The sequence below is a fragment of the Pongo pygmaeus genome, chromosome 3, assembly GCF_028885625.2.
Source record: "Pongo pygmaeus isolate AG05252 chromosome 3, NHGRI_mPonPyg2-v2.0_pri, whole genome shotgun sequence".
Taxonomy (NCBI): Eukaryota; Metazoa; Chordata; class Mammalia; order Primates; family Hominidae; genus Pongo; species Pongo pygmaeus.
Window position 1 is genome coordinate 80,200,608 of NC_072376.2, and position 120,904 is coordinate 80,321,511.

At 38.1% G+C, this 120,904-nt stretch overlaps 2 protein-coding genes and 2 pseudogenes across 2 annotated transcripts; 1 reads left to right on the forward strand and 3 right to left on the reverse strand.

Moving 5' to 3' along the window:
• Positions 1 to 1,515: 1,515 nt before the first annotated feature.
• Positions 1,516 to 49,690, reverse strand: UGT2B17 (UDP glucuronosyltransferase family 2 member B17). Its single transcript, XM_063663715.1, has 7 exons — positions 49,448 to 49,690; positions 34,659 to 35,446; positions 30,288 to 30,436; positions 25,330 to 25,461; positions 16,537 to 16,624; positions 15,387 to 15,606; positions 1,516 to 2,025 (listed from the first exon to the last, which is right to left on the reverse strand). The coding sequence occupies exons 2-7, from the start codon at positions 35,380 to 35,382 to the stop codon at positions 1,746 to 1,748; spliced, it is 1,593 nt and encodes a 530-aa protein (XP_063519785.1). The 5' UTR covers positions 35,383 to 35,446; positions 49,448 to 49,690; the 3' UTR covers positions 1,516 to 1,745.
• LOC134739514 (transcription factor NF-E4-like) lies at positions 42,764 to 52,232 on the forward strand. Its single transcript, XM_063664402.1, has 4 exons — positions 42,764 to 42,790; positions 42,977 to 43,128; positions 50,064 to 50,092; positions 51,907 to 52,232. Exons 1-4 carry the CDS (start codon positions 42,764 to 42,766, stop codon positions 52,230 to 52,232), a joined length of 534 nt encoding a protein of 177 aa, XP_063520472.1.
• Positions 52,233 to 87,971: 35,739 nt separating this feature from the next.
• LOC134739515 (UBX domain-containing protein 2A-like) lies at positions 87,972 to 88,645 on the reverse strand (annotated as a pseudogene).
• Positions 88,646 to 98,128: 9,483 nt separating this feature from the next.
• LOC134739516 (UDP-glucuronosyltransferase 2B15-like) lies at positions 98,129 to 101,386 on the reverse strand (annotated as a pseudogene).
• Between the last annotated feature and the right edge of the window lie 19,518 nt (positions 101,387 to 120,904).

Consider the following 120,904-nt stretch of genomic DNA (forward strand, 5'->3'; position numbering starts at 1 on the left):
CTGTCCCTTAGCGGAGGTCGAGCACTCTGCTGGGAGAATCCTCCTTGTCAGGATCCACTGTTCTGTTCGAAGCTGACAGGCAGGAAGGTTTAAATCCACTGAAGCTTTGCCCACAGCTGCTCCTTCCCCCAGGTGCTCTGTCCCAGGGAGATGGGAGTTTTATCTATAAGTCCTTGACTGGTGCTGCTGCCTTTCTTTCAGAGATGCCCTGCCCAGTGGGGAGGAATTTAGAGGTGTAGTCTGGCCACAGACGCTTTGCTGCACTGTGGTGAATTCTGTCCAGTACAAACTTCCTGGCCTGCTTAGCACTGTAAGGGGAAAACCGCTTACTCAAGACTCAGTAATGGCCCTTCCCCCCACTAAGCTCGATTGTCCCATGTTGACTTCAGATTGCTGTGCTGGCAGTGAAAATTTCAAGCTAGTGGTTCCTAGCTTGCTGGGCTCCATGGGAGTGGGACCAACTAAGCGAGACCACTTGGCTCCCCAGCTTCAGTCCCCTTTCTAGGGGAGTGAACGGTTCTGTCTCACTTCGGCTCCAGGCACAAAACAAACAAACAAACAAAACAAAACAACAACAACAACGACAACAAACTCCTGTAGCTAGCTTGGTGTCTGCCCAAAGAGCTCCCCAGTTTGGTGATTGCAACCCAGGGCTCGGTGGTGTCGGCACAGAAGGGAGTACCCTGCTCTGTGGATTGCAAAAACCATGGGGAAAGCATAATATCTGGGCTGGATAGCACAGTCCCTCATGGCTTCCCTTGGCTGTGGGAGGAAGATCCCTGGCAATGCAGGAGCACCCTGCCTTCTGCATTGGTCTGAGAGCTGCAGACAGGAGCTGTTCGTATTCAAACATCTTGCCAGATCTCCATCTTCTGGAAGTTTTACTGTTTCCGGTCTTATGTTGCCATCTTTCATCCATTTTGAGTTGATTTTTGTATATGATAAAAAATAAGGGTTCACTTTTTTCTTTTGCTTGTGGACATCAGTTTTCTCAGCACCATTTTTTGATAGATGATACTCATCTATCTTCATTGAGTATATTTAAGACTCTTATTGAAGATTAGTTAGCTGTTTATATTCATGGATTTATTTCTGGGCTTTCTAGTTTGTTATGTAGATCTGTATCTGTTAATGTGGTATAACATACATGTTAATTTTTGTACATTAAACTATCTTTCATTCTAGGAATAAACTTGCCATGTCTTCTAGGAAACAAGTGATGCTAAGTCTGAATACACAATAAAAGCCAAGCAACACTACTGGTCTTGCAATTTCAAAAGGAAGAGTGAGACTTTTTACATAATTTAATTATTGAAGATTTCATTGGCAAAATTAAAAACAAAAATTCTGCTCAAAATGAAGCCAAAATATTCTGAGTATTTGCAAAACAATGTTGATACTATGAGTGGAGTTGTCAATGTTTTGTGTTCAAATACAATGTGTGAAACATAAGGAAGCTCCATAACTTTCGTGTGTAAGTTTTGAATTAGAATAATAAATTTCAGTGTAAGTCCATAAGGTTTTATATTATTGTTATTTTTCATAGCTTAAAAATCATTGACATAGAATAATTCCAACTAAAGTACGTATTAAATTCCTGGAAAATAAATTTTGACTTAACAGGGTAAGTTGTGAAAAGATGTTTTGTCACAGGAAAAAGGAAATCCTCCATTTAAAACCCCACATGCTGGAATAAAGGAGAAGTCCCATTCTTTCGATCATTCCACTTCAGGCTTTTGATATAACTAATCCCTTTTCTTCTTCTTTCCTGTTTTGGCAAGCTTTCGGAAACAAAACAGGAAACATTTTGTGATGATAAATATCACAGTTGCCACGCAGGCCAGCAGGAATGCTATCACATCCAAAGAGTGGTACTGGATCCAGGTGAGGTCGTGGGCTGCGACTCGAAGGTGCTTGGCTCCTTTGTGGCGCATGACAAACTCAATCCAGAAGACTGCTCGATCCAGGGGCTTCACGGGTTGATCATGATGAATCATTGATAATTTCATAGCATTCTCTTTATAGCTGAAGGATAAACATAAAGATACCAACATTAAAAGTAAATTTATTGCTTAAGCATATCAAGTGTATGGATGGTCTTTGAAAAGCGTCACACAAGTGATTCAAAGTAAGTGTCATTGAATTGACATAAAATTTGAATGTTTTAATTCATGTCGTTACAGAAAGTTTGGTTTTTAAATTGGAGTTTTATAATTGACAAATACCTTTAAAAATGAAAAATGGAATTTTAGGTGGGAAAGTTAATGTTTTTCTAGAGCAGAAAATATTGTGAGCCATTCTAAGTGCTATAAGTAAGGTAGTGGAATTAGAATCTAGGAAAGATCATTTTGATATTTTTATTTTTTATTTTTATTTTTTTGAGACAGGCTTTTGCTCCATTACACAGGCTGAGTGCAGTCACTTGATCATGGCTCAGTGCAGCCTTTCTGTTTCAGTCTCAAGTAATCCTCCACCTCAGCCTCATGAGAAGCTGGGACTACAGCTGCGCACAACCATGCCTGGCTATTTTTTTATTTTTTATATTTTTAGATATGAGGTCTTGCTGTAGTGCCCATACTGGTCTGGAACTCCTGTGGTCAAGTCATTCTCCTGCCTCTGCCTCCCAAAGTGTTGGCCCTACAGACATGAACCACTGTGCCCAGCCCATTTTGACATATTTAAAGAAGAACTGTGTCACAACTGGTGAAATGCCTCCTAACCAGTTTCTCAGCTTCTACTGTAATCATCTGTCTTCTACCATATTTTCCTTCTAGTAGCCAGAATATTTTCTAAATTAATGTCAAGTTATGACATTTGCCTGTTAAGATTTCCATCTGGTTTCTTGTTACATTAAGAATAAAATCCAAATCTGTCTGTGGTCTAGAGAACTCTACATAGGCACCTACTTGTCCTAACCCTTTCCCGCTGTACACGTTCTTCTAGAGACAATGGCCTTCTGTTTTTCTTTAAACTCCTGAAGTTGTTCTCACTTTAGCCCCTTTACACCTTTTGTCCCGTGTCTCTCTCATTGAGCATTCTTTCTTGCAACTACTTGAGGTTTGCTTCTATTTCTTTTAGAGGCTTCCCCTTAAATGATACCTCTTAGAGAGTCCTTTCCTGGCCACACTATAGGAACCCACAGGATTTCTCTACTGCTTCCTGCTTATTTTGCTGTTTGATTTCTGGAACTTAAAAATATGTTATATATCTTCCACAATAAAACTTTAAGTATGAAATACATAGGATAAATATATATACACTATGTGACTACCTCAAAATTTTAAGATTATCTTAAACATTATCCCAAAGTGAAGACACCAATTTATCATAAACTGCATAGAAGAACTCTCTCCTCCTGGGCCATTTTAGTCACTACTTTTATCCTCAAAGTAAGTATTAACCTGAATTCTAATATCATAGATTAGTATTGTTTATGTAATTGAATTAAATAATACATATTCATTTTTGTTTTTGTTTAGCAGTTGTATAATTGCACTGGTGTAGAGTATTCAGTTGATTGACAAAGACCACAGATGATCTCTTCATTTTATGATAAATGGATATTTGTGTTGTTAACATTTTTTGATCTTACTAATAATTATGGTATTAGGATATTTATATATTTTATGAGATTTACATATTTATTCATTTTTGTTGGATGTATACTTGGAAGAATAGTTAATGAGAGGAAGGCACATTTATAACAAGAATTTTTTGTTGACTGAATTTTTAAAAATATTTTTTATTTTAAAGAATCATATTATTTTTAGTTATCATTTTTTGGATGATATATAATTTATTTCTAGTATGACTAGAACATACAATTTTTATGAGTTTGAATCTTATACAATTTACATAGTGTTTATTTATGGCCCAGCATATGGTCAATTCAGGTAACTATTTTATATAATCTTTTTTTATTTTTTTTGAGATAGAGTCTCTCTCTGTCACCCAGGCTTGAGTGCGATGGAGCGATCTTGGCTGACTGCAACTTATGTCTCCTGGGTTCAAGTGATTCTCATGCCTCAACCTCCCAAGTGTCTGGGACTACAGGTGCTCATCCCCCACACCTGGCTAAGTTTTGTATTATTAGTGGACACAGGATTTCACCATGTTGGCCAGGCTGGTCTCGAACTCCTGACCTCATGTGATCCTCCCACCTTGGCCTCCCAAAGTGTTGGGATTACAGGTATGAGCCACCACACCCGGTCTCCATAAACTCTTTTAAAAATGTTTATTTTCTGTCTACACACACACAACCAGAGATATATGTATGGATACATATATACAGATATATGTGCAATATATATACACACACATATATAACACATAGGTTACATTTAATTTTGAACTTCAAATGTTTTATCTCCTTAAATAAAAGATTTCAAAGATCATTATTTCTTTTTTGGTCTGTTTACATTTAATGTGAGTACTGGTAGGTTCACTTTTTTGTTTTGATCTTTGAGATGGAGTCTCGCTCTGTCACCAGGCTGGAGTGCAGTGGCACTATCTCGGCTCACTGCAACCTCTCTCTCCTGGGTTCAAGTGATTATCCTGCCTCAACCTCCCAAGTAGCTGGGACTACAGGTGCACACCACCATGCCTAGCTAATTTTTGTATTTTTAGTAGAGACAGTGTTTCACTATGTTGGCCAGGAGTATGGTCTCGATCTCTTGACCTCGTGATCTGCCCTCCTCAGCCTCCCAAAGTGCTGGGATTACAGGCTTGAGCAACCACATCTAGTCGGTTCACATTTTTTTAAAACAGTTTTATTTTAAGTTCCAGGATATATGTGCAGAATGTGTGGGTTTTTTACATAGGTATATGTGTGCCATGGTGGTTTGCAGCACCTATCAATCTGTCAACTAGATTTTAAGCCCCTCATGTATTAGCTATATGTCCTGATACTCTCACTTCCCTTCCATGCCCCGAATGGCCCTGGTGTGCATTGCTCCCCTCCCTGAGTCCATGTATTCTCATTGTTCAACTCCCCCTTATGAGTGAGAACATGTGGTATTTGGTTTTCTGTTCCTGTGTTAGTTTGCTGAGGATAATGGCTTTATATTTCATCCATGTCCCTGCAACAGACATGATCTCATTCCTTTTTATGGTGCATAGTATTGCATAGTGTATATGTATCATATTTTCTTTATCCATTCTATCACTGATGAGCATTTGGGTTGGTTCCATATCTTTGATATTGTAGATAGTGCTGCAATAGACACACATGTGCATGTGTCTTTATAGTAGAATGATTTATATGCCTTTGGGTATATACCAAGTAATGAGACTGCTAAGTCAAATGGTGTTTCTGGTTCTAGGTCTTTGAGGAATCACCACACTGTTTTCCATGACGGTTGAACTAACTTACATTCCCATCAAAAAGGTAAAAGCTTTCCTATTTCTCCCCAGCTTCACTAGCATCTGTTGTTTTTTGACTTTTCAATCATCGCCATTCTGACTGGCATGAGATTGTATCTCATTGTGGTTTTGATTTGCATTTCTCTAATGATCAGTGATATTGAGCTTTTTCATAAGTGTGTTGGCTGCATAAATGTCTTTTTTTGAGAAGTGTCTGTTTATATCTTTTGCCCACTTTTTGATGGTGTTATTTTTTTTCTTATAAATTTGTTTAAGTTTCTTGTAGATTCCGGATATTAGACCTTTGTCAGAGGGATAGATTGCAAAAATATTCCCTCATTCTGTAGGTTGCCTGTTCCCTCTGATGATAGTTTATTTTGCTATGAAGAAGCTCTTTAGTTTAATTTGATCCCATTTGTCAATTTTGGCTTTTGTTGCAATTGCTTTTGGTGTTTGTGTCATGAAATTTTTGCCCATGCCTATGTCCTGAATGATATTGCCTAGGTTTTCTTCTAGGGTTTTTATGGTTTTGGATTTTACATTTAAGTCTTTAATCCATCTTGAGTTAATTTTTCATAAGGTGTAAGGCAGGGGACTAGTTTCCATTTTCTGCGTATGGCTAGCTGGTTTCTCCAGCACCATTTATTTAATAGGGAATCCTTTCCCCATTGCTTGTTTTTGTCAGGTTTGTCAAAGATCAGATGGTTGTAGATGTGTGGTGTTATTTCTGAGGCCTCTGTTCTGTTCCATTGGTCTATATGTCTGTCTTCGTTCCAGTACTATGCTGGTTTGGTTACTGTAAGGTGTAAGGAAGGGATCCAGTTGCAGTTGTCTCCATATGGCTAGCCAGTTTTCCCAAAACACCATTTTTTAAATAGGGAATCCTTTCCCTAATTGCTTGTTTTTTTTCAGGTTTGTTAAAGATCAGATAGTTGTAGATGTGTAGTGTTATTTCCAAGGCATATGTTCTGTTCCTTTGGTCTATATATCTGTTTGGTACCAGTACCATTCTGTTTTGATTATGTAGCCTAATAGTATAGTTTGACATCAGGTAGCGTGATGCCTCCAGCTTTGTTCTTTTTACTTAGGATTATCTTGGCTATATGGGCTCTTTTTTGCTTCCATATGAAATTTAAAGTAGTTTTTTTCTAATTCTGTGAGGAATGTCAATGGTAGTTTGATGGGAATAGCTTTGAATATATAAATTACTTTGGGTAGGAGCCAAGATGGCTGAATAGGAACATCTCCAGTCTACAGCTCCCAGTGTGAGTGACCCAGAAGAGGAATGATTTCTGCATTTCCAACTGAGGTACCAGGTTCATCTCATGGGGGACTGTTGGACAGTGGGTGCAAGACAGTGGGTGCAGAGCACCATGTGTGAGCTGAAGCAGGGCTAGGCATTGCCTCATCTGGGAAGCACAAGGGGTCCGGGAATTCACTTCCCTAGCCAAGGATAGGGATAACAGATGGCACCTGGAACATCTGGTCACTCCCACCCTAATACTGCACTTTTCCAAAGGTTTTAGCAAATGGCACACCGGGAAATTATATCCTGCACCTGGCTCAGAGGGTCCTTTGCCCACGGAGCCTCACTCATTGCTGGCACAGCAGTCTGAGGTCGAACTGCAAGGTGGCAGCGAGGCTGGGGGTGGGGTGCCCGCCATTGCTGAGGATTGAGTAGGTAAACAAAGCAGCCCAGAAGCTCGAACTGGGTGGAGCCCACCACAGCTCAAGGAGGCCTGCCTGCCTCTATAGATCCATCTTTGGGGGCAGGGCATAATCAAACAAAAGGCAGCAGAAACCTCTGCAGTCTTAAATGTCCATGTCTGACAGCTTTGAAAGGAGTAGTGGTTCTCCCAGCATGCAGCTTGAGATCTGAGAATGGACAGACTGCCTACTCAAGTGGGTCCTGATCCCCAAGTAGCCTAACTGGGAGGCACCTCCCAGTAGGGGCAGACTGACACCTTACATGGCTGGGTACTCCTCTGAGAAAACTTCCAGAGGAACAATCAGACAACAACATTTGGTGTTTACCAATATCCACTGTTCTGCAATGTCCACTGCTGATATCCAGGCAAACAGGATCTGCAGTGGACCTCCAGCAAACTCCAACAGACCTGCAGCTGAGGGTCCTGACTGTTAGAAGGAAAACTAACAAACGGAAAGGACATCCACTCCAAAACCCCATTTATACATCACCATCATTAAAGACCAAAGGTGGATAAAACCACAAAGATGGGGAAAAAATAAGAGCAGAAAAACTGGAAATTCTAAAAATCAGAATGCCTCTCCTCCTCCAAAGGAATGCAGCTCCTCACCAGCAATGGAAGCTGGACGGAGAATGACTTTGACGAGTTGAAAGAAGGCTTCAGACGATCAAACTATTCCGGACTAAAGGAGGAAGTTTGAAACCATGGCAAAGAAGTTAAAAACCTTGAAAAAAGATTAGACGAATGGCTAACTAGAATAACCAATGCAGAGAAGTCCTTAAAGGACCTGATGGAGCTGAAAATCATGGCACGAGAACTATGTGATGAATGCACAAGCCTCAGTAGCTGATTCGATCAGCTGGAAGAAACGGTATCAGTGATGGAAGATGAAATGAATGAAATGAAGCGAGAAGAGAAGTTTAGAGAAAAAAGAATAAAAGGAAACAAACAAAACCTCCAAGAAATATGGAACTATGTGAAAAGACCAAATCTATATCTGCTTGGTTTACTTGAAAATGATGGGGAGAATGGGAACAAGTTGGAAAACAATCTGCAGGCTGTCATCCAGGAAAGCTTCCCCAATCTAGCAAGGCAGGCCAGCATTGAAATTCAAGAAATACAGAGAATGTCATAAAGATACTCCTTGAGAAGATCAACTCCAAGACACATAATTGTCAGATTCACCAAAGTTGAAATGAAGGAAAAAATGTTAAGGGGAGCCAGAGAGAAAGGTCGGGTTACCCACAAAGGGAAGCCTATCAGACTAACAGCTGATCTCTCAGAAGGAACTCTAAAAGCCAGAAGAGAGTGGGGACCAATATTCAAGATTCTTAAAGAAAAGAATCTTCCACACAGAATTTCATATCCAGCCAAACTAAGCTTCATAAGTGAAGGGGAAATTAAATACTTTACAGACAAGCAAATGCTGAGAGATTTTGTCACCACCAGACCTACCCTAAAAGATCTCCTGAAGGAAGCACTAAACATGGAAAGGAACAACCAGTACCAGCCACTGCAAAAACAAGCCAAATGGTAAAGACCAATGAGGCTAGGAAAAAATGGCATCAACTATCGAGCAAAACAATCAGCTAACATCATAATGACAGTTTCAAATTCACACATAACAATATTAACCTTAAATGTAAATGGGCTAAATGCTAGAATTAAAAGACACAGACTGGCAAATTGGATAAAGAGTCAGGACCCATCACTGTGCTGTATTCAGGAAACCCATCTCATGTGCAGAGACACATATAGGCTCAAAATAAAGGGATGGAGGAAGATCTACCAAAAAATGGAAAACAAAAAGGCAGGGGTTGCAATCCTAGTCTCTGATAACACAGACTTTAAACCAGCAAAGATCAAAAGAGACAAAGAAGACCATTACATAATGGTAAAGGGATCAATTCAACAAGAAGAATGAACTATCCTAAATATATATTCACCCAATACAGGAGCACCCAGATTCATAAAGCAAGTCCTTAGAGACCTATAAAGAGACTTAGACTCCCACACAATAATAATGGGAGACTTTAACAAACCACCGTCAATATTAGACAGATGAACGAGACAGAATGTTAACAAGGATATCCAAGAATTGAACTCAGCTCTGCATGAAGTGGACCTAATAGACATCTACAGAACTCTCCACCCCAAATCAACAGAATATACATTCTTTTCAGCACCACACCACACCTACTCCAAAATTGACCACATAGTTGGAAGTAAAGCACTCCTCAGCAAATGTGAAAGAACAGAAATTATAACAAACTGTCTCTCAGACCACAGTGCAATCAAACTAGAACTCTGGACTAAGAAAGTCACTCAAAACTGTTCAACTACATGGAAACTGAACAACTTGCTCCTGAATGACTACTGGGTACATAACGAAATGAAGACAGAATTAAAGATGTTCTTTGAAACCAACGAGAACAAAGACACAACACACCAGAATCTCTAGGACACATTCAAAGCAGTGTGTAGAGGGAAATTTATAGCACTAAATGCCCACAAGAGAAAGCAGGAAAGATGTAAAATTGACACCCTAACATCCCAATTAAAAGAACTAGAGAAGCAAGAGCAAACACATTTGAAAGCTAGCAGGAGGCAAGAAATAATTAAGATCAGAGCAGAAGTGAAGGAAATAGAGACACAAAAAACTCTGCAAAAAAATCAATGAATCCAAGAGCTGGTTTTTTGAAAAGAACAACAAAATTGATAGACTGCTAGCAAGAATAATAAAGAAGAAAAAGACGAATCAAATAGATGCAATAAAAAATGATTAAGGGGATATCAACACCAATTCCATAGAAAAAGAAACTACCATCAGAGAATACTGTAAACACCTCTATGCAAATAAACCAGAAAATCAAGAAGAAATGGATAAATTCCTCGACACACACACCCCCCCAAGACTAAACCAGGATGAAGTTGAATCTCTGAATAGACCAATAACAGGCTCTGAAATTGAGGCAATAATTCATAGCTTACCAACCAAAAAAAGTCCAGGACCGGATGGATTCACAGCCAAATTCTACCAGAGGTACAAAGAGAAGCTGGTACCATTCCTTCTGAAACGATTCCAATCAACAGAAAATGTGGGAATCCTCCCTAACTCATTTTATGAGTCCAACGTCATCCTGATACTGAAGCCTGGCAGAGACACAACAAAAAAAAGAGAATTGTAGACCAATATCCCTATGAACATTGATGCAAAAATCCTCAATAAAATACTGGCAAACCAAATCCAGCAGCACATAAAAAAGCTTATCCACCATGACCAATTGGGCTTCATCTCTGGGTTGCAAGGCTGGTTCAACTTACACAAATCAATAAATGTAATCCAGCACATAAACAGAACCAATGACAAAAACCACATGATTATCTCAATAGATGCAGAAAAGGCCTTTGACAAAATTCAACTGCCCTTCATGCTAAGAATTCTCAATAAATCAGGTATTGATGGGGAGTATCTCAAAATAATAAGAGCTATCTATGACAAACCCACAGCAAATATCATGCTGAATAGGCAAAAACTGGAAGCATTCCCTTTGAAAACAGGCACAAGACAGGGATGCCCTCTCTCACCACTGCTATTCAACATAGTGTTGGATGTTCTGGCCAGGACAATCAGGCAGGAGAAGGAAATAGAGTGTATTCAATTAGGAAAAGAGGAAGTCAAATTGTCCCTGTTTGCAGAAGACATGATTGTATATCTAGAAAACCCCATTGTCTCAGCTCAAAATCTTAAGCTGATAGGCAATTTCAGCAAAGTCTCAGGATACAAAATCAATGTGCAAAAATCAAAACATTCTTATACACCAATAGCAGACAGAGAGCCAAATCATGAGTGAACTCCATTCACAGTTGCTTCAAAGAGAATAAAATACATAGGAATCCAACTTACAAGGGATGTGAAGGACCTCTTCAAGGAAAACTACAAACCACTGCCCAGTGAAATAAAAGAGGATACAAAGAAATGGAAGAACATTCCATGCTCATGGGTAGGAAAAATCAATATCGTGAAAATGGCCATACTGCCCAAGGTAATTTATAGATTCAATGCCATTCCCATCAAGCTACCAATGGGTTTCTTCACAGAATTGGAAAAAACTACTTTAAAGTTCATATGGAACCAGAAAAGAGCCCCCATTGCCAAGTCAATCCTAAGCCAAAAGAACAAAGCTGGCGGCATCACGGTACCTGACTTCAAACTATACTACAAGGCTACAGTAACCAAAGCAGCATGGTACTGGTACCAAAACAGAGATATAGACCAATGGAACAGAACAGAGCCCTCAGAAATAATGCCACACATGGCGATTCCTCAGGGATCTAGAACTAGAAATTCCATTTGACCCAGCCATCCCATTACTGGGTATATACCCAAAGGACTAGAAATCATGCTGCTATAAAGACACATGCACACTATGTTTATTGCGGCATTATTCACAATAGCAAAGACTTGGAACCAACCCAAATGTCCAACAATGATAGACTGGATTAAGAAAATGTGGCACATATACACCATGGAATACTATGTAGCCATAAAAAATGATGAGTTCATGTCCTTTGTAGGGACATGGATGAAATTGGAAATCATCATTCTCAGTAAACTATCGCAAGAACAAAAAACCAAACACCGCATATTCTCACTCATAGGTGGGAATTGAACAATGAGAACACATGGACACAGGAAGGGGAACATCACACTTCGGGGACTATTGTGGGGTGGGGGGAGGGGGGAGGGAGAGCATTGGGAGACATACCTAATGCTAGATGAAGAGTTGGTGGGTGCAGCGCACCAGCATGGCACATGTATACATATGTAACTTACCTGCACATTGCGCACATGTACCATAGAGCCTAAAGTATAATAATAATAATAATAATAATAATAATAAAAAGAAATAATGCCACACATTTACAACTATCTGATCTTTGACAAACCTGACAAAAATGAGAAATGGGGAAAGGATTCCCTATTTAATAAATGGTGCTGGGAAAACTGGCTAGCCATATGTAGAAAGCTGATACTGGATCCCTTCCTCACACCTTATAAAAAATTAAGTCAAGATTGATTAAACACTTAAATGTTAGACCTAAAACCATAAAAACCCTAGAAGAAAACCTAGACAATACCATTCAGGACACAGGCATGGTCAAGGACTTCATGTCTAAAACACCAAAAGCAATGGCAACAAAAGCCAAAATTGACACATGGGATCTAATTAAACTAAAGAGCTTCTGCACAGTAAAGGAAAGTACCATCAGATTGAACAGGCGACCTACAGAATGGGAGAAAATTTTTGCAATCTACTCATCTGACAAAGGGCTAATATCCAGAATCTACAATGAACTCAAACAAATTTACAAGAAAAAAACAAACAACCCCATCAACATGTGGGTGAAGGAAATGAACAGACACCTCAGAAGAAGACATTTATGCAGCCAAAAGACATATGAAAAAATGCTCATCATCACTGGCCATCAGAGAAATGCAAATCAAAACCACAATGAGATACTATCTCACACCAGTTAGAGTGGCAATCATTAAAAAGTCAGGAAACAACAGATGCTGGAGAGGATATGGAGAAATAGGAACAGTTTTACATTATGGGTGGGACTGTAAACCAGTTCAACCATTGTGGAAGTCAGTGTGGCAATTCCTCAGGGATCTAGAACTACAAATACCATTTGACCTAGCAATCTCATTACTTGGTATATACTCAAAGGATTATAAATCATGCTGCTATAAAGACACATGCACACGTATGTTTATTGTGGCACTATTCACAATAGCAAAGACTTGGAACCAACCCAAATGTCCAACAATGATAGACTGGATTAAGAAAATGTGGCATACATACACCATAGAATACTATGCAGCCATAAAAAATGATGAATTCACGTCCTTTGCAGGGACTTTGATGAAGCTGGAAACCATCATTCTCAGCAAACTGTCACAAGGACAAAAAACCAAACACCACATGTTCTCACTCACAGGTGGGAATTGAACAATGAGAACACATGGACACAGGAAGGGGAATATCATACACCAGGGCCTGCTGGGGGTGGGGGGAGGGGGGCGGGATAGCATTAGGAGATACACTTAATGTTAAATGACGAGTTAATGGGTGCAGCACACCAACATGGCACAAGTATACATATGTAACAAAGCTGCACCTTGTGCACATGTACCCTAAAACTTAAAGTATAATAAAAAAAATTACTTTGGGCAGCATGGCCATTTTGCAATACTGATTTTTTTATCCATGAGGATGGAATGTTCTTCCATTTGTTTGTGTCCTCTCTTAATTCCTTCAGCAGGGTTTTCTAGTTCTCCTTGAAGAGGTCCTTCACGTACCTTGTTAGGCATATTCCTAGGTATTTTATTCTCTTTGTTGCAAATCTGAATGGGAATTTATTCATGATTTGGCTCTCTGCTTGTGTATTATTGGTGTATAGGAATACTTGTGATTTTTGCATATTGATTTTTCTATCCGGAGACTTTGTTGAAGTTGCTTATCAGCTTAAGGAATTTTAGAGCTGAGGTGAAGGGATTTCTAAATATAGAATTATGTCATCTGCAAATAGAGACAACTTAACTTCTCTTCCTATTTATAGAATACCCTTTATTTCTTTCTCTTGCCCGATTGCCCTAGTTCACATTTAAATCCACCATTTTATTCTATATATATTTTTTGTTTTCTAACATGTTTTATGTTTCTTTGCTTTTTTACTTTATTTGAAATATTTTAAATCATTTCTTGTCTTACCAATTTTTTGGTAAAGTGTTTTTAATGTATTCTCTTAGCTGGTACCACCTTACATCATAATAATATTGGTAGGATTAGTAGACTCTGAATTGATGGTAGGTGGTCTAGTCACAGCATTTCCCATATTATTTCCTTTGGATTATGGAAAAGTATTACATATTTATTTTATCAATATTAAAACCTTCGTGTTTCAAAAGGCATCGTCTAAAAAGTAAAAAAAAAAAAATCTATCTGCCCATAGTGGAAGAAAATATTTGAAAATCAGACGTTTGATAAGGGATTGTGTCTATAACATATTAATAATTCTTATGAATCCTTAATAAGATAAATAGAAAAATGACAAAATGTTCACAAGATTTAAATAGAAATTTTATCTAAGGAAGATGCATGAATGACCAGTAAGCACATGAAAAGATGGTTAACATCTTTAGCCATAAGGAAATGCAAATGAAAACCATAATGAGAGACCACTTTACACACACTAGAATGGCTGTAATAGAAAGACAGGTGATAACAAGTGTTGGGAAGAGTGTGAAGAAATTAGAGCCCTCCTATCAAGCTGGTGGTAATGAAAAATGATGCAAATACTTTGAAAAACAGTTTAGCAGTTCTTCATAAAGAACAATTTCCCATATGCCTCAGCAAGTCCGTTCCTAGCATCTCCTCAAAAGAAGTAAAAACATATTTTTACACAGAAAATATGTATAACAATGTTCATAAGTGCCAAAATTGGAAAGACCTAAAATGTCCATGCCCTGATAAATGGGTAATTTTGGTATAAACGTATCAAAGAATATTATATAGAAATAAAAATGAATGAGTTCTGATACATCCAACAACATTAATAAAACTAAAAATAATTATGCTAAGTGAAAGAAGTCATTTACAAAACACTATAAATTGTATGATTTCGTTTATATAAAATATGTGAAGAGAATAATCTATTGAGAAACAAAGTAAGTCAGTATTTTTCTAGGACTAGAGGTGTATTGGGAGTGACGTCATGCGTTTTGAGTTTAATTTGAGTTCACAAAAATGTTATTTAGGGTTGTGGCTTTGTAACTATGTAAACATACTAAATATATTTAGATTTTAAATTTTAGTGAATGTTATGCTATGCAAATTATAACTCATTATCAAATTGCTTAAAATAATGATAATAATAAAAATAAATTTTTGAGAAAGAATAGATTCATACTTTCAGAAATTTTAGGTATTGAATTGAAATATTTTATCATATTTCTCTAGTTACATTATTTCTATTGTGTATTCTATCATTAAAAATATTTAAAATAATTATGTACATATCTTTAATTTTTTTGATTTTATAATTCATTGCAGTCATTGGTGACCCATTAAATCTGTGGGGTTGAAATGTAACTTTGAAATAATTGGTCGAAAATAAGAGCAGATTTTACATTGGTTAAATCACTTCAATCCCTTCAAAATTAGTCTCTTAACAAAGGATTAAAACTCATATTCACTGTTGACAAAATAATTTGTAAGTACCACCTAATCACAAAATTGTAATACTCACATAGGGTCATTAATGACTGACTTCAGTGCCTTGAGCAAATCTCTACTTGACATGGTCCTGATGTCCACACTGAGGGCTGCTCCCTTGGCTTTCATGTGAGCAATGTTATCATGTTGATCCGCAAACAAGGGAATGCCCACCATAGGGATTCCATGGTAGATCGCCTCATAGATGCCATTGGTTCCACCATGAGTTATAAAAGCTTTGGTTTTGGGATGACCTAAAAGTGGATGAATTTTAACAAAGTTATTAATTATAAGGCACAAGAATTGAATAAGAAATGTACAATATAAGGAACTTAAAGCAAAACTGTTCCCTAGGTAACATTATACCCACAAAACTGCATTGAAATTGTTTTCAAATTTCAGAGGAAGAAGCACCTACTTCTGCTGGAAAGGTAAGTGAAGGCTACATGAAAAGGTGGTGGTCTGTGTGTCTTCACAGTGGAAACATAAATTTAAAAGATTGCTAGGTGAACAAAATGAAAAAATATATTCTTAATTAAAAAATTAAAATGTGCAAAAAAGAAAAGAATAAGATTTGGTATACAAGAACATGGTCTCTTAAGTAGTATAAATTATGCAGTCGCATTTATATATTTAAAAATATTTAAATACTTAAAATATTTAAAATAGTTAAATTTTTTTAAAGGCAGCAGGGAGTAGGGTGGAGGTGGTGCTGAGGAAGGACCGGTTACACATCATCATGAAATGTGTTATCACTTTATTATAAAGATTGGTGATTTATTCCCATAGAAAATAGAGTCATTGGTAATAGAAGAATGTCTGTTATTTTTCAGTACCTGTTGAAATAACCCTGCAGTAGGGGAAAGAACAGATGTAAAGTTGTAGAAATAAGAGACAGACAGAAAATCCAGGATGTTATTTAAAACCTGTGAGAGGTAATTACACCTGAATAAAGAGATTTTTATTCTGACCATAAAGAATGTGACTGTATATAACAAAATGCCAACTACTATAATGTATTCTTCTTATACTAAGACTGGAAAATAAATATATAGTAGTTAAATTTGATTTGTTTTTTTAGTTTTCCAATAATAAATCTTAAATATGTTTGTTTTATGTTGAACTATTATCACTTCTAATTGGCTGTTACTAATATATTCATTATTTGTTATCCAGAGTCTTACCAAGAAGGTCATTCTGGGGTAACCACTTGTACAGTCGTGTATTGGAACCTAAAGTATTTGGCTTCTTGCCATCAAATCTCCATAGAACCTGTTAGGGCAAGGAAAATATCTTGTTCAATGAAAATAACTCTAAAAATATAACTTGTTAGAATTCTGGAGAGATTAATAATCAGTTAATCCATATAAAAGATAAAGAAATAAGAAGTGGTGTCAAATAATGAGAACTACTAAAGGTCTGAGGTAAGCTGAATACCCATATTTAATGTCTTTACTTTTATAATCAATTTGGTATATAAAGAAATAATGACATTTCTAACATAATAGCTAGACACATGAGATTGTGAAAGGAAAATAAATCTTGGTGCCCCAAAATCTATGCTAAAGGGAAAAGTTAAGCTGCTCAGGGCAAACCTACTTCCCATTCTATTCAAAGTCAGCCCTCGGCTGACTGAGATAAATGCCTATCTAATTGCCTCATTTGGAGAGGCTAATCAGAAACTCAAAGGAATTCAGCCATTTTTCTCTTATCTACCTATGACCTGGAAGCCACTTCCATGCTTCAAGTTGTTCTTCCTTTGTTTCTAGTTGGCCCCCATTTCTGGACTGAACAAATGTTCATCTTATATATGTTGATTGATGTCTCATGTATCCCTAAAATGTATAAAACCAAACTGTCCCCCCACACATGTCATGGACACATGTCATCAGGACCCCCTGAGGCTGTGTCATGGGTGCACATTTTCAACCTTGGCAAAATAAACTTTCTAAATTAACTGAGACCTGTCTCAGATATTCAGTGTTCACATTTTGGTAACCATGAAGAGATTCTGAGTGGAGGTTCCCTAACCTTTGATAAATGTCCTATCAGCGCTTGGTACCAGCATGAGCAACTTTATGGCTCAAACAAATAAGACAATTGGCTGAGGTCTGGGAGCAACCCCTACAGAGAATCCCTGATACCCCAAAATTCTGTCAAGACTGAAAGTTTATTTTGCTGTACAACTCCTTCTTTTTTTGTTTTTTGTTTTTTTTGGAGTTTTACTTGCTTCCTACAAGAAAGGCAAGATTTCCTTTTTCCATGACAATGGAAGGGAGGTAACTCTATGGAGTTTGAGCTCACTCCCAGGAGGGAGGATGAATTTGAGGTTCTTTCCTACTTCTAGAATGACAGAGGGCAGTTTTAGCCTGAAACCCATCCTTAGGTAAATAGCTGAATTGGGGTTTTGTCTTGGTTAATGTTTAACAACTAGCTGGACTTAATTTCTCCTTATCATTATAGTGCTTAGTGATCACATTTTTGGGAGTATTTTTTTGTACATTCCAGTATTTCTCCCATCAGATTTGACAGACTTTACTTGACTTGATCAAATCTGAGTGAGAATTCCAAATTGTGGGTAACAAAGCCTGTCTAATTTGGTGAAAATTCTTCACAGATGCAAAAAACAAAACAAAACAAAACAAAACCTAAAAACCATGCTCTTGGTTTCTGTGTTTGCTTCCTGTCTTTAAAAAAACAAATGTTCTTTTGTTTACTTTTCCTCCACCATATACCTCCTTTTGTCTTTTGCCATTTGCAGTACCAAAAATCTAGAGAAGGCTTCTAATGGCTTGAACTCTTTTAAAGAATTCAGAACAAAGGCACCACTCACCCCTTTGGGGGTGCTCTGTTTTCTTTGTGGAGTTTCAAGAGTTGTGGGCAGATTTTTTCTTAGGTCCAAAGCTCTGTTTTCCTATGTTGAATGACATGATCTCTTTGGCTTTGAGATTACCACAGATTACCTTGCACTGTGAGAGGATTTTACCTTGGCATGTGTAATGGCAGATAAGAGTTACAAAGTAGGGGGTGGCTGAGTACAGATTACAGGAAGTAGTATTGACTGTTGTTATTTTTTTCCTCCTAGGAACTTGTTGTTTAAGAATCCTAATTCTAGTTTGGAGATGTGTTGTGAAGGGTCTCCTCTATTGTTTTTATTCCCCAAATTAATCTCATTTGGCTTGTCTGTGTGGATTTGTGTGAGAAACTGAACTGTGGCTTACATAGGTAAATGAGAGACTGAGTTTTCTCAGCTCCAAAGAGAAAGGGCATCTGCTCCTCCCAGCCAAAAGTCACCCCTAAGCAACTGGGGGTCTTGTGGGACTGTCTTGGGGTTGACCTCCTATGACATGGAGTGGCCCTGCAGGGAAATCCCCAACAAAAATTAACTTTTAAATAAAGGCTAGTCCAGGAAACACATATGAGGGCAGATCACCCAGCATTTTGAGCCCTCCCAGAGGTCATACACCTCTGGAGAGAGAAACTGAGACATATAAGAGGGCGGAAACAACTCAGTGGTGACACACTGTGGAGTACTGCCCACAAGCAGCACACATTGATTCACCACATATAAACCCTAGGCCACAGCTCATTTCCTCCTTTTAAGAAGAAAAGTGGGAAACAATCTATGAATGAGGACGAAACAAGAAGAATGATCCTCTGATATTGCCCGTTAGGATTTATGACATCTCTACTTGGCAGAATTTATGTAAAATGAAGATAATATGATCTTTGTGCACATATACATTAAGAGCCCTAAAGTTGTCCTGCAAGCTATAGAATTCCTAAATTCTCTCCTTTTTAAAAGTTTTATTTTCTTCTTGCTTTAAATTTGCTTTTATTTTTCTATTAAGTTAAAAACCACTGTTTTGATTCAACAGGTTTTTGTCTGCAAGCTGGTGATTTTTTTTACCTCATAGCTAAAGTTCTGAAGTAAAAGCCATATAATCTTTTGTGTGTGTGTATGTGATTGCATGTATTTAAAAGACCATTATAATTTCCATAATTTTATGTTTAATCGGCAATTAAATCTATTTTATTTTCCTTCTAGCACACCAAATTTTTTCTCTGTGTACATTATGATGTAAATTTTGCTCTTTGATTTTCACCTGAATGGTTTCTTTTAATACGCAAATGTAATATTATTTACCTTACAACTGCCTATGTTGATCAAGTATTCATACAGATTACCTATTGAAACAGGTTATCAAGAATTTGAAAGTCTAATATGGCAAAGAGTAGTTTTTATAAACCTGTAAGATGTACTTGTACTTCTATTGGCATGCTTACTACATCTACGTATTTATGTGTTTTGTACACAATGTTTTACTACTGAAAATATATAAAAGAACTCTAATTAATTGGCTTAAGAAAATAAAAGTGCTTGAGTTAAATACTTTGCAGAAAAAAAGACTAGTCAAATGCTTTTTCAAGTTTATGTAACTTAAATAAAATCTTTTATAAATAAGATAACTTTACAATTATTGCTAAAGTATGATAATATTAGAAATGCATTAAGACTTGCCAGCATATATTTTTGTTTGCATTTATTAATCAAGAAATTTCATACTTATTCTTTCCAAATACTTTAAGGTGTCAAAATTTGACATAGGGGTTACAAAACTGTAAACCAAGCCCAAAACAGAATGATCTTTGCTTGTGCTATTTTTAATAAATAAGACATTAATATTGGTTTAATGAAAATAGCTACACCTTGAATTAAGTAAGATTATCATAACTTCCAATCTTGTGGCTTTAAGCAATCTAGTCCACAGGCAGTAAGGTTTGTTTTGGGAAAAGACTGTTATCATTTTTATTTCAAAGTTAAACTATAAACTAAGTTCCTCCCTAAGTTAGTTTGGCCTACACCCAGAAATAAACATGGAGAGCTTGGAGGTTAAAAGCAAGATGGAGTTAGGTAGGTCAGATCTCTTTCACTGTCTCAGTTATAATTTTGCAATGACAATTTCATAACTTTAAATGATGACTATCGCACTTTTCATGAATATTCTAGGTAAATGACTAAATAAAGTAATTAGGTAAATGTAATGGGATAAATACTTATAGACAAACTCATAATTTAGAATCTAAGGTTATATTAAATTAAATAATAGATATTTCATTGTTTGGGTATTTTCCAAAACAAATTTGTAGGAAAACATTCTTTCCAAAAAAAAGTGCATCTTTTTTAAAAAGGTGAAGAAGTGTTGTCTAATTCAAAGCTTATTTAAAGGTTATGTATAAAAGAAGGTAAAAGGAACCAGGAAGTAAGGGAGATGTAAAGAAAGTTATAAAAATAAAGTTTTTTTTTTTTTTGTAAAAAGCTTGAAGAGAAATAATTTTATATGAGAAAGAATCTTGTATGGTAAATTTAGTCCTAGAATAAAATGACCAGTTGTGTAAGAAAGAAGGATGTTCAGAACAAACCAGAAAGTCCAAGCATATCATGAATGATCTGTGTAAGTCACAATAAGAAGATTAAAAAAATCTTTTATATGATCAAGTTGTCTGTAATTAAAGGGAAATTATAATGGTGTTTCTAGAGATTGGGCTTGATGTAAAAAAAGCACTTATGCACTAAATAGTTGGTTAGAACAATAAAATTTTCTTAAGGGATTGATTTACTCTTAAAACATTATAGGAGATTTTTTTTAACCCAAAGTTTAACTTTTCTTGCATCTCACTGTTTTTGGTTTTCTCTCCCCTTTTAAAGGGTGTGAAATAGTAACACTCTCCTTCAACTCATTTTCAACTCATGTAAGCTTTTTCCTCAAGTTCTGTTTGTTGTGGCATAATGCTAACAGTGTTTTCTAAAAGCTAGTCAACTCCTCAGGGTCCAGGGACTATCAGAGAAGAGGTGGGTGTGAGAGATTGTAAGAACTGATACTAAGAGATAAAATAAGTTCAGTTTATGCATAAATTAATCATTAATGTCAAAGCCACACTAATGCAAGACCAGCATATGGGCCCCTGTGTCAGATTAACAACGTTTTCTTGAAGCATAAACTGACTTCTTAATAAAGATTATAAAGGTTATGAAAGGCTGAGGAAAGTTATATCTTATGGTCAAGATTAGAATTTTATAGATTGTTCATAAAATTTTGAAAAACAAAGTTATTTGGTTCATGCTGTTTTATTAGGGCTTGTTGTTTGGCAAATTGAGTCTCCTCTCTCAAAGAATGAAGATTTTTGCCTTTTTTTGAAATCCTTGAGTTACTACTTTAGTCAAATGATTGATTTATTTTACCTGTGATATCAAGTGATTTAAACCTTTGATATTTGACAAATTTTCCAAAATTATGTTTTTTTCTGACCTAAGTATTCCTTTAATTTACTAGTTTCCCTAAAGTCCAAAAATGACATAATTTGGCTTATTTGGTATGAAAATTATACAGGAAACATTGTCAAATATGAAATGGTGTTTGGTCTTTTTGAGCTGTATTTATATGAATATGTTATTGGTATGTGTTCCAAAATTATGGGAAACTCCTATAATTTTGATATGACTTAGTGTGTACATTATCAGTAGCAATTATATTTGTTAAGTTATTGTGTGCCACAGAGGTAACAAATTTCCTTGTCCATTGTGTCTTTGACTGAGGCTGCCCTAAAACTTTTTGCCATCCACAGACAACTGTTGTCTGACTTTGGTCCTCTTTAGAAGGCGATTTTATACTCAGCCATAAAATTCTAACGTGCTCTTGAAAAAAAGTTTTTGATAATTTTGGAGATTGTGTCATTAGAATGGAAGAAAAACTTTCAGGACTCATGGAGAACTAAAATGTTCATGAATATCAAACAGAACAGGAATGAACTACATGGACGGAACTAATAGAAAACCAAAGTAATCTTTTTGACTTTGCTTAAAACATTGCTGATCCTTTGTTTTTTTTTTTTTTCAGAGTGAAGGAATCTTTTTTTTTTTAAGCTATTAACAGCTTTTAACAATTTAGTATACTCCTATGAACAAAATTTAGAACATATTTGTTTCCCTCTACCTGATTTTTCAGAATTTGGAAACTATTTATGAGTATTTTTTACTTTTGTCAATACAGTTATTTGCATAAGTGCAATAAGAATCTATTTTCATTTATAACAAAAAACAATTGGATAAACTGGTTATTGTATCAAGGCTTTCACTGGAATTGTGTGCTTTCCTTTAGGGAATCAAACTTAACTTATGGATCCAATAAAAGCCCCTTGGGAAAACTGGCCTCATACCTTCATCTATAAGGTCCATGTACAGGGTTTCTGAACTGTGTTAAGCAAAGTATGTAACTTTCTGACAGGTCCAGGAGCCCCAAGTTTATTTTGGAACCCCAAGAGGAGAGCAATTCATCCAACTCATAGGTATTTGATGGTACAAATCTATGGCTTGCCTCAGCTTTAAAAAAGTCCTATCTGAGTTTCTTTCTATAAGACAAAGTTCCATCTAAGCCACTTTAAAAGCCTATGTAAATAAAAAATTATTCTTCCTCCTCTGTATACAATAATCAGGCCAAGTATAATAAAGCAAATCAGTTGTAACATGGTTTGTCTTTAGTAAAATTGGGAAACTCAAGAGAGAAAAATTTTGTTTCAAAAATTACAGTACACCTGTTGTTAGATTCTAGTCTTGCCTAATGTTTTTCAATTTTTATTACTGTCTACAGTTTGGACTGAATTCTAATTTTTCATGGCTACACATCTTCAAAATAGTGTCTTCAGGTTTTTTTTCCTCCCCTTCCACCATTTTTCCTAATTTGGAGTCACTGTAAACTAAGCCATGCTTTCATAAAGCCCTACAAATTAAGCTAGACAACTGAAACTTCAGAAGAAAATAACAGCAACCAATTTACATACATAATCCACTTTCATACCTGCCTACTGATTTATGGACTTCAGAGTAATGTGGCCTATATTAATTTTAAAGGATTGTTCTTTTGTTTGTTTCTGTTTTCCTCCCTTCCTCCCTTTATTTTGTCTTCACAGGACATGAGACTTCACAACCTGCTAAAAATGAGCTTTCCTAATAATTCAGGACCTGCTGAGGAATAAACTATCCTTGCCATTAGAGATCAGATGAAAACCTGAGAACAGAGACCCATTTTCTTCTAAAATGCTTTCTCCAAAAGATTTTTTTTAAATGTAAAAGAAAAATAAGCCTGGGGGACCCAAAGTCACTAAGCAAATCACTGCCTCCCATTCTATTCAAAGTCACCCCTCTGCTCACTGAGATAAATGCATATCTGATTGCCTCCTTTGGAAAGGCTAACCAGAAACTCAAAGGAATGTCTCCTCCTGGCTTCACGTTGGCAAAATAAACTTTCTAAATTTACTGAGACCTGTCTCAGATATTTGGGGTTCACACGATTATCAATGAAATATTCAAATATTAAAGAATTGTTAGGCAATGTTAATTCTAGTATAAAAAAGTAGCAAATTAGTAATAACCTATATATTTATTTTATATACTTTATACTAGCTGTAACCTTCCAAATTTAATATAAGTTTATTAATTTTTGAGTGAAATGAGAAGAGTTTAGCTTATTTCCACTTGTCTACTAATCATAAGTTATTTTATGAATTTGACATCATTGATTACAAAGATTAAATCTTTAAACTGAGCCTATGGTGAGAAATAAATCAATGCTACATATGTAGTATGTGTAATTTCTTTTAATTTGCTAATTATCAAGTGCTACTTTCAAGAAAAATTTCAAGTGGCAGTGTTTGACACAAATTCAAACTATTATCAGTATTCCTACTTTTGTAAATGCTAACAACGTAGGAAAAAGGAGCCCATTGACAATTCATGATTAACAATATAGATGCTGAAAATGTATAAAATTGTATTTTGCTACATTTTGCTTAACTGATCTTTCACACTTAGATGATGCACTACATAGCATTGACAGCATTGATATATGGTCAGCTATAGCCAGCCATTACCATGTCTAGTATCAAATTAAGGTACTGATTTTAGAATTCCCAAGCAACCTTTATAAACTGGAGTAAAATTTACAAGTGTTGACCTTGTATTTGATATGCAAGTGTTAAAGTAACTCTGTGTTTTCAGCAAAAACTTGCATAGATCATTCAGAGAGGGCTATGCAGATAAGAAACTACAACATAAATTGAAAATACACAAAGATTGTAGGTATATTCTATAGATTAGAAAATAAGTTCCTACCATGTTTATTTAAATTTTCTGCTCCTTCCTCAATCTGGAGAAGGCACTAATCTGATTCTTAGAGGATAGTCTTTGTTGGGCCACATTTAATAATGCACACAGTCTACCCTAAAAGCAGGATTCTATCTTCATCCTTTCCATTACATTTTTCTGCTTAAGACATTAGTGGCATCCAAGCCAGAAGAGAAGACAAGTTTTTCTTTTTCTCTAAATCTAACTGGCTAGGTGAGTACCTCCAGAGTAGTGGTTTGTCAGATTAGGACACTCTTTCTCTGACTGGCACCCTGAAGAGAATATTAAATAGACCTATTCCAATGCACGGGAAGTAAAAACAGCCAGATTGCTTGGTAAGATGAAGCTACATGATACATTTCAAAGTTTTTTCAATACCTGCTTATTGTTATTGTGATAGTACAGTAACTTATTAAAATTTAACTGCTTTTTGATAATATCTATAGTGTATACAGTACCTTCTAAAATCCTGTAAACCAAAAGGAGCAAATGACAGGGCAAAATTTAGTGATTTCTATGTACATGCTATGATACCATGATAATACCAAACTTCACTAACACCTCTTAAATATATTTCCTTCTGATCACAGTATTAATGCCAACATTATTATCAACCAAAATTCCTCTCTTATGATTTTAAGATCTTCCATATATGTTTTTGTTTTGAACAGATGTCTGAGATAATTAGAAGTATCATAGCAGTTAAAGTTTCAGGCAGAACATTTCTGTAATGGACTCTTGAACAGTTTAACACATTCATTTAGTAGCCATCCACAATTAAGGCACTTTATCTAACCTTTTGTGGGATCTGGGCAAGGGCTGATGCAATCATGTTGGCACTTTCTTCTGACACGTTACTGATTATCGACCCCAGAGAAAACACCACAATACCATTTTCTCCAGAGCTCTGCACAAACTCTTCCATTTCCTGTGAAGAAAGAATTTGTTCTATCAGAAAAGAGCAACAGCACAGAAAACACTATTGACAGGATTGTTACAAACATCTAAGATGAGAAACTCAGAAGCTACTGGAGTAATTTTTTTAAACTGACATAATCATTCAGTTTCTTTGAAAGGAGATGTGTAATATAATATATGTGGGATCTTTTATACAAATTTGTGTAAATATTGTGCACATGCATGTATGTATGTGTGTGTAAGGAAGAAATGAAACAAAGCTATGATACTGCAGTGGGAGGAGATAATGCTAGAAAATATTACACCCAGACACTTTATTTATAATATTATAATTACTAACATAGGTTATTGGAAAGTAGCTTTACTTGGCTTTAATTCTATATATATATATTTTTTGTAGTTCGACTAAATCTCTTGTGTTTATTTGGGGTCGTTTTATTTTATTTTTTTCTGTTCAGTTCTTTTAGTTAGGAGTCATTGGAGCCATTACATGACTATGAGCAATGAGGAAAAGTTAGTTACAATTAGAATGATTTTATATCTACATTTATTTAGCTTCTTTAGCTCTCTAACCCTTTATATTTCACTTAAAGTTAGAGTTTCCTAGTCTTACCCCACTACCCCTCACTGCCCCAACACCCCCACCCCCCCAAAACACCTTAAAAGCTGAAGTATAAGAGTCACTGACATTCAGCAGTCTGGTATTGGGGCTTGGAATTTCTGGGAAATAGTTCTGAGAATTCCATTTATAATACAGTATTATATACTATATAGTTACATAATTAAGTGATCTTATTTCTCAGGTCATTGTTTAGGTATGACTATGATACCTTTTGTCCTGAAATCACACTGTGAAATTGATGTGCTATTTATAACTTAATGTTAGGGACCCTCATCATCACTTTGCTGTGTCTCACAGGGAGCACTTGAACCACAATGGGAGAGGTCATCAAGCCTTTCTCCAGTGGAGATCTGCTCACCCTCTAGAGTAGCTCCCTCACACTATATGAAGCTCCTGGTGAATATGTGTTTGCTTCGAAATGAATGAGAATTATTCTGACTTGTGTTTCCTGATGTGTTCCTGTTTTTAAACTTAAATCCATTCTCTAATGCCACATCACTCTATGTATTCTCGCACCAAAAAAAAGAAAAAGAGAGAGGAAAAGACATGTAGACCCGTAAGTTTCCTGGATATCACATCAAAATTGTATACTCATCTTTTTGTTGCTGTTATCCTTTTTGTTCTAAATTCTTTTTTTCTCAGTAAAATAATGACCAACCACTTCTATCATAACAAATAATACTTTCTGGTCCTAATCATTGGGGGAAATTTCTTTATAAAACTGTTTACAAATAAAGAAATTCTAAAATATGTCAATTCAGACCATATATTGGTAAGTATTTTTCAAAAATATAATTTAACTTTATGACATCATTTATTTATTTATTTATTTATTTATTCATTTATTTATTTTGAGATGGAGTCTTGCTCTGTCACCCAGGCTGGAGTGCAATGATGCAGTCTCGGCTCATTGCAACCTCTGCCTCCCAGGTTCAAGCAATGCTCCTGCCTCAGCCTCCTGAGTAGCTGGGATTACAGAGACCTGTCACTACACCTGGTTAATTTTTCTGTTTTTAGTAGAGACAGTTTTCACCATCTTGGCCATACTTCTGTGCCCAGTCTGACGTCAGTTTTAATTAGAGATTCAGTGTATGGCTATTAGAGATAATTCATGAGGCATCCAGGAGCTCAGTGTAATTGCAGTTGCCTGTAGCCACATTTAATGTAACTTGAGTTTAATGTTTTGTCTCATTCACTGACAAAAGTCTTCTTCATCCACCAAGTATTGAAGTAAAAAAAGTCTGTTTATAGACAGATCAGCACTGATCTCATTCTGTGACATCTTTATGAAAGTAATGGTAATAGAAGATCAATGTAAGTAGTCTTGTAAAACTATGAAAATGTAGGAAAAAAATCATTTTTCCCATATCTCTATTTCAATTTAAAATGTGTACCATTTCATTATGGTTTTAATTCTATTTATATAACTCAATGTACATATGCAATGTTTATTTAGAAAATTTTTTCTCATTGTGTATGCCTTTTCATCCTACAAAAAAATTGTGATCTTGTTCTACTCATCATTTTGTTCCTTAGTTTCCAACTATACCTGTACTATGGCTGACAGTGTAATTAAACATTGTTTTGAAAAAAAGGATTGTAATGGCTTGCTATGCACATTGTGTAAGTTTTTAACTATTTCTTAATGTAAGATATTTGAATTATTTCCAGAGTTTTTAAATGAATATTTGCTACTAATAATGAATCTTACCATCATGATTTATTCTCTGTACAGTTTCATGTGGGTATATTATAAAGGCAATAACTATATGCATTTTTCAAACACTTGATATTTTTGGCAAGAGTCTTATTCTTTTGAAATATACAAACATTATCTGAGAATCTAATACATAATGGAAAAGCAAGCAAATTTGTGGCAACAATTCTTTTGTGTACAAAAGAATTAGATAATCGGTTTCACAATTATGTACTTAGATTCAAGTCTACATTTTGCAAGTTAACAACAACAGCTAGGGCCAGGCACGGAGGCTCACACTTGTAATCCCAGCACTTTGGGAGGTTGAGGCGAGTGGATCACCTGAGGTCAGGAGTTCGAGACCAGCCTGGCCAACATGGCGAAACTCTGTCTCTACCAAAAATACAAAAATTATCCGGATGTGTTGACGGGTGCCTGTAATCCCAGCTACTTCAGAGGGTGAGGCAGGAGAATCAGAATCACTTGAACCTGGGGGGTGGAGGTTGCAGTGAGCTGAGATCATGCTAGTATCAGTAATAATCACTATTGTACTACTAGTCATTTATTCCTTGTCCTTCTTATTCTCCTACTCTCTTCCCCTTCTACTGGCACTATCACTTTCTTTTAATGTGAGTGAGGATTTTTTTTTTTTGAGAATAAGATAAGAGTACACAGAACTACTTTTTAAGCTGGAATATTAATGAAGTGCCTCCACCTTTACAACTTTAGCTTTCCAGCTTGTTCAACTGACTGCTCAAACTTAAACATTTATATTTAAACAAGCACACAGAGTTATCTGTTCTCTAGGACTTTGCTAGGAAAATCAATCAGTATTAAATGAAGACTGATATCTTAAATGGCTGGCACATATTAGCTAATTTAAAATATTAGAAATAATGACTAAAATAATAATCATAATATCAACAATATCTTTGGATCACTGGCGATGTGTCAGAGACAACTTAAGTGTTTTATCTGTGGTAACTACTTTTTTTCCACACAACACAATATGAAGTTGTGATTATTATTGTAAAAGTAGTCATGATTGCCTAAACTCCTGTAAAAGTTCCGAAATGATCTTTACATTGTACAAAGTTGCCCTTGTGTAATATTATACATTGAGAACATTGGGATTTTTTTTGAAAGGAAATCTGTTCATATCTCTTCATTTCTTAACTCTTTTCAGTAGCTCTCCATTGTCCTTAATGGGTATATCAAATTTCATATATATATATATATATATATTTGTTTTTTGAGACAGAGTCTCACTCTGTTGCCCAGGCTGTTGTGCATAGCTTGATCTCGGCTCTCTGCAACCTCCTCCTCCCGGGTTCAAGCGATTCTCCTGCCTCAGCTTCCCGAGTAGCTGCTATTACAGGTGCCTGCCAACATGCCTGACTAATTTTTGTATTTTTAGTAGAGACGGGGTTTCACCATGCTGGCTAGTCTGATCTCAAACTCCTGACCTCAGGCGATCCGCCTGCCTCAGCCTCCCGAAGTGCTGGGATTGCAGGCGTAAGCCACCGCGCCCGGCCCATCATCGACTCTTTACTCAACCTTTTCCTGTAAACTAAATTTGGAGACTTGGGAACTGCCCTTACTGCTTTTCTACTTTTCTGCCTTAATGCAAGCCTTTACTGTTGTGTTTGTTTATTTGTTTGTTTTTGAGACAGAGTCTCACTCCGTTGCACAGGCTAGAGTTCAGTGGTGTGGTCTCAGCTTATTACAACCTCTGCCCCCAGACTCAAGCAAGCCTCCTGCCTCAGCCTCTTAAGTAGCTGGGACTATGAGACTACAGGCACACACCACCATGCCTGGCTATTATTTTTATTTTTGTTAAAGATGAGGTTTTACCATGTTGCCCAGGCTGGTCTCAAACTCCTGAGCCCAGGCAATCATCCCTTCTCTGCCTCCCAAAGTTCAGGGATTATAGGTGTGAGCCACCTTGCCTGGCCTCTGGTTTTCTTTTTGTGTCTTTCTCACCCCCTCATCGTTTCACCTATCTCTGCACATTATTGAGTACTCACTTTAATTGTCAATGAGTTTGGGATCTCTTCTGCATATTTCTTTATCATTGTGGTCTTTCCTTATAACATTTTTAGACTTTCCTTTTTCACTTGTTTTTATTCTATCTTTCAAAGTACAATGTAAGGCATGAGGGAGCAGAAACTGTGCTACCTTTATTCTCTGAAAATCCAGCACTTACTTGTGGTTTGTATTAATCATTCTACAAATATTTTTTGAAGAAATGAACCATACTGTCTTTTGGGTTGCACAATGAAGGCCTTACTTTAACCAACTCTGTTTTCAAAATCTCTCTAGTAATCCTCTTTGGTCTTTAATGATAATAACATTCACCTACTTGTGATAGTATAGAAATATATGATTTTCTAACGGCAAGTCCTTTTTTTTGACCTCTCATGTTCCCCTCACTCTGAGTGAAACACTCTGAAAGAAACATATCCAGCCATTCCTTCTGAAAATGTCAAGCAAACAAATCAAACAAGAATACGTTCACCTTAGGCAATGGTTCAGCTGGTTTACAGTGAAGTCCTCCAACAAAATCAACATTTGGTAAGAATGGGCGAGGAAATTCAAAATCCCAATAGGTTCGAATGAGCCACATTTCGGCTTTCCCCATTGTCTCAAATAATGTAGTGGGTCTTCCTGATGGAAAAAAACAAAACAAAACAAAACAAAAGGTAGCTAACATGAGAAGTGTTATTTTAATATTGAATATGCAGGTATTTTCCTGAAAGGATTTGGAATAACGTACCCAAAAATAAATCAAATGTCTGCGCATTGATAAAATATATAAATACATTTGTATAATATAATACATTATATTAAATTAATGTATTTAATATACATTAATATATTTTAATTTAATAGTTTTTATTTAATTTTTAATTTTTAACATTTCATATTAAATAAAATTTAATATTTAATATTAACAAGATTTTATTTTTATTTTATTAATAAAATATTAATATTAATAAAATTAAATAATATTTAATATTTAATATTTAATTTAATATTTTTGTTTTAATTTAATATTTAAATTATTTAATGAAATAATTTAATATAATGTAAATACATTATATTAAATACATTATATTAAATACATTTATATAATATATAAATACATTTATATATAGTCATCATTTAATTTTTATGTATTGCATATGTTGCTCTTATGTATATATAAGCAAGGCAAAGTGTTCAGAGGTCTGTAAGAAGAAATCACATCTTTAATGTAACATCAGTATATTCACAATGATAAATAATTATTAAAATAAGTCACTAATATGGTTTGGCTGTCCCCACCCAAATCTCTCATCTTGAATTATAATCCCCATAATCCTCATGTGTCGAGGGAGGGACCCAGTGGCAGGTGATTGGATCATGGGATGGATTCCTCCATGCTGTTCTCATGATATTGAGTGAGTTCTCATGAGATCTGATAGTTTTATAATGTCTGGCATTTCCCCTACTTGGACTTCTCTCTCCTGCCGCTAAGTGAGAAGATCCAAGCTTGCTTCCCCTTAGCCTTTCACCATGATTCTGTTCCTTCCTTCCTCCCTCCCTCCCTTCCTTCCTTCCTTCCTTCCTTTTTTCTTTGTTTTTCTCTCCAGGGTCTCCCTCTGTTGCCAAGGCTGGACTGTACTGCCCTGATCTCAGTTCGCTGCAATCTCCCTGCCTCGGGCTCCTGTGATTCTCATGCCTCGGCCTGCCGAATGCCTGGGATTGCAGGCAGCCACCGCCACACCTGACTGGCTTGTGTATTTTTGGTGGAGATGAGGTTTGGCTGTGTTGGCCGGGCTGGTCTCCAGCTCCTACCCTCGAGTGATCTGCCTGCCTCGGCCTCCCAAGGTGCTGGGATTGCAGACGGAGTCTCACTCACTCAATGCTCAATGTTGCCCAGGCTGGAGTGCAGTGGCGTGATCTCGGCTCTCTACAACCTCCATCTCCCAGCTGCCTGCCTTGGCCTCCCAAAGTGCTAAGATTACAGCCTCTGCCTGGCCGCCACCCTGTCTAGGAAGTGAGGAGAGTGTCTGCCTGGCCGCCCATCATCTGGGATGTGAGGAGTGCCTCTGCCCAGCCGCCCCATCTGGGAACTGAGGAGCGCATCTGCGCCGCTGCCCCATCTGGAAGTGAGGAGCACCTCTGCCTGGCCACCGCCCCGTCTGGGAAGTGAGGAGCGTCTCTGCCCGGCACCCCATCTGAGAAGTGGGGAGCGCCTCTGCCCGGCCGCCCCATCTGGGAAGTGAGGAGCGCCTCTGCCCGGCCGCCCCATCTGGGAAGTGAGAAGCAACTCTGTCCAGCCACCGCCCTGTCTGGGAAGTGAGGAGCGACTCTGCCCAGCTGCCTCATCTGGGAAGTGAGGAGAGTCTCTGCCTGGCCGCCCTGTCTGGGAAGTGAGGAGCGCCTCTGCCTGGCTACCCATCATCTGGGAAGTGAGGAGTCCCTCTGCCCAGCTGCCCCTTCTGGGAGGTGAAGAGCGCCTCTGCCCGGCTACCACCCAGTCTAGGAGGTGAGGAGCACCGCTGCCCGTCTGCCCCATCTGGGAAGTGAGGAGCGCCTTTGCCTGGCCACCCCCACTGGGAACTGAGGAGCGCCTCTGCCCGGCCGCCCTGTCTGGGAACTGAGGAGCGCCTCTGCCCAGCTGCCCTGTCTAGGAAGTGGGGAGCGCCTCTGCCTGGCCACCCCGTCTGGGAACTGAGGAGCATCTCTGCCCGGCTGCCCCATCTGAGAAGTGAGGAGCGCCTCGGCCCGGCCGCCACCCCGTCTGGGAAGTGAGGAGCGTCTCTACCTGGCCGCCCCGTCTGAGAAGTGAGGAGCGCCTCTGCCCGGCCGCCCCGTCTGGGAAGTGAGGAGCGCCTCTGCCCAGCCACCCCGTCTGGGAAGTGGGGAGCACCTCTGCCCGGCCGCCCATCATCTAGGAAGTGAGGAGTCCCTCTGCCCGGCCGCCCCTTCTGGGAGGTGAGGAGCACCTCTGCCTGGCCACCACCACGTTTAGGAGGTGAGGAGCACCTCTGCCTGGCTGCCCCATCTGGGAAGTGGAGAGCGCCTCTGCCCAGCCGCCCCATCGGGGAAGTGGGGAGCGCCTCTGCCTGGCCACCCCGTCTGGGAAGTGGGGAGCGCCTCTGCCTGGCCACCCCATCTGGGAAGTGAGGAGCGCCTCTGCCCAGCCTCCCCCTCTGGGAGGTGTACCCTACAGTGCCGAAGAGACAGTGACCATCGAGAACGGGCCATGATGACAATGGCGGTTTTGTCGAAAAGAAAAGGGGGAAATGTGGGGAAAAGAAGGAGAGATCAGATTGTTACTGTGTCTGTGTAGAAAGAAGTAGGCATAGGAGACTCCATTTTGTTCTGTACTAGGAGAAATTCTTCTGCCTTGGGATGCTGTTAATCTATAACCTTACCCCCAACCCTGTGCTTTCTGAAACATGTGCTGTGTCAACTCAGGGGTAAATAGATTAAGGGCGGTGCAAGATGTGCTTTGTTAAACAGATGCTTGAAGGCAGCATGCTTGTTAAGAGTCATCACCACTCCCTAATCTAAAGTATCCAGGGACACAAACACTGCAGAAGGCTGCAGGGACCTCTGCCTAGGAAAACCAGAGACCTTTGTTCACATGTTTATCTGCTGACATTCTCTCCACTATTATCCTATGACCCTGCCACATCCCCCTCTCTGAGAAACAACCAAGAATGATCAATAAATACCAAAAAAAAAAAAAAATGTTTCTTGAGGCATCCCAGCCATATGGAACCATGAGTCTATTAAACTTCTTTTCTTTATAAATTACCCAGTCTCAGGTATTTCTTTACAGCAGTGTGAGAATGGACTAATGTAGCCACTATGAACTTAAATATGCATTTGTCTTCTCTCTGAGGCTGCAATAGTAACAAATATACCTTAAACAACTCTTTCAGTTCCACAATTAATTCATCTTACCTTACCCACGAAAACAGCTTTCCAGGAAGTACTCTAGTGTCTACAACTTATTAAGCTAGTCCTTTGATCCTTGGTTCTCCAAGTAAACCATGAGTTTTTTGAGAGTAACTCTGAAATCTTTATACCTACTACTGTCTTGTTTCATCTTAAGATTTTTTTTTCATCTTAAGATCTTAATATAATTAGATCTTTAAAATAAATATATTTACAAATGAGAATTAAAAAATTTTCAGAATTTATTGACATAGAGATATGTGCTCTCCCTTAATTTGGTCCTTATTTTCTTTGATGGAGAGGTGCAGTTTAATAAAATATAGATTAAAACTTAGAAGTTCACTTTCAACAAAGTGAAGGAAATAATTGTCAAGCTGTTATTGAAGGAATGTATAAACATTAGAAATCTCAAGTTTTAGGCTTCTGTTTCTGGAGTAGAGCCACAATATTTTTCAACTGCGAAGGAATCTTTCTTCTTATATGAAAAGCAAAATTTAATTTCTAAATGAGGAAATTGATGTACTCAAAGAGAAACAAGTTCCTCAATCCTGCATTGATAATTTTTCTAGAAATATATGTAAATATAAAATTTGTATGTCTGCCTTCATGAAGATGTTTCTTGAGGTATCCATTGACTTTTTTAAGATGAAAAAATGTATAGCAAAATGATATGTGATGGTTTAAAGAAATCATAAGTGTTTTACGTTGAAGGTTTATGACTCTCTGGGTGTCCTGTAGGAGTGATGGCCCCAGGGTTCTAACTGATCCTATAAGGTCAACATTCTATATTTTTGAGATTGATAGATCATTTTACATTTGCAATTCATAATTTCCCATAAAAACGCCATCTTCTCACATTATATTTATATAAGCTCACCTTCAAAGGCACAGGAAAATTAGAACTTAATAAACACCAATTGGACACATGACTTACCTAGAACTTCACTATAAAACTGGTCCCACTTCTTCAGATCATATGCTTGAAACCAAAAGTCAAAATAAAGCATATATATCATATTTTTTATCCTCTCCATGAAAATCATTTGATCACTTAATTCTGACATAACAACAGGTACGTAGGAAGGAGGGAACAGAAATCCTCCACCATTCTTCTCAACTATGTAGCCAACAGAGAAGCGGAGACTGTATAGAAAGGGTATGTTAAATAGCTCAGCCAGCAGCTCACCACAGGGATTAATGGCGTCTGCCAGAAGGACATCAAATTTTGACTCTTGTAGTTTTCTCATAAGTTTCTTGTTCAAAACTGCATCTTTACAGAGCTTTTTACTATAGTCAGTATATTCCCAACACATTTCTTGTAGTTGTGAAAAATATGACCAAAATGTATTTTTTGAAATACTATATGTCCATCTATCCAGCATTTTCAGAAGAGAATCTTCCAAATCATTTTTAGTTAAAGATGTAGGATAAACTTCAAACTTAATAGCAGATGATTTACTGGCATTGACAAGAATAGAAGCCGAAGATGTCAACACAGTCACCTCATGACCTTTCTGAACAAGCTCTTCCAGGATTGTCTTCATATTTATCCAATGGCTGTATTCTGTGGGCCACACCAACACCTTTCCACAACTCCCAGAGCTAAAGTAAAAACTGAGCTGTGTCAGCAGAAAGACTGACGTCCATTTCAGAGACATCCTGGTCTTATGCAATGCTTCTTTTCCAGTTGTTGTTTCTTTCTGTCATTTCTCATACTTATATCTGAGGAAAAATCAATCAAGTTAAAATATAGCTAAAATTTGAAGTTAATATATAATATTAACAGTCTGAATAGGTGCATGCCAAGGAGACAAACAAAAGATTGATGACCTCATATTTATTTTAGTGTGCTTGGTGTTCTTTTATGTTTACAATTACTCTAGTCAAGCAATAATTTTTATGACCTAGATTATGTAAATAACCTGTCTTATGTAATTATTTTATAATACTGTTAAGAACAGTGGCAAGTGAGAGGCTCCTGCCTGTTAGGTACCCTTGACATAGGGAGAAGTAATCATACAACTCAAACAGCACTTTTTAATATAATGGTGCAAGGAATGTCTTCTAAAACTTTGTTGACATATAATTCATATACCATATGATTCACCAATTAGTGTGTACAGTTCAATGTTTCCTAGTATATTCACAGAATTTTACATCCACTACAACAATCAGTATTATCTCCAAAAGATTCTATACAATAGCCTTTAACCCCCAATCTGAAATTTTGCATCCATCCTGCCCTAGGCAACCACTAATCTAATTTCTATCTCTATAGATTAGCATTTTCTGGACCTTTTAAAAAGTAAATGAGGATTTTCCAGTGATCATGGTAGATGGGATGCAGGACTAGATTGCAGCTCCAGAAAGAGCGGTATGCAGAGGCTTGCATTGTGAATTTTAGCTGCAGATCAACTGCAAGAACAGACCAGCAATTCTGAGAGGACCCACAGACCCTCTGCAGGAAGTGTACTGCTCCTGCAGGACCTGGGAGACATCCCAAACACTGTGAGTGCCCCAACAATGGAAGAGGGAAAGGGTGATCCCCCTCTCCCAAATTCACATCCCCACTGGAGAAGCTGAAGGTCTGTTTGTGAGAGAAGTTCCCGACTTTACGTGGAGCTGAGTCAACTTAGAGAACCAAGCCAAGCAAAATACAGGGGTAGAGAAAAGTAGCAGAAAGGTACTGGGAGCTCTCTGGATACCCAAGCGGCTCATTCCTGCCTGGCACCTCAGTGATCCTTTAGGAGGGTAGCCAGCAGAACAGGGGGTTCAAACATTCTCCCAGGGCCTGAAAGCTTGAAGGGATGAGTAACTTCTCCCTTTTCAGGCCCAGTCTCAAGATGCAAGGCTACTTGCAACAGCAGCATATATCAGCAAGATAGCAGAAGCAGGAAGAGAGCCAGCCAGAAGACACCTACCCTGGCTGGAAGACATGTACCCCTGAAGATCAAGAGGCCATCCAGATACTACAAAGCAGTCACGTTAGACTGGGACACTTACTCTTTACAGAGAACTATAAAACCACTGTCCTGGAGGAGCCAAGATGGCCGAATAGGAACAGCTCTGGCCTACAGCTCCCAGCGTGAGCGACACAGAAGATGGGTGATTTCTGCATTTCCATCTGAGGTACCAGGTTCATCTCACTAGGGAGTGCCAGACAGTGGGCGCAGGTCAGTGGGTGTGCGCACCGTGCACGAGCGGAAGAAGGGCGAGGTATTGCCTCACTCAGGAAGTGCAAGGGGTCAGGTAGTTCCCTTTCCTAGTCAAAGAAAGGGGTGACAGATGGCACCTGGAAATTCGGGTCACTCCCACTCGAAGACTGCACTTTTCTGACAGGCTTAAAAAACGGCGTACCAGGAGATTATATCTCGCACCTGGCTCAGAGGGTCCTAGGCACATGGAGTCTTGCTGATTGCTACCACAGCAGTCTGAGATCAAACTGCAAGGCGGCAGCAAGGCTGGGGGAGGGGCGCCCGCCATTGCCCAGGCTCACTTAGGTAAACAAAGCAGCCTGGAAGATCGAACTGGGTGGAGCCCACCACAGCTCAAGGAGGCCTGCCTGCCTCTGTAGGCTCCACCTCTGGGGGCAGGGCACAGACAAACAGAAAGACAGCAGTAACCTCTGCAGACTTAAATGTCCCTATCTGACAGCTTTGAAGAGAGCAGTGGTTCTCCCAGCACACAGCTGGAGATCTGAGAACGGGGAGACTGCCTCTTCAAGTGGGTCCCTGACTCCTGACCCCAGAGCAGCCTAACTGGGAGGCACCCCTCAGCAGGGGCAGACTGACACCTCACACGGCTGGGTACTCCAACAGACCTGCAGCTGAGGGTCCTGTCTTTTAGAAGGAAAACTAACAAACAGAAAGGACATCCACACCAAAAACCCATCTGTACATCACCATCATCAAAGTCCAGAAGTAGATAAAACCACAAAGATGGGGAAAAAACAGCAGAAAAACTGGAAACTCTAAGAAGCAGAGCACCTCTCCTCCTCCAAAGGAATGTGGTTCCTCACCAGCAACGGAGCAAAGTTGGATGGAGAATGACTTTGACGAGCTGAGAGAAGAAGGCTTCAGATGATAAATTACTCCGAGCTATGGGAGGATATTCAAACCAAAGGCAAAGAAGATGAACACTTCGAAAAAAATTTAGAAGAATGTATAACTAGAATAACCAATACAGAGAAGTGCTTAAAGGAGCTGATGGAGCTGAAAACCAAGGCTCGAGAACTACATGAAGAATGCAGAAGCCCCAGGAGCCAATGCAATCAACTGGAAGAAAGGGTATCAGTGATGGAAGATGAAATGAATGAAATGAAGTGAGAAGGGAAGTTTAAAGAAAAAAGAATAAAAAGAAATGAGCAAAGCCTCCAAGAAATATGGGACTATGTGAAAAGACCAAATCTACCTATGATCGGTGTACCTGAAAGTGACGGAGAGAATGGAACCAAGTTGGAAAACTCTGCAGGTTATTATCCAGGAGAACTTCCCCAATCTAGCAAGGCAGGCCAACATTCAGATTAAGGAAATACAGAGAATGCCACAAAGATACTCCTCGAGAAGAGCAACTCCAAGACACATAATTGTGAGATTCACCAAAGTTGAAATGAAGGAAAAAATGCTAAGGGCAGCCAGAGAGAAAGGTCGGGTTACCATCAAAGGGAAGCCCATCAGACTAACAGCTGATCTCTCAGCAGAAACTCTGCAAGCCAGAAGAGAGTGGGGGCCAATATTCCACATTCTTAAAGAAAAGAATTTTCAACCCAGAATTTCATATCCAGCCAAACTAAGCTTCATAAATGAAGGTGAAATAAACTCCATTACAGACAAGCAAATGCTGAGAGATTTTGTCAACACCAGGTCTGCCCTAAAAGAGCTGCTGAAGGAAGCACTAAACATGGAAAGGAACAACCAGTACCAGCCACTGCAAAATCATGCCAAATTGTAAAGACCATCGAGGCTAGGAAGAGACTGCATCAACTAATGAGCAAAATAACCAGCTAACATCATAATGACAGGATCAAATTCACACATAACAATATCAACTTTAAATGTAAATGGCCTAAATGCCCCAATTAAAAGACACAGACTGGCAAATTGGATAAAGAGTCAAGACCCATCAGTGTGCTGTATTCAGGAAACCCATCTCACGTGCAGAGACACACATAAGCTCAAAATGAAAGGATGGAGGAAGATCTACCAAGCAAATGGAAAGCAAAAAAAGGCAGGGGTTGCAATTCTAGTCTCTGATAAAACAGACTTTAAACCAGCAAAGATCAAAAGAGACAAAGAAGGCCATTACATAATGGTAAAGGGATCAATTCAACAAGAAGAACTAACTATCCTAAACATATATGCACCCAATACAGGAGCACCCAGATTCATAAAGCAAGTCCTTAGAGACCTACAAAGAGAGATAGAGTGCCACACAATAATAATGGGAGACTTTAACACCCCACTGTCAACATTAGACAGATCAACAACACAGAAAGTTAACAGGGATGACCAGGAGTTGAACTCAGCTCTGCACCAAGTGGAACTAATAGAATCTACAGAACTCTCCACCACAAATCAACAGAACATACATTTTTTTCAGCACCACACCACACCTATTCCAAAATTGACCACATACTTGGAAGTAAAGCTCTCCTCAGCAAACGTAAAAGAATAGAAATTATAACAAACTATCTCTCAGATCACAGTGCAATCAAGCTAGAACTCAGGATTAAGAATCTCACTCAAAACCACTCAACTACATGGAAACTGAACAACCTGCTCCTGAATGACTACTGGGTACATCACGAAATGAAGGCAGAAATAAAGATGTTCTTTGAAACCAATGAGAACAAAGACACAACATACCAGAATCTCTGGGATGCATTCAAAGCAGTGTGTAGAGGGAAATTTATAGCACTAAATGCCCACAAGAGAAAGCAGAAAGATCCAAAGTTGACACCCTAACATCACAATTAAAAGAACCAGAAAAGCAAGAGCAAACACATTCAAAAGCTAGCAGAAGGCAAGAAATAACTAAAATCAGAGCAGAACTGAAGGAAATAGAGACACAAAAAACCCTTCAAAAAATAAATGAATCCAGGAGCTGGTTTTTTGAAAGGATCAACAAAATTGATAGACCACTAGCAAGACTAATAAAGAAAAAAAGAGAGAAGAATCAAATAAATGCAATAAAAAATGATAAAGGGGATAGCACCACCAATCCCACATAAATACAAACTTCCATCAGAGAATGCTACAAACTCCTCTTTGCAAATAAACTAGAAAATCTAGAAGAAATGGATAAATTCCTTGAAACATACACTCTCCCAAGACTAAACCAGGAAGAAGTTGAATCTCCAAACAGACCAATAACAGAAGCTGAAATTGTGGCAATAATCAATAGCTTACCAACCAAAGAGTCCAGGACCAAATGGATTCACAGCCGAATTCTACCGGAGGTACAAGGAGGAACTGGTACCATTACTTCTGAAACTATTCCAATCAATAGAAAAAGAGGGAATCCTCTCTAACTCATTTTATGAGGCCAGCATCATCCTGATACCAAAGCCAGGCAGAGACACAACTAAAAAAGAGAATTTTAGACCAATATCCTTGATGAACATTGATGCAAAAATCCTCAATAAAATACTGGCAAACCGAATCCAGCAGCACATCAAAAAGCTTATCCACCATGATCAAGTGGGCTTCATCCCTTGGATGGAAGGCTGGTTCAATATACACAAATCAATATATATGCAAATCAATATACACAAATCAATAAATGTAATCCAGCATATAGACAGAACCAAAGTCAAAAACCACATGATTATCTCAAGAGATGCAGAAAAGGCCTTTCACAAAATTTGACAACCCTTCATGCTAAAAACTCTCAATAAATTAGGTATTGATGGGACGTATCTCAAAATAATAAGAGCTATTTATGACAAACCCACAGCCAATATCATACTGAATGGACAAAAACTGGAAGCATTCCCTTTGAAAACGGGCACAAGACAGGGATGCCCTCTCTCACCACTCCTATTCAACATAGTGTTGGAAGTTCTGGCCAGGGCAATTAGGCAGGAGAAGGAAATAATGGGTATTCAGTTAAGAAAAGAGGAAGTCAAATTGTCCCTGTTTGCAGAAGACATGATTGTGTATCTAGAAAACCCCATTGTCTCAGCACAAAATCTCCTTAAGCTAATAAGCAACTTCGACAAAGTCTCAGGATACAAAATCAACGTACAAAAATCACAAGCATTCTTATACACCAATAACAGACAAACAGAGAGCCAAATCATGAGTGAACTCCCATTCACAATTGCTTCAAAGAGAATAAAATACCTAGGAATCCAACTTACAAGGGACATGAAGGACCTCTTCAAGGAGAACTACAAACCACTGCTCAATGAAATAAAACAGGATACAAAGAAATGGAAGAACATTCCATGCTCATGAGTAGGAAGAATCAATATCGTGAAAATGGCCATACTGCCCAAGGTAATTTATAGATTCAATGCCATCCCCATCAAGCTACCAATGACTTTCTTCACATAATTGGAAAAAACTACTTTAAAGTTCATATGGAACCAAAAAAGAGCCCGCATCACCAAGTCAACCCTAAGCCAAAAGAACAAAGCTGGAGGCATCACACTACCTGACTTCAAACTATACTACAAGGATACAGTAACCAAAACAGCATGGTACTGGTACCAAAACAGAGATAGAGATCAATGGAACAGAACAGAGCCGTCAGAAATAATGCCGCATATCTACAACTATCTGATCTTTGACAAACCTGACAAAAGCAAGCAATGGGGAAAGGATTCCCTATTTAATAAATGGTGCTGGGAAAACTGGCTAGCCATATGTAGAAAGCTGAAACTGGATCCCTTCCTTACACCTTATACAAAAATCAATTCAAGATGGATTAAAGACTTAAACAGTAGACCTAAAAGCATAAAAACCTTAGAAGAAAACCTAGGCATTACCATTCAGGACATAAGCATGGGCAAGGACTTCATGTCTAAAACACCAAAAGCAATGGCAATGAAAGCCAAAATTGACAAATGGGATCTCATTAAACTAAAGAGCTTCTGCACAGCAAAAGAAACTACCATCAGAGTGAACAGGCAACCTACAAAATGGGAAAAAATTTTCACAACCTACTCATCTGACAAAGGGCTAATATCCAGAATCTACAATGAACTCAAACAAATTTACAAGAAAAAAACAAACAACCCCATCAAAAAGTGGGCGAAGGACATGAACAGACACTTCTCAAAAGAAGACATTTATGCAGCCAAAAAACACATGAAAAAATGCTCACCATCACTGGCCATCAGAGAAATGCAAATCAAAACCACAATGAGATACCATCTCACACCAGTTAGAATGGCAATCATTAAAAAGTCAGGAAACAACAGGTGCTGAAGAGGATGTAGAGAAATAGGAACACTTTTACACTGTTGGTGGGACTGTAAACTAGTTCAACCATTGTGGAAGTCAGTGTGGCCATTCCTCAGGGATCTAGAAATAGAAATACCATTTGACACAGCCATCCCATTACTGGGTATATACCCAAAGGACTATAAATCATGCTGCTATAAAGACACATGCACACGTATGTTTATTGTGGCATTATTCACAATAGGAAAGACTTGGAACCAACCCAAATGTCCAACAATGATAGACTGGATTAAGAAAATGTGGCACATATACACCATGGAATACTATGCAGCCATAAAAAATGATGAGTTCAAGTCCTTTTTAGGGACATGGATGAAATTGGAAATCATCATTCTCAATAAAATATCGCAAGAACAAAAAACCAAACACCGCATATTTTCACTCATAGGTGGGAACTGAAAAAATGAGAACACATGGATACAGGAAGGGAAACATCACACTCTGGGGACTGTTGTGGGGTGGGGGGAGGGGGGAGGGATAGCACTGGGAGATATACCTAATGCTAGATGACGAGTTAGTGGGTGCAGTGCACCAGCATGGCACATGTATACATATGTAACTAACCTGCACAATGCACATGTGTTTCCTAAAACCTAAAGTAGAATAATAATAAATAAATAAATAAATAAATAAATAAATACATAAATTAAAAAAAATAAAACCGCTGTCCCATCCTCACTTGGGGTGGATGCCATTTTAGGCCTCAGCCCACCTGCACCCTGGCACTCATTAAAACAGCATGTTGCTCCACACTGCCTCATGTTTTCTGTTGGTGTGCTGTTAGCGTTCAAACCGATTCAAGAACATTACATCTGGTGCCAAAATCTGGGAGGGGCTCAGGTCTTTGTCCCTTGTGGACCTACCCATCCACCCCAGAGTGCAAGCCACAGCAACCAGACAACGGAAACTCCTCCGCCTCCAGTTGCCTCTCTGTGCATGTGTAGCAGGACGAGCCACAGACAAAACTTCTCAGACACCGAGTTGTAGAAGGTAGAGCTTTATTTAGCTGGGACCACCAGCAAGCTACTGCCTTAAAATCTGAGCTCCCCAAGTGCACAATTTCTGTCCTTTTTAAGGGCTCACAACATTAAAGATTTCACATGAAAGGGTTGTGATTTATTTGAGCAAGCACCGGGTATGTGACAGGGGCTGCATGCACTGGTAGTCAGAGAGAAACAGAACAGGGCAGGGGGTTTCACAGTGTTATTCTGTACAATGTCTGGAATCTATGAATAACATCAATTTCTAAGTTATGAGTTGATTTTTAACCACTGGGTTTAGGCCAGGCTGGCCCATGCCTGGTTTCAGGCCTGGAGCCAGGCTGTCTTTTGTTTTACTTCCTTGCTGTTTTTTCTTAAAACAGGTACTGAGTACAAAGCAATATAAAATAATATGAGAGGGTCTTTCTCTTCCTTCATTTGCCCCTTTTGAGACTCTCACTTTTTATTAGTGGGAGTTCTCACTCTTATTTTTGTTACTTATGTCTTTTTGTGAAATAGATTGATAGTGATTCATATAGTACACTTGTGCTGAAGCATTTTGGTGAACTAAGGTAGCGATGAAGCTTTTTATCATTTGAAGAAGTACAGGTAGCAAATAAGGGAGCAGTAAGCAGGTTTTTATAACTATTATGACTCCTATTATAAGAGTTTTAAATTTTTCTAGTGCTGGGAACCACTTTCTAAACATGGCTTCAGGGTTGAATCCGTGCTACACTTGTACGGGTACATGTTCCAGTTTTGTCATATTTTTAACTATGTCTTTAACTACTTGCTTTGATTATCTATGTGTAGACAGTAATTAGTAAGGTTAAATTTTTTACAAACTCCTCCTTTAGCTGCTAGCAAGTAGTCAAGAGCTAGTCTATTTTGATAGATAGCATTTCTCATCTGAGTCTCTTGCCGGGCAAGAACAGTCAAGACATGACCGGTTTTATTAGTAACAATTTCTAAAACAGCTTGTAACCATATGATTCAGTTGAGCATATAGATGGGCATCTGATATCTCCATGAGCCATCTTGTGTTCAAGTGGCGGGTCTATAGTATTGTTTGATTTTTTTTTTCAGGGGGCCATTTATCATCTTTTCAATCACCTGTGGCTATGCTTCTTTTTTTTTTTTTCTGGGAAGCATAGACTAGGAAGCCTAGAAGTTCACCTGTTTTTATAGGCAGCAAGAAGAAAGATGGCTTAATGGTACCAATTATACAGCTACCTGTCCACTGATCAGGCAGCTTAGCATAAGCTTTGTGTCCACATATCTAGTATAACCTGGTGGGTGCCGTCCAGTCCTGGTGGAATTCTGGATGGGCCTAAACAGTCTGAAACTTTGGAAATTTACTGAATAGATTTATTTCTGTATAATTGGAACTCCATCATGTAACTGTTTTTGTGTCACAATTATACAGCTTTTTCCTAAGACAACTAAGTCGCCTTACAGGTTGAGTGAATCCTTTTCCTTCTTTAGCTATGCAATACTGTCTAACAATTGATACTTTTAGAACCTAGAGATGATCAGGGTGATTCTTTTGGGCTGGGAATTCATCAGCTGGGTCTGTAGGAACTAATTCTCAGGCTTCCTATTGCCATTGATTTCCTGTTACGGTTTCTCTACAAACATAACATGAGGTGACTTGTAGAGATTGGGTTACATGTTCGGCTAATTGCAAAAAGAAATTTTTAGTTTTTCATGGAATCTCAGGTACTGGCACATTTAGTTAATCATAGAAAGTCTGAAACAGTGGTTCTGGAGAGTGTTTTTGAACCTCTCCTTTTATTAGGATGCTTACACTAGGATCTAGTCCCTTTTTATCCATGTCTAATGATACATATTTTTCTTTTATTTTACTTTGGGTCTGAGGGGTTTGTGATTATCAATTCTAAAATGTTGCAGCTCCTATTCATGCAGGAGGGGCTGACTTTTTCTTTTTGGAGTTAAACAGAATCTTTTTTATTTTCCTTTTAAGTAGTCTAAATGATACAAGATCAGTATTGACACATCTCACATAAATATGATTTTTGATAGATATACTTTTTTTTTTACTGTGTAACTTCCCTTTTTAATTTAGAGAACCACATCCCATTTCATGAAGCTTACTATTAATAGTGGCACAAGCATCAAATTTTCAGGTTACATTTTGGGGACCTCTCTTTTTTTCTGTTCTAGCTACTATTACCTTACTTGGGTGACCTAGAAAAGGACCAGTCCTTAATTTTATTTTAAAAACTGCGATCATGGGAGGCTTAAAATGGGTCATAAAATGCATCAGGTTGGTTATTTCCTGGGCTACATACCTTGGATAGAATAGCATTATACAAACAAGTTGTTGTTGTTTTTTTTTTTTTTTAGAGTCCTAGGGTGTCCGTGATATTAGTGTTAGTCAGTTTTGTTGTGAGTGTTAGAAAGAGGGCATATAGAACCAGGAAGCTAATAAGAAAGATGATTACAAGGGCGTGATCATGGAAGGTGATTAGCTCTTTCATAATAACCATAAAGTAATTAGCTCTTTTATAATAATCATAAAGTAATAGGACTGTAGCAATCTTTTGTCCCACCTCAGTGATTTGATGTATATACACGAAACCGTTCTTAGTCTGAGGAAGGTCAGTTGAAGTCCTTACTGTACAAGTCCAAATTTTAAGGAAAATGAGTCCTGCAATGAGTTTCCTCATGCTTTAGCTGTGCGTGGACCAGTCAGCTTCTGGGTGTGACTGGAGCAGGGTTTATTGTCTTCTTCAGAGTCACTTTGCAGGGGTTGGTGAAGCTGCTCCCATCCATGTACAGCTCCCAGTCTACTGATGTTTAAGGGTGGTCTTGGAAGTTGGGCCTACTAGAATAAACTGAGTCCAGTACCTCTAAACAGTTATGTTTAACTGGGCTCTCTGATAATAGGAGTAAGGTGGCGGGGTTAGGGTATTGCAAACTTCAGTGGTTATGTGGGGATTTTCACAGAGCAAGCTTTGGTATCTAGTTAGTCTATCATTTATTAGCTAATGGTGTCCTTTGGTATTTATTAAAATTACCACAGCATGGGGAGAATTTATGTTTAAGTTTTGCCTAAGAGTTAGCTTATTTGCTTCTTGTGTTGGCAGGGCCATGGCTGTCAGGGCCCTTGGACATGGGGGCCAGCCTTTGGAAACCCCGTCTAGTTGTTTTGAGAGATAGGCCACTGGCCTTGGCCAGGGCCCTACAGTCTGGGTTAAAACTCCAACTGCCATTTTTTTTCTTTCTGACACATAGAGTGCAAAGAGTTTTTTTTTTATTTTTTAAATTTATTATTATTATACTTTAGGTTTTAGGGTACATGTGCGCAATGTGCAGGTTAGTTACATATGTATACATGTGCCATGCTGGTGCACTACACCCACTAAATCATCATCTAGCATTAGGTATATCTCCCAATGCCATCCCTCCCCCCTCCCCTCACCCCACAACAGTCCCCAGAGTGTGATGATCCCCTTCCTGTGTCCATGTGTTCTCATTGTTCAATTCCCACCTAAAGAGTTTTGTCAGGTCAGGTAACCTCAGGGCTGGGGCCGACATGAGTTTTGTTTTGTTTTTTAACTCATGAAAAGCTCTTTGCTATTGGTTATAATAGATGCAGTTTATTTAATCTACATTTTTGTTGACTGTCATCCACAAAAATATTGACTTAAATCTTGTAACTATTTGATTTCAAGCTTTAAATTGATCTGGTATTCCTTGCGGGGCTTCGATTGCATCTAAATAGATGTGAGAGTTGAAAGACCTATAAGGGGCTTCTCTCACTTTATGATGTCTTATTATTATTTTTTCCTTCCTCTGGTTGATGAAATGCCAGGGTGAAAGGGATAGCCAAATGGACTAAAGCACAAGTGTCACTCTAGTTATTCGGCAGAATGCCTAGTAAAGGTCCACCGTAATACTACCACACATCTGCTCGGGGATGAACAAGGGCTGACTGATTGATAAGCTCTTGAAAATTCTTAAGCTCACTGCATCCCTTTAGGTCTCCAAGGAATGCTAAGTTTCCTCCCTGCTGTGAGAGACAGGAAGTGAACTTAGTGTTGGGAGATGGAAGCTGGATGGCCCTCGGGGGCTGAATGGCAGGGACTTCGGGATATAGCAGAGAGAGCTTGGCATGACTTATTACTCCAGGCTGTAGAATCCTGGAAAAGAGCTGCCATGCAGCCCATGCTTTGTGGACTGGAGGACCACCGTAGTGGAAGGGGGACAATTAGGGCCTCTGGCCTGCCAAGTGCACAAGCATAACAATTGCTTTTGTTTAACATTGCAGATGGAATATTTGATCCATTTCAACCAGGCATTTGCATCTTGGTATTCTGTCTTAATTCCTAAAATTTGTTTTAAGTCTTTAACTTTTATGATCCTCTAGTAAAATGAATGTTTCCATTAGCACTAATTTTTATTAATTTTTAGACCAAAGAAAGCTAAACATCATTTTATATTTATAATGTTTCTTGTACGATTTTTATACAAGATAAGCTAAATTTTACTTTTATATTAGTGTGTTATTAATATTAAACTTAATTTTAATAAAACCTTGTAGACATATTGATCCAATTTTTCATATTTGACCATAAAGTAAGATTTTATAGACTCTGTTTAACTTTTTATAATTTTTGTTAAACAGCAGGTTGATGCTTTAAGAAAAAAACCTGTTGCATTTTTACTTTCATGTCTAGTTCACAGGAAAACTGGATGATACTTTTTTAACTTTAGCTAATAAGTTTACACACAATTTTCTTTACAATTAACATTTTAAAGCATGCTTAAACTTTTTAAAACAATAATTTTTTAAAACTTTTTAATGTAGGTAAAAATCCACATTCTTATGCCTCCTTACAATCTTTTTATTAAAGGTATATTTTACTTTTTTATACACCTGCACATAAACTGTTTCCTCAATAGTACTCAGGAGGCCTTATTACTTTTAAATTATGCAACATTTTTTGCATAAAATTTTTCATAACTTTTTTTCACGACTTTCACTGACAATTTTTCAACATGTCTCAACTTTCTGATTTATTACAAACATTTTTTTCTTCTCTTTAAACAACCAGTTATTTCAGGACAAGAATTTACCATATAACACTCTTTTTATATAAATTTTGCCTCCTTCCCCCCCTTTTTTTTGAAGATAACCATACCTTTTTTTTTTTAAGGTGAACTTTCTTTATGTCTTTGGACTAGACTGTCTAAGGCCACAAGATTAGAAGTTACCTTAATATATTATATATATATATATATATATATATAAAATATACTGTCAACCTTTAGCAAACTTCACTTTTGTTGAAAACCTTGTAAGTTTGAAATTTCAATTATCCTTTGCTATTAATAAGACCTTGTTTAGTCTAAATTAACTTAGAATTGGTATAGCTGGCTTTTTTTTTCTCTGTTGGCCTTTCCTTGCCTCTGCCAGCTGCTTATGCTGCTGTTCTCTTAACTACTGTGGGGGGGGGAAACGGGTCTAAAACCAGCTGTAACTGTCAATGTACGGAACCTAGTCTGGGTGTCTTGGCTTACAGGTTACCTTGTGCCATACCTTAGAAACTAAAGACCTATCTAGGCTTCCTTCTGATGGCTAACCTACCTCTAATGCTGGCCAGTCTATTTCACACAAAGCTCTAAGTTTTCCTGGAGTCATAGTGACTCCATAGTCTCTATTAAGTCCTTTCTTGAAATTCATTAACATAGTTCCCAGTGCAGTGGGCTTACTTTGTACCTGACCTATGTTTTTTTGAGACAAAACACCATGCTCACACCACACACACACCACAAAACAAAGAACAGGTAAAAGGGCACACACAAACTTTTGCAGTTTACATCAAACCAAAATCAAAACCAAAATCAGAGTATCCAGAAATCCAAGCCAGGTCAAATACCAAAACCAAAGTATCCAGCAATTCAAGTCAAGTCAAAACCAGAACAAAAGTGCCAATGCAGGCACACCGTGGGGTGATCAGGCCACACTTCCACTCAGATGGAGTGGGGCAAGTTCAAAAGACTAGTCCTACCAAGTCTAGCCAAGTCAAAACCAGAACAAAGGTGCCAGCACAGGCACAGCATGGGTGATCAGGCCACACTTCTACTAAGGTGGAGTGGGGTAAGTTCAAAAGACTAGTCTTATCAAGTTTCAGATGTCCAGACTCCAAGTGCCGGTTCCTTCCCGGTGTTCAGCCACTGTGTACATCCTCCATGGGGGCCTGCTCCATACTGCTCTGGTGAGGTGTTCCACTGGGGCAATTTCCTACCTGGGAGCACTCTTTGGATCGCGTCACTCAGGCTGGCCAGAGTCCCATGCAGGGATGCTCCACAGGGCAGGCTTAAGCCTCCTAAGGGGCTGCCTCAGTCTTCCATCAGTCACCTCGCTTCAGGGTCAGGGAACCAAGAAATGTAGCAGGACGAGCCACAGACAAAATCTCTCAGACACCAAGTTGTAGAAGGAAGGGCTTTATTCAGCTGGGAGCATCGGCAAGCTACTGCCTTAAAATCTGAGCTCCCCAAGTGCACAATTTCTGTCCTTTTTAAGGGCTCACAACACTAAAGATTTCACATGAAAGGGTCATGATTGATTTGAGCAAGCAGTGGGTATGTGACAGGGGCTGCATGCACTGGTGGTCAGAGAGAAACAGAACAGGGCAGGGAGTTTCACAATGTTCTTCTATACAATGTCTGGAATCTATGAATAACATCAGTTTCTAAGTTATGAGTTGATTTTTAACTACTCAGTTTAGGCCAGGAAGGCCCAGGCATAGTTTCAGGCCTGGCGCAGGGCTGCCTGTCTTTGGTTTCACTTCCTTGTTTTTTCTTAAAACAGGTACTGAGTGTAAAACAATATAAAATGAGAATGTCTTTCTCTTTCTTCACATGCACATCAGTCACTGATCTCGCCTACTGCTAAGTTTCCCTGGGAGCTCAGTTAACAGGGGAAAATCTGCATGACCTCTGTTGGTTTCTCCTGTCCAAAAATCCAACATTGATCCAAGAAGGCTCCAGTGTGTGCTGGGCACTCGCTGATCATCTAGTCTTAGGGGGACGCCTCTAAGCCATTTGATCCCATTCCGGGAACAAAAAAGGCAGAGGTGATGATAACTCCTTTTATTGTCTTCCTCCAGCTGTCCAGGACGATCATCTTTTTCCCTGTTCTCCAGAGCCTACCCTTTGATATGGAAAACTCCCAGTCCTCCATTCCAAAAAGCAGCCCTCCAGGCTGCCTCATAAAAAGTCTGCAGACCTTAGGCCTCAGGCAAGATACCCGCACTAAGCGCCTTGTCTCTTTTATACAATAAAACCTGACCGCAGTATGAATTAGAAAATGGGTCCAAATGGCCAGCAAATGGAACACTCAACTTTACAATTTTAACTGACTTAAGCAATTATTGCTGATGACTGGAAAAATGGCGAGAAATTCCTTGTCCAGGCCTTTTTGCATTCAGATCACAACCCGACTTCTGCAATTCTTGCTTACCTGTTCAAATCTTTTTCCATTCTCGCTGCCCTCATCAACTTTCTCCTCCCGACCCTATCTCTTTTTCCCTGTTGGATCCAGCAGACTGCTGTCCACCCCTCCCAGACCCTACCCCTACATCTCAGCCATCTTCATTAACTCCCCAAGCTTTCTCATTGTCTTCTCAGCCACCATTTTCCCAGCCACCATCTTCCCCGCCAGCATCACCTCCAAAAGTACCCACTTCTTTTTCTACACCGTCCTCTCCTCAGGAAAACTCTAGCATTGCATGTACTCATTCTCCTTCCTCATTGCCCTCTCCTGAAGCCTGTAAACCCATCAAGCCACCTTACACCCCTATGTATCCTCCACTGCCTGTCAACTCAACCTGTCTTCTCCCTTCAAACCCTCAGCAGGAACCCCTTCTGGCTTCTACCTTCTCTCCTGTCCATACCAGCTTGGACACCATCTTTGGCCCATACCCCAACTATACTTCAGTGCCTGTGCTAGAATGCCCCCTTCAGGAAGTAGGAGGAACTGAATGTATTGTTAGAGTTCACGTTCCCTTCTCCTTCACTGATCTCTCAAACTAACAAGACTCAGTTCATTTCCAGAAGACCCTATCTCTTATATTAGGGAGTTTCAGTACCTTATCCAGTCTTATGAACTAACCTGGTATGACCTCTACTTATCCTCTCTTCCATCCTCACCCTCTACTTATCCTCTCTTCCACCCTTACCCCAGAAGACTGGGACCATATTTGGACCCCAGCTCGGGAGCATGCTAATACAATTCATCATCAAGTTCCTGCCCAGCCTACTGGCACAGAGGCAGTCCCCAACCAGGAGCCCCACTGGGATTATCAATACAGGGCCTCTGGACAATGCCATCAAGACCACATGATTGTGTATCTCCTTGCAGGACTCAAAAAGGGTGCCCATAAAGTGGTAAACTATGAAAACCTTTCAGAAATCACCCAAGGTCCTGACAGAAAACCAGCCCTTTTTCTCTCTTGTTTAACTGAAGCCATGAGAAAATATACCAACCTAGACCCAGCCAACCCAGAAGGAGCTACTATTTTAAACCTTCAGTTCCTCACCCAATCTACCCCTGATATTTGGTGCAAGCTTCAGAAGCTTGACAATGGCCCTCAAACCCCACAATGAGACCTTCTTAATTTAGCCTTCAAAGTCTTCAACAGTTGTGATGAGGAAAGTAAAAGAAAAAAAAAGACAGAATTTCAAATGCTTGCCTCCACCATCAGGAGCCCTGCAGGCCCACGGGCTGCAGCTCCACACAGATGCCTCCTAGCAACCCACCTCCACCTGGCACCTGTTTCAAGTTTGGCAATGAAGACCACTGGTCCAGGCAATGCCCAAACCCAGGTAAGCCCACCAGGCTGTGCCCCCTCTGCGGAGGACCCCACAGGAAGACAGACTGTGAGGTGTCCCAGCAAGTACTGCCCCCATCCCTGCCACAGCTGGCCAAAACCTCCTACTAGGATCTCATCAGCCTTGCCACTGAAGATTGACAGTGCCCTGGAACAGATGCCGCAGCAACTACCATTGCTTCATCTGAGCCAAGGATAACCCTGATGGTGGCAGGTAGGCCAGTATTTTTTTTTTTAATTAATATTGGGGCAACCTACTCTGCTTTACCTAAATTTTTAGGACTCACCCAGTCCTCCCAAGTCTCTGTTGTGGGAATCAATGGACAAGTCTCCAAACCCCAAGAGCCGCCTCCACTTTTCTGCTCCCTGTACACCTTTTCCTTCAGTCACTCTTTCTTAGTCCTGCCCTCATGCCCAGCTATGCTTCTAGGCAGAGATATCCTTTAAAAACTCCACACTATTCTCCAATTCCATACTCCCCACAGTGCCCAACACACCAACCCAGACCCCTCTAAGTCTTCTAACTTTCTTCTACTCCTCAGACCTCCCACCCTAAAACATGCAACTTTTCCTTATCCCCCATTCTCTAGTTAACCCCACTGTTTGGGATACTTCCACACCTTCAGTCACAGAACACCACACCCCTATCTACATCACCCTTAAAGAGCCCACCCCGTTCCTATCACAGAAGCAGTATCCCATCCCCCAAGCAGCTCTCATAGGCCTAAAGCCTATCATTTCTCACCTCCTCACCAGTCATCTATTCTGCCCAACAAACTCTCCTTTTAACATATCAGTTCTACCTGTTAAAAAGCCAGATGGAACTTATCACTTAGTCCGGGACCTCAGGCTCATTAACCAAGCTGTACTCCCAGTATGTCCAGTAGTTCCTAACCCATACACTTTACTTTCCTCACTTCCCTCCAATACCACCCATTTTTCTGTTCTAAACCTAAAGGATGCTTTTTCACAATTCCTTTACACCCGGATTCCCAAAACCTCTTTGCCTTTACGTGGGAAAGCCCCAACACCCACCTTTCATGTCAGCTTACCTGGTGCATACTACCTCAAGGTTTTAGAGACAGCCCCCACTTTTATGGACAGGCCTTTGCTAGTGACATCTGTACTTTATCCCTAAAATCGTCCTCTCTCCTTTAATATGTTAATAATCTGCTCCTGTGTAGCCCCTCTCAAAGAGACTGCAACATCCATACATATTATCTCTATTTTAAACTTCTTGGCAGAACGGGGGTATCAGGTCTCCCCTAAGAAAGCACAAATATGTACCCCCTCAGTCACCTATCTAGGCCTAGCTCTTACCCCGTGAGCCCAGGGGCTCACAACAGACCACATATTTATTCCCTCCTCCGGTACCTCCTGACTCCACAAGCTAAGCAAGAAATTCTCTCTTTTCCAGGATTAGCGGGATATTTTAGGCTCTGGGTTTCCTCCTTCGCTCTACTTGCCAAACCATTAAACCAAGCTGCTAAAGGCCCTCTCTATGAGCCTTTAAATCCTGCACAGCCTATTACCCAACCTTTCTGTCTACTCCAAAAGGCTCTCATCTCAGCCCCCGTCCTCACTCTCCCAGACCTCACCAAAAGTTTCTCCCTCTATACTGACGAACGGCATGGAGATGCACTTAGGCGTTCTAACCCAGTCTAAGGGACCCACCTACCCAGGTTGTTGCCTACCTCCCGGAAGAGCTTGAGGCCACAGTTCTTGGATGGCCTGCCTGCCTCTGAGCATTGGTGGCAGCTGCTCTCCTCACCCTTAAAAGCCTAAAACTATCTCTTCATGCCAACCTAACAGTTTATTCAACCCATAACATCAAAGACATGCTAGATCACCACAGTGTACTAAGTCTTTTCTCTGCCCCACGGCTCCTCCACTTGTATGCTCTATTCATAGAAACTCCCCACATCATCATGCTAACCAGCTCCCATCTAAACCTGGCCATGCTCTTACCTGAAGCTACAACTGCCCAAGACTCTACACTCTTCTGTGTGAATACTGTTCAAACCTTTCTTATACCTTTTCCAAACCTAAGAGACCAAACCCTTCTAGATGCCTCCTTTACTTGGTTTGTAGATGGCAGCTCCTTCCTACATCAAGGACACTGACATGTGGGCTATGCTATAGTGTCACCCCCCAACACTATTGAAGCCAATCTGTTCCTCCTAGGCACCACCTCCCAAAAGGCTGAACTCATTGCCCTCACTTGAGCTCTCACTCTCACTTCCGGAAAACAGATCAATATATTAAAATTCTCATTATGCGTTCCACGTAGTGCACTCACACTCATCCATCTGGAAAGAACGGGGTTTCCTAACTGCAAACAACTCTTCTGTCATAAGTGGCTCTCTCATCAGCAAGCTCCTTCAAGCTGCCAGGCTCCTGCAGAAAGTTGACATCATTCATTGCAGGGGCCACCAAACCCCAGATAATCCTAAATCAGCTGGAAATGTGCTAGCAGATCAGGCAGCCAAACAAGTAGCCCTACTACCCTTGCAAGGCCAGTTGCTGTCCCTGTCCTTGTTCTATCCTCTTTACTCCTCAGAAGAAAAGGACTTCCGAGCCCCAAACCTTCAAAAGCAAGGACCATGTTATGTCAAGGAAGGGTGCTTAGTTTTTCCTCACTCTCAAAGCCTTCCTCACCTCCAAAGCCTTCCTCACCTCCAAAGCCTCCACAACTCTTTCCATGTTGGTTACCAACCTCTCTTGCAACTTCTCTGCCCTATTCTCACTTGTCCTCACCTTTCCAGAAATGTTCAAGAAATTATCCAGTCCTGCTCTATCTGCCACTCAGTGTAACCCCAGGGCTCCCTCCAGCCGCCACCTTTTTCTACCCACCAAGCCTGGGGCCAGGTACCTGGGGAAGGTTGGCAAGTGGACTTCACTCATATGCCGCATGTTAAATGGCTCCACTATCTTCTAGTCCTTGTCTGTACTTTCTCTGGGTAGGTAGAAGTGTTCCCAACAACTTCAGAAGGTGCAAATATCATCACACAGACTCATCATGCATACATGCAATTCCCTGTTTCGGACTCCCAACATCCATCCAGTCTTATAACAGTCCTGCCTTCATCAGCCAAGTTACCCAAGGCATTTCTGCATCCTTAAGAATAAAGTAAGTTCTCCACACACCCTACAGGCCTCAATCTTCAGGCAAAGTTGAAAAAATTAACTCTGTCTTTAAAGCCCAACTCACCAAGCTGGCTCTAGAAACCCATCAGTTGTGGACAAAAAAATCTCCCTTTCACCCTCATGAGACTTTGCACAACACCAAAAGCACACTCTTTTTATAGTCCCTTTGAAATAATATATGGCCAAACTTTTGTCTTGGGGCCTCCACCCTTACCAGACTCTGAGCCACTCAGGAATTACCTCCCCTCCTTAATCCAGACATGGTCTTTCATTTGTGAAGCAGCAAATGAGGTCATGCCTCTCCCTGTCGACACCTCCTGGTCCTCTCAACATAACTGTCTTGCAGGCACAGACATGTTTCCAGACAATACAGATGGTGCTCCTGCTACAACGACATGGTGGATACCAACCTGTCTCTCAAGAATACCCCCAAAATTAAGTTTTTTTTCCAAGGTGCCCACTCCAACGCCTGTGTCATGCTTGAAGTAGTTATTGAGAAAGTCACCCCTTTTCCCTTTATTCTATAACCAAATAAACAGAGAGATTCTCCCTGGTGCCCGAAGGCTTGAAGGGATGAGTAACTCCTCCTCTCAGGCCCGGTTTCAAGATGCAAGGCCACTTGCATCAACAGCGTGCATCAGAAAGATAACAGAAGCAGGAAGAGAGCCAACTGGAAGACACCTACCCTGGCTGGAAGACACATACCCCTGAAGATCAAGAAACAGGCCATCTGGGTACTACATAGCAGTCACATCAGACTGGGACACTTACTGTTTACAGAGGACTATAAAACCCTTGTCCCATCCTCACTTGGGGCTGACGCCCTTTTAGGCCTCACCCCGCCTGCACCCAGGTGCTCATTAAAACAGCATGTTGCTCCACACCGCCTCTTGGTTTCTGTTGGCACCCTCTCAGGGTTTGAACCGATACAAGAACATTACAGGGGTAAAACTCCACCGTGAGAGGGACTTATCTAGCTGAACTTTGTAACAATTTGAACAGACAAGAAGCCTCATGGCTAGAAACTGGGGGAGGGCATGAATCCAGCTTGCAGACTTCACAGGCAGGGGAAGAACTAAAGTCCTTTTCTTTGCAGCTGGGAGGTGGAAAATCTCAGGCAAATATTCAAGTCCAACTCATCCTCCGGGAAAAAGACTCGGGACTGTTGCAGGGGACACGGTGGAAGTGAGAGTGGCCCTTCAGTGTGCATGGGAGCTGGGTTAGATCTGAGATTGCTGCCTTTCCCCCACTTCCCTGACGACCTCATGACTCAGCAGAGGCAGCCAAAATCCACCTAGGTACACAACTCCAGTGACCTCAGAATCTCAGCCCTATCCCCAGCAGCAGCCAAAACAAGGCCCACCCAAGGAGGGTCTGAGCTCAAACATGCCTAGACCTGCCCCCACCTGATGGTCCTTCCCTACCCGCCTGGTAGCAGAAGACAGAGGACCTACAATCTTGGGAGTTCTAGGGCCATGCCCACCACCAGTCCCTCTCCACACTGCTACAGCTGATGCTTTCTGGAAAGCACCACCTTCTGGCAGGAGGCCAACCAGCAGAAAATAGAGCATTAAGCCACCAAAGCTAAGGACCCCCACAGAGTCCTTTGCACCCTCCACCTGAACAGGCACTGGTATTCACAGCTGAGAGATCCATAGATATTTCATATCACAGGACTCTGCAGACAACCCCCAGTACAAACCTGGGGCTGGGTAGACTTGCTGGGTGGCTAGACCCAGAAGAGAGACAACAATCACTGTAGTTTGGCTCACAGGAAGCCACATCCACAAAAAAAGGGGAGAGTACCACAACAAGGGAACACACCATGGGACAAAAAAATCTGAACAACAGTCTTCAGCCCTAGATCTTCCCTCTGACAGAGCCTACACAAATGAGAAAGAACCAGAAAACCAACCCTGGGTATATGACAAAACAAAGCTCATTAATATCCCCCCCCCCCTCCAAATCACACTAGTTCACCAGTAATGGATCTAAACCAAGAAGTCCCTGATTTACCTGAAAAAGAATTCAGGAGGTTAGTTATGAAGCTAATCAGTGAGGGAACAGAGAAAGGCAAAGCCCAATGCAAGGAAATCCAAAACATAATACAAGAAGTGAAGAGAGAAATATTCAATGAAATAGATAGCTGAAAGACAAAACAATAAAAAATTCAGGAAACTTTGGACACACTTTCAGAAATGCAAAATGCCCAGGAAAGTCTCAGCAATAGAATTGAACAGATAGAAGAAAGAAATTCAGAGCTCAAAGACAAGGTCTCCAAATTAGCTTGTTCTAATAAAGAAAAAGAAAAAAGAAAAAGAAAATATGAACAAAGGCTCCAAGAAGTCTAGGATTATGTTAAATAACCAAATCTAAGAGTAATAGGTATTCCTGAGGAAGAAGACAATTCAAAAAGTTTGGAAACATATTTGGGGGAATAATTGAGAAAAACTTTCCCAGTCTTGCTAGAGACCTATACAAGAAGCACAAAGAACACCTGGGAAATTCATCAAAAAAAGATCTTCACCTAGGCACATTGTCATCATGTTATTCAAAGTTAAGATGAAGGAAAGAAGCTGGGCATAATGGCTCATGCCTGTAATCCCAGACCTGATCAGGTAGTCGGAGGTGGGTGGACAACCTGAGGTCAGGAGTTCGAGACCAGCCTGACCAACATGGAGAAACCCCATCTCTACTAAAAATACAAAACTTAGCTGGGTTAGGTGGCACATGCCTCTAATCCCAGCTACTCGGGAGGCTGAGTCAGGAGAATCACTTGAACCCAAGAGGTAGAGGTTGTGGTGAGCCAAGATGGTGCCGTTGCACTCTAACCTGGGCAACAAGAGTGAAACTCCGTCTCAAAAAAAAAAAAAAAAAGATGAAGGAAAGAATCTTAAGAGCTGTGAGAGAGAAGCACCAGGTAACCTATAAAGGACAACCTCTTTGATTAACAACAGATTTATCAGCAGAAACCCTATAAGCTAGAAAGGATTAGGGTCCTATCTTCAGCCTCTTCAAACAAAACAATTATCAGCCAAGAATTTTGTATCCAGTGAAACTAAGCATCATATGTGAAGGGAAGATAGCCATTTTCAGACAAACAAATGCTGAGAGAATTCACCATTACCAAGCTACCACTACAAGAACTGTTAAAGGAACTCTAAACTTGAAACAAATTCTGGAAATACATCAAAACAGAATATCTTTAAAACATAAATCACACAGTACCCAAAAGATCATTCAAGGCTGCTATGAACACCTTTATGCACATAAACTAGAAACTTAGAAGAGATGGATAAATTTCCGGAAAAATACAAGCCTCCTAACTTGAATCAGGAAGAATTAGATACACTGAACATACCAATAAGAAGCAGCAAGGTTGAAATGGTAATTTAAAAATTACCAACAACAAAAAGTCCAGGCCCAGATGGATTCACAGCAGAATTCTACCAGACGTTCAAAGAAGAATTGGCATCAATCCTTCTGACACTATTCCACAAGACAGAGAAAAGAGGAACCCTCCCTAATTCATTCTATGAAGCCAGCATCTCCCTAAAACCAAAACCAAAAAAGGACACAACCAAAAAAGAAAACTACAGATCTATATCCTTAGTGAACATAGATGCTAAAATCCTTAACAAGATACTAGCTAACCGAATCCAACAACATATCAAAAAGATAATCCACCATGATAACATGAGTTTTATACCAGGGATGCAGGGATGGTTTAACATACACAAGTCAATATATGTGATACATCACATAAACAGAATTAAAAACAAAAATCACATGATCATCTCAATAGATGCAGAGAAAGCATTTGACAAAATCTATCATCTGTTTATGGTTAAAACTCTCAGCAAAACTGACATACAAGGGAATACCATAATGTAATAAAAGCCGTCTATGACAAACCTACAACCAAGGTAATATTGAAAGGGGAAAAGTTGAAAGCATTCCATCTGAGAATGGGAAGAAGATAAAGATGCCCACTCTCACCACTCTTCTTCAACAGTACTAGAAATCCTAGCCAGAGCAATCAGAAAAGAGAAAGAAATAAAGGACGTCCAAATCAGTAAAGAAGAAGTCAAATTGTCCGTGTTTGCTAATATCATTGTTTACCTTGAAAATCCTAAGGACTCCTCCAGAAAGCACCTAGAACTGATAAAGGAATTCCACAAAGTGTCCGGATGCAAGATTAATGTACACAAATTAGTAGATCTTCTATACACCAAAGGTGACCAAGCAGAGAGTCAAATCAAGAACTCAACCACTTTTACAATAGCTGCAAAAAAGTAAAGTAAAATAAAATACTTAGGAATATACTTAACAAAGGAGTCAAAAGACCTGTCTACAAGGAAAACTACAAATTGCTGCTGAAAGAAATCATAGATGACAAAAAGAGATGGAAAAACATCCCATGCTCATGGATGGGTAGAATCAATATTGTGAAAATGACCATACTGCCAAAAGCAATCTACAAATTCAATGCAATCCCCATAAAAATATCACGATCATTCTTCACAGAGTTAGAACAAACAATTCTAAAATTCATATGGAACCAAAAAAGAGCCCACATAGCCAAAGCAAGACTAAGCAAAAAGAACAAATCTGGAGCCATCACACTACTTGATATCAAACTATACTGTAGGGCCATAGTCACCAAAACAGAGTGGTACTGGTATAAAAACAGGCATATAGATGAATGGAACAGAATAGAGAACCCAGAAATAAACCCAAATACTTACAGCCAACTGATATTTGATGAAGTAAACAGAAACACAAAGTGGGGAAAGGACACCCTTTTCAACACATGGTACTGGAATAATTGGCTAGCCACATGTAGGAGAATGAAACTGGATTCTTATCTCTCACCTTATACAACAATCACCTCAAAATGGATTAAAGACTTAAACCTAAGACCTGAAACTGTAACTCTAGAAGGTAACATCGGAAAAACCCTTCTAGACGTTGGCTTAGGCAAGGATTTCATGACCAAAAACCCAAAAGCAAATGCAATAAAACCAATGATAAATAGCTGGGACCTAATTAAACTAACTTTTGCACAGCAAAAGGAGCAGTCAGCAGAGTAAACAGATAACCCACAGAATGGGAGAAAATCTTCTCAATCTATACATCTGACAAAGTACTAATATCCAGGATCTACAACGAATTCAAACAAATCAGTAAGAAAAAAAAAAAAACAATCCCAACAAAAAGCAGGCTAAGGACATGAATAGACAATTCTCAAAATAAGTATACAAATGGCCAAGAAACATATGAAAAAAGTGCTCGACATCACTAATGATCAGGGACATGTAAATCAAAACCACAATGTGATACTACCTTACTCCTTCAAGAATGGCCATAGTAAAAAAATCAAAATACAGTAGATGTTGGCATGGATGCAGTAATCAGGGAACACTTCTACACTGCTGGTGCGAATGTAAACTAGTACAGCCACTATGGAAAACAGTGTGGTGATTCCTTAAATAACTAAAAGTAGAACTACCATTTGATCTGGCAATCCCACTTTTTGGTATTTACCCAGAGGAAAAGAAGTCATTATTCAAAAAAGATACTTGCACATGCATGTTTATAGTAGCACAATTCACAACTGCAAAATTATGGAACCAACCCATATGTCCATCAGTCATTGAATGGATAAACAAGCTGGTATATCCATATGATGGAATATTATTCAGCCATAAAAATTAATGAATTAGTAGCATTTGCAATGACCTGGATGAGATTGGAGACTATTATTCTAAGTGAAATAACTCAGGAGTGGAAAACCAAACATCATATGTTCTCAGTGATAATGTGGGAGCTAAGCTATGAGGACACAAAGGCATAAGAGTGTTACAATGGACTTTGGGGACTTGAGCGGAAGAGTGGGAGGGAGCAAGGGATAAAAGACAACATATGTGGTACAGTATATACTGCTTGGGTGATGGGTGCACCAGGTTTACACAAATCACCACTAAAGAACTTATGTAACCAAATACCACCTGCACCCCAAAAACCTTATTTATGGAAAAATAAAAAATTTAAACAAATGAAATCATACAGTATATAGTCTTTTGTGAGTGGCTTCTTGTGCTTAGCATAATGTATTAAAGGTTCACCCATGGAATAGTGTATATAAGGACTTCATTTCTTTCTATTGTCAAATAGTACTCCAAAGTGCATATATACTCCAAAGTGCATATATACTCATTTTATTTGTTCATTTATCAGTTGATAGACATTGATTTTTCCCATTTTTGATGATTATGAATAATATTGATTAACATTTATGTACAAGATTTCTGTGGACATATTTTTATTTCTCTTTGGTGTATATCTAGAAGTGGAATTACTAGATTCCATGGTAAATGTATATGTAAGCTTTTGAGGAATTGCTAACTGTTTTTCATAGTGGCTGAATTATTTTCCATTCTCATCACCAATGCATGATGGCTTTAATGTCTCCATAACCTTGTCAATGGTTGTCATCCTATGTTTTTTGACTACAGCCGGGTGTGAGTGAAGTGATATCTTATTATGATTTATGTTTCCTTCATATCTAACAATGATGAGCATTCTTACGTGTTAATTAGCCATTATATATTTTCTTAGAAAAATTTCTATTTTGATGCTTTGCCCATTTTGATTATTTGTCTTCCTTTTATGGACTTATATATTTAATATATTTTTGATATAAGTCCCTTGTCACATATATGATATCCTAGTATATTATCTTATTTTTTGGGTTGTCTTTTTACTTTCTTAATGATGTCCGTTGAAACACAAAAATATTAATTTTGATGAAATCCTATGAATCAACTTGAATTGGGTCACTTTTATTTTTAGTGTCATATCTACCAAACTATCCCCAAATGCAAAATCATGGACATTAGCCCCCATGTTTCATTATTAGAGTTTTACAGTTCTATTGCTTACATTTAGCTTTTAACTTATTTTGAGTTCATTTTTGTAAGTGGTTTGAGGTAGGGGGCCAAACTCTACTATTTTTTATATGGATAATCAGTTTTCTCAATTACATTTGTTGAATAATCTATTCTTTGACCCATTAAATTGGGCACATTGGTCAAAAACCATAAATGCATGAGTATATTCCTAGATTCCAAAATCTATTACACTGATTTATATGCCTACCTTATGTCTGTATCACACTCTCTTGATTATTGTCTATTGGTATTTGTCTTTAAAAGCAGAAAGTGTAAGTTTTCCAACTTTGTTTTTTATTTTAAATTGTTTCAGCTATTTCTTTTTTTTCTTCTAGCTTTTTTTTTTTTTTTATTTAAAGGCAGAGGTCTCACTACATTTCCCAGGCTGAACTAGAAGTCCTGGGCTCAAGCAATCCATGAATTTCAGCCACCTGAGTAGCTGGGGCTACAGGTGCATGCCACTACATCTAAATTGTTTCAGTTATTACTGTCTCCTACATATCTACATACATTTCAGAATCAGCTAGTCAATTTATGCAAGAAGTTATCTGGGATTTTAATAGGGATTGAATTGAATCTGCATAACAATTCGGAGAGTAGAGTATGGGCATTGTCACAATATTAAGTGTTTCAATACATGAGTATAAGATGCCTGTTCATTTATTTAGATATCATTTAATTTATTTCCATAATGTTTTGTAGATTTCACAGGGCAAGTTTTACTCTCCTTTTTGTTAAATTTATTCATGGCCAGGCATGGTGACTCATATCTGTAATCCCAGCACTTTGGGAGGCCAAGGCAGATCACAAGGTCAGGGGTTCGAGATCAGCCTCACCTACATGGTGAAACCCCATCACTACTAAAAATACAAAAATTAGCCAGGTGTGGTGGTGCATGCCTGTAACCCTAGCTACTCAGGAGGCCAAGGCAGGAGAATTGCTTGAACCCAGGAGGTGAAGGTTACAGTGAGCTGAGATCATACCACTGCACTCCAGCCTGGGCTACAGAGTGAGACTCCATCTCAAAAAAAAAAAAAAAAAGAAAAAAAATTATTCATGAATTGTATTTTTGTGCTATTTTAGTTGTGATGGCTTTAATTGTTATTTTAGCCTAAATTTTTATTGCAATTAGGGAGAAATAACTTTTTTGTTTATTGATCCTATATCCTAAAACCTTGCTTTATTGGTTTATTGCTCTAATATTTTTCTAGTGGATTTGTAAATATTTACTATTATAACATTATGACAAAAGCCAATAAAGATAGCTTAACTTGTTTATTTCTAGTATGGAGTCTTTTATTCTTTCATTTTTTAAACCAATTTATGTTATCTAGAACCTCCAATACAATGTTGAATGGAAGTGAGAAGAGCCAATTTAGTCCTTCTCCATTAAGTGCGGTGTCAGTGTGTGTTTTATTTATAGATGCTATTTGTCAGTTTAAGAATGTTTCTGAAAGGTATTGCATTAATCACATGATTTTTTCTGCCTTTATTAAAACGATTATGCGGTTATTGTCCTTATTCTAATGATATTATATATTAATCAGTTTTTTCAGATGTTAAAGTTACTTTGCATTTCTGGAATAAAATTCCCTTCTGTATGTCCAAAGCTTTTTGCACATGCTAGGATTCTGTTTGCTAGTGTGAAAGAAAAATAAAGAATCAAGGTCCTAAAGTCACTATGCCAAAGGGAAAAAAGTTTAGCTTGGGAACTGAGTCACGCCAACTGTCAGAGGCATTCTAACCAGAGTGATTCCACCTTGAATAAGTCCGACAAGGTCAAACCTGCCGGGTTACTTTCCCAGGGGATTGAGCACTCTTGGTTACAAGATACTCATGGTTGAGGGAATGAGTTAGTGATGATAATTAACTAAATAACTTATGAACTTATGAAAATGTCCCAATAGTTTGAAAACAAAAACTTCTTAATTTAAGAATTAGTTTTGCTTTAAAAAACTAGCACACTTGTAAAATCTTGCTGAAATCAATAATACATAGGAAAATAACAATATTAATAGCCTGTCACAAGCTGATCACAAACCTTTGTAATAAAGTACACTATTCTTAACAACCTATATAAGCAAGCACTAAGTTCAAGGCAGGGGTATTTCTCCTCTTGCTTTCTGAGGATGCCCTATTCTGTAATAGAGTAGTCTCTAACAAACTGTTAATTTTACTGTACTTCGTGACTCACCTTGCATTCTTTCCCACATGAGATCCACAAACCCACCCTTAACATCTGGGACAAGACCACTTTTCCAGTAATATTTTCCTCTGGTGACTCTGCTGGGACCTAAATGAGGTGAGACTCCAACCCAAAGGAAATAGACTATGCAACACCAATTGGCTGATTTGGGTAAGTGGTGGAATATATTTTTATACTTGTAATGGACAGAGACACTGTTCAAAATTGGTTTAGAGGCCCAACTTAGGACATTTAGAGGCCCTTCTGACAGATAAGAGGTTTAGAGGCCTTTCTGAAAGCTAAGAGGGTTAGAAGCCCTTTACAACAAGAAATGGGTTCAATGCTACAAAATGTTAATTACTACTCCCTTTCAATTAGCCCTCCCTGTGCTCTCTGTCATTCACTAAAGGCTGCCTGCTGCCTGCCAATTTTCTGACTGCTGACTATACTTACTGCTTCTTTGCAGAGACCTTGCTTGATGGTCCTGAGATTTTTAACTTTCACTTTCCTCATTTGTCTTTGGATTAGTGACCCTTTACTTGTGTGCTTCGGCATGTTGCTAAAAGACATTAGAGATGAATGGCTCTGCAAGATTTACTTCCCCTATATCTAGCCAATTCGAATGAATTACTTATTGTCTTATCTCTCAAAAGATTAATTGAGATTTGGTACTTAGAAGTTTTAGTCCAATGTGCACGATTTAGCCCAGTAGCAATTATGTCAATCGCCCATGGGTGAACAGCTCCCAGAAGGAGAACTGGAGATTTCTTTTTGGCAATTCTTTTTCATCCCCTCACTAATCAATTGACCTTTATTTCTTGATTATGAACAGCATGATCATGTAAGTTTTACCCTACTTGCCATTACTATCCTGAGCCTGGACGTTCCTCTCTGGATCCATATCATTTCCCTTACTTAGTGTGACATTTCTTTGGTCAGGCCCTTTATTGTAGTTTCTCTAGTTCAGGTGGCTCAGCTCATTTATATTATGTGACTAACAAGAATGCCAGAATTAAATCAACTACTGAATCATTTTCCATTGCTCATTTAGCTCTGAAAGCTCCTTTACCCTTTTTAGTGAAGCTTGCCCTGTGGCAGCACTACCTTGTTCACAAGGATCTCTACCTTCACCTGCTCTGCTCCTGTGTAATACAGCCTTGATCCTGAAGAGTTCTCCACTAGGATGTCTAGTAGAGCATTGGAACCAATTTCAATTTCAATTAGGTGAGCTTAAGAAAAAGAAATTGATATTTTCATGTAATACCGTTTGGCCTCATTATGATTTGAAATATCAAGATAAATGGCCACCTAATGGAACCAGAGCCTTCAATGTTATACATCAATTTGATTTGTTTTGCAAGTGGGAGAGAAAATGAGGTAAAATACCATATGTTCAAGCATTTTTATTGCTTAGTCAGGGTGAAACTTTACAGCAAGCGTGTGCATGTTTAATAAAAGGAAGGAAAGAAAAGGAATTAGATATACTAGATGACCCTTTAATGCAAGTCCCCTGAGTCCAATGGGCACCTTTGGGTGGAACAGTACCTCCCTGTGTCAGCTCTAATGCTTCAGGTGCATCTGCCTCTGTCTCTTCTAGCCCTTCTAGTAGTCCTGTTGAGACACTTTCATTCCCTTCTCCTTACCTGTCTAGTCTAATTTTATACCTACCTCATTCTGAGAGGCCCAGTCCTATTCTGTAGCTGTCACTCCCTGAGGAGGCCAGCTTTGCTAGTACTACGCACAGTGGAGCTGCTTCTCAGTCACCAAAGGAAAATCTTTGTTGGCTTAGAGAAGTGGCAAATGGGGAAGAGTGCACTATAAGGTCCCTTTCCCCATATTTTTTTGGCCTTATGTAAGGGTTATTTCTCTGAAGACCCAGGAAAATTTATAGATAAATTTGAGAAGCTAATGCTGACTTATAATTTGACATGGTAGGATTTTCATATTTTATTACCCACCTGTTGTACAGTGGAAGAAATACAGTGAACTTTGGGATTAGCTAGAATACATTCAGACAAAGTGCTAGCCTGCAATCCTAATGATATCTATAGGACAAGGGGTATTTCAGTTCCTGATTAAGGTCTAGGATGGAACTATCAAAGAAATAGGAGGACTTACAGAAGAGAGATCGTATGGTTACTTGTTTATTAGAAGAGATGAGAGATGTGTGAAAAAGCCTGTTAATTATTATAAGGTGAAAGAAACTACTCAAGGTAAAGATGAGAATCCAGCATTATTTCAGGGACATTTGGTTGAGGCAATTAGAAAATATACTAAAATTGATCCCATTTCAATGGAAGGACAAACCTTCCTGGGGCTGTATTTTATAACCCAGTCTGCCACTGATGTCTGTCAGAAACTACAAAAAGCAGCCTGGGTCTGCAGACACCTATGAATCAACTTTTCAATATGGCATTTATGGTTCTTAATAACAGATACATGGCAGAGGAAGTGAAAAACTTAAGAGAGCCTCCTAAAAGGCACAGCTTTTAGCTGCAGCATTAAGCTTACCACTCACGTGAGATCATCCTTACACTTCTTAGCCATGGCAAAGGAAGCTGGAAGGCAGAAAGCCACAAGCTGGGGTTCTAAGCCACTGCACCTTGGGTATAAATCAATGTGCTCACTGTCATAAAATTGGCTATTGAAAGAGGGAACACCCAGCACTCCAAAGTGAGTCTTTGGCCCCTGAACCAATGATGGCAGTTCAAGAGTGACAGGGCCCTAGAGCTTCTGCCACAGCTCCCATTGGACAATTAGCCATATCTCCAGAGGAGCTTTGGGTAATCATTGATTTGACAGGTAACAATATTAATTTCCTTTTGGATATGGGTGCTGCTTACTCTGTTTTGACTCATCATAATGGGCCATTATCATGCCAAGACTCTGTGGTCATGGGGATAAATGGACAAGCTCATAGACTCTATTTTACCTGTCCTCCAAGCTGCTCTTCAGGGACTCTTGTTTTTTCACATGCCTTTCTTATAATGCCTGAATGTCCTACTCCATTGTCAGGAAGAGATTTATGAACCTGGCTGCAAACTATGGTTTTCTTCAGAGGTCACAAGGCAGATGATTGATTGCTTTTACTCGTCTCCCATGATAAGGGAAAAAAATTAATAGGAGACACTCTCATAATATCTCGTTATCTTTACTTACACCCTCTTTGCAGAAAGTGAGAATTTAAAAAGGGAAAAGTAACTAGGCAATCACTAGAATTAGGTTAACTAAAAATCTTTCTGCAGAGCTCCTTACTAGGCATAGGAACTACAACAAGCATCCTGAAAGAGTCTCACTAGAGTGTCTTTTAGACAATTGCTCCAAATATAACCACATAGTAAAGAAAATATGACATAGAACAACATACATAGTCAAGTATACAACCACTACTTGGTAGCATTAGGGGAAATTCCATGGATAGATGCTTGTAGGAGCTCTAAAAAGAAGTGGCTTTGGAAGGAATCAAAATGAGACAAAGACCTTAAAACTAGGAAAAAAAATGTATCTACAGAGTTCAGGGAATTTCTGCTATAAAAATTAATCGTAATAATAAATTGTAAAACAATGACAAGAAGAGCCAAATTGTAATGAAAGTGATCTGCCTGGGTTACAGCAGAGGCAATCAATAAACTATTCTGATGTTCTCACAATGCAGAATATGAAGAATGTTTGCAGAAATCAATACCTTTTGAAGATTAACTAATGAAAACCAAATGAGGAAATAACCAACTATATACAATGTAAAATAGTATACAACTATATACAACATACAATAGTTTACAATAGTATACAACTATATACCATGTACAATACTCACATTTGCACCAAAGGATTATAGATATAGAAAATAAATCAAAATGGTGTTTTATAATAAACATAATTCAAATGTCCAGAGATGAAAAATAGTTCATATAATATATGAATGGAAGATGATGAGAAGCATAAACATAAAAAGAAACACATCAATTCTAGAAATTAGAAATAAACTCACTGGTTACACAAAAATGTAATTGATAACATGAAATAAAATGGAATTGAATGAATGAACAAAAGAACAAATAATAACAGCAGTAGAAAGAACTAGTGAATCTTCTATTTTTCTCCCTGAATCTTGATTCATAGAGTCCCAATAAAAATCACCTAATACTCTAGGAATTGCCACTAAGCTGATTAAAATATAAAAGTGTTATTTGTTAAAAAAGAAAAAAAGCTGAATTAGAGCTCTCCTGATTGCCTGCTTTATTCCCAAAGCTCTCTTATTTCTAATTGTTTTACCGGTCTTAATCATTTATACTATGCTTCATTGAAGGATTTGTGAACTAGTTCATGTGTTTATCTCAATTTTGATTTTATCTCAATTTCGATTTCATTCTGTCTTGACTCTTGCAACCTGTGTGTCCTCATTTTACTTTACCAATCTGGCTCCAAAAAGCTTTACCAACCTTTTCATAGACCTAGGGTTTCTCATTAATTTTTTACCAGTTTATCTGAGCTTCATTGATGTTGTTTCTCTGCGAATTACTCTGAGCCACTGTCATCATGACCTAGAATTTTTTCACAAATTACAGATTTGCCCTTTGTAATTTATCTGTGTCAAAGAGGACTCAGTAGACAATACCACAAGAAAAAAAAAAATGTGTGCAGTACTTGAATGAATAACTTGAGTGAATAATAAACAAAAATAGGCAATTAGATTAAGAATTTAGTATTTGCTAATTAAATCAATGATAGATTTTTATATACTTTGGATTGGTAAAAATTAATATCACCATAGGGGAAGAACCAAATACCTGGCCAGTCCAGTGCTGTATAGAGTGGCAATAGTAGAAAGATACACATGGGCTCAAAAAACTCTCTCTACTTAAAACTAAGGTAGCTATTACTGAAATCAAAAATTCAACCTGCTAATATGTAAATTCTGATCATACCTTTAGAGATCAGAGAAGTGACCAGTAGTAAGGCTGCAGACACAATGAACCAACTCTAATCTCACCTTGTTATGAACCGTATCTGCTCCTGTGTTGAAGAGCTTCATTTGCATAAGATTTTGCTTTTTCTTCATCTGAATTTTACTATGAGGCAATGCACAAGTGTTTAACAACCTATAGATACTAACTGATATGATTTGGCTGTGTTCCCACCCAAATCTCATCTTGAATTGTAGCTTTTATTATTCCATGTGTTGTGGGAGGGACCTCGTAGGAGATAACTGAATCATAGGAGCAGTTTCCTCCATACTTTGTTCATAGTAGTGAATGAGTCTTATGAGATCTGATGGTTGTATAAAGGGCAACACCTCTTGCTTGGGTCTCAATACTCACTTGCCTGCCGCCATGTCAGATGTGACTTTGCTCCTTCTTCCTTTCCACCATGATTTTGAGGTCTCCCCAGCCATGTGGAACTGTGAGCCATTAAACTTCGTTCCTTTTTGAATTACTCAGTCTTGAGTATATCTTTATTAGCAGCATGAGAAAGACCATTACAGTAAATTGGTACCAGGCCACAGGGTACTGCTATAAAGATACCAGAAAATGTGGAAGCAAATTTGGAACTGGGTAAATAGGCAGAGGTTGGAATAGTTTGGTGGGCTGAGATGACAGGAAGATGTGGGAAAGTTTGGGACTTCCTTAATACTTGTTGAATTGCTTCGACCAAAACGTGATAATGATATGAACAATGAAATCCAGGTTGAGGCGGACTCAGATGGAGATGAGGAATGTGTTGGGAAATGGAGTAAAAGTCAGTCGTGCTATGCAAAGAGACTGGTGGCATCTAGCCCCTGGCCTAGAGATATGTGGAACTTTGAACTTGAGAGAGATGATATGAGGTATCTGGTGGAAGAAAATTCTAAGCAGCAAAACATTCAAGAGGTGACAGAGTATAAAAGTTGGGAAAATTTGCAGCCTGAAAAGGCAGTAGAAAAGAAAACCCCATTTTCTGGGGAGAAATTCAAGTTGGCTGCAGAAATTTACATAAGTAATGAGGAGCCAAATGCTAATCATCAAGAAAATGGGGAAAGTGTTTCTGGGGCATATCAGGGAACTTCATGGCAGACCCTTCCATCACAGGTTGTAGGGAAAAGAAAGAGAGATCAGACTGTTACTGTGTCTATGTAGAAAGGGAAGACATAAGAAATTCCATTTTGACCGGTACCTTGAACAATTGCTTTGCTGAGATGCTGGTAATTTGTAACTTTGTCCCAGCTACTTTGCCCCAGCCAGTTTGCCCCAACTTTGAGTTCACAAAAACATGTGTTGTATGGAATCAAGGTTTAATGGACCTAGGGCTGTTCAGGGCGTGCCTTGTTAACAAAACGTTTACAAGCAGTATGCTTGGTAAAAGTCATCGCCATTCTCTAGTCTCGATAAACCAGGGGCACAATGCACTGCGGAAAGCTGCAGGGAACTCTGCCCTTGAAAGCCATGTATTGTCCAAGCTTTCTCCTCATGTGATAGTCTGAAATATGACCTCATGGGATGAGAAAGACCTGACCGTCCCCCAGCCTGACACCCATGAAGGGTCTGTGCTGAGGTGGGTTAGTAAAAGAGGAAAGCCTCTTGCAGTTGAGATAGAGGAAGGCCACTGTCTCCTGCCTGCCCCTGGGAACTGAATGTCTCAGTATAAAACCCTATTGTACATTTGTTCAATTCTGACATAGGAGAAAAACTGCGCTATGGTGGGAGGTGAGACATGTTGGCAGCAGTGCTGCCTTGTTATTCTTTACTCCACTGAGATGTTTGGGCAGAGAGAAATGTAAATCTGGCCTATGTGCACATCCAGGCATAGTACCTCCCCTTGAACTCAATTATGACATAGATTCTTTTTCTCACATGTTTTTTTGCTGACCTTCTCTTTATTATCACCTTGCTCTCCTACCGCATTCCTCTTGCTGAGATAATGAAAATAATAATCAATAAAAACTGAGGGAACTCGGAGATCGGTGCCAGTGCAGGTCCTTGGTATGCTGAGCGCTGGTCCCCTGGGCCCACTTTTCTTTCTCTATACTTTGTGTACTGTACCTTCTCCAACAGGCTTTATTGTTCAAAATACAGATCTTGTGCAGTGGTCATTCCTTCCTCACAGTATAAAGAAGACTTTTACATTGTATTTAGATGAAATGGCTACATTAATTGGTCTGGAAAGACTATGAATAGTAAAATCGTGTGGAAGTGACACAGATAAAATCATTGTTCCTTTAAACAAAGAACAGGTTAGACAAGCCTTTATCAATTCTGGTGCATGACAGATTGGTCTTGCTGATTTTGTGGGAATATTGATAATCACTACCCAAAAACAAAAATCTTCCGGTTCTTAAAATTGACTACTTGGATTTTACCTAAAATTACCAGACATAAACCTTTAGAAAATGCTTTGACGGTGTTTACTGATGGTTCCAGCAATGGAAAAGTGGCTTAAAGAACGAGTCATTGAAACTCAATGTCACTCAGCTCAAAGAGCAGAGTTGGTTGCTCTCATTTCAGTGTTACAATATTTTAATCAGCCTATTAACATTGTTTCAGATTCTGCATATGTAGTACAGGCTACAAAGGATGTTGAGACAGCCCTAATCAAATATAGTATGGATGATCAGTTAAACCTGCTGTTTAATTTGTTACAACAAACTGTAAGAAAAATAAATTTCCCATTTTATATTACTCATATTAGAGCACATACTAATTTACCAGGGCCTTTAAAGCAAATGAACAAGCTGACTTGCTAGTATCATCTGCATTCATAAAAGCACAAGAACTTCGTGCTTTGACTCATGTAAATGCATCAGGACCAGAAAATAAATTTGATATCACATGGAAACGTGCAAAAAATATTGTACAACATTGCACTCAGTGTCAAGTCCTACACCTGCCCACTCAGGAGGAAGGAGTCAATCCCAGAGGTCTAAGTCCTAATGCTTTATGGCAAATGGATGTCACACACGTACCTTCATTTGGAAAATTGTCATTTGTCCATGTGACAGTTGATACTTATTCACATGTTGTATGGGAAACCTGCCAGAAAGGAGAAAGTACTTCCCATGTTAAAAGACATTTAATATCTTGTTTTGCTGTCATGGGAGTACCAGAAAAAATTAAAACAGATAATGGGCCAAGACAGTGTAGTAAAGCATTTCAAAAATTCTTAAATCTGTGGAAAATTACACATACAACAGGAATCCCTTATAATTTCCAAGGACAGGCCATAATTGAAAGAATTAATAGAACACTCAAAGCTCAATTGGTTAAACAAAAAAAAAAAAAAAAAGGAAAAAGAGAGTAAGGAGTATAACACTCCCCAGATGCAACTTAATCTAGCACTCTATACTTTAAACTTTTTAAACATTTATAGAAATCAGACCGCTACTTCTGCAGAACAACATTTTACTGGTAAAAAGAACAGACCACATGAGGGAAAACTGACTTGGTGGAAAGACATGAAAAATAAGACATGGGAAATAGGTAAGGTGATAACATGAGGGAGAGATTTTGCTTGTGTTTCACCAGGAGAAAATCAGCTTCCTGTTTGGATACCCACAAGGCATTTAAAATTCTACAATGAATCCATTGGAGATGCAAAAAATGTGCCACCGCAGAGACGGAAAATCCGCAATCGAGCATCATCTGCTCGCCAGGTGAATAAAATGGTGATATCAGAAGAACAGACGAAGTTGCCATCCACCAAGAAAGCAGAGCCACCGACCTGGACCTAATTAAAAAAGCTGACACAGTTATCTGAAAAAATCCTGAAGAACACAAGGGTAACACAAACTCCAGAGAATATGCTGCTTGCAGCTTTAATGATTGTATCAACAGTGGTAAGTCTCCCTATGTCTGCAGGAACAGCTGCAGCTCATTATACTTACTGGGCCTATGTGCCTTTCTCACCCTTAATTCGGGCAGTTGTTTGGATAGATAATCCTATTGAAGTATATGTTAATAATAGTGCGTGGGTACCAGGTCCCACAGATGACCGTGGCCCTGCCCAACCTGAAGAAGAAGGAATGATGATACACATTCTCATTGGGTATCATTATCCTATTTGCCTGGGGAAGGAACCAGGATGCTTAATGCCCACAACCCAAAATTGATTGGCAGAAGTACCTACTGTCAGTGCCACCAGTAAATTTACTTATCACATGGTAAGTGGAATGTCACTTGGGTCACAAATAAATAATTTATAGCACTCTTCTTATCAAAGATCATTAAAATTTAGGCCTAAGGGAAAACCTTGCCCCAAGGAAATTCCCAAAGAATCAAAAGACTCAGAAGTCTTAGTTCAGGAAGAATGTGTGGCTGATACTGCGGTGGTATTACAAAACAATAAATTTGGAACTATTATAGACTGGGCCCCTCAAGGCAAATTATATTATGATTGTACAGGCCAGACTCACTCATGTTCACAGGCCCCATCTGTCTGGCCCACTAATCTGGCCTATGATAGTGATTTAACTGAAAGGCTAGACCAGGTTTTTAGAAGGTTAGAATCACCCTATCCGTGGAAATGGGGTGAAAAGGGAATTTCATCACCACGACCACAGTTAGTTACTCCTGTTACTGGTCCCAAACATCCAGAATTATGGAAGCTTACTATGGCCTCACACCACATTAGAATTTGATCTGGAAATCAAGTTATGGGAACAAGAAATCATAAGCCATATTATACTATCAACCTAAATTCCAATCTGACAATTCCTTGGCAAAGTTGTGGAAAACCCCCTTATACGCCAGTTGTAGGTAACATAGTTATTAAACCAGATTCCCAAACTATAACCTGTGAAAATTGTAGATTGTTTACTTGCATTGATTCAACTTTTGGTTGGCAGCACCGTATTCTGCTAGTGAGGGCAAGAGAGGGTGTGTGGATTCCTGTGTCCATGGACTGAACGTGGGAGGCTTCCCCATCTGTCCATATTTTAACAGAAGTATTAAAAGGAGTTCTAAATAGATACAAAAGCTTCATTTTTACTTTGATTGCAATGATTATGGGCCTTATTGCAGTCACAGCTACTGCTGTGGCTGCTGTAATTGCTTTACACTCCTCTCTTCAAACTGCAGAATATGTCAATAATTGGCAAAATAATTCCTCAAAATTGTGGAATTCTCAGACCCAAATAGATCAAAAATTGGCAAACCAACTTAATGATCTTAGACAAACTGTCGTTTGGATGGTAGATTGACTTTTGAGTTTGGAATATCTTTTTCAGTTACAGTGTGACTGGAATACATCAGATTTTTTGTATTAAACCTCAAGCCTGTAATGAATCTGAATATCACTGGGACAGGGTTAGATGCCATCTACAAGAAAGAGAAGATAATATTACCTTAGATATTTCAAAATTAAAAGAACAAACTTTGAGGCATCAAAATCCCAGTTAAATCTGGTGCCAGAAACTGAGGAAATGGTGAAAGCTGCTGATAGCCTCACAAATCTTAACCCCGTCACTTGGGCTAAAACCATTGGAAGTTCCACTATTGCAAATTTTGTATTAATCCTTGTATGTCTGTTCTCTCTCTTGTTAGTCTACAAGTGTACCCAGCAGCTCCAGAGAGACAGCGACCAGTGAGAATGGGCCATGATGACGACGGTGGTTTTGTCAAAAAGAAAAAGGGGATATGTAGGGAAAAGAAAGAGAGATCAGACTGTTACTGTGTCTATGTAGAAAGGGAAGGCATAAGAAATTCCATTTTGACCTGTACCTTGAACAATTGCTTTGTGGAGATGCTGTTAATTTATAACTTTGCCCCAGCCACTTTGCCCCAGCTGCTTTGCCCCAACTTTGAGCTCACAAAATCATGTGTTGTATGTAATCAAGGTTTAATGGATCTAGGGCTGTGCAGGACATTCCTTGTTCACAAAATGTTTACAAGCAGTAGCTTGGTAAAAGTCATCACCATTCTCTAGTCTTGATAAACCAGGGGCACAATGCACTGTGGAAAGCTGCAGGGACCTCTGCCCTGGAAAGCCATGCATTGTCCAAGGTTTCTCCCCATGTGATAGTCTGAAATATGGCCTCATGGGATGAGAGAGACCTGACTGTCCCCCAGCCTGACACCCATGAAGGATCTGTGCCGAAGTAGATTAGTAAAAGAGGAAAGTCTCTTGCAGTTGAGATAACGGAAGGCCACTGTCTCCTGCCTGCCCCTAGGAACTGAATGTCTTGGTATAAAACCCGATTGTACATTTGTTCAGTTCTGAGATAGGAGAAAAACTGCCCTATGGCAGGAGGCGAGACATGTTGGCAACAATGCTGCCTTGTTATCCTTTACTCCACTGAGATGTTTGAGCAGCGAGAAATGTAAATCTGGCCTACATGCACACCCAGGCATAGTACCTCCCCTTGAACTTAATTGTGACATAGATTCTTTTGCTCACATGTTTTTTTTTGCTGACCTTCTCCTTATTATCACCCTGCTCTCCTACCACATTCCTCTTGCTGAGATAATGAAAATAATAATCAGTAAAAACTGAAGGAACTCAGAGACCGGTGCCAGTGCAGGTCCTTGTTATGCTGAGGGCTGGTCCACTGGGCCCACTTTTCTTTCTCTATACTTTGTCTCTGTGTCTGATTTCTTTTCTCAGTCTCTCATCCCACCTGATGAGATATACCCACAGGTGTGGAGGGGCTGGCCACCCCTTCACACCTATGGGTATATCTCATCAGGTGGGTCACACAAATTAGGAAAATTTGCAGTAGAAAAGGAAACCCCATTTTTTGGGGAGAAATTCAATTTGGCTGCAGAAATTTACATAAGTAATTAGAAGCTGAATTCTACTCATCAAGAAAATGGGGAAAATATTTCTGGGGCATAGCAGAGAACTTCATGGCAGACCCTCCCATCACAGGCCTGGAGTTCTAAGAAAGAAAATGGTTTCACAGGCCAGGCCTAGGGCCCCCCATGCTCTGTGCAGCCTCAGGATATGATGTCCTTCATTCAAGCTGTTTCAGCTCCAGCCATGGCTAAATGGGGCCAAGGTATAGCTCAGGCCATTGCTTCAGAGGGTGCAAGCCCCAAGCCTTGGCAGCTTTTCTGGGGTGTTGAGCTTGCAGGTATACAGAAGTCAAGAACTGAGTTTTGGAAACCTCTGCTTAGATTTCAGAGGATGTATGGAAATACCTAGATGTCCAGGCAGAAGTTTCCTGCATGGGTGGGACCCTCATGCAGAACCTCTGCTAGGGCAGTCAGAAGGGAAATGTGGGGTTGAAGTCCTCACCCAGAGTCTCCACTGGGGCGCCACCTAGTGGAGCTGGGAGAAGAGGGCCACCATCCTCCAGACCCCAGAAAGGTAGATCCACTGGTAGCTTGCACTATGTGCCTAGAAAAGCTGAAGACACTCAATGCCAGACTGTACAGTAGCTGGGAGGGAGGCCCTACCCTGCAAAGTCACAAGTGTGAAGCTGCCAAATACCATGGGAACCCACTACTTGCATTAGCGTGACCTGCATGTAAGACATTAAGTCAAAGGAGACAATTTTGGAGCTTTAAGATTTGACTGCCCCTCTGGATTTTAGATTCGCATGAGGCCTGTAGCCCCTTTGTTTTTGCCAAGTTCTCCCATGTGGAATGGCTGAATTTACCCAATGCCTGTACTCCTATGTATTGAGGAAGAAACTAACTTGCTTTTGATTTTACAGGCTCATAGGTGGAAGGAACTTGCCTTCTGTCAGATAAGACTTCAGACTGTGGACTTTTGAATTAATGCTGAAATGAGTTAAGGCTTTGGGGGACTGTTGGAAAGGTATGCTTTGTGTTGAAATGTGAGGGCCTGAGATTTGGGAGGGGCCAAGTGTGGAATGATATGGTTTGTTTCCACCCAAATCTCACCTTGAATTGTAGCTCCCATAATTTCATGTGCTGCGGGAGGGACCTGGTGGGAGATAATTGAATCATGGGGGCAATTTTTTCCATACTATTCTTGTGGTAGTGAAGGAGTCTCAGTAGGTCTGATATTTTTTTTTTTTTTTTTTGAGACGGAATCTCACTCTGTCTCCCAAGCTGGAGGGCAATGACACACTCTCGGCTCACTGCAACTTCCACCTCCTGGGTTCAAGCCATTCTCCTGCCTCAGCCTCCTGAACAGCTGGGACTACAGGCACACGCTGGCACATCCAGCTAATTTTTTGTATTTTTTTAGTAGAGACGGGGTTTTACCATGTTACCTGGGCTGGTCTCGAACTCCTGAACTCAGGCAATCTGCACACCTTTGTCTCCCAAAGTACTAGGATTACAGGCGTAAGCCACCACACCTGGCCTAATCTGCTGATTTTATAAGGTAAACCCCTTTCATTTGGGTCTCAATGTTCTCTTGCTTGCCGCCTTGTGAGATGTGACTTTGCTGCTTCTTGCCTTCTGCCATGATTGCGAGGCTTCCCCAGCCATGTGGACCTGTGAGTCTGTTAAATCTCTTTCCTTTATAAATTACTCAGTCTTGGATGTGTCTTTATTGGCAGCATGAGAACAGACTAACACACTAACAAAAGAGAAATTTATAATATTGTCTGCTATACCACTTTTCAATTTCTTGAAGGTGGAGATTTTTAAACAGTAATTAACAAATAAAATAAACTTACAAAAATTGAGGGGGTAAAAATAATAGTAAAAAAAGGAGGGAGTCATAGGACTCATCTCATCAGAGTGGAAATCCTTAGATGGTTATTACAAAATAGGATGATTAAAATGAAAATTAATGTGGTTAAAATAAAGGTTTTAATACAATATCATCAGAAGTTGGGAGAATTAATGGAACCCCTAGAAAGTCCCAGAACCCTCAGACTTCCAAGCCAATCTACTCCATTTATCACAGTTTGGAGTAGTTTACAAAGCAAAAATGCAGAAATTATAATGTAAAAATTTATTAACTCTTTCCTCAGATAATATTGAGATATTAATCAAGATAAAAGTTTGCAAAAAGGCAAGCATCTCTTGGCTCAATCACCTTGTAGAGACACAAAACACATTGTCCTAATAGAGCCTAAGTAAAGGTTAATGAAATGAAGACAAAAGGTTATAGAAAAGTTGGTATATATCCACAAGCTTTATGTGAAGTAGTTACATCTCTTTTATCTGACAATACTATTAGAATGGACATTGTATCTAACTGGGAAATGTTTCCTACACCTAGTATTATACAATGGAAGGCATCTAAATTTGTCTTTAAATCATTATGAATTGGGCATTCTAAATAGAAGAAAGTAAGATATTCCATCCAAATTCATACAGTGTAGAATAGAAGCTGGAGTGCTGATAGAAAAAAATTCTCTGTTCAATAGCCCTATATCAAGCATAACTTATAACAATATCCTGTGAGTATCTCCCAGTGATAAATACTGGGATTTTGGAAAGGAGAATTTCCACTTGAGTGGCATTTACTACCTTGCAGTAGTACATTAATTGAAGCTATTCATAAAAGTTCATAAAATAACCTTGAAACATGAAATACCCATGATGTCTTGCATAATGTAAATGAAACACTCCAGTGGGCATAGCAGTACCCAGAAGAGTTTTGTACTACAATGGAAATTGTCTATATAGAATCAAATTTCCTCATGAATGCCTGAAGGAGATATTCCTAAGCTCAGAACCCCTTTTCTCCTAGGACTGATTCTGAAACTGTGTGAGGAGTTGCCTAATTCCACAGTGCTCTATAAATAGCTCGCAACTGACTGACAAAGATCTGCCAGGCTTGTAGATGGCACTTACAGGGTGAATGAACAAACTACTGCCATATTGATTCTTGTTTTCTAGTTCTTATGTCAATCCTTTAAAAAAAAAAGGTGTTTTTAAATTTTTTTTTATTTTTGGAATGTTCTCACTCTGTTGGCCAGGCTGAAGTGCATACAATTACAGTTTACTGCAGCCTGAGCCTCAAACTCCTAGGCTCAGATGATTCTCCAACTTCAGTCCCCCAAGTAGCTGGGTCTACCGGCATACATGGCCATGCCTGACATTTTTAAAAAGCTTTATTTGTAGGTATAGGGTCTCACTATAATGCCCTGGCTGGTGTTGAACTCCTAGGCTTAAGTCCTTCTCTCACCTTAACCTCCTAGAATGCCAGGATTATAGGTGTGAGCTGCTGCTGTATCTGGCCTGTAAATCCTTTTTTTTTTTTTTCTTGGTAAAAAGACTATGTTTTTAATGTCAGTAGCAAAACATGGAAGAAAAGTTTCCAAAAGCTAAGAGCTCAGGATTTAAAGCAGACAGCCTTGAGTCTTTGTGTTTTAGTCGCTGATCAGCTGCTACCAGCTATGTGATCTTTTATTATTATTATTATTATACTTTAAGTTTTAGGGTACATGTGCACAATGGGCAGGTTAGTTAAATATGTATACATGTGCCATGCTGGTGTGCTGCACCCATTAACTCATCATTTAGCATTAGGTATATCTCCTAAAGCTATCCCTCCCCCCTCCCCCCACCACACAACAGTCTCCAGAATGTGATGTTCCCCTTCCTGAGTCCATTTGTTCTCATTGTTCAATTCCCACCTATGAGTGAGAATATGTGGTGTTTGGTTTTTTGTTCTTGTGATAGTTTACTGAGAATGATGATTTCCAATTTCATCCATGCCCCTACAAAGGACATGAACTCATCCTTTTTATGGCTGCATACTATTCCATGGTGTATATGTGCCACATTTTCTTAATCCAATCTATCATTGTTGGACATTTGGGTTGGTTCCAAGTCTTTGCTATTGTGAACAGTGCTGCAATGATCATACGTGTGCATGTGTCTTTATAGCAGCATGATTTATAGTCCTTTGGGTATATACCCAGTAATGGGATGGCTGGGTCAAATGGTATTTCTAGTTCTAGATCCCTGAGGAATCACCACACTGACTTCCACAATGTTTGAACTAGTTTACAGTCCCACCAACAGTGTAAAAGTGTTCCTATTTCTCCACAACCTCTCCAGCACCTGTTGTTTCCTGACTTTTTAATGATTGCCATTCTAACTGGTGGAGATGGTATCTCATTGTGGTTTTGATTTGCATTTCCCTGATGACCAGTGATGATGATCTTTTTTTCATGTATCTGTTGGCTGTATAGATGTCTTCTTTTGAGAAGTGTCTGTTCATATCCTTTGCCCACTTTTTGATGGTGTTGTTTGTTTTTTTCTTGTAAAATTGTTTGAGTTCTTTGTAGATTCTGGATATTAGCCCTTTGTCAGATGGGTAGATTGCAAAATTTTTCTCCCATTCTGTAGGTTGCCTGTTCACTCTGATGGTAGTTTCTTTTGCTGTGCAGAAGCTCTTTAGTTTAATTAGATTCCATTCGTCAATTTTGGCTTTTGTTGCCATTGCTTTTGGTGTTTTAGACATGAAGTCCTTGCCCATGCCTATGTCCTGAATGGTATTGCCTAGGTTTTCTTAAAGGATTTTTATGGTTTTAGGTCTAACATTTAAGTCTTTAATCTATCCTGAACAAATTTTTGTAAAAAGTGTAAGGAAGGGATCCAGTTTCAGCTTTCTACATATGTCTGGCCAATTTTCCCAGCACCATTTATTAAATAGGGAATCGTTTCCCCATTTCTTGTTTTTGTCAGGTTTGTCAAAAATCAGATGGTTGTAGATGTGTGGTGTTATTTCTGAGGTCTCTGTTGTGTTCCATTGGTCTACAGCTCTGCTTTGGTAGCAGTACCATGCTATTTTTGGTTACTGTAGCCTTACAGTATAGTTTGAAGTCAGGTAGCATGATGCCTCCAGCTTTGTTCTTTTTGCTTAGGATTGTCTTGGCTGTGTGGGCTCTTTTTTGGTTCCATATGAACTTTAAAGTAGTTTTTTTTCCAATTCTATGAAGAAAGTCATTGGTAGCTTGATGGGAATAGCATTAAATCTATAAGTTACCTTGGGCAGCATGGCCATTTTCATGATATTGATTCCTTCTATCCATGAGCAAAGAATGTTATTCCATTTGTTTGTGTCCTCTTTTATTTTGACGAGCAATGCTTTGTGGTTCTCCTTGAAGAGGTCCTTCACATCCCTTGTAAGTTGGATTCCTAGGTATTTTATTCTCTTAGTAGCAATTGTGAATGGGAGTTCACTCATGATTTGGCTCTCTGTTGGTCTGTTATTGGTGTTTAAAAATGCTAGTGATTTTTGCACATCCATTTTGTATCCTGAGACTTTGCTGAAGTTGCTTATCAGCTTAAGGAGATTTTGGGCTGAAAATATAGGTTTTCTAAATATATAATCATGTCATCTGCAAACAGAGACAATTTGACTTCCTCTTTTCCTAATTGAATACTCTTATTTCTTTCTCTTGCCTCATTGCCCTGGCCAGATCTTCCAACACTATGCTGAAAAGGAGTGGTGAGAGAGGGCATTCCTATCTTGTGCTGGTTTTCAGAGGGAATTCTTCCAGTTTTTGCCCATTCAGTATGATATTGGGTATGGGTTTGTCATAAATAACTCTTAGTATTTTGAGATACATCCCATCAACACCTCGTTTATTGAGAGTTTTTAGCATGAAGCGTTGTTGAATTTTGTTGAAGGCCTTTTCTGCATTTATTGAGATAATCAAGTGGTTTTTGTCATTGGTTTTGTTTATGTTATGGATTACATTTATTTATTTGCTTATGTTGGACCAGCCTTGCTTCCCAGCTGACTTGATCATGGTGGATAAGCTTTTTGATGTGCTGCTGGATTCGGTTTGCCAGTATTCTATTGAGGATGCTTGCATTGATGTTCTTCAGGGATATTGGTCTAAAATTGTCTTTTTTGTTGTGTCTCTGCCAGGCTTTGGTGTCGGGATGATTTTGGCCTCATAAAATTAGTTAGGGAGGATTCTCTCCTTTTCTATTGGTTGGAATAGTTTTAGAAGGAATGGTACCAGCTCCTCTTTGTATTTCTGGTGGAATTCAGCTGTGAATCCATCTGGTCCTGGACTTTTTTTTGTTGGTAGGCTGCTAATTATTGCCTCAATTTCAGAGCCTGTTACTTGTCTATTCATAGATTCAACTTCCTCTTGGTTTAATCTTGGGAGGGTGCATATGTCTAGGAATTTATCCATTTCTTCTAGATTTTCTAGTTTATTTGCTTAGAGGTGTTTATAATATTCTCTGTTGGTAGTTTGTATGTCTGTGGGATTGGTGGTGATATCCCCTTTATCATTTTCTATTGAGTCTATTTGATTCTTCTCCCTTTTCTTTTTTATTAGTCTTGCTTGCAGTCTATCAATTTTGTTGATCGTTTCAAGAAGACAGCTCCAGAGTCATTGATTTTTTGGAGGTTTTTTTGGTCTCTATCTCTTTCAGTTGTGCTCTGATCATAGTTATTTCATGCCTTCTGCTAGCTTTTGAATTTGTTTGCTCTTGCTTCTCTAGTTCTTTTAATTGTGATGTTAGCATGTCAGTTTTAGATATTTCCTGCTTTCTTTTGTGGGCATTTAGTGCCATAAATTTCCCTCTACACACTGCTTTAAATGTGTCCTAGAGATTCTGGTACATTATGTCTTTGTTCTCATTGGCTTCAAAGAATATATTTGTTTCTGCCTTCATTTCCTTGTTTACCCAGTAGTCATGCAGGAGCAGATTGTTCAGTTTCCATGTAGTTGTGCAATTTTGAGTGAGTTTCTTAATCTTGAGTTCTAATTTGATTGCACTGTGGTCTGAGAGACTGTTTGTTATAATTTCTGTTCTTTTACATTTGCTGAGGAGTGCTTTACTTCCAATTATGTGGTCAATTTTAGAATAAGTGCGATGTGGTGCTGAGAAGAATGTATATTCTGTTGATTTGGGGTGGAAAGTTTTGTAAATGTCTACTAGGTCTTAAACTTAAAGTATATTAAAAAAAGAAAGTAAAAAGATGACAATCCATTTCATGAAAACACACAAAATTATATAACTCACTCATAGAGCCAATAGACAAAGGAGAAAGAAAAAAGAATCAAACTTTATCAGTATAGAAAACTATCAAACTGTCAAAAATAAGTAATAAGAGAGAAATTAAGGAATAAGGGATATACAAAATAAACAGAAAAAATAAAAGAATCAGCCTTTACCTATAAATAAATAAATAACTTGAAAATAAGTGGATTAGATTATACAACTCACAACATAAGACTAATGGATTAAAAAACAAGACCCAAGTATATACAGCCTAAAAGAAACTCATCTCACCTATAAAGTTACACATAGACTGCAATTGAAAAGATGAAATAGATATGCTGTGCAAACAGAAACCAGAAATAGCTACACTTACATCAGCAAAACACAAACTTTAAGCCAAAACTTTGAGAGAAAAAGAAAGACAATATGATAATAAATGAATCAATTGTTCAAAAAGACAAAAATGTAAATATAAATGCAAGCAACCATGAACCATTGAGATATATGAAGCAAATATTATTATACCTGAAAGGAGAGATAGAGCTAAGTCCAATAATAATTGAGGATGTCACCACCACCTCTTCAGCATTGGACAGATATTTAGAGAAAAAATCAACAGAAACACATGAGATTTAAACTGTACCATAGACCAAATTGAAGTAATTGACATTTACAGAACATTTTATCCAACAGCTGCAGAACATAAGATTCTTTTTATAGCACATATAGCATCCCCAGAACTAACCATATATGAGGACATTAAGCAAGTCTCAACAAATTTTAAAAAATAAAAATTTTACTAATTATTTTATCTGAACACAATGAAATAAATTATAAAATCAATGACAAGACAAAACTAGAAAAATTCATGAAAATTTAACAACGTATTCCTTATAACCAATAGGTAAAAAAAGAAACAATTTTAAAATTACTTAAAACAAGAAAAATTACATCATGCAATAGCAAAATCTATGAGATTCAACAGAAGCACTATTAAGAGACAAGTTTAGAACAAGAAATGCCTACATGAAAAAATTAGAAGGGTTTCAAATAAAAAATGTAATGATGTCTGTTAAAGAACTCAAAAAATAGGAACAAACCAAAACCAAAATCAGTATAAGAAAAGAAATACTACAAATTAGAGAGAAAAATTAGAGAGAAAAAATGAAATTAAGACTAAAAAAGATAAAACAAAATGCTAACTTTTTAAAAAGACAAAACCAGCAAGGCATTGACTAGACTAATAAAGAAAAAAAAGAAAATATCCAATTTAATAAAATCAAAAACAGAACAGGAAACTTCACAACTGATACAGAAATACAACACATCATTAAAGATTGTAATCAGCAACTATACAACAAATTTGAAAACCTAGAAGAAATGGATAAATTTCTTGACATATACATTAGACTAAGATAAAAACAACAAAAAATATAAATCTTGCACAGACTAATACTGAATAACAACATTAAATCGTAATGAAAAGCCCTCCAATAAATAAAAGTCCAGGACTAAATGGAGTCACAACTGTGTTCTACCAACTTTAAATTATTATGCTAACTACAGAAACCAGTTACAAAAAACACGTCTTGTGTGATTCCATTTATATGAAGCCCTCAACATTGGAAAATGTATAGAGACAGAAAGTAGATTAGAGGTTGTCCAGGGCTGAGGGATAAGTAGCTGCTAAGGATACAAGGTTAGTTAAGGATGATGAAATAATGTAAAATTGAACATCATGATAGTCACACAAATTCTGTGAAAATACAATGAACCACTGAATTGTCTTGGCTTTAAATTAGTAAACTGTATTATATGTCAAATAAATGTCAACAAAGCTTTTACAAAACAAACAAACAAAAATCCCTTGGACCATGATATCTAAGAAAGGCTGATTCAGCTGTGTAAGTACTTTAGGCCTATGCCAAGGAGACTGCAGACACAAAGCACCTCTTGCTATCCACTGTTCATAACATGATTCTAAACTTTCTTATATCACATAGGTGATTTGTATTTGCAAGATAATCACAACTTAAATGGAGAAAAGCATTTGTAATTGTTAAAAGAGATATTAAACACATCATATAACACAAGGTCATCTGGATTTCACTTTTTCCACTTGCCATGAAGATACTCTGACCATTCAAATAACGTACTTACATTGATATGTAGTAGTATATTTTAAATTCTTGACAATCTCTTCTTTAATATAAGCAAGATAAATGGTAGAGGGATAAAATTTGAAAGAAAATATCGCATTTAATCAGGATGTCTATGAAATGAATTTCAGCTCTACTATAGCTACTGCTGAGTTTTTCCTCAGCTCTGGAAGTCATGAAAAGGTGCTGATGTAGCTATGGAATACAGTCATTAGATCGACTTAGAGGCAAAACTGGATGAACTTATCCAGATGAGTCGTGAGATCATTGTGAGACCATCGGCTTCCATTTTTCTTGATCTCAGCAAACCATTTGCTATTACCTTGGAATTTAATTCTATATCTTTATTGAAAGAAAACTTAAAGGATTATTGTCTCAGTCAGGTAATAAATATAATTTGTGGAAAGATATATTTTAGACATTTATTTCATTCATGAAAAAATATTTTTCAAATATTTTATTTCTTTTAAAAGCTCTGTCAAGATGTTGTTTTACAAATAGAGAAGTACTGCATGCTCATGGATTGGAAAAGTAAATATTGTGAAAATGACCATACTGCCCAAAGCAATCTACAAATTCAATGCAATTTCTATTGAATTATCAATGTCATTTATAAGAGAATTATAAAATACAATTCTAAAGTTTATGTGGAACTGAAAAAAGAACCCAGATTACCAAGGAAATCCTGAGCAAAAAGAACAAACTGATGGCATAACATTACCTATCTTCAACATATACTACAAAACTGTAGTAACCAAAACAGCAAGGTACTGGTATAAAAGTAGACACATAGACCAATAGAACAGAATAGAGAACCCCAAAATAAAGCCAAATACTTAAAACCAACTGTTCTTCAATAAAACAGACTCAAACATGCACAAAGGAAAGGACACCCTATTCAAAAAATTGTGATAGAAAAAATGGATAGCCACATGCAGAAGCATGAAACTGGATGACTATCTCTCATCATATACAAAAACTAACTGAAGGTGGATTAAAGACTTAAATGTAGAAGAAAATATAGGAAATACTCTTTTGGACATTGACCTAGGCAAAGAATTTATGACTAAAGACACAAAAAGAAAAGCAACAAAACCAAAATAAAGGAATGTGACTTTAAAAACCTTCTGCACAGCAAAAGAAATAATCAACAGAGTAAACAGACAACCTACAGAATGGGAGAAAATATTTACAAACTCTATATCTGACAGAGGATTACTAATCAGAATCAACAAGGAACTCAAACAAATCAGCAAGAAGAAACAATCTTATAAAAAATGGGCAAATGACATGAATAGACATTTCTCAAAAGAAGATATACAAATGGTCAACAAATATGGAAAAAAGCTGAACATCAGTAACCATCAGGGAAATGCAAATTAAAACCACAATGAGATATCACCTGACTAATTACCCTCATCAGAATGATTGTATTTTAAAAGTCAAAAAAAGTAGATATTGGTGCAGATGTGGTGAAATGGGAACATTTAAACACTGTTGGTGGGAACATAAACTAGCACAACCTCTGTGAAAAGCTGCATGGAGATTTCTCAAATAACAAAAAGTAGGTAAAATATTTGATCCAGTAATCTTACTACCAGTTACCTACACAAAGGAAAGGAAGTCATTATATTAAAAAACATCTGCACTCATATGTTTATTGCAACAAACTTCACAATTCCAAAGATATGGAATCAACCTAAGTGCTCATCAACAGATGAGTGAATAAAGAAAATGTGATCTATATATCACACAGATATACACGGCCACATCTCACAGGAAAAATTCCAGAAAATCCATGGGAACTTCCCCTTACCTCAGCGCCTTTGGGGACTTTGACCAAAACTAGGATGGCTGCATCAGTAGGGAAAAGATGCTTTCCTTTTCCTGTGCTTCAGCTCCTTGCTGGGAGTCTACACAGGCTTTGTACACAGTTTCCAGGAGGGCAACTCCTAGAGTCCAGTAGCCTGCTGCCTCTGTGAAGCCCTGATCCTGGGCATCTATAAGCAGGGCCTCAACTGCCAAGCCAGTGGTATGAGCTGTCACCAGCAGTGCAAGGATCACCTGTAAGTTGAGCACCAGTGCAGGCCCCAGAGTGTGAGCCTGGAGCAGTCTCCACCTCACCCTCACACACCCATACCCACTAACATCACACCTTCAGCTTCTCCCTGCCCTGCCATGGCAAACGAGACTCCCAGCCTCCAGAGATTCATGAGGAGGAGATACAGATGGTGAAGGATCGGGTGTTTGACAACTGCTTGTAATTGATGCTATGATTGGATCAAGGGCTCATTCCTGCCTTGGAGAAAAGACTTGAACCAGAGCAGGGAGCCTGGGGATGCTGGGACAGAAGGTTGGGGCTGAGGGCAGAATGTGATGGTGGCATGCAGCTAAGGGCAGGGCCAGGGCAGGTGTCCCTAAGATTGTACCAACTTTTGTGAATATTTGTATTTTCCTCGTGGAATAAAAAGGCTCATGTAATTAATCTCCATATATATATACATTCATATATATATGTATATATATATACAGAGAGAGAGAGTAGTATATACATACACAGCATGTATGCATATATACTCCCTTTTTTCTGGGAGTTTTTCCACTCATTTCTATTCACCAATGCAATGCCTTTGTGCCACGTATGTGAAGAAATTTTCGTCTGCTCTAGCAAAGACCTTATCTGGCACAGAAGCTGTCAGGGAAACAATTACTTGGTTGAATTTGCAGGAGGGAAAAGGGGAGACTTCTTTGAGATCCCTGGTATTTTTTATGAAGACTTTATATGGCTTACCCTGTGAGAAATGTTAAATTTCTGGGCAATCCTTGGCTAACCAGATCTGTATATTAGTAGTATGTTCCAAGTTGTTCAGCAGAACAGCAGACAAATTATTTTTATTTTTAATTTCAATACTCTTTGCTTTAGAAACAATTTTGCTGTGGCACTTCCTAGTGTGTGACTCTGTGTTGAAAAGGGCTGGAACTCAGGCTGCGTAGGCATGCATATTTCATTTATCTGGTCTTCAACTTAAACATTCACCTCTATAAAACTCCTCTGTAATTCTGAGGTAATTCCCCTTTTTTTGATGGAGTTCAAAAATTGCTGACTTGCACTGTTGGGAAATCATCACTGACTGTGATTTCATTTTTCCATACTTTTATATTTACATCTAACTGCTTTTTCTGTTCAGTGGGAGACAAGCAGTTGGAACCAACCTTCTGAGCTTCTTCAAAAAGGCTATCAACAAAATATTCACAATTTGTTTGTTGATTGTCACTGAGAGATTGATTGTCAGATCCTGTTTCACAAACCCATTCTTTTTTATACTTTTGAGATTATCTACCTCTTTCATTCTCTTGTGTCTTATTCTGGGCAGGGTCTCCTGGCCTCAGCCTCAGTCAGCTCAGGGGCCATGAGCATCCTTTGGCCCTGGGCTCCGCCTGGCTGCAACCCTTTGAACTGGGAGCCTGCTGCTCCAGACCTCCTTAGGTTCTGCCGCGGCAAGCTAGGATACTGACGACCTCTCTAGGTCTCTGCCAGGCACCAGACACCAAAAGTGTGCTGATGCAGGCTCAATTGATTTGCTTTTAAATTGGTAATTAAACCTACACCTTTATCTAAAGATCATTTGGAAGATTTTGTTCTCATACTTGGTCAGATAATAAACAAATGATTTGTCAAAAGATACATTTTAGAAACATTTTATGAATTCAAAAAATTTGAGGGAAATATTTGGGTTGTTCTAGAAGCTCTGTCAAGATGTAGTTTTAATCAAGAAACTTATGTCAAAAGTTTAAGAATCAAGCCTTAATATTATTCTTGCAGATGTCCTTGGTAAAATCTACTGGTGGGGATAATTAAAATACACATTGTATATACTTTGTATTTCCTTTTTGGCCTTTTTTTTTTTTTTTTTTTAATGGAGTCTGTCATCCAGGCTGGAGTGCTAGAGTGCAGTGGCACAATCTTCGCTCACCACAACCTCTGCCTTCCAGATTCAAGCAATTCTCATGCCTCAGCCTCCTGAGTAGCTGGGACTACAGGTGTGCCCCACCACGCCTGGCTGATTTTTTGTATTTTTATTAAAGATGGGGTTTCATCATGTTGGCCAGGCTGGTCTTGAACTCCTGACCTCAGGTGATTTCTCCACCTCAGCCTCCCAAAGTGCTGGGATTACAGGTATGAGCCCCTGTGCCCAGCCCAGTGTGGAGCTTCTATTCCCTCCTTTCTATGTACCTGTGGTTCTGTCAGAATTAAGTGATCAAATAACATTAATGGAGAAGGTAAAAATGTATGATAAGATATCAGAAAGATAGTGGGATAGAAAGCCAGTAACTCATGTCTCCCCTTGCAACAACAAGAATTTTTCACACAACCACAGATAAAAGACTCTTTAGTTTTGGTATTCAGGTAGGGTGTTGTGAAACCCCTGTGTAGCCCAAGATCTAGCAAGGGCATTTTGAGAATACATACCAGAACTCAGGTATTAGACTCACTTATAATGCCAGAAACAGCCCCATTTCCCAAAAAGCTTGTCTACAACCCTGTTTGGCCTTGAGCCTGTAATCAAAATTATCTTCCCAGGAGTCCAGGAGGAATCATTCTCACTAGTGCCTTAGCAGAAAAGCTTATCTGTCCACCAACATTGGTCTCAGCAGCAGAATTGACAGTTATCTTGTAACTCAGGGGCAACCCCTTCAGTTGTGGTGCCAGATTATTACTGCTTGGGCAAGGACATAGAAGGAGACTCACCCATGTCTTTCAGTCCAGTAATTACCTGTCCATCTGAGTGTGTGACAGGCCTGTCAATCTTCATTCAAACAGAAATTATGAGGAAGCCTAGTTTCAGCTCTAGCATTTCTTGCTGCAGTTGGAGAACTATCCTACACACATAGGAAATTGCTGGGAGTTGCTTGTCCACCTGCTAATGAGGTAGGCTGACCATCCTCCTTCTGCAGTGAATCCCTGGGGATCCCAGCCCCAGCTCCAACCTTCCTTTCTGCAGTCAGGGACCTTCCCTGCTCATGCAGAAAACTATTGGGAAACACATGTGCCTGGGCCACCATCCAGGCTCACCAGTCTCTGCTCCCAGAGCATATTCTGGGAGTGGGAAAGGCAGTCACAGCTCCAACCCCTCTTGCTACATTCAAAGAACTGCTTCTGCTTTTCAAGAAAGACAAAAGAGACAAGAGACAAAAGAGCAGAAGGCTATTCAAAGAAATAGTAGCAGAAAACTTTCATAACTTGGAGAAGATATAAACATCCAGGTAGAGTTAGGTAAAATAAACCAACAAGATACAACATAAATAAGATTACTCTAATATATATTATAATCAAACTCTCAAAAGTCAAAGACAGCTGCTGAAAGCAGAAAGATAAAAGAAGTAAAATGCATGTAAATGAATTACAAGACATCTGGCAACAGACTTCTCTGGAGAAACCTTGTCAGCCACGATAGTGTCAGACAATACATTCAGAGTGCCTAAGGTAAAAAAAAAAACAAAAAACCTGCCAATCAAAAATACTGTATCCAGTATTAGAAATGCTATCCTTTAGAAATGAAGTAGAGATAAAGACTTTCCAGACAGGCTGAGTAAATCTAGCATCACCAGACGTGTCCTACAAGAAATGCAAAAATGAGTTATTCAAACTGAAGGGAAAAGATGTTTCTGCATAACAAGAAATCATCTGAAGATAGAAACTTCACTGGAAAATGTAAGCAGGAAGACAAATTCAGAATACTTTAACACTGTAATTGTAGTGTGTAAACCACTTATATCTTCAGTATAAATACTAAAAGATAAAACAATAGAAAGTAATAATAACTACAACAATTTATTAAGAGATTGGAAATAAAAGAATGTAAATTGTGGCATCAAAAACTTAAAATACAAGGAAATATTGCAGTGAAAGTATACAGGGGTTTTTGTTTGTTTGCTTCTCTTTCAAATCGAAGATAATTGTATTGGTTTAAAATAACTTTTTATAAGATATTTTTCTCTCCGTTCCAAGATGGCCAAACAGGAACAGCCCTGGTCTGCAACTCACAGCATGATCAAAGCAGAAGATGGGTGGTTTCTGCATTTCCAATGGAGGTACCTCGTTAATCTCTTTGGGACTGGATGGACAGTGGGTGCAGCCCATGGAGGGCAAGCTGAAGTGTAAGGGGTCAGGGTGTTTCCCTTTCCCAGGAAGGGAAGCTGTGACAGACTGTACCTGGAAAAATGGGGCACTCCTGCCCAAATATTGCACTTTTCCCAGGGTCTTAGCAACTGGCAGACAAGGAGATTCTCTCCCGTGCCTGACTTGGGGGGTCCCATGCCCATGGAGCTTTGCTCACTGCTAGCACAGCAGTCTGAGATTAAATTGTGAGGCAGCAGCCTGCCTGCAGGAGGGGCATCCATCATTGCTGAGGCTTGAGTAGGTAAACAAAGCAGCAGAGAAGCTTGAACTGGGTGGAGTACATGGAAGCTCAGCAAGGCCTACTGCCTCTAGACTCCACCTTTGTGGACAGGGCATAGCTGAACAAAAAGCAGCAGACAACTTCTGCAGACTTAAATGTCCCTGTCTGACAGCTCTGGAGAGGGCAGTGGTTCTCCCAGCATGGAGTTTGAGCTCTGAGAACAGACAGACTCCCTCTTCAAGTGTGTCCCTGATCCCTGTGTAGCCTAACTGAGAGACACCTCCCAGTAGGGGCCAACGGACACCTCATATAGGTGGGTGTGTCTCTGGGATGAAGCTTCCAGAGGAAGGATTGGGCAGCAATATTTGCTGTTCTGCAATATTTGCTGTTCTGCAGCCTCCACTGGTGATACCCAGGCAAACGGGGTCTGGAGTGGACCTCCAGCAAACTCCAACAAACTTGCAGCTGAGGGACCTACCTGTTAGAAGGAAAACCAACAAACAGAAAGGAATAGCATCAACATCAACACAGAGGACATCCACATCAAAACCCTATCTGTAGGTCACCAACATCAAAGACCAAAGGTAGATAAAACCACAAAGATGGGGAGAAACCAGAGCAGAAAAGCTGAAAATTCTAAAAATCAGAATGCCACTTCTCCTCAAAAGGATCGCAGCTCCTCACCAGCAACAGAACAAAGCTGGACAGAGAATGACTTGATGAGTTGATAGAAGTAGGCTTCAGAAGGTCATTAATAACAAACTTCTCCAAGCTAAAGGAGCATGTTTGAACTCATCGCAAGGAAGCTAAAAACCTTGAAAAAAAGATTAGACAAATGGATAATTAGAATAAACAGTGTAGGGAAGACATTAAATGACCTGATGGAGCTGAAAACTGTGGCACAAGACTTCATGACACATGCACAAGGTTCAATAGCTGATTCAAGCAAGTGGAAGAAAGGGTATCAGTGATTGAAGATCAAATTTATGAAATAATTTTGAGAAGACAAGGTAAGAGAAAAAAGAAGAAAAAGAAATGAACAAAGCCTGCAAGAAATATGGGATTATGTGAAGAGACCAAATATACATTTGATTGGTGCACCTGAAAGTGATAGGGAGAATGGAACCAAGTTGGAAAACACTCTTCAGGACATTATCCAGGAGAACTTCTCCAACCTAGAAAGGCAGGCCAACATTCAAATTCAGGAAATACAGAGAACACCATAAAGAGACTCCTTGAGAAGAGCAACCCCAAGACACATAATTGTCAGGTTCACCAAAGTTGAAATGAAGGAAAAAATGTTAAGAGGAGCCAGAGAGAAATGATGGGTTACCCACAAAGGGAAGTCCATCAGACTAACAGCATATCTCTTGGCAGAAACTCTACAAGCCAGAAGAGAGAGGGGGCCAATACTCAACATTCTTAAAGAAAAGAATTTTTAACCCAGAATTTCATATCCAGTCAAACTAAGCTTCATAAGTGAAGGAGAAATAAAATACTTTACAGACAAGCAAATGCTGAGGATTTTGTCCCCACCAGAACTGCCTTAAAAGAGCTCCTGAAGGAAGTACTAAATATGGAAATGAACAACTGGTGCCAGCCACTGCAAAAACATGCCAAATTGTAAAGACCATCGATGCTAGGAAGAAACTGCATCAACTAACAGGCAAAATAACTAGCTAACATCACAATGACAGGATCAAATTCACACATAACAATTTTAACCTTAAAGGTAAATCGGTTAAATGCCCCAATTAAAAGACAAAGACCAGCAAATTGGATAAAGAGTCCAGACCCATCAGTGTGCTATATTCAGGAGACCCATCTCACATACAGAGACACACATAGTCTCAAATAAAGTGTTGGAGGAAGATCTAACAACCAAACAGAAAACAAAAAAAGCAGGGGTTGCAATCCTAGTCTCTGATAAAACAGACTTTAAACAAGCAAAGATCAAGAGACAAAGAAAGCCATTACATAATGATAAACGGATCAATTCAACAAGAAGAGCTAACTATTCTAAATATATATGCACCCAATACAGGAGCACCCACATTCACAAAGCATGTCCTTAGAGACCTAAAAAGAGACTTAGCCTCCCACACAATAGTAATGGGAGACTTTAACACCCCACTGTCAGTATTAGACATATCAACAAAACAGAAGGTTAACAAGGATATTCAGGACTTGAACTCAGCTCTGCAACAAGCAGACCAAATAGACATCTACAGAACTCTCCACCCAAACATCAACAGAATATACATTCTTCTTGGCACCACATCACTCTTATTCCAAAATTGGCCACATAGTTGGAAGTAAAGCCCTCTGCAGCAAAAGTAAAAGAACAGAAATAACAACAAACTGTCTCTCCGACCACAGTACCATCAAATTAGAACTCAGGATTAAGAAACTCACTCAAAACCACACAACTACATGGAAACTCAACAACCTGCTCCTGCATGACTACTGTGTAAATAACAAAATGCAGGCAGAAGTAAAGATGTTCTTTGACACCAATGAGAACAAAGACACAATATACCAGAATCTCTGGGACACATTTAAAGCAGTGTGTAGAGGGAAATTTATAGCACTAAATGCCCACAAAAGAAAGCAAGAAAAATCTAAAATCAACACCCTAACATCACAATTAAAAGAACTAGAGAAGCAAGAGCAAATACATTCAAAAGCCAGCAGAAGGCAAGAAATACCTAAGATTAGAGCAGAACTGAAGGATATAGAGACACAAAAAAACCCTTCAAAAAATCAACGAATCCAGGAGCTGGTTTTTTGAAAAGATCAACAGCAAGTATTGTAGAACAGAAAACATTGCTGCCTGATCCTTCCTCTGGAAGCTTAGTCTCAGAGGGGCACCTGATTGTATGAGGTGTCAGTCGGCCCCTACTCAGAAGTGTCTCCCAGTTAGGCTACCCAGGGGTCAGAGACCCATTTGAGGAGGCAGTCTGTCCATCTCAGAGCTCAAACACCATGGTGGGAGAACCACTGCTCTCTTTAAAGCTGTCAGACAGGGATGTTTAAGTCTGCAGAAGTTTCTGCTGCCTTTTGTTCAGCTATGCCCTGCCACCAAAGGTGGAGTCTACAGAGGTAGGCAGGCCTCCTTGAGCTGTGGTGGGCTCCACCCAGTTTAAGCTTCTTGGCTGCTTTGTTTACCTACTCAAGCCTCAGCAATGGTGAATGCCCCTCCCCTAGCCAGTCTGCCTCCTTGCAGTTGGATCTTGGACTGTTGTGCTAGCAGTGAGCAAGGCTCCATGGGCATGGGACCCGCTGAGCCAGGCATGGGTTATAATGTCCCGGTGTGCTGTTTGCTGAGACCATTGGAAAAGTGCAGTATTAAGGCGGGAGTGTCCCGATTTTCCTGGTAGAGACTGTCATGGCTTCCCCTGACTAGGAAAGGGAAATCCCCCAACCCCTTACACTTCCAAGGTGAGGCGATGCCCTGCCCTGCTTCAGCTTGCCTTCCATGGGCTGCACCCACTGTCCAACCAGTCCCAGTGAGATGAACTAGGTATCTCAGTTGAAAATGCAGAAATCACCTGTCTTCTGTGTTGATCATGCTGGGAGCTGCAGACCAGAGCTGTTCCTATTCAGCCATCTTGGTTCATCACTGTAGACACGTTTCAAAGGAAGATACACAAGCAGCCAACAAGCATATGAACAAAAAGGTCAATATCACTGATCATTAGGGAAATGCAAATTGAAACCACAGTGAGATACCACTGATCATTAGATAAATGCAAATCAAAACCACAGTGAGATGCTATTTCACACTAGTTAGAATGGCTATAATTAGTCAAAAAATAGCAGATACTGGTGGGGTTGCAGAGAAAAGGGAACACTTATACACTGTTGGTGGGAGTGTAAATTAGTTCAACCATTGTGGAAAGAGGTGTGGTGATTACTCAAAAAGCTAAAAGCAGAACTACCATTTAACCCAGCAATCCTATTACTGGATATATGCCCAAAGGAATATATATCATTCTACCATAAAGACACATGTACATTTATGTTCATTGTAGCACTGTTCACAATAGCAAAGACATGGAATCAACCTAAATGCCCACAGTGGTAGACTGGATAAAGAATATGTGGTACATATATACCATGGAATACTATGCAGCCATAAAAAAGAATGAGATCATGTCCTTTGCAGGAACATGGATGGAGCTGGAGACCATTATCCTTCGCAAACTAACACAGGAACAGAAAACCAAATGCTGCATGTACTCACTTATGAGGAGGAGCTAACTGATGAGAACACATGGATGCAAAGAGGCAATAGACACTAGGGTCTACTTGAGGGTGGAGGGTTGGGGAGAAGAATAGAATCAGAAAAAATAACTATTGGGTCCTAGGATTTGTGCCTGGGTGATGAAATAGTCTGCACAACAAACTCCCATGACAGGAGATCACCTATATTAGAAGCCTGGACTTTTACCCCTGAAGCTAAAGTATGTTTTATTTAAAAAAAATCTTAAGAAAGAAACGTAAAGTCAAAAGTTTTGTGAATATTATGTCAAAATTATGTGATCATTTTGCTGCTGTTCCTTTTTTAAAAAATGCATTTTTTTCTCTCTCTGTAAAATAATAGTGTTCCCTTTCCAATGGAAACATACTTTCAGATCCTAATCACTGGGGTAAACATTCTTTTTAAAACTATTGTTTACAAAAGTAAAAATCTGACTTTGTCCATGCAGATCAGATATTGACAAGTATTTTTCAACAACATAATTTTAACCTTATGACATCAGTTTTAATAGCAGTCATTATACTATTATTCCAGGTGATTCATGGGACACCTGGGTACTCTGTGTAATGGAAGTTATCTGTAGCCACACTTAATATGACATGTTCAATGTTTTGTCTCACAAGCTTACTGCTTAGAGTCTTCTTCATCCACCCAATATTGAAGTAATGAAATGGCTGTTAATAGATTCATCACTGATCTCATTCTGTGACATCTTTATCAGAATAATATAAAATCAATGTAAGAAATTTTGTGAAATTATGAAAATTTAGGAAAAAATAAATTTCATTTATAAAATCTGTGTGCTTTCATTATGGTTTACTGTATTTATACAACTCAATGTACATATATTATTTTTATATAAAAATTTTTTTATCTCATTGCATATGTCTTTTCTTCTGACACAAAAATTGTGATATTTTTCTGTTCATCATTTTGTTCCATAGTATTCAACAATACCTGTACTATGGCTGACAGTGTAATTTAACATTTTTTGATAAAATAATTGTAATGGCATGGTATACACATTGTATAGATTTTAAATCATTTCTCAATGTAAAATACTTGAATTATCTCCAGTGTTTATTTTATGAATGTCTGCCAGAAATATTGAATCTGACCATCATGATTTAGTTGTTCTCTGTATAGTTTCATATGAGTATATTACAAAGCCAATGTCTATATGCATTTTTATAATACTTAATACTTTTCCCCAAGTGTCTGATTCTTTTAAAATATGTAAACATTATCTGAGAATCTAATACATAATGGAAAAGCAAGCAAATTTGTGACAAAAATTATTTTATGTAAGAAAGAAGCAGAGGACAGGCTGCACAACTATTGACTTGGATTCGAAAATATCTTCTGCAAATGAATAACCACAGCTAGTATTAGTATTTATCACTATTGTACTAATAGTCATTCTTGCCCTTGTCTTCCTTCTCCACCTACTTTCTTCCCCCTTCTAATGGCACCATCACTTTCCTCTAATGTGAATGGGGAAATTTTTTGAGAATAAGGTTAGAGTGCATAGAATTTTCATTGGTCTTACCTCTGCCTTTGTCCTTTGGGAAATTACCACATAGAGCCTATGCAATTTTCATTCAACATAAACATTGGGATTTAAATCGACTAAGATTTCAGTTTTCTGTTGCTGCTAATAAGAAGGTAGACAAAAAGATCTCTTAAAGATTATATAATAAAGTAGTGAGGAATGCTTGCTTTCTACTTATGTCTCAAAACAATAACATTAAAGTAAAATATATGAGGTTCTTTTGTTTCTTCATAAGGAAGATCATCCTATATCCTGACAGAACTCTTTTGTAAATCTCAGTGTAGTTTTCAGATGCAAGTGGTAGACATTATTTAGATCTTACTATATATGCATTGTTCATTTTTTTTTGGTGCTTCTCGTTCAGGCAGCTGTGATGATGATTCCCAGGTTTCTCAGAGATTTTTACTGAGGTGTCCTATAGGCTTGGCAAAAGGCAGAAAACATTAAAAGGGTAAGCTGACCCTTTTATGCTCTAAGATATAAACCTCTGGGATCTCACTGACTAATGTTTTAAATGCTAGAGTGAAAGCAAGTAAACATTGGCTTTGGCTGCGAATATTCTGGTGGCACACATTTATGTCATTGAGGAATAGTGTACCTTGAAAAGCCTTAACCCTTACACCGTTAGCATTTCATCTTGTTCATCTGACTGCCCAAACATCTATATTTAAACAAGTCCACAGGGGATCTGTTCTCTAGGACTTTGCTGGAGAACCTTGATGTGTTGGCAAACTGTTCCTATTAATATAAAAATTATATCTCAAGTGGCTGGCATATGTTAACTAATGGATACTATTAATAGTAATAACAAAAATAAAAATCATTACAATATTACTACTATTTGAATCACTATGTACCAGAGACATTTTAAGTGTTTTATCTGTATTAAGAATATTTTCAACACAACACAATAGGAATTAATTGCCATTATTATAGAAGTAGGCATAATTATCTCTATCAACATTCTAGTCCACTTTTCCATTATCTGTTGCATAAACTCATGCAAAATCTTCTAAATGATCTCCACTTTTCACAATCTGGCCTTTTTGCAATGTAATCCATTGACAACATTGAGAGCTTTTAAAAGAAAGGAAATCTGATCATATCTCTCCATTTCTTAACGCTGTGCAGTAGCTCCCCTTTGCCCTTAATAGACACTTTGATCTCCTTATAATTATATTGCTTCAATTTACCTCTCTAGTGACATCTGCTACTTTACTCAGCTTTTTCCTGCATACTAATTAGAAATCTTGGGAACTGCCTTTACTTCACCACCTGCTGTTCTTTTTGTGTTTTCCTCTCCCTCTCATTTTTTCACCTATTCCTGCACATTATTGAGGACTCACTTTATCAATGACTTTGAGATCTCTTCTAGATGTTTCCTTAGCATTGTGATCTTATAACACTTTTAGACTTTTCCTTTTTACTTGCTTATAGTCTATCTTTCAAAGTACAATGTAAGGCATGAGGGAGCAGAAAGTGCCGACATTTCTTCTCTGAAAATCGAGCACTTATCTGTGGTTTGTGCTGATCACTTCATAAACATTCTTTGAAGGAATGACTTATACTTTTTTTTTACATTGCACAATGAAGACTTTCATTGAATCAACCCTGTTTTCAGAGTCTCTTTAGTATCCCTCTTTGATATTTAATGACACTAAAGTTTACACAGTTGTGATGATATAGAAACATATGAGATTCTAATGGTAGGTCGCTGTCCTCGACCTCCCGTATTTCTCTTATTGTGAGTCAAACACTCTGAATGAAAACATATCTGCCTATTCCTTCTGAAATGCATAGCAAATAAATCAAATGGGAATACATTTACCTTAGGCAGGATTTTGGCTGGTTTACAGTAGAGTTCCCCCACAAAATCGACATTTGGTAAGAGTGGGTGAAGAAATTCAAAATCCCAGTACATTTGAATGAGCCACATTTCAGCTTTCCCCATTATCTGAAATAATGTAGATTAATAAAATAAATATATACATATCTTTTTATATAGAAGCATAACAATTTTCATACATTGCGTGTTAGTTATACATAAGGAAAGCAAAGTGTTCAGATAATTAAGAGGAAATTACATATTTAATGTAACATTAGTATATTCACAATCACAAATAGTTATTGAAATAAGCCACTATGGACTTAAATATGCATTTGTTTCCTCTCTAAAGCTGCAGTGGTAACCAATATACATTTAAACAGATCTTTGAGCTCCACGATTAATTAATCTTACTATACTCATAAAAAAAGCTTTCTACAAAGCGCAAAATCTAGTTTCCACAATTTATCAAGTCAGTCCCTTGATTCTTGGTTCTCCAAGTGAACTGTGTTTTCTGAGAGTATGGCTGAAATCCTTGAACATACTACTGCTTCTAGTTCATGTTAAGATTTTAACAATATTAGTTGTAAAATACATACATTTAAAAATGATAGCTAGTATATTTTCAGAATTTATTGAAACAGATATGTGCTCCCCCTTAACTTGGCCCATATTTTCCCTAATAAAGAGATGTAGTATAATAAAATATAGATTAAAAGCTTGAATGTTCACTTTCAACAAGGTTTTAGTTCACAAAGCCAATAATTTCCAAGTTGTTAGTGAACAATGTACAAACACTAGAAAACTCAAATTTTAGGTTTCTGTTTCTGAAATAGAGCCAGTACACCTCTCAACTGTGAAGCAATCCTTCTGTTTATAGAGAAAAATATTTTAATACCTAAATAAGAAAACTGAGGTACACAAAGAGAAAGAACTTTCTCAATGCTGCATTAATAGTTATGCTAGAAATATGTGTGGCTCCTCATCTAAATGTCTGCCTTCATCAAGTTGTTTATTGATATATGTATTGCCTTTTTAAAGATGAAAAAAGTATAGTAAGATACATATGTAGTTGCTTAAAGAAATCATAAGCGCTTTACTTCATAGTTCTTTTTTTTTTTAAATTCTTGTACCGTCCTATAGGAGTGATGGTCAAAGGGTTCTAACTGAGCCTATAATATCAACATTTCTATAATATTTGTGAGATTGATAGATCATCTTACATTTGCAATTCATCATTTCATTTAAAAAACACTATCCTCTTACATTATATACACTCACCTTCAAAGGCAAAAGGAAAGTTAGGACTTATTAACTATTGATTAGAAACATGACTTACCTAGAACTTCACTGTAAAACTTCTCCCACTTCTCGTATCAAATGTTTGAAACCAAATGTCAAAATAAAGCACATGTATTAGATTTTTAATCCTCTCCACGAATGTCATTTTATCACTTAATTCTGACAGAACAACAGGTATGTGGGAAGTGGGGAATAGAAGTCCTCCACTATACTTCTCAAGTGTGTAGCCAGGAGACTGTCAACAAAGGACATGTATTTAACATGCCCTTAACATGCTCAGCTAGCAGTTCACCACAGGGACCAAAGGCATCTGCAAGAACAACATCAAACTTTGACTCTTGTAGTTTTGTCATAATTTTCTTGTTCAAAACTACATCTTTACAGAGATTATTAGCACAGTCTGTAGATTCCCAAAAGAGTTCTTGTGCTTGGAAAAATATGACCAAAATGCATCTTTTGGAAGATCATATATCCATCTATTGATCATTTTCACAAAAAGACCTTCAAAATTATTTTTAATTAGAGATGTTGGATGAACCTAAAATTTAATAGCAGATGATTTACTAGGGTGAATAATAACGGAAGTCGGAGATGACAGTACAGTCATCTTATGGCCTCTCCAAACAAGTTCATCCAGGATTGTCTTTATATCATCCAATGGCTGTATTCTGTGGGCCACACCAGCACCTTTCCACAACTCCCAGAGCTAAAGTAACAACTGAGTTGTGTCGGGAGAATATTTGACATCAATTTCACAGTCCTCCTGGTGCAATGCAATGTTTCTTTTCAAATCGCTGTTTCTTTCTGTCTTTCTCATACTTACATCTGAAGATAAATCAATCAAGTGAAAGTATAACTGCTACAATTCAAAGTAGCAGTTACCATATAATTTCTAAATTACCATAGGAATTGTCTGTTACCATATAATTTCTAAATTACCATAGGAATTTCCAGATTGTTTTTCACAGTGGTTGCTTCATTTTCCATTCTCACCAGCAATGTATAAGAATTTTAATGTCTTCCCAACCTTGCCAACACTTGGGATTATATTTCATTTGATTATAGCCAGTGTGAATGAAGTGATATCTCATTATGTCTTACCTTTCCTTGATATGAAATCATGTTGAGCATGTTTTGCTTAATTTTGATTGAATTATTTGTCTTCTTATGGACTTGTGTTTTTAATATGTTTTTGATATAAGAACCTTACCACATATATAATTTCCTTGTTTTTTTTTTATTCTTTGGGCTATCCTTTTACTTTCTTAATGGTGTTCATTGAAGCACAAAAGTATTGATTTTGATGAAGTCCAACTAATCAATTTTAATTTGGTTGCTTTTATTTTTGATTTTATATCTCACAAACCATTTCCAAGTTACAAAAATTAGTACCTGCTATTTATTATTAGAGTTTTATAGTTCTAGTGCTTACATTTAGGTTTTTGATCACCTTTGAATTAGCTTTCATAAATGATTTGAGGTAGAGGGTCCCAACTTAATTATTTTGTATATGGATAATCATTTTTCCCACTTATATTTGTTGAATAATCTATTCTTTCACCCTTAAATAGTTTTGAAACTTTTGTCAAGAACTTTAAATGAATGGGTGTATTTCTATATTCTAAAATCCATTCCGTTGATCTACATGTGTATCTGTAAGCCCGTATCACACTCTCAGGAATATCGTATATTTGTATTTGTCTTTAAAAGCAGGAAATGTAAGTTTTCCAGCTTTTTTTTTATTTTAAATTGTTTCAGTTTTTTAAAAATTTTTTTCTTCTTGTCTTTTTTCTTTAAGAGGTAGAGGTGTTACTATATTGCCCAGACTAGATTCAAATTTCTGGGCTCAAGCAATCCTCCCAACACAGCCTCTTGAGTAGCTGGAATTATAGATGTGTTTCACTACATCTAGCTTCTTTTGGCTATTAGTATGTCTCTTGAATATGTATATAAATTTCAGAATCAGCTTGTCTGTTTATGCAAAGAAGTGATCTGGGATTTTAATAGGGATTGCATTGATTTGGTATTTGAATTTGCAGAGTAGAGTATGGTCCTTATCACAATATTAGGTGTTTCAATAAATGAAAATGTGATGGCTTGCTATTTATTTAGATGTTCTTATTTCCACAGTATTTTGTAGATTTTGTTACAGTGGCTAGCTAGTCAGACACAAACAGGGCAGAAGAGGGCTCCCACACCCTATCAGGAAAGTCAGGTGATCATCAGCTAATGGTCAGGCAGTTGTCACACTGTCTCTCTAAAATAATAATGGTTGCAGCCAGCCAGGGAAAGGCAGATTTCCTATAGATAGAAAAAATCAAATCTGGTAATCAGCAGCTTCCTGATAAGATCTCAGGAGTTGGGTGGGTGGGCCCACACATGCACATTAAGAGGCCAAATGGTGGAGTACGACATTCCGGGGGCTCCAGAAAAGGGAAGAATGCCTCAGGGGAGCATGCATATGACTCCAGTAAACATACTGTGCATGCTCATCTCCTAAGTGCTAGCAGGCCATCACACATATCAGCAGGTCACCCTAAGGAAATAATTAAGGAAAATGGAATCAGGATCCTGGAAATATGCCAACATATAAAACCCTAAGTCAAAGGTCAAACACTGCACTTTACCTTCTAAATGGCCACTTGGATATACCCCAAGTGTACTTTCCTTTCTTTCCTGCTATAAACCTTTTTAATAAATTTTCACTTCTGTTCTGAAACTTGTCCTGGTCTCTTTTTTTGCCTTGTGCCCCTCGATCAAATTCTTTCTTCTGAGGAGGCAAGAATGCAGGTTGCTGCAGAACCATAAACATTTGCTGCAGTAACCACCACTGGTAATAATTTCACATTGAGAGTTGTACAATTTTTTGTTAAACATTGCTAAGAATTATATTTTTTCATGGTATTATAAGGGTGATTGTTTAATCTTCATTTTAGTTTAAATTTCCAATGCAATTGTGGAGATTTTTTGTTTGCTTATCTTGTATCCCAAAATCTTGTTTTATTGGTTTACTTGAATATTTTTTAGTGGATTTATAAAAATTTCCTATTACTAGATCATGATATATGCCAATAGAGATAGTTTAACTTCTTTCTTTCTAATGTGGATTCCTTTTATTTCATTTTCTTTCTTATTTATTGACTGAAAGTTCTACTGCAATATTGAGTGGAAGTGAGAAGAGCCAATTTAGTGTGATGTTAGCTGTGTATTTTTTTATAGATACTATTGATCAGTTTTAGGATGTTCCCCTTTACTTCTAGTTTAAGTGTTCTTATGATGAAGAGTATTGAATTTCATTAAATAAGTTTTTCTGCAGTTATTGAAGTGATTATGCAGTTTTTTCCTTTATTCTAATGATATGATATATTAGTTGACTTTTTCAGAAGTTAATATAACTTTGCATTCCTGGAATAAAATTCCTTTTTTTATGGCATTTAAGCTTTTCATATGTTCCTGAATTTTCCTTGCTAGTGTGAAAGGAAAATAAAAATCTTGAGACATTAAACTCACTATGTCAAAGAGAAAAGTTAATCTTGGGGAGCAAACCGTGTAAAACTGGCTCCCATTTTGTTCCTAAATAGATAAATGCAAAGATAGAAGGCCACATACCTCCCCAGAGGGCCTCCTTCCCAATTTATTCATGAGGAAATTCACAAGGCCCTAAAACAGAGTTCTCTTGAATTTTACCCTGAGAGTGTAAATTAACATTTTATATTCGCAGGTATATAAAAGACAGGACTTGAAGCCATTGTGTGGTTTTTAGCATAAGGTCTTACTGAATGGTGGTTATGTTTTCTCCTCTTTTATTTTTTGGAGGATCAATTATTTTAAATAATTGATAGAAATATAGAGCTTTGATAGTTTCTACTCTATCATTTCCAGTTATTACCCCACTATTTTTTCCTAAACAATATTTCACTGGAAGCCATCAGAAACTGGCTTTTCTTTTATGGGAGACTTTTTCTTACAGCTTCAATCTTGTTACTTGTTATTAGTTTGTTCAGGTTTTTTATTTCTTCATGGGTCTATCTTGGTTGGTTGTATGTGTCCAGGAATTTATTAATATCATCTAGGTTTTCCAATTTGTTGGTATATAATTGTTCATAATATTCTGTTATAATAATTTGTGTTTCTGTAATTTCAGTTTTTATGTCTCCTCTTTCACTTCTGATTTTATTTAATGGGTCTGTTCTCACTTTTTCTAATTTATTCTAGCTAAGAGTTTGTTGATTTTCTTACTTTTACAGAGTTTACCTTATTGTCTGTGGCTGCTTTTGTACTACAATGGAAGAGTTGTGTATGAACAAGAGTCTAAAGGATTTGCAAAGTCCAAAAATATTTACCATCTGAGGCTTTACAGAACCTATTCTGATCTCTGCTCTATAGTAAGCAGGTTCATTTTTTCCTTTAACCTTTCTATATATTCAATGCAATTTTAATAAAATAGTATAGATTTTTAGTGAGTCAGATGGTTTATGTTTAATTATGTTAATAATGAGTTAATTAATTAATCTATTTGTATTTCCATTTTATTTAGAATAGGTGAATTTGTTTGTTATGTGGAATGGTGCTTCTGTTTTACTTTTTTTCTGAGAAATCTCTAAACTGCTTTCCACAGTAATTCAACTAATTTGCATTCCACCAACAGTATATAAGCATTTCCTTTTCTCTGGATCCTCACCAGCATATGGTATTATTATTAATTTTTATTTTTTAGTAATAGCCATTATGACTAGTGTGAGATGGTCTCATTGTGGTTTTGATTTGCATTCCTATAATGATTAGTGATGTTGAGCATTTTTGTCGTATGTTTGTTGGTTCCTTGTATGTCTTCTTTTGAGAAGTACCTGTTCACATCTTTTGCCCAGTTTTTCATGGGGTTACTTGATTTTTGCTTGTTGAATTATTCAAGTTTTTTGTATATTCTAGATATTAGACCTTTAATAGATGTGTAGTTTGCTAATATTTTCTTCCATTCAATAGGTTGTTTATTCTCTTGATAATCTGCTGTGCAGAAGCTCTTCAGTTTACATCTTTCTTGTGAATTTTGAGTTTTGTTGCAATTGCTATTAAGGACTTAGTTATAAATTCTTTCCCAAGGCTGATGTCTAGAATGGTATTTCCTAGATTTTCTTCGATAATTCTTATAGCTTTAGGTCTTATATTTAAACATTTAATTCATCTTGGGTTAGTTTTTGCATGGTGAAAAGTAGAGGTCCAGTTTTGTTCTTTTTCTTATGGTTAGTAAGCTATCCCACCATCATTTATTGAATAGGGAGTCCTTTTCTCCATTGCTTATTTTTGTTGACTCAGTGATAGATGACTATAGGTCTGTTGCTGTATTTCTGGGCTCTGTATTCTGTTTCATTGATTTATGTGTCTGTTTTTGTAACAGAAACATGCTGTTTTGGTGTCTGCAGCCTTATAACATAGTTTGAAGTTGGGTAATGTGATGCCTCTGGCTTTGTTCTCTTTGCTCAGGCATTCTTCAGCTATTTGGACTAATTTTTGGTTTTATGGAAATTTTTGAATATTTTTTTCTAATTCTGTGAATAATGACATTGGCATTTTAGTAGGAATAGCATTTAATGTGTAGATGGCTTTGGTTAGGATGGTTATTTTAATGATACTGATTCTAACAACCCTGAGCATAAAATGTTCTACCATTTGTTTGAGTCATCTATGATTTATTTCAGCAGTGCTTTGTAGTTCTTGTAGAAATCTTTTGCCTCCTTGGTTCGATGTCTTTTTAAGTATATTTTGTTTGTGTGACTGCTATAGATGTGATTGTGTTCTTGATTTGACTCTCAGCCTGAATTCTTATTGGTGTATAGAAATGGTATTGATTTTTTATATTGATTTTGTATCTTGAAACATTGCTGAAGTCATTTTTCAGTTCTAGCAGGCTTTAGGCAGTCTTTAGGATTTTCTAGGTATAGAATCGTATCATCACCAAAGAGCGATACCTTCAATTCTTTTCCTATTTGGATGTCTTTTATAGCTTTCTCTTGCCTAAGTGCTCAATTAGTACATTATTGAAATAGAAAGTGCTATTATTTTAATAATTTATATTTGAAACATAAATTTAAAAAATGTATTAGCCTATGTTAAGTCCAAATTCATTGCAGAAATGTACTTATCCATTTAATAATAATAATAGTTATAGCAAATTGAATTTTGCTATATACAGCAATTACATACAGCAACTCTTTTAGCCTCAGCAATGCTATTAATTAGGTAGTGACATTACTTCATCTACATTTCACTGAAGGAGAATGTGAGGCATAGACCTGATAAGTAATTTGCTTAACTATGCATGATTCTGTAATGGTTTTGCAAAGATGAATTAGGTTATCTGGATTCAGAGTGCAAGCTCTTACCCATCATCCTATGCTGACTACTCTTTCTGGGTTACAGGTAGTTACAAAATGTAATATATATTCACATTTTTTGTAGGTATATATTAATTTTAATATTATTACAGGAGTATAACTCAAATATGTAAAAATATTTTTCTAGTTGTCTATCACTGCTTAACCAACTGCTCTCAAATGAAGGTGCTTAGAACAGCAACATTTTATCATCATCTGTTTTAATTCTAGGTTGTTGGCCAGGCTCAATTAGGTGTTTATAGCACAGCATTTCTCAGTTGGTTACTGTCCTACGGTAGCTTGGGCTAATCATCTGAAGGTTAATCACTCACATATCTGGTGATTAGTATTAAAAGTCTCAAGCTACTGGAGTGCTGGACAAATTGTGACTTCTTGGGCATACATATGTATTTCTACACCAAATGGTATATTTCTCCTGGGGACTGTGGATATAGCACAGGGCTCCAAAGCGAGTGGAGAGACAGAGAAAAAGGAAAAAAGAATGACAGAAACACAGAGAAAAGGACAGAAGGACAGACAGAGAAAATGTATTAACAATTTTTTTGAGCTTTGGAAGTTAAGCTCCTCACTTCCACTATATTCTCTTTTTTGAGACAGCCACAAAGTTTGCTAAATTTCATAGGAAGAGTATATGACTTGATGAGAGGATTGTCAATGCATTTGTAATCACATCTCAAAATTACTGCAAATATAACCTCAAAAATTGGAAGAAATCACTAAACTACTGTAGAATTCATAAAATGTTGACATAAGACATTAAAATTTTAAAAGTTTGTTTGGTAAAATTTTAGCCATAATTAAAAATTTTAATTAACATTCTAATATATTTATTCATAAATATTTAAAATATCAAGTAGGTGTCCCAAAACAGGCTGTAAATTTATCAGATAGAGAGTACCAGATTGCTGGTCAATTTAAGTTTTCTAGATGGCACTAATGTATTGATAATATTATATTAAAACCCAAGAACATGCTATCTCAAATCAATGTTTATTTCACTAAATAATTTTTAAAACTATATAATTAATATATAAAAACAAATTTGTGAAAGGTTAGTGAATGAAGTATATAGAATCAAAATTCAAAGTAGAATCATCTATGTTTATACAGATTTACAGATTCTTAATTTTATTTCAAAGAAGAATATCATACTTTTTTTCTGGAACTTGTTTTTCATTTAGCAATGTGATGTGGAGAGCATTTCATGATATTGTGTGTAATATGCCTGTTCTCTGTAATTGCTGCATACCTTCTACTTTTTGTGGGAGGTATGTATGTTCATTGACTGATAGTCATGTAAGTGATGGAGGGAACATCCTGTACATACATGCACTCAGGTGCATGTATATCTGGATGGCAGATGACTAGATGTAGAATTGCAGAGTCAAATTGTATGTTTAATTTTTTTTGTAAGAGTTGTTTCACTTTATACTCTCTCACAAACTCTTTTCTCAGATTCTTATGTTTGATCAATCTCCCACAGGAAAATAATTCGTCGACTTTTTATGGCTACATAGTAATCCATGATGTACACATACTGCACTTTCCTTATTCAGTCTATCATTGATGGACATTTAGGATGATTTCATGTCTTTGCTATTGTGAATAGTGTTGCAATCAACATATATGTGCATGTGTCTTTATAATAGAATGATTATATTCCTTTGGGTATATACCCAGAAATGGGATTGCTGGGTCAAATGGTATTTCTGTCATTAGGTCTTGGAACAGACAACCACATGCTGCACATTCTCACTTACAAGTGGAAGCTAAATGATGAGAACACATGGCCACACAGGAAGCTAAGTGATGAGAACACATGGAACACATGAACAACACACATTGGGGCCTCTTGGAGGGTAGAAGGTGGGAGGCGGGAGAGGATCAGGAAAAATAAGTAGTGGGTACTGGGCTTAATATCTGGGTGTTGACACATATTTACCCATGTAACAAACTTGCACATGTACCCCTGAGTTTAAAATAAAAGTTAAAAAAATTCATTGACTTAAGATTATTGGCTTAATAAATTATAATGTCCAACTTTCTAGTACAAGTAGCCATCTTTTTTATGTGATTGGCCATTTTTACTTCTGTGAATTGTCAATTCATATCCGTCATCTATTTTCATATTGGTCAGTTTGTCTTTTTGGTTGGTGATATATAATAGCTCTCACTATACAAGGGATACCAGTCCTTTATCTATGTGTTGCAGGATAAGCTTGATGTAAATTACTTTAGGTTTGTATGCATGATTTAACAATATTATCTACTATGACACTACATTCATTCAATTTTTCTTAAAAATGTTTCATTTATCTAGATACATTTTATAAAAATTCTGCTGCAATCTCTTCCAATAATTCCCTTAGCATCAAAATTTTAATTTATTTTTAGAATACATTCATACCATAGGTCATAGAGTAGTTGTTGTGAGACTTGGATGATGGTCTTCTTACCAATAAAGACACATAGGTTTGTGTTAACCCATACTACTTTGATCATAAGGTGTTTCCTTGATGTGTGGCTTTTAAAAGGGCCTTGAGAATTCCTGCAATTTTATTATTTGCCAATTTTTGGTAATTTTTGTGTTCTTTTTATTGTTACTGATTATGATTAGTTGCAATATGCTTACATTTTAAAAAATCATTATCCTGTTTTTGGTCATGCTAAATGACTTATGTTTTCATATTAGTGTTATGGGATGAATAGAGTTACAGGCTTCTGAGGAAAGACAGAAACATGGGACATCCTTATATAAAATAGGGTTATATAGAATAATTATCATTTTTAACTGTCTTCTACAAACACATTCAATTTCACAAACATCTGTAAGGCAGCTCAATAATTCTGTACCTTGTTTTGGAAGAAGTGAACACACATGTACATGTACATTTGTGATAATTAAAATCGGTAAGTCCCCTTAAAATGCTGGTTCTATATTATCACAACCTACAATTCAGACATTTTATCCAGTATTAAAGTTTAAAAATGACCATGAAAGCAACCAGTTGATGGTTTAGAAAAGTTCATGGGGAAAAGAGAATTAGCTTGTGAACAAAGGTTTTCCCAAATAGTTAAATTTTGTAGTATTTGTCAGGTAGGAGTCATTCTATCTCTAATTTGTCATATATTATGCTTTTGATCCTTGAACAACACGGAGGTTTGAACTGAACCTCTGATTATATGCAGATTTTCTTTTGCCTCTGCCATCCGGAGATAACAAGGCCAACTTCTTTTTCTCTTCCTCCTTTTCCTACTTAACATGAATACATGAAGAAGAAAACCTTTATGATGATCCACTCCCACTTAATAAATAGTAAACATATTTAACCTTCCTTGTGATATTCTTAAAAACATTTTCTTTTGTTCACCTTACTTTATTGTAAAACTACAGTATACAATACATATAGCATGCACAATATGTGTTAATTTACTGTTTACGTTATTGGTAAGGCTTCTGGTCAACAGTAAACTATCTGTAGTTAAATTTTGTGGAATCAAAAGTTATAAATGGATTTTTGACGGTGTGATAGGAGAGATTTGCCCCTAGGTCCACTGCTGTTCAAGGGTAAACTTTGATGCAAAAAGATTTAAGTTGGCAGAAGCCAAATGTACTGCCATTTTTTTTTAGGTAAGAGGCGATGTCGTAGCCGGATGCACATTAAGGACTAGCAGCACTACTTGTCTCCCAAACCACAGAGGAATACAGTGGTCCCAGATTTTCAGTTTTGTTCCCCAACTCCAAATCTCTGAGTCCCATTATTTTGCTCTTCAGGCCCTGAATTTGGCATAAAGTGTAGTACAGGCAGACAGTGTTGTTTCCTGTGCCTCACTGTTGTTTTGCGATGAAATTCTCAATGTGGTCAGCTGCTGCTGCTGCAGAAGTCAATTTTCTTTAAACACTACCAAGAACATCTGACTTACATAGCATATTTTGATTTGATATTTATTCAAACTGAGCCTGCTTTGTTTCTTTTTACAAGCTCTCTAAAACTGATAAAAGTCCTCACTTTATAAACTATGTAGTTACCATGATCTTTATACTGTTGATAAAGCAATGGTTCACTTTCCCCATGTCTTTCACCTCAGTTCTTTTTTCCCCTGTATGAATCATATCAATTTTGATCAAAGTGATTTTACTGAATACCAGGAGTTATCACCTCTCAAGTGTTATTGGCAATGTGATTGTTTTTGCCAGTTATCAGTGAGTTATTAAATTCCAAAGTCCCATGTTGAGGGTCTGCTTTTTAATGCCACTTGCCCGAGTTGCCATAGTTTATTTCTCTCAGAAAGCAAAGCCTGAGATAAGAATTAGTGTAAAATAACTTAATTTGAGAAATGTTCTTAGGGTACAGGAGTAGGGGACAGGAAAGGGTGAAAAAAGAAGGGAGAAAAGTCAGTACAAGAATGTGTTACCAAGCTAATCATCATCATGACTGTTGGGACTTAAGCTCATGCGGACCCAGTGGGAAGCTGTGTGGATGTAAAGCATGATCATTAACCATCACTTTCTATTTTTTTTTAAGGTTTATTTCTTATTTTGCTTGTTTTTCTTTCTTTCTTTTTTTTTATTATTATACTTTAAGTTTTAGGGTACATGTGCACAACGTGCAGGTTTGTTACATATGTATACATGTGCCATGTTGGTGTGCTGCACCCATTAACTCTTCATTTAGCATCAGGTATATCTCCTAATGCTATCCCTCCCCCCTCCCCCCACCCCACAACAGTCCCCAGAGTGTGATGTTCCCCTTCCTGTGTCCATGTGTTCTCATTGTTCAATTCCCACCTATGAGCGAGTATATGCGGTGTTTGGTTTTTTGATCTTGTGATAGTTTACTGAGAATGATGATTTCCAATTTCATCCATGTCCCTACAAAGGACATGAACTCATCATTTTTTATGGCTGCATAGTATTCCATGGTGTATATATGCCACATTTTCTTAATCCAGTCTATCATTGTTGGACATTTGGGTTGGTTCCAAGTCTTTGCTGTTGTGAATAGTGCCGCAATAAACATACGTGTGCATGTGTCTTTATAGCAGCATGATTTATAGTCCTTCAGGTATATACCCAGTAATGGGATGGGTGGGTCAAATGGTATTTCTAGTTCTAGATCCCTGAGGAATGGCCACACTGACTTCCACAATGGTTGAACTAGTTTACAGTCCCACCAACAGTGTAAAAGTGTTCCTATTTCTCCACATCCTCTCCAGTACCTGTTGTTTCCTGACTTTTTAATGATTGCCGTTCTAACTGGTGTGAGATGGTATCTCATTGTGGTTTTGATTTTCATTTCTCTGATGGCCAGTGATGATGAGCATTTTTTCATGTGTCTTTTGGCTGCATAAATGTCTTCTTTTGAGAATGGTCTGTTCATATCCTTCACCAACTTTTTGATGGGATTGTTTGTTTTTTTCTTGTAAATTTGTTTGAGTTCATTGTAGATTCTGGATATTAGCCCTTTTTCAGATGAGTATGTTGTGAAAATTTTCTCCCATTTTGTAGGTTGCCTGTTCACTCTGTTGGTAGTTTCTTTTGCTGTGCAGAAGCTCTTTAGTTTAATTAGATCCCATTTGTCAATTTTGGCTTTTGTTGCCATTGCTTTTGGTGTTTTAGACATGAAATCCTTGCCCAAGCCTGTGTCCTGAATGGTAATGCCTAGGTTTTCTTCTAGGGTTTTTATGGTTTTAGGTCTAACATTTAAGTCTTTCATCCATCTTGAATTAATTTTTGTATAAGGTGTAAGGAAGGGATCCAGTTTCAGCTTTCTACATATGGCTAGCCAGTTTTCCCAGCACAATTTATTAAGTAGGGAATCCTTTCCCCATTGCTTGTTTTTGTAGTTCTCCTTGAAGAGGTCCTTCACATCCCTTATAAGTTGTATTCCTAAGTATTTTATTCTTTTTGAAGCAATTGTGAATGGGAGTTCACTCATGATTTGACTCTCTGTTTGTCTGTTATTGGTGTATAAGAATGCTTGTGATTTTTGTAAATTGATTTTGTATCCTGAGACTTTGCTGAATTTGCTTATCAGCTTAAGGAGACTTTGGGCTGAGACAATGGGGTTTTCTGGATATACAATCATGTCATCTGCAAAAAGGGACAATTTGACTTCCTCTTTTCCTAATTGAATCCCCTTTATTTCCTTCTCCTGCCTAATTGCCCTGGCCAGAATTCCAACACTATGTTGAATAGGAGTGGTGAGAGAGGGCATCCCTGTCTTGTGCCAGTTTTCAAAGGGGATGCATCTCAAAATAATAAGAGCTATCTGTGACCAACCCACAGCCAATATCTTACTGAATGGGCAAAAACCATCACTTTCTATTGCTCACTCTGCCAGGTTATGCATATGTGAGTAAGGGCTAGCTGAGTTTATTCGACGGTTCCATGAAGAGATGTTAAAGAAGACTGGTGCAGAAAATGCGAGACCTGTCCTATCAGAAGATGACTTTACAAAGCTCCTTGACACAGCAAAGGCTAGAGAAAAAAAAATTAGCTGAAAAAATATGAGGTGCAACCTAATTTGATCAAATGTATTAGAGCTTTCTTTTTTTTTTGTTTCATTTTCACTGTATATTACTTTCATATGATTAAATACTGTAAATTTCCCAGGTTTCTCATAAAGTTATGCCCATGATACAGGAGCTAGAAAGAAATTATTCAGGCAGATAGTGAGGGTGAGAGTCCTCGGTAAGGTTTTGTTTTAATAAAAAGCAGCCCCCCAAATCATTTCCTTGCTAACAAAAAGCAGCCTGAAAAATTAAGCTTCAAACATAGATAAACAAGCTAAAAGCTTGCATAGGTAAATGCTGGCAACTGTGCCAATAATTCCTCAAGGATCTAGAACTAGAAATACCATTTGACCTAGCAATCCCATTACTGGGTACATACCCAAAGGATTCTAAATCATTCTATTATAAAGACACATGCACACGTATGTTTATTGCAGCACTATTCACAATAGTAAAGACTTGGAACCAACCCAAATGTCCATCAGTGATAGACTGGATAAAGAAAATATGGCACATATACACCATGGAATACCATGCAGCCATAAAAAATATGAGTTCATGTCCTTTGCAGGGACGTGGATGAAGCTGGAAACCATCATTTTCAGCAAACTAACACAAGAACAGAAAACCAAACACCGCTTGTTCTCACTTATAAGTGGGAGTTGAACAGTGAGATCACATGGACACAGGGAGGGGAACATCACACACTGGGGCCTGTTGAGGTGTGGCAGACTAGGCGAGGGATTGCATTAGGAGAAATATCTAATGGAGGTGATGGGTTAATGGGTGCAGCAAACCACTGTGGCACATGTATACCTATGTAACAAAACTGCACATTCTGCACATGTACCCCAGAACTTAAAGTATAATTTAAAAAAAAAAAAGAAAGAAAAGGGATGGGATACCTTGAAGCTAGGTATATTCAACATGGATATTCAACATGGAGGTTCCCTCTTTCCTTTTCTTTGTCAACCACATGTGCAGTAAAGAAGCATGTAACATGGCACTGGCCTTGTGGTGAAACCATTTGTGTATTGAAAATTAAGGTGGGGCAGCTAGCTTCTTCTTACACTATGTAAATGGCACACCAGGTTCCACCAATCCTTTGTGCCCTATATAAATCAGACACTGCTTCCTCAAGCTCATCTATAAACCTCTGTGCATTTCACCATGGGACTAGAAGATCCATTCAGGAGCTCCTTTCTGCAGGAAAGAGAGCTATTCTCTTTTCTCTTTCTTTCCCCTATTAAACCTCCATTCTTAAACTCACTTCTCGTGTGTCTGTGTTTTCAGTTTCCCTGGAGTGAGATGATGAGTCTTGGGTATTTACCCTGACAATGATGCTGCTTAACCTGTTACTTTTATTTATTCTTATTTTTAAAATTTTTATTTATTTTACTTTAAGTTCTGTGATACATGTACAGAACGTGCAGGTTTGTTGCATAGGTATACATGTGCCATTGTGGTTTGCTGCACCCATCAACCTATCATCTAGGTTTTAAACCCTGCATGCATTAGGTATTTGTCCTAATGCTCTCTGTCCTCTTGTCCCAGACCCCCTGACAGACCCTGGTATGTGATGTTCCCCTCTCTGTGTCTATGTGTTCTCATTGTTCAGCTCTCACTAATGAGTGACAACACGTAGTGTTTGGTTTTCTATTCTTATGTTAGTTTGCTGAGAATGATGATTTCTATCCATATCCCTGCAAAGGACATGAACTCATTCTTTTTTATGGCTGCATAGTATTCCATGGTGTACATGTACACATTATCTTTATTTGGCCTATCATTGATAGGCATTTGGGTTGTTTCCAAGTCTTTGCTATTGTAAATAGTGCTGCAATAAACATACGTGTGCATGTGTCTTTATAATAGAATGATTTGTAATCCTTTGGGTATATACCCAGCAATGGGATTGCTGGGTCAAATAGTATTTCTGGTTCTAGATCCTTGAGCAATTGCCACAATGTCTTCCATGTTGGTTGAACTAATTTGCACTGCCATCAACAGTGTAAAAGTGTTCCTATTTCTCCAAATCCTCTCCAGCATCTGTTGTTTCTTGACTTTTTAATGATTGTCATTCTAATTGGTGTGAAAAGGTATCTCATTGTGGATTTAATTTGCATTTCTCTAATGACCAGTGATGATGAGCTTTTTTTCATATGTTTGTTGGCCACATCAATGTCTTCTTTTGAGAAGTGTCTGTTTATAGCCTTTGCCCACTTTTTGATGGTGTTGTTTTGTCTTGTAAATTTGTTTAAGTTCCTTGTAGATTCTAGATATTAGATCTTTGTCAGAGGGATAGATTGCAAAAATGTTCCCCCATTCTGTAGGTTGCCTGTTCCCTCTGATGATAGTTTATTTTGCTGTGCAGAAGCTCCTTAGTTTAATTAGATCTCATTTGTTAATTTTGGCTTTTGCTGCAATTGCTTTTGGTGTTTTAGTCATGAAGTCTTTGCCCATGCCTATGTCTTGAATGGTATTGCCTAGGTTTTTCTAGGGTTCTTATGGTTTTGGGTTTATATTTAAGTCTTTAATCAATCTTGAGTTAATTTTTGTATAAGGTATAAGAAAGGGCACCAGTTTCTGTTTTCTGCATATGGCTAGCAAGTTTTCCCAGTACTATTTATTAAATAGGGAATCCTTTTCCCATTGCTTTTTTTTGTCAGTTTTGTCAAAGATCAGATTGTTGTAGATGTGTGGTATTATATCTGAAGGCTCTGTTCTGTTCCATTGGTTTATATATCTGTCTTGGTACCAGTACCATTCTGTTTTGGTTACTGTAACTTTGTAGTATAGTTTCAAGTCAGGTAGAATGATGCTTCCAGCTGTTTTTGTTTTGTTTTATTTTGTTTTTTTTGCTTAGGGTTGTCTTGGCTATACAAGCTTTATTTTTGGTTCTATATAAAATGTAAAGTAGTTTTTCTGGTTCTGAGAAGAAAGTCAATGGTAGCTTGATTTGAATAGCAGTGAATCTATAAATTTCTTTAAGCACTGTGGCCATTTTCATGATATTGATTCTTCCTAGCCATGAGTATAGAATGTTTTTTTCATTTGTTTGTGTCCTCTCTTATTTCCTTAAGCAGTGGTTTGTAGTTCTCCTTGAAGAAATTCTTCATGTCTCTTTTTAGGTGTATTCTTAGTTACTTTATTCTCTTTGTAGTGCTTGTGAATGGAAGTTCAATCATGATTTGGCTCTCAGTTTGTATATTATCAGTGTATAGGAATGCTTGTGATTTTCCCCATTTATTTTGTATTCGGAGACTTTGCTGAAGTTGCTTATCAGATTAAGAAATTTGGGCTTAGATGATGGGGTTTTCCAAATATAGAATCTTGTCTTCTGTAAACAGAGAAAACTTGACGTCCTCTCTTTCTATTTCCATATCCTTTATTTCTTTCTCTTGCCTGATTGCCCTGGCCAGAACTTCCAATACTATGTTGAAAAGGAGTAGTGAGAAATGGCATCCTTGTCTTATGCCAGTTTTCAAAGGGAATGCTTCCAGCTTTTTCCCATTCAGTATGATATGGGCTATGTATTTGTCATAAATTGCTCTTATTATTTTGAGATATGTTCCATCAATACCTAGTGAATTGAGAGTTTTTAGCATGAAGGCATATTGAATTTTATTGAAGGCCTTTTCTGCATCTATTGAGATAATCATGTGGTATTTGTGATTCGTTCTGTTTATGTGATGGATTATGTTCATTGAGTTCTGTATGTTAAGGTAGCCTTGCATCATGGGGATGAAGCTGACTTGATTGTGGTGGATAAGCTTTTTGATGTGTTGTTAGATTCAGTTTGCCAGTATTTTATTGAAGATTTTTGTATGGCTGCTCATCAGGGATATTGGCCTGAAATTTTCTTTTTTGTTGTTTCTCTGCCAGGCTTTGGTATCAGCATGATGCTGGCCTCATAAAATGAGTTAGGGAGAATTCCCTCTCTTTCTGTTGTTTGGAACAGTTTCAGAAGGAATGGTACCAGCTCCTCTTTGTACCTGTGGTAGAATTTGGCTGCAAATCTGTCTGGTCCTGGGCTTGTTTTGGTTGGTAGGCTATTAATTACTGCCTCAATTTCAGAACTTGTCATTGCTCTACTCAGGGATTTGACTTCTTCCTTGTTTAGTCTTATGAGGCTCTATGTATACAGGAATTTATCCACTTCTAGATTTTGTAGTTTATTTGCGTTGAGGTATTTTTATAGTATTTTCTGATGGTAGTTTGTATTTCTGTGAGATCAGTGGTGATATCCTATTTATCTTTTTTTATTGAGTATATTTGATTATTCTCTCTTTTCCTTTTTATTAGCTTGGCTAGTGTTCTATTTTGTTAATCTTTTCAAAAAACCAGCTCTGCATTCATTGACTTTTTTTGAAGGCTGTTTTATGTCTCCATCTCTTTCAGTTCAGCTCTGATCTTAATTATTTCTTGTCTTCTGCTAGCTTTTGAATTTGTTTTCTCTTGCTTCTATAGTTCTTTTTGTTGGGATGTTAGGGTGTCAATTTTAGATCTTTGCTTCTTTCTCTTGTGGGCATTTAGTGCTATAAATTTCCCTCTAAACACTGCTTTAGTTGTGTCCCAGAGATTCTAGTATGTTGTCTCTTTGTTCTCATTGGTTTCAACAGACTTTGTTATTTCTGCCTTAATTTTGTTATTTAACCCAGTAGTCTTTCAGGAGCAGGTTATTCAGTTTCCATGTAGTTGAATGGTTTTGAGTGAATTTCTTAATCCTGAGTTCTAATTTGATTGCACTGTGGTCTGAGAGACTGTTATGATTTGCATTCTTTTGCATTTGCTGAGGAGTGTTTTACTTCCAATTATGTGGTTGATTTTAGAGTAAGTGCTATGTGCTTTGAGAAGAATGTATATTCTGTTGATTTGGGTTGGAAAGTTCTGTAGATGTCTATTAGGTCTGCATGGTCTAGAAATGTGTTCAAGTCCTGAATAGGCATGTTAAATTTCTGTCTCATTGATCTGTCTAATATTGACAGGGAAAGTTAAAGTCTCCCACTATTATTTTGTGTGATCTAAGTCTCTTGGTAGGTCTCTAAGGACTTCTTTTATGAATCTGGGTGCTCCTGTATTGGGTGCATATATATTAGGATAGTTAGCTCTTCTTGTTGCTTTGGTCCCTTTACCATTATATAGTTGCCTTCTTTGTCTCTTTTGATCTTTGTTGGTTTAAAGTCTGTTTTGTCAGAGACTGGGATTGCAACCCCTGCTGCTTTTTGCTTTCCATTTGCTTGGTAAATATTCCTCCATCCCTTTATTTATTTTGAGCCTATGTGTGTCTTTGCATGTGACATGGGTCTCCTTAACATAGCACACTGATGGATACTGACTCTTTGTCCAATTTTCCAGTCTGTGTTTTTTAATTGGGGCATTTAGCCCATTTACATTTAAGGTTTATATTGTTATGTGTGAATTTGATCCTGTCATCATGATGCTAGCTGTTTATTTTTCACATTAGTTGATGCAGTTTCTTCATTCTGTCGTTAATCTTTATATTTTGGTGTGTTTTTGCATTGGCTGGTACTGGTTTTCCTTTCCATATTTAAGACTTCCTTCAGGAGCTCTTGTAAGGCAGGCTGGGTTGTGACAAAATCGTCAGCATTTGCTTGTCTGTAAAGAGTTTATTTCTCCTTCTCTTATGAAGCTTAGTTTGGCTGGATATGAAATTCCAGGTTAAAAATTCTTTTCTTTAAGAATGTTGAATATTGGCCCCCACTCTCTTCTGGTTTGTAGGGTTTCTGCAGAGAGATCCACTGTTAGTCTGATGGGCTTCCGTTTGTAGATAACCTGACCATTCTCTCTGTCTGCCCTACACATTTTTTCCTTTGTTTTAACTTTGGAGAATCTGATGATTATGTGTCTTGGGGTTCCTCTTCTCAAGGAGTATGTTAGTGTTGTTTTCTGTATTTCCTGGATTTGAATGTTGGCCTGCCTTGCTAGGTTGGGGGAGTTCTCCTGGATAATATCCTGAAGAGTGTTTTCCAACTTGGTTCCATTTTCCCCGTCACTTTCAGGTAAACCAATCACTCCTTATTTCATTAAGTTGAACTTCAATCTCTGATATCCTTTCTTCTGTTTCATCAATTCAGCTATGATACTTCTGTATGCTTCACAAAGTTCTTGGCTGTGTTTTTTATCTCCATCAGGTCATTAATGTTCTTCTCTAAACTGGTTATTCTAGTTAGCAGTTCCTGTAACCTTTTATCAAGTTTCTTAGCTTCCTTGCATTGGGTTAGAACATGAGTTCCCCTCTAGCTCAGAAGAGTTTGCTATTATCCACCTTCTGAAGCCTACTTCTGTTAACTTGTCAAACTCCTTCTCCATGCAGTTTTGTGCCCCTGCTGGAGAAGAGTTGCAATCATTTGGAGAAGAGGCATTCTGGTTTTTGGAATTTTTTGCATATTTACACTAGATTTTCCTCATCTTCCTAGATTTATCTACTTTTGATCTTTGAGGCTGATGACCATTGGATGGGGTTTTAGTGTGGGGGTCTTTTATGTTGATGTTGATGTTATTACTTTCTGTTTGTTACTTTTTCTTCTAATAGTCAGGTCCCTCTTCTGCACATCTCCTACAGTTTGCTGGAGGTCCATTGCAGACCCTGTTTGCTTAGGTATCACCAGCAGAGGCTGCAGAACAGCAAAGATTGCTGCCTGCTCCTTCCTCTGGAAGCCTTGTCCCAGAGGGGCACTGGCCTGATGCCAGCTGGAGCTCTCCTGTATGAGGTGTCTGTCAACCCTTGCTGGGAGTTCTCTCCCAGTCAAGAGGCATGGGATTCAGGGACCCACTTGAGGAGGCAGTCTGTCCCTTAGCAGAGCTCAAGCACTCTGCTTGGCGAATCCTCCTTGTCAGTATCCACTGTTCTGTTCAAAGCTGGCAAGCAGGAAGGTTTAAATCCACTGAAGCTTTGCCCACAGCTGCTCCTTCCCCCAGGTGCTCTGTCCCAGGGAGATGGGAGTTTTTTCTATAAGACACTGACTGGTGCTGCTGTCTTTCTTTCAGAGATGCCCTGCCCAGTGGGGAGTTATTTAGAGAGGTAGTCTGGCCACAGATGCTTTGCCTTGCTGTAGTGAATTCCATCTTGTAAGAATTTCCTTTAAAGTTCATATGGAACCAAAAAAGAGCCCACATCACCAAGTCAATCCTAAGCCAAAAGAACAAAGCTGGAGGCATCACACTACCTGACTTCAAACTATACTACAAGGCTACAGTAACCAAAGCATGGTACTGGTACCAAAACAGAGATATAGATCAATGGAACAGAACAGAGCCCTCAGAAATAACACCACATATCTACAACAATCTGATCTTTGACAAACCTGAGAAAAACAAGAAATGAGGAAAGGAC

Coding starts and splice junctions, on each gene's coding strand:
- UGT2B17 (XM_063663715.1), bottom strand. CDS start 35,382: ATGTCTCTGAAATGGACGTCAGTCTTTCTGCTGACACAGCTCAGTTTT. Junction 30,437..34,658: donor GTTTTATAGTGAAGTTCTAG/GTAAGTCATGTG, acceptor TTTTTCCATCAG/GAAGACCCACTACATTATTT. Junction 16,625..25,329: donor TTGCCCAGATCCCACAAAAG/GTTAGATAAAGT, acceptor TTGCCCTAACAG/GTTCTATGGAGATTTGATGG.
- LOC134739514 (XM_063664402.1), top strand. CDS start 42,764: ATGCACATGTGTTTCCTAAAACCTAAA. Junction 42,791..42,976: donor TGTGTTTCCTAAAACCTAAA/GTAGAATAATAA, acceptor GTGTGCTGTTAG/CGTTCAAACCGATTCAAGAA. Junction 43,129..50,063: donor CTCCAGTTGCCTCTCTGTGC/ATGTGTAGCAGG, acceptor CTCTTTCTTCAC/ATGCACATCAGTCACTGATC.